The sequence below is a fragment of the Castanea sativa genome, chromosome 11 (assembly GCF_040712315.1).
Source record: "Castanea sativa cultivar Marrone di Chiusa Pesio chromosome 11, ASM4071231v1".
Classification (NCBI taxonomy): Eukaryota; Viridiplantae; Streptophyta; class Magnoliopsida; order Fagales; family Fagaceae; genus Castanea; species Castanea sativa.
Genome location: NC_134023.1, coordinates 51783314 through 51927492, shown reverse-complemented (window position 1 = coordinate 51927492; position 144179 = coordinate 51783314). Strand labels below are relative to the sequence as shown.

The window sequence follows — 144179 nt, the reverse complement described above, 5'->3', positions numbered from 1 at the left end:
ATCTTAATGGAAAAGCCCCAAAAATATTTATAGGGAGAAAGATTATATTGTGATATGAAAAAATTTGCACAGAGAAGCCAATCAGTTTGTTGATAGGCTTGCCAAATCTAGAGCTAAACTAGAGTAAGATTTTGTTATTTATAATTCTTCTCTTTCAAAGATTAATTTGATACTATTTTTTGATCTTTTCGGTATGTTTTCTGATAGGTTTAGGCTTGACTCCGGTCCTTAATTTTCCCTTTTAATAATAAAATCTTGGTTGATCAAAAAATGATATGAAAATTTTTATGTTTATTAACTTATTTTTATAATAATCTAACTTTATAATTAAGCAAAGTTGTCAATGTCATACCATATCAATCCGGCTGATTTTCATACTAATATGTGAATCGGCAATCACCTATTAATATCAAACAATATCAAATGTGCTAGAGAAAATTGAATATTTTGGCCCATAAATAAAAACTAGTCAATACAAAAAAAAGCATCCTATATATGATTTTTTAAGAGTTTGGAAAATCATACATGGTTAGCTCAGTTGGGCATAGAGGAAGAGATTGAGACTCAAGTGAATGGCATTACTTGGTGTGCGAGGGTTCAACTTCAATTAGGTAAACTATTATTATCATTTTTTGAATATTATTATTATTATTATTTTGATCAAAACAGGAGGTCTTATCTAATACTATATATAAAAGCAAAAGTTTTATCCTACAATTAAGGAGGTGTTGCCACATAGAAAAAAATGCCTATCTAATTTTCAGTCACGTATAAGTTAAAAAGCGATAAATTATGTTGTTTGGTAATGCTACAACACCGTTTAAAAGCTTCTCATTATAAATAAAAAAAATTAACCGGTTAAATTACGATGTACACAGAGATAGAAATAGAGAGAGACGTTGAGGATACGGAGAAAGAAACAGAGAAAGAGAGAGGCGATGAAATAGAGAGAGGATGAGGTCTGGGACATAGAGAAAGAGGCAGAATGGTAAACATTGCATCGATTGGGCATAAGAAATCAAAAAGTTTCAAAACACGATTTTGCAGACCCAAAACCTAGGCAAAACAGTAAACAGAAGGTGCGAAGTGGGGACTAGGGAGAGAGAAAAATTTGAGATGGTAGAAGAAGAATAATAGAGATTGAAAGAGAGATAGATCTCAGGGCAGCCACTACCGTCACACAGTCGGAACCATTACAGGTAAATTTTTCTTTATTTTATTTTTAAAATTACACAATACCTATGATTAATGTTTGGGTGTTTGGTAGTATAGGTTCAATTTAGGCATTTGGGTTAGATTTGATTTTGATTAAGGTTATTAAATTAGATTTGGTTTATGGTTGGGGTATTTGTGTTGTTCGTTTGGTTTTTGTTAATTTTTCAATCAAGGTAGAAAGCAGAGAGTATTTTTGGTCTCTTCAATTCGGAATGAGCATTCTTGGCGAAGATTTTTCAATAGTTTCACACTACGTTTATCAAGTACAAATTTAGGTTTTTGTTTTTAACTCTCTCTTGGATTCAGTTGTAGATTTCATTTGTCATTGATTGACTTCAATTTCAATTTGTGTAATAAAAAAGTAATGGGTTTTTCTTTAACTTTTCTTTTTTTGGGTTTGTAGGTGGAAAGGCAAATCATTGGAATTTCTGTTCTTAATTTTAATTTCTTGGGGTTTGTTTTGTTGATTATTGTTTTTTGGTTAGAATTTTTTTCCCTGCTTGGTAGATTTTTGTTAGATTTAGTTCCTGCTTTTGTTCTTAATTTTAATTTCTTGGGTTTTGTTTTGTTGATTCTTGTCTTTTGGTTAGAATTTTTTTCCCTGTTTGGTAGATTTTTGTTAGATTTTAGAAAGCAGAGATCAAATGTTATTGCTTTATAATCAATCTTTTGGTCTCTTTTGAAGGTAGTTATGTATTGCTCCTATTCATTTAAGGGGTAATTTAATTAACAATCTCTATCTTAAGCACATATATGGTTTTGATCAAGGGTTAATTCATTTGAAATGTTCGCAGGGAACAATAATACATGCAAGCATCAGGAAGCAGGCACTTTTACCAATGGTTCGAGCTCTAGCCCCAGTTTATGCAGTTAAGATTCTCTTAAGATCATGATCTTTCTCCTCTCTTTCTAAGTAATATTTTATATTCAATTCTTTTGCTAATATTGATAGTTCTACTTTTGTTATGTTTTTTCTTTTTCTTTTTTTGGATTTAATTTTTTGAATTCTTATCTGGGTTCATGTGGCTACCACTTAGAAACTTGATTTTAGTGTATAGTTTCTCTGTAGGCATTGATTCGTGAGTCTTTAAATTCTGGATATAATTTCGAAATTCATAAGGAATTTAAAATTCCAATTCTTATTTGATTCCATTTGGGATTTATAGGTTTTAATTTGAACCAAGATGGAATCACAATGGACATTGAGATTGTGTATTTGAAATTTTAGGGGAAACTAAGCTATGGGTTTGAATTTTAGAGTTTGGTCTTAGGTTTTGTCCAAACAAAAAAGATTTATATCAAACAACAACAGTGGCTGCCACTGCTACATAAGATTAGTTTAACTATCAATCTAGGCTTGCATAACACCATTTGGACAAAATAATATTTTATCCTGAATAATTTGTGCATCATGAATTGTATTCCCTCAATTGCAAAGGATGAAGAAGCCTTTGATTTAATATGTTGTATTGCTTGCTTCTGAAATGATGGATGATCATTGACTTGCTATGCATGTTGCCTGTGTGGAGTTTTATTTACAATCTCTCTCTCTCTCTAAAATCAAATTCTCAATATTTAGGTAGTCAAAAAAAATTATAAATTTTTTTTGGTGTTGCAAAGTAAACTAGCAAAACATGAAAAGGTTTTCGAATTGGTTTTAGGTGAGTCAATAATTTTGTTTTGCTGAAATAATTTGATTATAGTTCTATTTTGGCTTCTTTGTTTTTCTATTAATCATATGTCTTCCTCACGTATTGTATACTATTTTGTATTAACAATATGCAAACAACACAATTATATAGAAGCCTCAATACTAGAAAAAAAAAAACACATTTAATCCTATGCAACACTTAAATCAAATGAAACCATGTTGAGTTCAAGAGTAAAAGCAGGGTTGTCAATGTAATAGTGTATGAAAATTGGGAAATGTGTCTTGATTTCATTGGATGAAAGTTAAGTTCAAAACTAACCTATCTGGCTAGCTGGTTTTTTTTTTTGGGGGGGGGGGGGGCTTACCAAGTAATATTTCCACAATCATTTGATGAATTTATGGCTATTTAATAAAATGATCTAATATATTCTTTTGTTTTGTTTAATTGAGGATTACGGTTTGGTAGATTGGAGTCTCATATATTCCCCAAATTTTAGATGCTTTTTTAGATAGTATGTTACTCACTATTTTCTCTATTTGGTTAATGGGAAATTGTGAAAAAAGAAAAGGAGAAGATTGGGCTTTTGGGGGTTTTAAGGTTATTTGTGAGTTAATCATTTATGCAAGTTACACTTCATTTGGCTAGATTTAGTCCTTACTTCTCAAATTTCAGGTACCTTTTTTTTCTTTCTCCTTGGTTGGCTGGGAGTTCAAGAAGATAAAAGAATAGAAAATTTCTAATATTGTTAATGTTAATGTCGAATTTGGCATAATTGATGTTATTTTGGGTTAGCATTAAGCGCTATCATTTTCCCAGCCAGTAGGCACAAAACCAACAATATAGATCATTAAATAGGTCATGTTGCAATCTTTTCAATATAATTTGTTTTAGTCTTACTGTGAGAGACCGCAACTTCTTGAAAGGATGCTCTCAAAATAGAGATTCAGGTGCTTTTTCAGGGCACCTCTTTTTTTGGGTAAGTGGTGTCGAGTCACCACTTATTTTTTATACAAAAAAAATAAGAAAAAAAATATATAAATTGCATGCTTAAAATACTTCATTGTCATTGATTGAATAAAAATAAATACAATCTTGGTAAATTGAATCTTACAAGACTTTGAGTCCTAGTTTATTTATAATAGCAATTCATACAACAACATCACCATCCGGTCGTCGGGCACAAAGTCTACTACTACTGAGGCCGGCCAAATCTCTTACTACAAAGTGGTATACAAAACCGGTACATGTATGGTAATAGTCAAAAGATGTTGTTGATAGGTTCCCAATTTCGCTAGGGCATCGACACATCTGTTTGCTTCACGATAGATGTGGCGTACTTGAACCTCCCATTCCCGCCCCATAAGGCTCTGCAATCACATATTAAAGGAAACACATTAGGAGAATAAGTAGATGTTACATCAATTAACCAGGATAAAACTATTATAGAATCAATCTCTAGCTGGATATATTTGAACCCCAGTTCCCACGCCAACAGCAGACCCTTCCTAACTGCTCCCAATTCTACTATAAAATTAGTTGCAGAACCTATACTTAGAGAAAAGCCAAAGATCCATTCCCTAGAGCTATTGCGTAGTATACCTCCTGCACCAGCCATTCTTGGGTTACCTATAGAACTGCCATTCGTATTAAGTTTTATATAGGGTTCACTTGGTACTTCCCATGTAATAATTTGTGGGGTTTTAACGTTAACTGGTCTATCTGATCCAGTTAAGAAAAAATATTATGTAGCTGCTTTTACTGTTGTGTAGACTATTCTATGTTGGGAATGAGACTGGTTCGTAAATATACGTTCATTTATTGCTAGCCAAAACTGTCAACATAGAAAGGGAAAGTAAATGTTCCAAGGGAGTTGTTGGTGCAAAATAACTCTATTTGCAGTAGCATTGCTTTGCAACTAAGCTTGTAAGGGATTGTGAAAAAAAAGAGAGTAGCAGGATTCCCGGGCTTGATACCAAATTTCCTTGGCCCAGGGACAATCACGTAAGATATAAATTGTTGTTTCCGGATTGTTACATCTAGGACATTGTACATTAACGAGTGGTTGAGAAAAAGCTAAATACTGTCTAGTGGGGATCCAGTTTCGCATGGCTTTCCAAAGGAAAAGTTGAATCTTCTTGGGGCATTTCAATTTCCATATCCAATTTCTCAACTGTTTATATAGAGGCACCTATTGTTGTCAGTATAAAAATTGTGATGCTGAATCAACCAAGCAAATACCATTATTATATGACCATACAAAGGAATCTGGTATTCTAGTCAGTCGGGCCACCGGAATACCTCTAATAAGTTGTGCAAGATATGGTGGGAGAGGAACTTGGAGAAAGTCTAGATTCCAAGTATAATTGTTTCGTAATGAGCTAACTCGCTAGTTTTCTTCGTTTTGCATTAGTGGTCCTTCAATACTACGCCGGAGGGTGTTGCCAGGGATCCAATTATCCTCCCACATCCTTATAGTTTGTCCATCACCGACTATCCATTGCATACCATCTCGTAACCATTTCATCCCGTTATACAGGGCTTTCCAAATATGGGAGCTTCTAAAGGGTTGGGCGCTCTCAAACATGGTTGTGTGTGGGAAGTATTTGACTTTTAAGACTTGGGCCCAATCGTATTGGGCTGATGATAAAGACGCCAGGCCTAATTCATAAGAATCGCCCTATCCTATGGTGGACCGATCATATCCCCAATCCTCCGGCATCTTTTGGGAGTGTTATAGTTTCCCAACTTACCATGTGACAATTCCGCTGCTAACTTGTGTTGCCCCATAAGAACTGGCAACTCAATTTATCTAATTGTCTACTAACATTCCAAGGGAGCGGCGTAGTTTGCATGGCATATATAGGAATGGAAGCAGCCAAAGATTTGACAAGAGTGACATAGCCAGCCATTGAAAGATATTTGGCCTGCCAGCCTTCAATTTTCTTTTTTATTTTGTGAACTGAATATTGGTATGCACTGGCCGTTCGGCGAGTGGTGAAAATGGGGGTCCCCAAATACATGGCCATTTGCATCATAGTAGGGATGTTAAAAATTCCTGCCACCTGATCCTTTGTACATCATGGGGTGTTTGGCAAGAACCATATACGTGATTTATGAGTACTAATAATTTGACCCAAGCCTTGACAAAATGTCTGTCAAATTCTTCTAAGGTTCTGGCAGACCTTTACCTTAGCTTTAGTGAACAAGAAAATATCATCCACGAAAAATGACATGGGTGATTCGAACCTGACCCCTAAACCCTATAGGATGGATATTTTTAGCCCGAACCACCTCCTCCAACAGAATGGAGAGGCATTCCAAACACATAATAAAGAGGTATAGGGATAAAAGGTCTCCCTAACGCACTTCCCTACTTGGTATCACTTTCGGAAGAGGAACCCCATTCCATTGTATATGGTATCGTGTTGATGCTATCATGTTCATAATAAGCGTGATCAAATTTGGCGGGACTTGGAAGAATTCAAGCGATTTCCTAATGGACGACCATTCTAGGCTATCATACGCTTTGTCAAGGTCTAATTTTAGCGTCACATACCCATTTTTCCCCCTTTTGTTCATCAGCATACCAATAATCTCCTGAACTAGAAAAATATTATTGCTCGTCCGACGCCCTGGCATAAAACCCTGCCTGGCAGGGATTAATGACCTCTGCAATATAAGGTTTCAACCGCTGTAGGATGATTCGAGATACCAATTTATAAAGGGTATTACATAGACTAATCGGGAAAAATTAGTTAATCATTTCTAGGTGAGCTACTTTTGGGATAAGGACCAGTTTTGTTAAACCCCACTCCGGTGGAATAGTAAACGTTTCAAAAAATGGCCCTAGAATTGCCATTTTTTGTTGAGGAAGCATAAGCTTGAGTTTTTCTTCTTTAAATAGAACGTTACTGACTATATAAGATAATAAAATAATTTCAAAATAAAAATATGATAAAAATGGACCCATTAATTGATCAACATCAATGGTCTCTCTCTCCAAATAACATAATTCCATAAATTGAGAAGTAATTATAAAAAAAAAATGCTAGTGCATCTTTTGCTCTTATATGTACCTTTAAATATATCCTCAAAAATTGAAGAAGAGCCTAGGGGTGTTCACCAAACCACACCAAAACTGCCGCAAAATGGTATAATCGTACCGCACCGCAAGTAACTGTACACCGCACCGCACCATCTCTATATATTAATATTTTTTTTAGTATTAAATATATTATTAATAGTTTAACAACCCTAGTTTTAGAAAAAAATCATTTAATAACCCTAGCAAGTTTGATTAGGAAAGCTAGCCCAAAAAAAAAAATTAGCTTAATAGTTTAAAACTTAGGCCAAAACAAATGGAAAAATCAGTTTTGAGCTAGGTAGGAAAAGCACAAAATTTGAAAAATATACCGGCTTCAAACTGCGTCTTATATACCACACCGCATATGTGACTGCAAGAATGAGGTGCGGCGTGGTTATAGTTTTGGCTAAACCACACCGCACCACGAACACCCCTAGAAGAAACTATTCTTAAATCAAGAAATAATCAGAAAAGGTTCCTCCATTATTGTCATCTATTCTATCTTTTGGTGTCTCGAAATGTAGCTTATTTTGAAAATTTAATAACTAAATTTTCAAACTTTCCCTTTAATTTATTTAAAAAGTCAAAACCCCTATTTTGCTATAGTTTAAATTAGGAAGAGCAGTCTTAAAATTTTGTACATTTTTATTTAAAATACAACGCATTGGAATGGAGAGGGTATTATGTTCCATTCAGTTCCTAAGATGATGTTGAGGTGGTTGGATCTCTCTCTCTCTCTCTCTCTCTCTCTCTCTCTCTCTCTCATACAATAAAATATATTAAAATCTTAAACATTTAATGTGTATTTTTACTTTTTGTTCATCAGCCTAAACAAGAAAAATATATTATCCTTTGCATCAAAAAAGAAAAAAAGAAAAAAATATTATCCTATTATAATCACTATAAAACATAAATTCATTCTTACAACAACACACATGCATACTTACATACATATCTCTAACCAAATCGAAATGACATCTGCCATGTATTCACAACTTTGCAATTTATACTTAATGGCAAGACAATAAAAGTCATAACTTGATTTGATTCTATGTAAATATCATAAAAATTTCAAATATTGAATTAATTTGTGCAATTCTCTTTGTAAAATTGACCATCAGTGTGCTACTTGGGAAGAAAAGAAAAGGACAATTATATTACCGCAGTGTGAGCACAAAGAAAATAAAGGACAATCAACATTGCCTTTGATGTTAGTCTCAAGCAAGGATCCCTTATCCCCTTTGGATTTTGGATTTTGGATTTTTTTTTTTTTTTTTTTCAATGCTTGAATCCAACATTCTCTCACGATTGAGAGACAATGATTTTAACAGTTGTTGGGTTTAGTTAATCAAGAGATAGTAGTTTATAGAATAATACTCACAACGGTCATGGTTAATGAATACTAAATACATCATCAAATCAATCAAAAGTCTACAATTCCTTGATCAAGACCTATCATCAAGATTGATATTTCATAGTTTTATTAGATAAAATACTTAATTTCATCACCGACTATAAAACTAAAGTTTATAAATCATTGTGAGAAACCACGACTACACCAGTAGTATCGTACTCTCAGATTGAGGAATTTACATTACTAGAGTCTCCACTACTTATTTTATTAATGCATAAAAACATAAAACCTGAAAATAATGAAATACATATTTGTTCAATTGAAAATTTTAGATTGCCTGGTTTAAGAACGTAGAGATTATAAGACTTTGTTTCCTAATTACCATCTTAAAAAAGTGCATGGCCTTTTTTACTAGTTACATTATAAAAATGTAAAAAAATACATTGAAAAGGCTTAGGCTTAAACTAGTAATCTAAGATCGGAGGTTAGATTATGAGATGAGTAGGTGTCAAGCAGCACCCACCTCACTTGACCTAAGTCGATCTTCTTGGAGATAATGACCATTTTCCATGCCATGCACGATACAATTCAATCCACATTATCATCATGTAAAAATATATTTGTCCACAACACTACGGATACATATATTTCCACAATTAGGTTAGCAAGCATGTTGCCTATATAATTTTTGCTAAAAAAAAAAAAACTCGAAATTGTAGTTTCATAAGGCTCAATAATTGGTATACTTTAACTCAACTAGGTCATCCTCATAGAAGTTTTAGATTTAGGGAGAGGCTTTAAATTCAAAACCCATTAAATGTATGTGTAACTTACTTACAAACAAAAGAAATTGTTGGCATATTAACTTCATCGCATATCCAAAAAATTTGTAACACCACTGAGCCTATATTCTCCATGCACTACGAAATTGATTCATTTCAAATGGACAGTACTTTTTTTTTCCATCCTTATGGCACTTCGCTACGAATCCATTCTATATTTTTCCATTCATGTCAATCAACATTTAGTGAGTGTAACATACTTAAAATGAGGCAAAAACTTACCTGGTCAGAACTCCAGAAGAAGATGTAGTGACTTTCCTCCATTGATTTATACGTGGTCGATGAAGAAGTAAGAATAGCACTAGCACAAACATTATATACAAAATTACGTACCAAAACCCTATTTACCTATAAAAACGACAAAATCAAATAATAAACATTAGCATTAATTCCAGCATTTGATCATATTCTAAAATAGAAACCTATAGCCTGCAACAAAACTATCAAAAATAGAAAAGACCAGGAAAAACTCATCACGTACCCTCTTCAAAACTAAAAGCAACTGATCTTGTTTTATCTTCTCAGTTCTTTCTTCGAGTACCCAAATTTTACATTTTATTTTATGAAGGCCACGATAACCCATGAAGGAAATGTGGCCAGTTACGATAACCAAACTCTTTAATATTGAAGAGTTTGGTTAGCATCGACATGGGACATATATAGCTATCACAACTTGGTATAAATATTTGTGCCATGTCCTCTCTCTCTCTCTCTCTCTCTCTCTCTCTCTCTCTCTCTCTCTCTCTCTCTCTCTCTCTCTCTCTCTCTCTCTCTCTCTCTCTCTCTCTCTCTCAATTTGTGTGCTTGCATGCGGTGCATGAATGCATATGTGTAGCTTGTTAACATATTTTACAACATATTAGCTATAAATTTTTTTTACAACATTTTTACAAATTGTAGTCTGTTGATGTATAGCTATCACAACTTGGTATAAATACTTGTGCCATGTCCTCTCTCTCTCTCTCTCTCTCTCTCTCTCTCTCTCTCTCTCTCTCTCTCTCAATTTGTGTGCTTGCATGCGGTGCATGAATGAATATGTGTAGCTTGTTAACATATTTTACAACATATTAGCTACAAATTTTTTTTACAATATTTTTACAAATTATAGTCTGTTGATGTAGTAATTTCTTACGATTCACTATTTGAGCCCCTATTAACATTATTTTTATACTTACCAATAACCATACATTACATCAGCAGTTTGTAAATTTTTTTATTAAAAAGTTAGTAACTCTTGCATTTTCCAAACAACATTTTGTCCATTCGGCAGTTTAAGTGGCCAACTATCACTACAAAAAAATGGGGCTATCCCAGCGTTTTTAAAACCGCTGGGATAGCCCCAAAAAGCGCTGGGATAGGGTAAAAATTCCTATCCCGGCGTTTTTTTTTCCGACGCTTCAAACCGCCGCGCAGTGATAGTCGGTATAGGGTCGCTGGACCTGTGCCGTAGGCGCTTTTCAACAGCGCCGGAAAAGGACATGCCCTATACCAGCGCTTTTTAAAGCGCTGGTATAGGCCTTTTAAATTATATTCATTCAAGACCTATTCCAGCGCTTTTAAAGCGGCGGAATAGGGTAATGCCTATGCCGGCGCTTTCAAAAGCGGCGCATAGGTCTTGAATGAATATAATTTAAAAGACCTATACCCGCGCTTTTGAAAACGCTGGCATAGGCGGCACCCTATTCCGCGTTCTTCAAAACGCTGGCATAGGTCTTCAATGAATATAATTAAAAAGACCCTATTGCAGCGCTTTTCAAAGCTATTTGCTATAGGCCTTTTTAAAAAAATTTTAATTTTATAGCACACGAAATGTACCTACAATACATATTTTATAAAACTGTAATGAACCACAATTCATATTTTCCAATAGCAAATACAATACCACATTAAACCAACAAACTAAAATATATTTAATTACACCATATCAATAATTACATCCCAAATGTCTAGAATGTTATACACAAAATAATACATTCCAAGTGTCTAGAATGTTATGAGGTGCACCTACACTACAATTTCACCATTGCACATTGAGTTTAAAAAACAAAAAACACTCCTAATAGAAAATACTCCACCTTTTCTCTCCATTTCTCTCCATGCAAGCCACCCGCTTACTCCCAAACAACAACCCACCACTACTATATGTATTTACTTAGACAAAATATGAGAAATTGACAACAAATTGAACAACAACCTCACAAACCATAACTAATAACCCCATAAGGTTCAATATACGGCATTGCATATTTGTCAATATCAACCTCACAAACCATAACTAATAACCCCATAATCACATATATCTTTACAATAAGCCCATCATCGTCTTAGTAGCTCCTAAAATTTCTATTGATGAATCACAAACTGAATCACTTAAATGACTTACCATTTGTTAAGAACGAAGGGTACCTTCAAAGCACACACAATGGAAATCAACCGAGTTAGATACAACAACAGAATAAAAAGAAACATTATTCATTAAGACTGGCAACCATAATAGCATAATTACCATTCCCAAAACCAGAAACTAAAACATTCTTTGTATAACCATCCTTCCTTACTCTTTCACAGTTCTCATTTCACAACAATTTCAGCATAGGTAAGTTTAATTTCCCAAATTTTTCAAAACACACACACACACACAAAACACTAAACATGTGTCATGAATTCTATTTTCCCCTCCTTTTCTACTCAATTTTCCCAGCAACCAAACAAAGTTCTATAGAAAATTCACAATTCACTTAAACACACGCATAGAGTCAAAAAGGTTTAAAATGGAGGATGAAATGCTTGAGAAAGTGTAACAATAAGTTAAGAAAATTAATAAGAAAAAAAATAGTTAAAAGCGGGAAAGATAGAGTTGGAAATAAGTAGATGATTTGCATAGATAAATACAATACAATGCAGTAATGCACCAACTGACTTAATGTGATTTCAAAATAATAAATTTGGTATTACCTGAATGTCCCTGGCCCAATCTATAGGATCATTGACAACAATATAAAGACAAGTGGATAAGATTAGGTGATGTAGAGGTACCACACCCCTCAAGCAGCCTATTTGAGAGGGGCAGCTAAGTGGGTATGTCACCTCCCCCCCACCCCACTTGTCAAAATACCCCCACTCCCTTTGGAAAATTCAAGTACAAAAATTCCCTTCTCTTTTTTTAGGCATTTCTCCCTCTCTCTTTCCCCTTTACAAAACCCCTCTAAAACTGAAACCCCAACCCCTTTTCCTCCATTTTTCCACTATCAAGAACCCATTGGAAGCTTCTAATGCCCTTTGTAAATTTGAGATGGTGTAATTTCTTTCATAGCCACATCATCCTCATTTTTATGTTGTACATGAATACTTAAACAATAGCTACCAATATAACTCATTGATGGAAGGAGTGTTAAAAAAATCTAAAATTTAAATTGAAGGAGTCCCTAGTCTAGCCTAAAAGAAGGTTGGGTTCTCCGTCAAAGAGTTTTCTATAACGAAACAAGAAATATTGTTATCAAGTACGCATTACAACCCAAAAGAACTATTCCAATCACAATATAAGGTTTTTATAGTTGTTTATAAGGCCATAGTACGATGGGATACTTGGTTGGCTTTGATACCATTAAGGGGAGTTTGAATCCACACGTGAATGGAAATGTTAGAATTATAGTTAAATGATTAAATTCACCAATTCCTAACAACTTAAGTTTTTGAGACAAGTGGTAATTTAACAAGAATGAGCGCAAAGGAGCACGCGATCCAGCATTTGCTCGAAGCTAAAGCTACAAACAAGCAAAACATGCCTCCATCCAAAATAATAAAATAAAATAAAATAAGCATCTCCCGAGTTGTCATAAACCATCATGCATGCTTGCTACAACAAATTACAAAATACCAAGGGCTACGGTTATCATCAGTTAAACAAAACTTAGGGGGATAAAGAAGAATCTACCTAAACCAATACAACATTGAGTTTGTTGACATACAATCGTTCAATTCGAAAGAGGCCTCATTACTAGAAAATCATTGCAAGAAAAATTAAAAGGTAAGAATAAATATAGTTGTGAAAGCATGTGATGCCAACGGAAAAAGACACAAACTAACAAAACTCCTCTCTGAGGGAGAAAAAATATCACTATATGAGGCACCTTTTGCACAATGACATCGGATATGTAATTTTACATTACATCTCGCTATTCCACGAGCAATGCATTCCACCGATACTTAATAACCCTTTCTAGGACACGGAATAGAAGCACAAAAATACATACTTTGATCGGCATTCGAATAATAATTGCAAATTCGAAGAAATATTCTAACACCCTTTCGAACAGCTAAAATTCAAGAGGAAATATTCTCTCTCAAGTAGATTGTAGTAGTTTTTCAGAAACAAAAACTAAAACCATTACTTATCCAGTTAAATGCATATGCAACAAATTAAAAACATCGATTCAATTGTGCCAAGAGTCACTAAGTAGATGATATGAAGATACAGAAGTGATCCTAGAATCATCCACATCAACAATTAAGCACAGTATAGGCTCTACAGAAACTTTATATGAGATCTTATTGCCCCATGTGGGCTTGCAAGACCAATATGTACTTGTGTCAAAAGGCCTTTTGGCCAAGAGAAGAGTCAAAGATCTTGAGTCCAAGACTAACATTTTGAACATCTAAGATGCCTTTTTTAAGTATTTTTATCATGCACAGAAGGGCGTAATCTTTTTGGATTCAGGCAAGCCTATGAGCTATTTCATTTAGCTGCATACACTATATGTGAAATTCAAATGCATAAATCTGATAGACCTAATAGCAATTTATTTCCAAGCAAATGGCATACATTATTTTCCATGAAGCTTGACACATCAAATAAATTTACGGAGGTAGATACAAACACACATTTCTGAGTTTGATCCTTGACCCCATCCCCACGCCTTTATTTATGAGGAGAGGTGCCATTTGGTCCAAGGCCCATATGTCAAATCACACATAAAAATTATAAGTTAAAGTTTTACAAAACTACCAACATATCTAAGAAAAATGCGATGAAGCACTACTCCATGTGCATAAGGAATCCATTGATAGGTTTTGGAAAGATTGAACACGAGATGCAACAACAAAATTGAAGAATAGAAAATGAAAGATTAAAAAATACCTAGACACCTAGTGTTGGTTAAAGTTAAAACCGGACCATTGAAAAATTTCCATGAGATATTTCATTAATCAATTAAACTGTATAATAAAACTGAACCCAGGGTTCCTTAAATAGAGTTGCAATCTTCTTATTCTAGTAGGAATAGAAAATAATTTTACTACTCTAGTAAGAAAAGGAATTAAACTCCTAAGCCAAATAGGAAAAGAAAATAAACCAATTAAATAAATAAATCCTAAACATTTAATTAATCAGGCTTAGGTCTTAAGGCCCAATTAGTAGCAAGCTCCATCCATAATGCTGCAGGTGGAGTCGTCTACTCACTCTTTTTTTAATAGATACGAAGGAATTTCAAACCTATGGCATCTTGTAGACAAACTTTCAAAGAAGTTCATATAATAGGGGGGAAATGTCAACTTTTATTAAACATATAAGTTAGATTATACAGCCAAGTTTAGTAGGCATTGCGCTATTGGGCTATTTCTCTGGGATGGGTTAGCATATGTGGATATTCCACTAAAAGTTCCACCATTCCAGAGATGATTAACATGTGGCAGTGGCCTACACTGCTTTTTTTTAACTCCAAATTCAAAGGTGATAATTGATGGTAATTGCATGGTGCGTGCAATAGCCCTAACCATATTGATCCAAACCCTAAATCAAAACCTACCTAAGTAGTTTTACCATAGTTTTTATAGAGTTAGAGGACGAGGGTTGAAATTTAAGTCTTAAGTTAAAATAAAATCTTGTATAAATAAAACAAAATAAAAGTAAAAAACTTAACAAAACCAGTATTTCAAAATTTGAAATCAAGTAAAAATTGAAACTTGGAAATATATCTGCCTTACTTCTCAAGTGATTGCAAAGGAGGCAGACTTGCTTGCTGCTATAAGCAACTACAATATAGGCTCCAGTTCTTCTAGAGCTTTTGGAAAGAATGAAAAAGAATTCCAGACTATGATATAAAAATTCCAAGCATATTTAATTAAAACCAAACACAAATACCAGCACCATTCTAACGCAGTCATTAATAAAACAAAGCCACCGCTATTTCGAAGTATCTCAATATTAACTTCAAGATAACTCATATAACATCACCCATGGGCTTTTTTTTTTTTAGCTGTGTGCTTGAGATGTGTATGCATGAAGCAATGCACATAAATTTAAGGTAGCCAGTATTGTCAAGGAGTAAAATCCTGTGCTCATTTTATGGATTTCATATTGCCGATTAGTTTAATTAATATGCTTAAATCATACCCTGCGACCGAGGTTTGGCTTCAAATTGTGTGAAAAACAAAATAAGAAATGGGTGTCATAAAGCATGCAAGTATATATTATTTCCTCATTGGCTTGATGTGCCAGAGGTTGGAAATAAAATAGGCAAACACTAGTGAAATTAATTGAGCTTAACCAACTTTGTATAGCAAGTGACAACTTTATTTACTCGTTTGGTATGAGAAAAAGACATGGATTAATAAATTAAAGTTTGTGTGGTAGCTTCGTATTGCATTAATATTTAATAAAAAGGCGATTCTAGCGTAGGAGTTTTCAAACATCTAAATTTTAAGAAATTAAACAAATTGACACCTGTGGTTGTGACAGAAGCATAAATAAGTATATAAATATAAAATTAGTAATTATAAGAAGTGTGTGATAGTGGGGAATTTATGCTAGGATGAGCCAACAGAGTTTGGGTAGAGTCATCTAAACGTTGAATAGGTAAACATATTGTACAAGTATTAAAGAAGAGACTAACCAGTGCGGCAGTGCCTGTTGGCGTTTGGTACAGTTCTTTGCCCTGTCCAAAAAGCATCTCTTCCAAATTGGAAAAAAAAAAAAGGGCAAATCACTAACCAAAAAAAAAAACCTTGGGATGGTGGCGACACCAAGCTGACGGGGTTTCCAAGCTCCAGTGACGAATCCGGTGAGTTGTGTGTGCGATCGGGTGGTGGAGTGATCGGAATAGATTAATCTAGAAACGAGCAGAGAGAGAGAGAGAGAGGTTTGCTTGTGAGAAATGAGAAAATAATGAGGCGGCTGAAGTGAGAAATGTAGAGATTAGGGTTTTTTTTTTTTTAAGTTATTGTATAAAACGACGTAGTTTTATGTTATAAAGAGAGAGAAAAAAAATTAAATGTGTTTATTAGGGTTCGAACTTGGGCAACATATTACTCCACGCTTAGCTTACCACTAAACTACTAGTACTCTTCTTTAAGCATTTTATACATAATAATATTTAATACATATCGAGTTTTTTTTTGGAGATATTGTTCATTATTAAAAATAATTGATGTTTTAAAAAGTAATACATAAATAAATAAATTATAAAAAAAAACTTCAAAAAAAATTGTTGATAAAGACACCCCTCAAACCAAAAAAAAAAGAAAAGAAAAGAAAAAAGAGATGATAATAAGTAATTTATAGTGTGTTTTTTTCCTCAAAATACTTTGGTAGATTATTTTTTATTTTGATAATTCAATTGTTACAACAAACTAAAGGAGAGATTTAAATTATAATTCTCCTCATAAAATAGACTAATTAATATCACCAAATTATGAAAAATTATTAAGTGTTCTCTAAATAAAACGACTTTGTGCTCTCTTATTTTACATTAGTAAAAATAATTATTACATAAAAATAAGAAATACCATATGAATATATCACTATATTCTTAAAATATTGAATAATCACTATTAAATTATAATTCTCCTCGTAAAAGAGACTAATTAATATCACCAAATTATGAAACTCATTTACTCATTAAAACCCATTTAACTAATTGCTTCTAACCCAAACCATCAACAAAGATGGAAACCCCATAAAAAATTATCACTTCACTCACACCCATATTTGCCGAAGTCATTTAAAATGCAAAGAATAAATTCCAAAAATCAACTCATATCAACATATGCAACAACAAGACCCATATAGTTGATCTAGCAAACCAACCTTCAAATACCCATTAGCAAACTAATCAACCAAAACTTTTTATCAAAGCAAAAACTCTTTAAATGATATGAAATTTTCGGATTTTAACAAAGCCATTGGTACCCAAATCATCTTAACCCTCTAATCTAACATTATTCACCAAAACCCATCAAGTATTTACTATAATAATCATTGAATAGCAAAACCCAAAGCAAAAACTCTTCAAATGATATGAAATTTTCGGATTTTAACAAAGCCATTGGTACCCAAATCATCTTAACCCTCTAATCTAACATTATTCACCAAAACCCATCAAGTATTTACTATAATAATCATTGAATAGCAAAACCCAAAGCAAAAACTCTTCAAATGATATGAAATTTTCGGATTTTAACAAAGCCATTGGTACCCAAATCATCTTAACCCTCTAATCTAACATTATTCACCAAAACCCATCAAGTATTTACTATAATAATCATTGAATAGCAAAACCCAAAGGATTTCATAAAAGAAATTGAACAAAAAGCTTAGATTTTTACCTTAAAATCTTGTTGGGAAAAGCCACAAATGAAGGAGTATATGGAGGCTAGAGGGATGATCTAACGGTGGCTATTTATGAGAGATGAAGAGGGAGTAAGATTTGGGTGAGAGGAGGAAGGAGAGAGGCTGCTGACACAAGAAAAACAAAGAGAGAGAGAGAGAGAGAGAAAGAGAGAGACCAACATGAAAATGAGGAAGAAAAGGGTGGGTTAGAGGGAAAGGTGCGAAGGAAAGAAGTGGGAGACCAAAAATGAGAGGCCAAAGTGGTGCCAAGCTAAAAAATATAAGAGGGAAGTCGAAATTTTTTCGGTGGTACGAAGGACCTATTGCGGCGTTTTTTGACCCTATCCCGGCGCTTTTTGAAGCGGCGGAATAGGGTCACCCTATTCCGGCGCTTCAAAAAGCGGCGGGATGAGGCCTCTCTCCATTCACTTATGGAGTGACCCAATCCCGAGCGCTTTTGAAGACGCTGGAATGAGGTCACCTATTCCCGACGCTTCAAAAAGCGGCCCGGGATGAACCTATCTCCATTCCCTTATGGAGTGACCCTATCCCGGCACTTTTTGAAGCGGAATAGGGTGACCCTATTCCGGCGCTTCAAAAGCGGCAGAATAGGCCTTTTTCCATTTCCTTATGGGGTGACCCTATCCCGGCGCTTTTGAAGCGGCGGAATAGGTTACCCTATTCCAGCCGCTTTTCAACGGGATAGGATAATTTCAAATATTAAATTAATTAAAAAAAAAAAGATTACCCTAACCTATAGCGGCGGTTATAAAACGCGCAATAGGGCATCCTACTACTGACATTTTTAAAAACCGCCGCTATAGGTCTCCTATTGCAGCGATTTATAAAGCGCCGGTTTTGAGCTGCCGTAATAGGGTTTCCTATACCAGCGCTTTTAAAAAGCGCTGGTACAGACTTATCTATTACGGCGTTTTTTAAAAGCGCTGGGAAAAAAACGCTGGGACAGAACGATTTTTTTGTAGTGTATTCTCTTAATGCACAATTGCGGCCTTTTCTTTTGTTTGATACCAAAACTAGCAACGTGTTCAACGTATGAACTTTGGGAGCTGGAAATTTTATAGCAACGAGAAGGGCAACAGTATTACAAGATTCATGGTTTTGGTCTTCTAGACCCATTCAATGCATTGCCTAGCTATTAGAGCGGCAGGTCAGTTTGTTATGAATTATTATGATCCAAACAAAACTTGCAAATTGACTGATAATTAAAGCTGGATATATTGTTTTTTTTTTTTTTTTGGAGATATTTTTAGGTTGATAACAGTGGCGACACAAGTATTTCACATGGGAAGTTTATTACTTGATAACACTAGCCAGAAGGACAAAAACAAAAGCAAGCTTTCTGAAATCGCTAATGCATTAGTATAATATATACGAGGGCACAGATTTTTTAGGGCTAGCAGTCTTTTTGGTGCTGAAACCATAGGAAAAAGTGGATCTGAGAAACAAAACAAAGAATCAGACTCAAGCTCTTGTTTTGGAAAGAGGGGGGCCTCTATTCTGTATCATGTGAGTAGTGACTAATCTGATTACTTCATCCAAAGAAAGCAGTGCACTAGAATTCAAACTTTAATAATAGAATAACTTATGGGATACGAATCGGTACTTCCGCCACAAGAAGCAGCACCCGTTTATTTCAATAAAATAATCTCAAATTTATGAAAATTCCTCGAATTTATAAGATTTCTTTAAATTTGCAAAAGGAAATAATCTAGAATCCACCAAAAACGAGAGAGATAAAAATCTGCATTTTTATTAAATTAAATCTGAATTGAAAAAAAAAATGTTTACAAATTTAGAGGCCAATTTAAAAGCTTCGCAAACTCTATTGACAATAAAATATATTATAAAATAAATCTTAATTGATACCCTAAGATAACATAACTCTAATTTGAATTAAAAAAACATTAAAAACACCTAAATAGATATATGTTTAACATTATATGAAATAATAAATACTTAACAATATTTAAAAATATAAATAAAAATATATTTAATATTTAATTAACATGGATATTCTTACCATATCATGTCTTAATTTTTAAAAACTTGTTGTGTTGTCTTATCTGCCCCTTGATTATAAACTTTAGCTTATAGCTTGAAACACATTTCTACAAGTCTCTCCATGTAATCTCTCATTTGATAATCCAATTAATTTCTTCTTATAAAGAAGAAAATAGTTTCCTTACCTCAATGATACATAAATGAATTCCACAAATATTGACAAAGTATATAGGTATCTCCACTTATGACTCTATCCATGTAAGCATGGATTTATTTGAATTTGCTTCATTGCTAAGCGTTTTAAAACAACTTTTATTCCTACGTCATAAGTTATGTGGCCGTTTTCTTAAAACTTGAAGGGATACAATGCAGCTTTCTTCTGTTTTTCAAAAAGAAAAAGTTTTAAGGTTTTGTTTTGTTCCAATCAATCAATGTTTATAGGGTCAAAAAGGTAGGGAAGAAGAAGCTAAATATCAATGTTGTGAGACTTGTGAAATTTATTTTAACCGATTGGAAAGAGATAAGTGCTGATTCAAGTTTTTGGTCTTTTTCTATGTTCTTCAGTTTATCATCGCAAATAAATATCAAAGCAAAGCCAAAGCTAAGTTTTTGGCCTTTTATTCTCTTAAGCTCTTCGAAAGGGCAATGGTGGTGACAATATGAGCTCATGGGCGCATGAGATGCACTTTGAAAGGGCAATGGTGGTGTGCCGTATCCATACACGTTTAGAGGTAGCAGACTACGACACAGGAATTGCGGGAAATAGATGTTTTTCGAGGAACAGAAGGCTAGAGTAGCCTGGATTTTGATGGGAAAATATAGATATTTTTCGAGGATCAGCGAAGGATCCAGCATCCGGATTTGGATGGTTGAGCTCAATCCATGTCATTCAAACTTAAATCCTATCTCCCTCTCCCTCAAAAGATGACGATCTAGTATAAATTTCGTAGAGAAATCTTCTTCTTTTTTTTTTTTTGATAACAGAGAAATCAATTTTATTACATATAAATCTAAGGTGGGAACCTAAGGGGGCCCGGGCCCCCTAGGCCAAAAAAAAAAATTAGTAAGTAAAATTTTCCAAAAATCAAAGAAAAAAAGATTTGGGCCCCCTAGTTTCATGAACCACAGCCAGCCAGCCCAGTCAACCGCCCATGTAAATCTTAAAAAAAAAAAAAAAAAAACCAGCAGTCCAAAATGGCAAAACTAAATGGAACAAGCGAAAAAGTGAAAAACGAAGGAAAAAAGAAAAGAAAAGAGAGAGGCGAGACTTAGAGAGATTCACGCCGCTGCTAACGCCACCACCACACAAGAGAGAGACCCATCTCTCAAAGTTGCAGATGACAAACTTGTCCCTATCAACTGTCGGCTCGCATACTCAAACGGGAAACGGCCACACCAACGCCGCCACGGCCCACGCGAGACCCATCTTGCAGCCAGTTGTTTGATCTGCCCAGCCCAACTTTATTACTCCAGCCTTCACAGTTCACAAGTATTTAATCTATCATTTCCTTCAAAACCTAATATAATATTTGTGAATCTCAGAATCTAACAATCTATGCTTGTTGACTTGTGGTGTTTGTGTTTTTACTAATAAGTAATGAACTGAGTTGGTGATTGAGAATTGAATTTGTGTCTGTGGTGTTTTTTTTTTTGGCTTTTTGGCTTTGTGACTCTCTGTCACTTTGTGTTTGTGACTCTCTCTCTCTCTCTCTTATATTATATAGATAAGAGAGAGAGAGAGAGAGAGAGAGAGAGGGTAGAGTTTGTAGAAATTAGAGAATATATTAGTGAAGCATTTGACTGTTTCTTTGTTCACTGGTAGGTGGGCAATAATAGGGACAAGTGACAAAAAAAAATGTAAAATTAGGAAAAGTTTTTTGTTTGCTAGTGCAGAAAGCAAAATAAATTCATAGTGTCGGTAGTGGGATTGGATGAGTGTCAAAAATATGGAGACAAGGCAAAGACAGAGATACATAAAGGTAAAGACCAAAGACAAAAGACAAAAACAAATCATATAATATAGAAAATTGTCACACAAATTTAAGAAAATAACAATGATTCACTTGCGTCTATTGTTAACTCATAATGCTAAATTAGATAAATTTATAAATTGAAAAGTGAGAAATACTAAATTTATAATTAAATGCATCATGCATATTACCTAGATTCTAGTATTTGTCTTTAGTTAGTAACAACAACCGTTTATGAGATAATATATGTGATTCTTATTTTATTTGTAGATCATGAAAAAATCAACTACAATGTTTGATTTTTTTCAAAAGAAAAAATTTAAATTCTTCAGAAGTCAACGTAGGATTGCCAACAACTAATGTTGTTTGGTTGATAGTTTATTAATACTATATGGATGCGTATTTGAAATTTTTTTTTTTTGCTTATCTTCGGCTCCCCCCCCCCCCCCAACAGCTTGAAATCTTGGGTCCGTCTATATATATATATATATATATATATATATATATATATATAGGTCCAAAAATATATGGTGTAACATTTAACAGTGTTACAACACTCAACAATTTTTTATTGAATACATACTATTTGATTAACGTTTTTCTCTTATACCCTATCTACATGAAAAATGTCAGGACAATCAAAGATCAGTAATTATCTCATCAAAAAATACAATATATAAAACTTGAAAAAATAAAATTGAGTTAAAAAAAGAAAGTTGTTTAAATTTCAAGCTTTTTTTGTATTTAAAAATTGGGAAATGTTTTGCAGCATACTAGTATGTGGCAATTGCTTTATGAGTTAGCAAAATGAAAGTAACATGTGTCCAAAGGGTCCACTTGCAATGCACATGATCAGGTAGGCCCTTAGAGACATGTTTCTTTCTTTTTACTACCACATAATCTATTATACAGTAATTGTTGCATACTAGTATGCAACATATATGCAACATATCTTTTCCCTTGAAAATTATACATAAGAAATGAGGTTATGGATTAAATACTAATTAAAAAATTGGGAGTATGTAATCCAATAGTGACATTTTCTTAATATATATATACACAAACTTGTTTTAAGTTGGGCTAAGTCTTGAATAGGAGGATTTTGGAAAGCCTAGCCCGATATTTAGTTGCGCAAACTAGGCTCTCACTTTACCAATTAGGTCATGTTATATATATAAACGAAGAGAAAACCTTCAGTCAGGTCCTAGCGTAAAGAAGGCATTTTACGCCACCAATGATGTGTCGCCACATCATATATCCATTGATCTTACAATACACTCTTGCACACACAAGTATAACCCAATTAAACACAAAAATTCTCAAACACCCATCAGACCTAAGAAGCTCCAACGCCTCTCCTCTCCTCCTTTCCTTGTACCACCGGACCTCCACCCCGCCGTTGGAGCCGCCGCACACATTGGTCAAGAGCTAGCGTTGCCGCACAAATTTAATAGAATTTTGGGTCCGGCTTCCTTCTCATTCTCTCCCTTTTTTTTTTTTTCGAGACATGGGTTTGTGATTTTAAGCTCAAAAGAGTCTTTAAGGCTTTTTCGATAAACCCATTTGATTTTAAGCACAAGGAAGAAAGAGAAATTGAAACAAGCCCATTAGATTTTTATCAATCTTAAGCTTATTCCCACCTCAAAGTCTCAATCTTTAATTTTTTTTTTTTTCTCTCTCTTTATTGTTTCCACAGAATTTTTAAGACATGGGTTTTGTGATTTTAAGCACAAAAAACAAAGTTCTTGAAGCTTTTGCTGCAAACCCACCTCCGTGTCATTTTTTTTTTTCTTAATCTTCTTTTCCTTAAATGTGATAGTCATTATCATTAATACGTATTCGAAACCCAATGTTTCAGTGTTTTTGCTTTTCAATTTAACACCCAATGTTTCACTGTCCTTCATCAAACACATCCCTATAGAAACTATCAACCACTAAAGAACCATCTCTAGCAAGAACTCTTTTTGGAGCTCAAACATTTGACGTGGAGTGGAAAGATGAATTGGGTTTCAAAGCTCAAACCTTGACCGATGAGGAGGAACCAGTGCGACGGTGCCAGCTCTCGACCGATGTGTGCGGCAGCTCCAGCAGTGGGGTGGAGATGAGAGGCGTTGGAACTTCTCAAGTCTGATAGGTGTTTGAGAATTTTGTGTTTAATTGAGTTTCACTTGTGTGTGCAAGAGTGTATTGTAAGATCAATGGAAATATGATATGGCGGCACATCATTGGTGGCATAAAATGCCCTTCTTTTCTTTACGCCAGGACCTGACTGAAGGTTCTCTCATAAACGAACATGCTTTAAGTTGGATTAAATCTTACATTAGCGGATTTTGGAAAGCTCAGCCCAACATCTAGAAAGGTTGGAAAAACAAGACCCTCAGTTTACTAATTGGGCCATTTTACAATCAACATCTGTGTGTGTGACCAAATCTGCTTTAATTTGGGCGAAGTCTTCAATGGGAGGATTTTAGAAAGCCTTGCCCAAAATTTAGATGTGCAAACTAGGCTCTCAATTTACCAATTGGGCCATGTTATATATATAAAAACAAATTTGTTTTAAGTTGGGCTAAATCTTCAATTAGCAAATTTTAGAAAGCCTAACTCCACATTTAGAAAGGTTGGGCAAATAAGGCCCTTAGTTTACTAATTGGGCCATGTTACAGTCAGCATCTCTCTCTCTCTCTCTCTCTCTCTCTCTCTCTTAATGGGTGCATTTTGGAAAGCCCAAGCCGACATTTAGAAATCCAAACCCATCATTTTTAAAAATTTGGCAAACTAAACTCTCAGTTTACCAATTAGGCCATGTTACAGTCAATATTTGCCTTACTTAAATAAACGAATTTGTATATGTACATTTGGGGAGTTCTACCAAAATTGAAGAAGTGATTTTAGCATAATACAATTATCATTTGAGAAAATTGCATTGACCTTCTTTTAGGTTTACTATAATTACATTAACATTCCCCCTTGTTTCAAACTGTAAATAGACTTCATTTGAAGGGAAAAAAAAAAAAAGTAAGCTACACTCACCTCCCTTACAGCTTAACACAGTTAAATTTACTAAAGAAAATTGAAAAAAAATAATAATAATTAAAAAAAAACTAAACATTTCCGATTCAAAAATAATAACAGATATGATAAAGAGTTAAAAATGCAAATGCTTTAAAAATGGAAACGGAAAATAAATTAACAAAAAAAAAAAAAAAAAAAACGAGAAGCGAAACTTGAGGGAGGATTAAGAACCCCAAATCATTTCATGCAAAAGTGGGGATTGAAGGAAGCCAGAGGGCAAATGAGCAAGACCCACCCTTCTCAGCAAAACTCGAATGAGCTCTACACAGTACACACCACTGATTAGGAAATGAATTAGTTGAAACTCGAAAGGCTGTGACGACAATATGGACAAGGAATCATCTATGGCTATGTGCTAGATTAAAGAGGCATGAAATGGAGGGTGGGAAACGAAGAAAAAAATACAACAAATTTAGAGAGATAGGCAGTAATGTTTCCGAAAGAATTTTTTTTTTTTTTTTGAAGAGTTTCGACCTATGTATTTGTTTCTGATAATGACTTTTTATTATCAGACCAAAACACCAATCGATTTTTTGTGTAAGCAGGGATTGAACCTAGATCTATTATGCAACCATAAGAGGGTTTACCAGAAATAAATATGTTGAAACAAAAAAATTTCAAAAATCTGATATTTCTAGTTAACCTCCTTCAAAGTGAAATTTTCCTTCTACCCTCCTTGAAAAATGGGTTAAAATTATATCTTGTTTAATGTTAAACAATATTATAGTGTTATACTACTTATTCTTAACACTCTTTATTGGATGTGTACTTTTAGAAACCCACTTTCCGACAACATTTCTCTTTTGGTTTTTTTTATTCTTGCAAAATTTTTAGATAATAAAAATTTTATAACTATCTCATTTATTAAATTTTAATTTTAAGTTTATTTTTATATTATATATAAAAGATGAGATTATGAATTGAATAATAATAAGAATATAGAGAATAGGTGATAAAGGTTATTAGGTTATTAATATAATTGATTCTAAAAAAAGTTATTAATATAATAAAGACTATTAGGTAGTTTAACATTAAGAAAAAGTTTTTTTATTTTTTGATATATATATATAAGAAAATTGTTGAACAACTTCCTGACAAATTATTAAAATCCAAAATTGATAATTTTCAGAAAATCCTAATGAATGATGTTTACTCTAATATTCCTAATGTTTTTTGGCATAAGAAGAAACATATTGTTGACTTACCTTATGTAAAAAACTTTAGTGAAAAGAATATCTCCACTAAAGATAGTCCTATCCAAATGAATGCTATATATATATCAACAATTTTGAGATTCTTTGGTTGCGGTGTTCATCACACCTGGTCTAACTAAATCCATATAAATAAATAAAAAACACCCCATGATGGCAACCTTTGTGGCACTGTTTTGGTTTGGTCACCATAGATCTAATCTTCCTTGGTGGAGATTTTGACTAGCCAGCCAATCCCATGGTGTAGCGAGCTAGGCATGAAACCGGCCACCTAACCAGTTATGTTGGCCAATGAATTTGGTTAGAGATGCCAAGGTTTTGTGATTGTTGTTTTGACAGATTGATGGTGCAAGGTTTGATGGTGATAGTCGCGGTAGTTGTAGTAGTGAGGTACAACATGATTGCATGGGTAACTAGTTTTTTGGTATATTAAAGCATTGACCGAGATCAAATTTGGCTATGGTACTGTGTAAAGGTTGTTGAGTGAAAAAAAAAAACAAAAAACAAAAAAGAGGAAAGAAAGAGAGAAAAGCAAAGGCTAGAATTTTACGTGATTCTTTTTTATGACCCATGTTTGCAAGATTGCAATGAAAAACCTTTGACGATTATATCTTTGTTATTGAAGTACATCTTACAATAAATTTAATGTCGAGTTTACTTGCTCTACAAGTACATAGACTTGCATCAAGTTTGGACCTTAAATAGTAATTTCTCTAGCACCATGGAGGGTATTAGAAGACAATGGTATTGTCAAAAATAAAAAAAAACATATTCACTCTAAAGTTATTGAGTGCTTAACAATATTGAATTATTGATAAAATTTGCACCATATATAATTTAAACCCTAGCTTATGCGCACGCATTATTACCATATATACAAACACACCCTAATATTAATTAGGAGAAAATGTGTGGGATTATTTTGCTTAAAAATCATGGTTGTCTCCACTTCAAAAAAAAACGTTAACACTAAAAAGAATGGGAATAATAGGCTCTATTTGATATAAAGGAAGGATAAAAAAGTGAAAGAAAAGATATGATATCAATTTTGCATCTTGTATCTTTCATAGCAAATATAGAAAAGTGGTGGTCAAGGCCATTGTATCTTCTGGGTTCCAAAACACCCAATTGGAAAGAACTGAAGTTGATGTTTAAAAGTATCCATGTTAACATAAATTATTCGAAGGTTCCAGAAACCTAAAGGACATGTTTTTCCCTTTATAAAATTGGCAGTATTTGTTTCTTAAAAGAAAAAGATACATGTAAATAAGAAAGTTGATCCAAACTCTCAAAGAGAAATTACAAACCCAATCAATATTACAAGAATAACAATACAAGAGCAGAGTATTCAAACCATAAAGGAGATGCAAAACACAAAACTGAAACACAACAAAACCATGCTCTCTAAGAATCTATCTCAAGGGCACTGGCCACTCAGGGGAGACCAGATCCATGAGATGAGATAAATATACCCCCACTGTGAAGACATAGGAACTCAGTAGTCAAGAGGAACCTTTATCTATTTGGGAACCCCATAGCTTCAGTAGTTCATTTACTTAGTGTATCAAAATTTATAGTTTTTTTGATAGCTTTTATGTTAAATATGTGACAAAATTTTGTAAGTTTTGGAAACTCCTAAGTTTCGGTAGTTTATTTACTTTGTGTATCAAAATTTATGTTTCTGATAGCTTTTATGTTTAAATATGTGACGAAAGGTTGAAAGTTAACCCCCACCCGTCTCATTAAAGCAGGAATGAGCTCTAAACACCACTGACTAGGAAATGAACCATACCGCCGATCAAGTGTGAGGTTGAAAGGCTGTGACAACAATGGGAACAAGAAGTTGGGCAAATGGAACTCGAAACTACATAGTTGACAGTGTCTTTCTTCCCAATGAAGAAACTACACATGGTCAAAAGATCAATCGATATGGTACCATCCTCCACTGACTAGAACTTTCAAAGAGCATGTATTGGTTCTTGACTCCCACATAACATTTATATTTTATAATACTAATTGAAGGAAAATTTTTAAAATTGAATTAACACTCCGTTTGTTTCAATAAAAAACCTTGTGTAAAGATAATTTTCTTTGTTTTTTAATGTTTAATAGCATAAAAAAAAGATAAGTAAAAAGATAACTATCTTTAGTCAACATAAAAAATATGGCTTATTTTTAAAGATTGTTTTCCAATAAAGTTTTTTGAAAAAGAACTATCTCACAACAAACTAAATATGAGAAATTAAGAGTTTGTTTTAAAACTCATTTAAAGTTGCTACCAAACATTAAAAAATAAGATAGTTTTATAAAAAATGCTTCTTAAAAAATGACTCATTCTAAAATATATCATTGTTGAAACAAACAAACAGAGCGTAAATACAAAGCAAATACACTATTTGTAGATATGAGGAGCAAATATTTTGGAGATGCAAAGGCTTTAAAACTGGAAACGAAGATTAGAGTTTTTAGGGAGTTCCAAGGGCAGAAGCTGCAGAACCTAAAACCTGTTATAAACGCTGAATAGCAAATAGTTCATAAGCCAACTCTTTCCCTCGATTGGATTTCACCATCATTTTCCTTCCATTCGCCTAGTTTTGATCTGAACAAGGGCAGAGTAACCGTGCAAAAAGACCCCGTTCGTACCACCACCCTCACTTTTCAGGCAAAACCAAAATCCAAAATGTAAAACGTGTTCTGAAACAAAACTAGGCAATAATGAATTGTAGTCATAAGTAAATCCTCTCATATGCCCCAAAGTCTCAAAAACAGTAAAAACAAAGCATACCAATTACGAAGAAAAGAAAAGAAAAGAAAAAACTACAGGGGAACATATGAAGAACAACCTGAAATTTACATTTTAAGGCATAAAATTTTAAAAATACAGGAAATCCACTTATTGAGTCATTTTCCTGCTTAGACCAAAGAACCCAAAAATGTAAAAACCATTGAGATCCTTATCGCGGGGCCTTGGAGAATCTCACTTGCCACCTAAGGTTGGGAATTGACTAGGATCTTCAATAGATGGGGCTGCCACATTGCTTGTTATTGTGTTTCCACCATACCCTCCTCTTGAACCACGACCACGACCCCGACCCCGACCACCGGGGGTGAAGTGCCTTTCTCCTTCAGTAGGCTTCAAGAACTCATTGATGCTGACCGACTATAACAAACATACCACATAATAAGAGTTCAGTATTAAGCTCAAAGAAGAAACAGAAACCCAGAAAGAATGAAAAACAAGAAAATTTATTCAAGATAGCATCACTAAATAGCAAAACATAGGAAACATGAACAATAATGTCACAAAAGGCATTAATTAAGAACTCTATTCTCAATAGGACTCTTTGTTGCTTGTGGAGAATTCCTGAATCTGTTTTAGCCTAGCTCTGTTAGTTGGCTGACTGTTGGCTTGTTTGCATTTTGATGCTTGTTCTGTAAAACTGTGTTTTTAGTTGTTCGTAAATAAATTGAAAAGACATGTTAAATACCTTGCAAACATAGGCAACTTATCATCAAGACAGTAAATTGTAAAATTAGCTAAAAAGAGGAACATCTTTCTTTTATTTTATTTTATTGATTCGTAAATTACTTGTGCACCCAATGGCTTTGAATCCACGGCCTTATGCCCCACCCATTCCTATGAGGGAAAGTGTCATTTGACTAAGAGCACATTGTCCATAAAAGGTCTTTATTAATACATTCCAATGTAAAATTGAAAGTTCCTAGCCACATTAAATTCAGAAATAGACAAAAAAATCAAACATTAGGTTATCCAATGCACAAGCTACAAAACACCATTTTCAAAGAAGAGGGCAGCTAACCAAAAAGAATCCACAATTGATGAGCACATATTCAAACCTTATGTACAATGCTTTCTAAAGTAGCAATTAAACAGAAAGAGGGAATCTTTGAAAATCTTGGAAATGAGAGAATAAGCAGGCAAAGTATGATTACCTTTTTGGCTTTCTCTTCCTTCTCAAGAGCCTCTCGCCGCTTATCCTTTTCAGAGCCCTGAAAAGATAAAAACATCAAATGGCAAAAGATAATTAATATACTGGTGCTGATTACATAGATCAACGAAAACTGAAAAACTTCTTAAGAGGGTATAAAAATTTCACCAATTTAATAAAGATATCATTATTTTCCTTCTTGTTTGAAAGCTGTTGCATGGATTCAAACTCTTTAGCATCAACCTTTCTTTCCTCAGTCTTAAGTGTCAGCAGGGCCTTCCTCTTCTCTTCCCGCACCTTTTCATACTCCTCCAGAGTCATCTCCTATTATAATGGCAACAAACCATAAGCTATAGCTTTCCCTTTTTTTTATTAAAATTTTCTTATTGGTAAGTATGACTGTAGTACCAAGAAGTAGCACAATTATCCAAGGACAAAAGTCATTGGTTCAAATCTCCCATTCCCATATTTTGGGGTCAAACTCACTCATCCAAAATAGAAAAATGACAAAAGGCCATATCTTCAACGAATGGGGGGAAAATAAACTTACAATAACAACATACAACAACAACCCATTCTTAGGGCGTGTTTTGATACCGCTTATTTTGCTGAAACTGAAAACTTATTGCTAAAAGTACTGTAGATAAAGGTAAAAGTTAGTTGAAATAGTATAGTGAGGCTCAAAAATAATACCAAAAAGTGCAGTGGAGCCCATAAATAGTAGCAAAAATAAGCTGAATAGTAAAATAATTTTAATTTTTCATCCCAATCCAAACGCACACTTAATCCCAAATTTGTGGATCAAGATATATAGTAAAAATGCCAAATCTGTTTGTATTTCAGAAAACTGTAGTTCTGACAGCAAAAGATTTCACATCAATGAGATGTGAATCAATTGAATATAACAAGATCTATAGATGAAAAACAGCACATTTTAGAAGCTACTTTATCAACCACAATAACAAATACTCTCCGAAGCAAAATATGAATGTTTATGACAAATACATGAAATTCCTGAGTAAAATACACTCACTTCCAGGATTCCAGTACAAAAGACAGATCATCTACCGACCTAAAGAAATCTGGCGATTTCTAATCAATGAAAAATGAACTGCTAAAAGTTATATTCCTTGCAGGTATGAAGAACGCAATATAGAGCACCAGAATTCTTTCAGATAAAGAATATGTAATTATCTAAATTAGGATAACAAGAGACTATTGACACATCCTTTGTTGGGCTTTTTAGTAACAGTGAGATGATACAGCAATCATCCAAGGAAACTTCAACAAGGTCTACACTCTACATGGTAGGCATTGAGCATCCATCTTAAAACATGAATACAAAAGGAACAGAAATTGACTATGTTTTGAATTGAAGACAATCACCTTATCCTCTTCTTTTTCTTCAGTTTCATTAGCAGGAGTCTCCTTGTTGGCATCTGCTGCCTCTTCCTCTCCCACTGGCTTTTCATCACCCACATTCTTCTCAGTTTCACTGGCTTCTTCAGTTACCCTGAGCATAACAAAACAAGGTGAACAAGCAATGTTACTAATTTATAAATCTAAACATATTTTTCTTAATAAAAAATTATAAATTAATTTTAAAAGATGGCTCTTTAATCATTTGGCAACAAAAGACATGTTGTACAGAATGAACATACGGAGCAACTTCATCAGTCTGAGTTCCCCAGTTCCCACGGCCAGCTCCATCACGTTTGACCTCACTTCTACACAGAAATATGTTAGGTATAAGGCACGTGTTATGGAGAAACATTTTGATGACAAATGTAACATATACTAAAATGCGATGTTCAAGAAGAAGTATTCACCCGCGCCCAGTTCCGCTACGGCGTTCAAATACCCTTCGAGGGCGTTCCACATCACCTGCATCTCCATTACTGAAACCACCACGGCGACCGCCACCACCGCCACCGCCACCACGGTAAGGTCCACGAGGTCCACCATAGCCACGCCTCTCACCAGACCTCCCAGAATCCCCTCCTTCAACAGCACCTTGACCAGCAGGAGCCCCACTATCGGGGAATGATCCCTCATTGTTGGCAGAGTCACGATTGTATCCACCGCCACCACCACGGCCACGTCCATATCCACGTCCACTACCACCACGACCACCTCCGCGAGACTCACTCCTTGCCTCCCTCACTACTCCCACAAAAACAAATACCCAAATCGAAGAAGCGCAATTTTAATAAACACCATGTAAATATAATAGCAATAAACAAACAAGCCTTAGTCCAAAATATACTTTTATAAGATTCTATTCTATCTGAAGTCATACTGTTCTTTTTTCTTTACTACCTTTTTTCCATTTCCACAAAATTCAAAACATTGTAAATTTAACAATATCATTGAAAGTAAAATCACCAACCTCAACATTATCTATGCAGGCAAACACATCAAAACCCAGAAACATCCATAACCATCCCACAGCAAATTCACATTTCTCATTATTAATACCCATTTCCCATTTCAAAAATTGCAAATTAATCAAAACAAAAACAAACAAACAACAGAGTCACATAAACACCACAACAAAAACCCATTACACTTATCGTACGAATACGTACACATATACGTATATGCATGCGTATGAATCCACAACCAATCTAAATTAAATATATAAAAAGTGAAAAAAGCAATCAAAAGAGCCAAAACGACGACGAATCAAGAGGGACAAACCAGCTACAGCAGGAGGGAGAGGCTTGGAAGGAAGCTTAGCGGCGGGCTGAGCCGCCACCGCAGCCGGCTTGGACTGACCCAGCTTCTTCGACTGCGACCCCACGGCGGCGGAGGCGGTGGCGGCAGCTGGCTTAGGCTGGTGAGCTGCGATCAGCTGCGACGGGTCCTCGGCGTCGTCGTCACCCAACAAATCAAAGGGGTTCATGGTCGCCATTATTCTCTCTCTCTAAAAAAATTTAGAGAAAAAAATGGTACAAAAATATGGAGAGAGAGAGAGAGGGTTTGGGGTTTGTGAGAGATTTGGGGTTAGGACAAGAACCCTAGCTTAACAACTCCTTCATCATCGGAAGTGTTTTAGATCTATGAGAGAGTGTGTGTGTGTGTGTGTGTTTGTGTGTGTCTGTGTGAGAGTGTGTGTGTGAGAGAGAGAGAGAGAGACAAAAACCCTAGCCGCAAGAGTGAGAGAGAGAGAGAGAGAGAGAAATGAACCTAATCTAAAATGCTCAATTTATTGTGACAATGGTGCTCGTGTGGTGTGTGAAAATTTATTTATTTTTATTTATATATTTTTTGTTTTTTATGTTTTGCTTTTTGTGTTGTAGAACAATAATTTTCTAGAAAGAATTGAAGATATAGGAAGGGACTTGGTTTTTGGGTTTTTTACCAATGTGCACTTTTAAGGGCGGCCGGTTGTATGGCCACTAGGGTTTTTTAATTTTGTAACCTCCTCCAAGAGAAGGGTTTTGGGCTTTGGGCTTAATTATAATGTCCAAAATCCCTCTCTTAATTTTTTTTTTTTTACCAAAAATATACTAATTAAGTTTTTTTTTTTTTGAGAAAGTGGTATTAAGTTGTTAGTGGAGCAAAAAAATCTACCTATAATCTATCTATGATATCCGTGTCTATATTTATTTGATGAGTTACGTTATAGTCACAAACTATTTTACAACATTTTTACAAAATATTGATATAGCCAACGTCTTATTGGTTTTCACATAAGCCCACCATTAATATCACTTTTTCATTTACTAATAATCATCATTCACCACATCAACAACTTGTAAACTTTTCTTGTAAAAAAGTTTATATTTCTAACATTACTCTTATTTGATAGGAAAATACTTCTTACCATTATATATATACATATATATATATATAATATTGACAAGCTTTCAAGATCTTACAATTTACACATTGTTCTTCTAATATTTATTAAAATTAAAATTAAATTCTCTTTTTTATTTATATTTTTAAAATTTTAAATCGTCAATTGAAATATTAGCATATCATATATTCTTTAATGTTATAATATATAGTTTCATATACAAACACAATCCTAATAAATGTTTAATACTAAAATATGGAAAATGTTAGAGATACACACTATTTTATAACATTTTTACAAACTGTTATTGTAGTCAATTTTTATTGGTTCTCTCAACTGAGCCCACCACCACCACTAACATCATTTTTTTTTTCATTTATCAATAATCACTCATCACATCAATAATTTGTAAAATATTTTCTGAAAAAGTTTGTATCTCTAGTATTTTCCCTTGCGGAATAGTGTGTGTTGATCGTAAATTATATTCTAAATTTAAATCCTCCATTAGAATCTTACCTTATCATAAAAAATGTTTGTTAATAATACATAATTATCATATTTCATATTTAGAAAAAAAAAAAAAGAGTGACAAAAATCATATTCTGTTGAATTTTGCAAAGCATTGCACAAGTTATCAACTACCATATATACTATAAAACCAAAGACATTTGACCTTTGCCAAAAGTCTTGTAACTCAACTAATTGGCACCTCTTAAGATATGTTGGTAAATTATAATAGGCACTGTAATATAATAGTTATTCAAATAATTTAACTATTCGGTAATTTGATTATGTTTTTATTACAAGAAATAGTCATTTCTTATGAATTGCTATTTTTTTAAAATGGGGAATAATTGTTCCTCTCTAAAAAAGTTGTAATAAATAATCCTTAGCAGATGTAATAATTGCTAAAATTAATATACTTTCAAATAAACAAACTTTTCATATATACATATCAATTATGAAAATAAAAAAATATTAAACAAATACCTCATATCTCACTCAAATTTTAAAAATATTATTTTTTTAGGAAATATTTCTAGTAATAAGGATATTTCATAAAATATATCTTAAATTTTACTCTAACGTTACAACTTACAACCAAACTTATAAATAGATTTAGTTATTCCATTACAACACATTTTATTTCTAGTAATAAGGATTACCATTCTTGTCCTAATCTCCATTCAATATTTCCAACAATGACATCTAGAATTCAAATCTTCCCACCATAGTTGTAATTATCAAATTATCAACAAAACAAATGTTTAAATTTTGATTGACCTCCTAATATTTTGTCACATAAGCTTTTAAGAGAAAACAAATCTTGTTCCACTTTGAACTACACCAATCATGGCAAGCTATGTATTTAATTTTTTTTTTCCCATTTTAAACCATTAAGGCCTCATAAGTCATATCTTTTCATGTCATTATTATAATATATATTTGAATTGATTTAAAATTTATCTTACATTTAAACTCATTGTTCGCACTTAGCAGTTTGTAAAACTATTGTAAAATAATTTGTGCTTGTAGCATTACTTTTTTATTTAAAAATAATGCTACAAATGCAAACTATTTTACAATATTTTTACAAACTGCTGATGTGGCTTTAGCATTTTCCAAATAGTTATTATAAGTAAAGATGTGATATTAATTATGGACCCATATTAGAACTAGTAAGAATTTACCACAAGTATAAATGCTAGCCAAAATGGGATATTAGCCATAATTTCCAAACAATATAATTAGTAGTTACTGTTTACAAACTATATTTTTTACTAGCATCTCGAGTTTGAAAGACTCGATTTTGGGCCTATAAATCGAGTTTTTGAGGGTCGATTTTTATGGTCTGATGTGGCATTTTTTCCACGTGACGCCTACCTGAAAATCGAGTATCTAAGACTCTATTTATAACCCTTTAAAGCCCCCATTACAGCTTCTCATCCACTTTACAGCTTCTCATCAGAGTAAAAAAAAAAAAAAACTAGAAACAAAAACAAAAACGGCAAGAACTCGGTTCGCGTCTCAAATCTCCCCACTCTAGATCTCGCATTTTGATGGTTGGGTTGGATTAGAGGAAGCAGAGTTTTGCTTCTTGCTCTCGTCTCCCACTCTCTTTCTCTAGGTTAGGCCTCCACGCCGACGAAGCAAAGATCAAGGCTGTAAGAAGCAAACTCGTGGGTTTCGGTCTGGGTCTTCATCGATCTACTGGTTGAGGAGCGAGTCGGATCTGGTGGCGGCGGGGTGGTGGTTTGTGAATCTGGGTCGTAGTGGGCCTGGGGCGTGGTGGGTCGCGGTGGTCGTGGTGCAGCAGATCAGCGCGGTGGGTTTGCTGTTGTAGAGGTTTGCCATGCTAGGTTGAATTTGGGTTGGACGGTTGCCGTGGGGGGGTGAGCAGTAGATCGGCGGCGAGTGTGTCGTTGTGGCTGTGGAGTTTTGGGTTTGCCACCGTGGCCTACGTTTTGCTCGCCATAGATTTGCCGTCGTGGATTTGGGTTTTGCTCGCCGTGGATTTGGATGGTTCGGGTGGTTCGCCATTTTTGGGATGGCTTGGATGCACAGAATGGGCAAATCGTTCAATATTTTTTTGGGTAGAATGGTTCGGGTTGTTGTACATAGAGACTTAGACTTAAATTTTTTTTTGACTTATAAATCGAGTCTTAGAGACACGATTTCCAAGTGTACTCCACATGGAAAAAATGACACATCAGACCATAAAAATCGACCCTCAAAAACTCGATTTATAGGCCCAAAATCGAGTCTTTTAGACTCGAGATGCTAGTAAAAAATATAGTTTGTAAACAGTAACTACTAATTATATTGTTTGGAAATTATTGCTAATTTCCCATTTTTGCCTATAAATGCTTGTGGGATGTGGGGGGCAAGTGCCGAGATTCACACACATATACACTTAGATTAGGTTAGAGTAAAAATTATATCTTGTATAAAAAAAATTGTCACATCAGCAATTTGTAAAAATATTATAAAATAGTTTGTTTGTAGCATTATTCTTTATTTAAATGGTAGAATATATATTTCCATATATAAACAGTATAAAAAAATGTCTACTAATAGTAATAATTACTATAATTATCCAACTAAAAAAATCTACCATAATTATCTAACTAAAACTGTTGCAAAATAGCTTATGCTTGTAGCATTACTCGTAGAATATATATTTCCGTATATAAACAGTAAAAAATGTCTACTAATAGTAATAATTACTATAATTATCCAACTAAAAAAATCTACCATAATTATCAAATTTCATATTTTTAAAAAATGAAATAAAAGAGAGAAAGAATTATATTTTTATGGAACTTTTGCATGCATTGGCATTGCATGGTTTATTGAGTAGTCAACATGCTCTGCAGTCCATTATATCTCTTAACGTGGCAAGCCAAATTAGAAGTGATTTATGCCAATTTTTAGGGTCTCACTCAACTCCCAGCCTTAAGAAGATACCTTGAACATAATTGTCGTATTGTAATACGCGATACGTGTCGTACTGTACGTATTGTATTGTGTGTAAAAAGTTTCGTATCGTATCGGTATATCGTAAGTGTTTATGAATCGTACAGTACAGTGTGCGTATCGTATGAATCGTAAAATTGTACTTATCATACGATACATAGACAAATGCTTTAAAATGAAATTTTTTGTTAAAACTTGTGCTTTTATTTGAATCTAACAAGTTGTTAGACTCATTTTTAACACAAAATTATTAGTTTACTTAATTTAGCATACTAAAATAATATATTTATAAGTTTTTTTCCTCTCTCTCCTACAATTAGACTACACAATACACACTTACCCTTCACTTTAATAGTTACAAATTTATTTTATATACTATGAATAAAATATTAATTGACAATATAATTTTTTTTTAATTTTTATCATTATTGTTATAAGTCCAAGAAACTAGAATGCGAAAAAAAAAATTTATAAAAATAAAAAGAACAAGAAAAGATAGTAAATGTTAATGATGAGTGACGATAAAGAAAATTTTAATGAAGAAATAAGTTTGGAAAATTGTAAACATGATGATAGCATTGACTTAATTAGGCAATATGATGAAAATAAATTCTTATTTTTGGGTCATTGGTTGTAAGTGCACAATTTGTACTCGGTCCAATCACTAGATAGACCCAGACCCAAAGAGTCTTATACAATGAAATTTGTAGAGTATGGGTTTGAAATCTAGGTTAAGGGATATTGGAGAGTTGATAAACAGGCTAGAATGCCGCAATCTATGCAAATAATAGATGAATATAACAACAAACTCTCCTCGGACGTAAGCCGAGGACCACTTGTATTGTCTTTCTTTCTCTAAGCAAAAGATTACAATTGGTCTTCAAGTTTTTCCTCCTCTCCCCTCTTCATACCTCTCCTCTCCTCTTATATCACTCTTCTTCTCTTCTTTCTCTCCCACGTGTAGCACAGATTTTCCTCTTAGATACTTGTCTCATCCACCACCTTCTTGAAGTCTTCAAATAATAGCTGGAAGGCTGAATATTACTGTTCAGATGTCATTTCTCCATTAATGTAGCCAGGGAGGTAGATGTAGGGCCTTTAATGCGGTGGTAGCAGCTTTTTTCCTCAGATATTTCTCACACGTTCCTCCTTCTAACGAGTGCTTGGATCAAGCCTTTACCCAACAGATCTTCTAGAATTCTGTCTCTAAATCCTTTAACACGTCCCATGGCCTTTACTGGGCCCGTCCGAGGAGATACTCCTCCTCAGACAATTCCTCTACCCTTGTAGCGCGAACTGGCCTGTAGACCTCGAAGACTCTGATTGAATAGACTTATACCAACAAACCAAGCCAAAGGCCCAAATGTGCATTTAAGCATTTTTACCCCTGACAATAGCCCCTCAAAACTTCATTTTTCCCTCCATCCGAGGAGAGAAATAGAGTTTTGAACCAACAGCGCACCCTCCACACACTTTGCATATCGCCACACGTGTAGGGGTCCTTTCGTTCCTTTACAACCGCTCCTGACGCTTCGAAACTCGGAACACTCGCATTAATGACTACAAGTTACATCTTGTTCCCCACGTTCAACGGTGAGATATGCATCCAACGGTCCGGGTTCGCTCTAAAATTTTGGGCGGGATAATTCTGATTTAAGGCCGCCTCCCACACGCCAAAACGCCTAGGAAACCGAATCTCCATCCATCCTTTCAGAAATCAATCAAGTCTAAGAGTTACTCACTCTCTTTCCTCTCAAGAAGCTCGTGAAGAATTGCCTAACTATTTCCCGTAAGTTCTCAACTTCCTTTACTCATTTCTCCTCGGCCTCTATCCTCGGCCACCAACTAGACCCCTCCCCTTCTCTAAACTTTCATTCTCACTCCCACCAGATGGGTAGATTTAAGTGTTTAGTAGATACCGATGCCGATATGGAGGGTTTTCGGGCCAAATATCATATTCCCCAAGACGTAGGCTTGAGATATTGCCCAGTAGAAGCCATAGGTAACGCTAGAAGAGAGGGAGAAGTTATTATCCCTATCATCGTATTCCTAGAAGGTGGGATGACCCTTCCCATGAGAAACGTAACCAGCGAATACCTACGTAACCATAGGTTATGCCCAGATCAGTGCACACCAAATGTATTTAGAGTCTTAGGTTGTGTCAACGCTTTAAATGAACAAATGGGTCTGAACCTCACATAGCATGACGTCGTTTACATGTACGAGTGCCATAAACTTAAAGGCGTAGGATATTACCTTAAATCCAGATCTAACATTGTTAGGCTCATATCCTATCTTCCTAAATCCAACAAAGGCATGAAAGACGACTATCTTATCGCCTCAGAAAACTGGTCTAACGGTCCTCACTGCCTAGTCGAATGGGGAGACCCAAGTGTGACTCCATAGGAGTTAGATTCCCTAACCTGTAACTTAGTCCCATTAACTTTACCATTTTTGGTTACATTGCGTATTACTACACCTTTCTTTAATATTCATTGTTGATCTAACCATGCTTATCTCCTCGAATGTTTTTTACGGATAAACAACACGTACGGCCGCGTCTAAGCCTTTGTAGCATCGCGGACCTCAATCGCGTTCTTCGATCCGAAATGTTTGTTATCGAAAACCAACAAGTGAGAGCAACCCACCTGATATTAGGATACGATCCTTTATCAGATGATTTTCAAAAGATTGACAACGCGATCACCATAGGAGACCAACGATGCAAAAGGATAGATATTTCACGACGAGGCTTCCTTTCTGACCACAAACTCCCAGATGACCCCTCCATCATATTGTATTCTTGCCCCATCGCTGCAATTCCTCTCTCAGCGCATTCCCAGACGACAGCCATCCGAGAAGAACCGTCATCTTTGCAACGATCGCTTGACGAGGAAATTGAATAGTTTCGCCTTGAAGAAGCTGAGAGACCTCGAGAGGATCAACTCGTCATCCTCTCGGACAAAGAGCACGTGCCTGTAGAAACTTCTGGCATAAAGGGTTTAATAATAGCACAACCCGACTCTAGCTCTGAGGAAGACGACATGTCTACTCTTAGGAAGCTGATGTCTAAGAGGGGCACAAAAGCCTCTAAAAAGGGCGCTGTTGATCCACAGATCCCTCCCCCTCTGCCACCACCCCTCCTCCTACTGACCCCAAGGTTCACATCCCAGATCCTAAGAAGAAGAGGAAGAACAAGGCTGAGGAGACAAAGAGGAAAAGGCAGAAGAAACTCAAGCAACAACAACAACAACAGAAAGTAGGCCAAGGTAAAACTCACGCCTTTTCAGTGGAGAGTGGGGAGAACCGTGACTTGGCCAAGGTACGCCGTACACAGGCCAACTGGTTTCCCGAACTGAAGCTAGATGGGGTCCCAATCTTCTGCCAATCCAGCATCAGGGCGTTCCAGCAAGGACACGCTCATCACCTAACTGAGGCTTTGGAACGGCCTCTTCTCCTACCAAAGGACATGGATGCCCTAGATAAGATGACTCAACCACATCTTTTTCTCTCTCTCAAAAGGGACTTGGCTTTGGTGAGTGTCTTGTATTTACCCCCACCGTACTGCTTTCATTACACTTTAGCGAAAAAATCGTTCACATGTACTTTGAATTTGCTTTAACAATAATGCATTTATTTAATACTTTAACGCAGGCCATACAAGAAGTCTTTGATGCATAAAAGTGGGTGGAAGACTCTCGGAAGAAGGCTACAGCTGAACTTGAGGTCAGACAGGAGACCGAGAAGGCCTTAGGCCAAGCCCTTGTGGAGAACGAGAACTTAACCAAGCAGCTGACAGAGGAGAAGAGGGAGAGAGATGGTGCCGAGGCCAGCTTTAAAACGATGAAAACTCAGGTGGAGGGGCAACGCAAACTTCTACGTCAAAAGGATGAGGACTTGTCCAAAGCCCATCAAGAAAACTCTGACCTGAAGAAGGAGCTTGCTCAAGTGAGGGAAGAGGCTCGTACCCTTAAGGAAAGCATGGAGGCTGCCAAGAAGGCTGCTTACAAAGAAGGGGTTGAGGCAACAGAAAATCAACTGACAGAGGAGTTCGCAGAGCTATGCAGGGAATATCACCAACAAGTGTGGGCAGACGCTCTGAATGTGGCAGGGATTCCCACGACTTCTGAGTTGAGGAAACCTGAGAACATTTAGCTTCCTCAGGACATCCAAGTGCTCGAAAAGCTTCCTCCTGTCGCACCTACCCACGAGACAGCGCCTTCAACGCAACCATCCATCATTCCAGAACCCATTCCAACTCCTAAAGAACCTGCTGGTTCTGACAAAGAGAAGGAACAGGGCGACGAAGCCGAGAAGCCTCCGAGCAAGAATGCCGAGCCCAATGTTCCTCCACCAGTGGCAAAAGACAAAGGGAAACAAGTTCAGACCTCATTCAAAGCGGAGCTAAAATAAACAGAGGAGGACAGCAAAGCAAAAGGGGCTGCCAGCACATCCAAATAGAACCCCCCCACCAAGGTTTAAGACCTAGGCCAGTTAGGACTCCCTCCCCTTTTCTCATGTAATAATTTTTGTATTAGGGCTTTCATTTCCAGTGTATATCTTGACAAAATTAATGAGAAATTGGAAAGTTTTGATCTTCAACTGACTTCCAACCTTCAGTACAAAAATACTAATTCGCTTCTCCTTAGCGCAAAATTACATGAGTGGAACAATTAACTCCATCCCCTAATACATAGTAAAATCTTTACAACATTTCGATTAACAGTAACTTCAAATAAAAGTACATACACCTAGTATATATATGTAAATTATGCCTCAAAACCATAATATATGCAATACAGCAATACACAATCTAAAGCTGAACTTAGCATTTAGTTTGGGGCATAAAGAAATCCACCAAACTTACTGTGGTTCATTAACACATCAACACTCATGAGACACAGTTTCTGCTAATTTCCCCGAAGTAGAGGGTCTAAGGACCCGACGTAACTAAGGTTTTGTTTAACAGTCAATAAGATATCAATTTCCACGAGGTATGTGGTCCGAGGACCATGTATGACCAAGTTTCTGTTTGATATTTAGAAATAGCGAATTGAAATGTTAATTTTCCCAAAGTAGAAGGTCCGAGAACCCGACATAACTAAGGTTCTGTTTAACAATCAATAAGATATCAATTTTCACGAGGTATGTGGTCCGAGTACCATGCATGACCAAGTTTCTGTTTGATATTTAGAAATAGCGAATTGAAACTTTAATTTCCCCAAAGTAGAAGGTCCGAGGACCTGACATAACTAAGGTTCTGTTTAACAATCAATAAGATATCAATTTCCACGAGGTATGTGGTCCGAGGACCATGCATGACCAAGTTTCTGTTTGATATTTAAAAATAGTGATTTGAAACGTTAATTTTCCCAAAGTAGAAGGTCTGAGGACCCGACATAACTAAGGTTCTGTTTAACAATCAATAAGATATCAATTTCCACGACATATGTGGTCCGAGGACCATGCATGACCAAGTTTCTGTTTGATATTTAGAAATAGCGAATTGAAATATTAATTTCCCCAAAGTAGAAGGTCCGAGGATCCGACATAACTAAGGTTCTGTTTAACAATCAATAAGATATCAATTTCCACGAGGTATGTGGTCCGGGGACCATACATGACCAAGTTTCTATTTGATATTCGGAATAAGTAAATCGAACTGTTACATAATAATAATTTGAACAACGAACGACAAAAGTGCTTTTTATTAATAATAATACATTCTTAGGTTATTTACATTCCAAGGGCGTTGTACAATTTTTTCATCTAGATCAGCTAAGCGATATGACCCTATGCCCGCTACAGAAATGATTCCGTATGGTCCTTCCTAATTTGGTGCTAGCTTTCCCCACGCTGGATTTTTGGAAGTACCCATGACTTTCCTCAACACCAAATCCCCAGGCGCTAGTGGCCTTAGCTTCACATGAGCATCATATCCTCGTTTGAGCTTCTGCTGATAATAAGTCATTTGGACCATGGCGGCCTCTCGCCATTCCTCAACCAGATCCAGGCTTTTCTCCAGAAGGCCATCGTTATTTCCTGGGCTGAAAGAACTTGTCCTCAATGTGGGAAACCCAGATTCCAAAGGTATCACCGCCTCAGCCCCGTAAGTCATGGAGAAAGGTGTTTCTTCAGTGGATCTTCGCGGCGTAGTCCGATATGTCCACAAAACATGTGGCAATTCCTCTACCCATCTACCCTTTGCGTCATCCAGCCTCTTCTTAAGTCCACTGACTATAACTTTGTTAACGGCCTCGGCCTGACCATTTTCTTGAGGATAAGCTGGAGTGGAGTATCTATTTGTGATGCCCAAGTCATTACAATATTTCCTGAAAGCTTTACTATCAAATTGTACGCCATTATCTGAAATAAGTGTGCGAGGTACCCCAAATCTAGTGATAATGTTCTTCCAGATAAATTTCTTGGTGTCCACATCCCTAATATTTGATAAAGGCTCAGTTTCGACCCACTTGGTGAAGTAATCAGTTCTCACAAGTAGCCACCTTTTGTTTCCCACAGCCCTCGAAAAAGGTCCAACTATATCCAGTCCCCATTGAGCGAATGGCCAAGGACTAGACAAAGGATTAAGGACACCACCAAGCTGATGAATATTGGGAGCAAACCTCTGGCACTGGTCACATTTTCTTGCGTAGTCCTGAGCCTCTCTCTGCATATTGGGCCACCAATATCCCTGAGTCAGAGCTCTATGGGCTAAGGATCTCCCCCCAATGTGACTTCCACAAATTCCCTCGTGCAATTCTTCCAAAAGTGCCTCTGTCGCTTCAGGGTGTACACATAGCAGGTATGGCCCGAAAAAAGAGCGTTTATACAGCTTTTGATCCTCAGACAACCAGAATCGAGGTGCCTTTCGACAAATTTTATCTGCTTCAGACTTCTCCTCGGGCAGAACATCGCTTTTTAGAAAAGAAACTACGGGGTCCATCCAGCTAGGTCTGAACCTTATCAGATGGATTCGGACGACAGTTGCGGTGGTTAAAGTCGGTTTCAACAAGTTTTCGACGAGGATAATCCTATGCAGACATTGAGCCGAAGACGTCGCCAAAGTGGCCAACGAGTCCGCATGCGTGTTTCCACTTCTAGAAACATGCGAAAGGATGAAAGAATCAAACTTGGATTGTAAACATTTGACCTGGGTCAGGTACTCTTGCATTCTTGGATCCCTAGCCTCCATGGTCCACGTCACTTGGCCCACAACTAACTGAGAATCCGAGGACATATGAACTGCCTTTCCCCCCATTCTCCGGACCATATCCATACCGACTAAGACATCTTCATACTCAGCCTCGTTATTAGTGGTCGGGAATGCTAATCTCAAAGATTTCTCAAAGGTAATTCCCTTAGGGGATACCAAAACAAGTCCAATGCCTGATCCCCTCTGGTTTGCTGCCCCATCAACATACGCTTTCTAAACTGGAGGCCCTTTGCATGTGATCATGCCAACTGATTTTTCATCCATGTGCGATTCCTTTGCAGTTTTTTCTAATGATGGTTCGGCGAACTCTGCCACCAAATCAGCGAGAACCTGGCCCTTCACCAAGGTGTGCTCCATATATTTGATATCGAAAGCTCCCAGAATAGTTTCCCACTTGGCTACCCTCTCCGAGTAGTCAGCACTTCGTAATACTAACTTGAGAGGCAGTTGAGTCAAAACCACGACGGTATGGGATTGGAAGTAGTGAGGAAGCTTTCGTGTAGCATGGACTACGGCCAGAATTGCCTTCTCCAAAGGCAAATAACGCACCTCAGCTTCATTCAAAGATTTGCTAACATAATAAACCTGTCTTTGTACTCCACCGTCGTCCCTTATCAGAGCCAAGCTGACTGCATGGATAACTACAGCTAGGTATGCAAACAGGATTTCATCGACCTCTGGCCGAGACATGATGGGTGGACGGGAAAGATATTCCTTAAGTTGCTGAAAAGCTAAAGCGCACTCTTCAGACCATTGGAATCCTTTCCACTTATTTAACAATTGGAAAAAAGGTCTACACCTATCAGCAGACCAAGAGATAAACCTGCTGAAAGCAGCAGTCATCCTGGTCAATTTCTGAACTTCCTTCGGATTCCGAGGTGGTTGCAAGCCCTGAATGGCTCTGACCTGTACCGCATTTACCTCTATTCCTCTATAAGTCACCAGGTAGCCTAGGAACTTTCCAGAGCCCAGCCCAAAAGAACACTTTGAGGCGTTAAGGCGCAACTTGTACTTCCTAAGTGTTTGAAAGGTGTCGTCCAAATCTTTCACATGCATAGGTACTGTCTTACTCTTCACTACTATATCATCCACATATACCTCAATGGTCTTCCCAAGCTGGGATTCGAACATCCTGGTCATCATCCTTTGGTAAGTAGCCCCTGCATTTTTCAAACCGAATGGCATCACTTTATAGTGATAATTCTCCGTAGGAGTAATGAAGGCAGTCTTCTCCTGATCACCCAACGCCAAAGGTATTTGTTGATAACCTTGGAAGGCATCCAAAAAACTCATCCGAGAATGCCCAACCGTAGCATCCATTAGTTGATCGATGCGAGGCATCGGGAATGAGTCTTTTGGGAAGGCTTTATTTAGGTCTGTGAAGTCCACACATACTCTCTACTTTTCGCTCTTCTTTTTTACTACAACAGTGTGCGCCAACCATTCTGGGTAGAAAACTTCTTTAATAGCCCCAGCTTTTTTGAGCTTGAGCACCTCTTTCTTGACGGCATGGGCATGTTCTTTCGAAGAACGCCGAGGTGGTTGCCTCTTAGGAATAACGGCAGGATTGACGTTCAAATGATGGCAAATGAAATTTCGGTCAACCTCTGGAGCCTCATAGGGATCCCATGCAAAAACATCGATATTGTTTTTCAAAAACATCACCAATTCCATCTTCTCTTGGTGTGGTAGCCGTATCTCAACTTGAAAGAACCTTTAGGGGTCATCATTTATGAGAAATCTTTCCAACTCTTCACACATGGCCTCTTCTGCTGTCTCTGCACCAGGCGCATCCAGAGTTGTTAATTGTTATAAGTCTTCCACAGCCGAGATCGAGAATTCTGATTCGGCTTGATGTAGTACTACGACCGATATGCATTGCCTTGCTACTGATTGGCTCCCAAGAATTTCTTCAATCAATCCACCCGAGGGAAATTTCACTTTAACATATAAAGTCGAGGAAACAGCACCCAAAACATGTAGCCAAGGCCTTGCGACAATGGCTGTGTATGGAGAATATACGTTAACCACAATGAAATCTACATCGACAGTTTCCGGGCTCGACTGTACGGGCAAACGAATTTGTCCCATTGGTATGACAGTCTTTCCTTCAAAGCTTATCAACGACGAATCATAGGGAATGAGATCCTCTAGCTCTAACTTAAGCCCCTTGAATAAGTCAGTGTACATAATATCCGCACCGCTACCCTAATCGACCATCACCCTCCTGACGTCATAATTCCCTATCCTCAATGTGACCACCAGGGCATCGTCATGCGGTTGAATAGTCCCAACCTTATCCTCATTAGAGAATCCCAAAATAGGCGTACTCTCGTTGATCCTTTTCGCCCTTGAGCCAGACTCCTCGGCCTAGGAATGTGACACTGCCATCACCCTTGTAGGACAGGAACCGGTCCTGCTAGGTGCAGCGAAGATGACATTAATCGTTCCCAAGGGCGGCCGAGATGAGTTGTTCTTCTGATTATTTGAACCCGAATGATTTTCTTGTCCGTTGGGTTGATACAGGTGCTGCTTCAATTTTACCTCACTAACAAGCTGCTCTAAATGGTTCCAAAGGGTCCAACAATTCTCGGTAGTATGACCCACATCCTGATGATATTGGCAAAAGAGGTTCTGATTCGGTTTCGTATGGTCCCCCGCCATCTTACTGGGCCACTTGAAGTAGGGTTCCTTGCAGACTTTCTCCAGCAATTGGTGCACTAGTTCTCAGAATACAATATTAACTACTTAAAGAGTGGCTGAACCAGATTGCCTAGAGAAATCTCTCCTCGGCTTATTGTTATGGTACCTGTCCGACCTGAAATCCCTTCTCTCCTGAGGGATAACCTTCGCCTTACCCTTACCTTGTTGTTGATCTTCCTCAACCCTTTTGTACTCGTTGATGCGATCCATGAGGCGACGTACACTCCGCACGGGCTTTTTGGTCAGAGATTTCCTTAAATCGTGATCAGTTGGGAGGCCCACTTTGAAAGTGTTAATCGCCACTTCGTCAAAATCACCGTCGATTTCATTAAATATTTCCCAGTATCTGTCAAAATAAGCTTTCAAAGTCTCACCCTCCCTCATGGCCATAAATAACAATGAGTCCAAAGGCCGAGGGACTCTACTGCATGTAATGAATCGAGACGCGAATGCCCTAGTGAGTTCCATGAAAGAATCGACAGACCCCGGCTTTAGTCTGTTAAACCATCTCACAGCAACAAGTCCTAGGCTAGAGGGAAAGACTTTGCACATCAAGGATTCGTTCTGAGAATATACCGCTATCCTCTGATTAAAATGGCTCTCGTGTTCGATTGGGTCTGTCTCGCCATTATAGATGGTGAAGGTGGGCTGAGTGAACCGCCGTGGGAGCCTTCCCTTCTCGATCCTGCGCGAGAAGGGTGACTTGGAGAATTGGTGCAACGCTCGGCTCATAGCATCGTTTCCCAAGCCCCTGGAGGGAAACTTCTTATGCTTACGACTTGGAAGCTCATCCTTCTCGTAAGAGAAGGTTTTGCTAGGAGGAGTCCTGGACCTTGGACTGTAACTGCTTCCCTGGGACCCCCTAGAGGAAGGATTGGACAGAGGTGAAGCCCGCCTTCATCTGACACGGCGTAGCTTTTTCTTAAGGTGGTCAATCTCCCTCTGCATGGCCTTGGCATCATCCTCATGGATGACCCTGCTTCCACCACGAGAATGGCTTGCATCAGGGTGTACTGTATACACACTTCCCTCTCGATCCCTTCGACGTTCAAGACGCTCAAAATGATCTTCGCGCTAGGACCCCTAAGACTCTGTATGATGCGAACCTAAGCCTGCCATAACGTTCCAATTCCTTCAACACTAGATTCCCACAGACGGCGCCAATTGTAAGTGCACAATTTGTACCCGATCCAATCACTAGATGGACCCAAGCCCAAAGAGTCTTATTCAATGAAATTTGTAGAGTATGGGTTTGAAATCTAGGTTAAGAAATATTGGAGAGTTGATAAACAGACTAGAATGCCGCAATCTATGCAAATAATAGATGAATATGACAAAAAAATCTCCTCGGACGTAAGCCGAGGACCACTTGTATTGTCTTTCTTTCTCTAAGCAAAAGATTACAATTAGTCTTCAAGTTTTTCCTCCTCTCCCCTCTTCATACCTCTCCTCTCCTCTTATATCCCTCTTCTTCTCTTCTTTTTCTCCCACGTGTAGCACAGATTTTCCTCCTAGATACTTGTCCCATCCACCACCTTCTTGAAATCTTCAAATAATAGCTAGAAGACTGAATATTACTGTTCAGAGGTCATTTCTCCATTAATGCGGCTAGGGAGGTAGATGCAGAGCCTTTAATGCGGTGGTAGCAGCTTTTTTCCTCAAATATTTCTCACATGTTCCTCCTTCTAACGAGTGCTTGGATCAGGCCTTTACCCAACAGATCTTCCAGAATTCTGTCTCTAAATCCTTTAGCACGTCCCATGGCCTTTACTAGGCCCGTCCGAGGAGATACTCCTTCTCGGACAATTCCTTTGCCCTTGTAGTGCGAACTGGCCTGTGGGTCTCGAAGACTCTGATTGAACAGACTTATACCAACAAACCAGGCCTAAGACCTAAATGTGCATTTAAACATTTTTACCCCCGACATTTGCAATATATTATCACTTTCGAATTTAAGTAATTTGAATGTGCATGTTATAAACACATGTTAGTTTGATTTATTTGGTTAGCTTATTAAATATTATTACATAAGTGATGAATAAATTAGTTTGAATATATTCAAAATTTATAATGAATATATCCTTTATATATATATATATGTGTGTGTGTGTGTGTATTTATAATTTTTTTTTTAAATTTTATTAGGTATTTGTGTATCTAACCATACATGATACGATATGAGACACAATACCGAATAAATTAAAAATCGATCCGCGATACGATTCACGTTTAGACAAGACTGAACTTGAATTTCCTATCATGCTAAGAAATTCATATATGACTTCCTATCATGAATTATGGTGCTTATGCAAGCAATCATTTCAGCCATCCCTCATATGTGATGCAGAGCACTGTGTTACCTAACAAAATACTGACATTTGTGAAAAAGGTCAACTGGAACTTTACAACAAATGTAAACTTTATATGATGAGTTGAAAAAATAAAAAGTCCAAGAAATACGGTGAATTGGGAATCCATCCGGCTAAAGGTAAGAACTTAACCCTGCTAAAATGGAGGTACCACAAAGAAAATCAAGCCGAATGGGCTCCGCCAGTTAGGTCCTTGAGAAAAAGTATCAGAAACTAATGAGGATTGTTTCTAGCCACAACATAGGCCTTCCTTGCTCTTGAACTTGGTCTTTCGTGCACCAGGTTGAGGATGTCTTTCATATATGAGTTAAATGGCTTACTGAAAATCATATTACTCTTAGATTTTGGAGAGACAAATGGTTTTGAGCAACTTAAACAGTTTGATGCAGTGCCCTCTTAACAAAGGAAATAAAGACCTTCTAGTCAGAAATGTATTTATTTTGAGTGGTTGAAACTGAGACTTAATTTATGTTACTCCTCCAAAGAATGTCCTAATAGAAATTAAGGCTAGTCCTATCATCCAAGCAACGTGTTGGAAAATTGCCTCAAATTCCTAATTTGACTTGGCTTATAAGTCTTTTTGGCATGAAAAAAAAAATGATTTTTTTAGATACTATAATGTAATTTAAGTACATATGTGTAAAGCTTTTTCATGAATACTTAAACCCTGACTCTTACCCTCCACACTCCATAAACATTTAAACTTGTAGATTGATCATCACGCCAATAGTACACAGTGATGAAAAGGTTTTTTTCTTGGGTTGGAAGAAAATGATTCTCCTCGATATAAAAAAAGAAAAAAAATATTCCTTATTGAGAAAGTAAAAGGGTATTCACTGTCAAGAAATATAATTTTTTTTTTGATTGCCCACAGTGTATCTTCAAGGTTTTCAACTAGAGACTAATCACTATTCGTGCCGGGAGAGCCCAAAGCACTGGCCCAGGAAATTCTTTTCAAAGTGCAGGTAGCAAGACTCGAACTAGGAAGCACACCCAGTCGAGCCCAGTACAAGCACCTTGAGACCGAGAGCTCTACCAACTCGGCCAACCCCCTAGGTTGTCAAGAAATATAATTAATACCCTATAAATAGGTACTATTGCAATGGGTTTGACTCCTTTTACCAAAAGGTCCTCCCACATAGGGAGGGGGAGAAGATTAGAAGACTTCTAGAAGGACATGAGTGGGTATTTTTTCAAAGAATAGTTCAAGTGTTTGTGCGAGAGAGTTATTGGGTGTATTGTAAGTTTGCGTGTGAGGCTTGTGAGAGGTTTTGTTTTTATGTTAGTAAGGTTTGTGAGTATTGCTTAAAGTTTGGTTGCATATAGATGTAATCTATATCACTGATAGTAAATTTTGGTTCGTGTTTACCGTGCACGTAGGCATAAAGTTGTGAGCCTTAATTAAGGAACGAGGTATTGTGAGCCTTTAGGAAACGAGGTATTTCAACGATTTAACTTGGAAGGATGGAGATAGGTAGTTGGCTTGCTTACCAGCAATACCGAAACTAATGCCAGTTTCTCTTCGCTTGTTGATGACTGCCAGCATTTGATGAACGAATTCCCATAAATCTAAGAGTCCGTTTGGATAGAGTTTATTGCTGAAAACTGAAAACTGAAAACTGAAAACTGAAAACACTGTAACAAAATAATTTTTAAATGTGTGAATAGTGCTGTGGGACCTATTTTTAATATTTTTTTCTGAATGAAGTGCTTGTGGGTCTCATGAACAGTGTATGAACAGTGAAGCTACAGTGCGTAAATAGTGACACTGGTCTCCCACACACTGAAATAACGTGCATGAACAGTACCGGTTACTGTTCATGCACGTTGAAAAAAAAAAAAAAAAAAACTACAAAACGCAGAATTTGAAAACGTGACAACAATAATTTGTATCCAAACTAAGCTTAAGTGAAGCATTGTTACAAAGAGGAAAATAAGTGCCTGGATGCACTAGCTAGGAGGGGCACTAATCTAATGTGTGATTTCATTATTCTTCTTACTCCATCAATGGATTTATTTTTTCTTTTGAATCTAGGTTGTAGTGGAAACTATATGCATAGAGCTTTGCTCTGTCTGCAATGACTGTTCAGTTTCTATGACTCTCCTTAATTTATTTCCCAAAAAATAACGACAAGAAGTCTTCTTTAGAACAACATTACTTTCACATAGGGCGAAATCGCTAATACCACTTTTTTTTATGTACTAATCACAAATTATGTTAGAAATTATGAACAAATCCATGTCACTAGATTTATTATCTGGAAAATCTAAAATTGTGTCTTGTGGAATTGATTGTTAGCTATCATTCTGCCTTTATTGAGTTGATGATACGAATTAAGTGTTGAGATGAATTGGTTAATAATATTATAATGTGAATCAAGTTGTGAACTGAGAGCTCATTTGGCCTTACAATGGTTGTTGTGGGTGTGTTCCAAATACTTTGGTTTTTTTTGTTGAGTCTCATATTATGTGTACTCCTTGTGTATATAAACAATTGTGGATTTCCTCTAATATCTTAAGATGTGAGACCTAGTATAGTATTGGCTTTATTTAACACACCATCAAAACACTTTCTCGTCAGTTCGTTTAATGCTTTATCGATTAGAAAACAGTATTAGAAAACAGGGTACTGTTCTTGCTCTTCCACAAAGTTTTCTCTTGCTCCAATGGTAATCTTACTCGATCACTTGAAAGAAAGGCATTATTAAAAGGTTTTTTTTAAACCTTTGTGTGTAGAAGTGCGTCAAACACAAAAGTCGATGCTATAGTCTAATTTAAGGGGTTGTTCGACTTGAAAACCTATTTACACAGATTTTTACTTTAGGTGACACAAATCAACCTTTTAAAATCAAAGTTTTCATGTGGTTCTATAATTTTGTGAGATGTTATTAAACTTATCTCTATTTTCTATTCTTATTATTTATTTGGATTACGCTTCTTCTTGATCAAAAAGTTATTTATTCACTAAAATATTTCTCATGGGAAAATTGATGGTTTTAAATGATAATTTAGATTAAGTTAGTATTTGACTTTTATATATGTTTTTTTTAAGAAGATTGTAAACGTTGTATAAAAATTGAGTTTCCACCGCAGTTTTTTCCCCCTCCATAAATATCATTATTTCACAAATTTTACCAAGAGGAAGTTTTCAAATAGCAAAGCCAAATGGATACTTAATCATTGGTCTATTTTCTTCAAAAGAAAATCATCGTTGTTTAGAATTGGATTTCAGACCACATTTTGGTTACAAAAATATAATTATTCACAAATTTTTAAGCCAAATTAATACTTAATCTTCATAGAAAAAAAAAACTTATTAATCATTGTCTATTTTTCTTTTTTAATTCTTTATAAGATAAAACTTTTATCGTGGTCTTAGTACAATGTTCTCCTATATCTTTTTTTCTTTCTTTATTATTTAATAAAGTTCTTAATATTAGTTCAGTCAAAAATAAATTCTTTGTATTATGGAAATAGTACTGAATTTTGACACAACAAACTCATCGGGTTTATTTGCATACCACTTATTGCTAAAAATTAAAAACTAAAAACTGAAAATATTGTACCAAAATAATTTTTAAATGTGTAAATAGTGCCGTAAGACTTAGTTATAATGAAAATTTTGTTGAATTAGACAACTTGTGGGTTCTGTGAACAGTAAAACCCACTGACAAAGACGCTATGATTTCATTTTAGCGCAATCCAAACTCAGCCGATGTCATCATGCATGTTGGTTCGAATAATTGAAGGTGGTGTTCAAAACCATATTATTGAACCATGGTTTAATTGTATTTACCCTTTACTCACAATGCACAAATGACAAATCCACTGGCAGCTTTATGGCCTGAGGTCCCACTTATATCATGGACAAGAAGAAACAATTTAGCAAACAAAAATTCTTCCACGTACGTTTAAAAAATAATGGAAAAGTGGATTCAAATTAGTTCATTTAGTGAAGGATCTCGTTTATCAATTAAAAAATATGAGATTTGATCTTCGTTTACATCTAAAAACTACTTGGATTTGCGGATGCTACAAATTAAAACTCTCTAAAAGAAAATGTTTAAAAAATATTCTTAAGCGTATGCAAAAAAAAGCAAAACAAAACAAAAAAGGGAATGTGTTTGGATATATAAGAGACAAAGATGCTAGTCCATATTGAATTTAGATTTCAAAATTTAGTGATGCAATACTTTTATAAAAGATAGAGACAAATATGCTCGATCGGCTCATTAATTAGAGTTTTTTAGGATTTCTTAATGTCCTTTTTAAAATGAAATTTTATTATAATAGTACTTATTATAAACCATTATTCTTTTATGAGGGGTTTAAATTTAAAAATTCCTTAAGCCACTCATTAGATGACTCCACCACATCGATGTGAGGTGATGATTAACATTTTAAAAAAGATAAAAACATGTTTACAACGATTAAAACAATGTCACTGTAGAATTTATAGTTTACCTCTGAAACTGTTGAACAAGTCATAGTTTATAAGAATGAATGATGCAATGAAAGTTTCATTTTCATCCCATTAGATTTTGTCACTTTGAATTCTTGATTATAGAATGATAATCAGAAACAAGATGGCAATGGGCCCATCCTAGATACAAAAATAAAATTCTAGTGATTCAGAGCAGTCTTCAACTAAGAGAATTATGATCTTACTTTTTAATTGACAAATGAGAATGCATTTGATCATATCATCTAATCTTTGGCTACATACGGTTGTATATATTTTTTAAAATTTTTAGTGATTTAGTTCAGACATACAGTTTAATCCAAAAAAAAAAAAATCATACAGATGCTTGTTGGCCTTCAAAAGTGTCATAGAGATTAAATAAAAATAATGACAATTCTTTGATAGGTTCGAGACACTTGGAATTTTAGGCTAATACGGATATGGATAATTTCATTGTCAAAAGTATGTCACACATCATTTGGCCTAATTGAAGGTGTTGTCATAGTCATCAAGGTGCAAAAGGGACTCACTTTAGCACCGTAGTGATCCAAAACAAATTCACACATGTAGTAGAATAGTCACGCTTCATCCCAACCACACGTTTGTGGGCATGGTGCTCTTAGTTACGTATGTATGTATACATAGACAAGTTGAAATCGTCAGTTTAAATCATGATTTCAATTAAACAATGAAACTGTATTTTCAAAAAACAATTTTATTGTTTCAAAATTATAACTGAAATCATGTTTTGAACACGCAATTTTAAAATTATGCGTATGAGTATGTGTGCAACAAACATTAACCCATGGCCACTTCTCTCTCTCTCTCTTTTTTTTTCTTTTTTCTTTTTTGTTAAATCAACTTTGCGGCTTGGAAGGATGGGAAGAGTTTATGCCAACTAAAAGAACCTAGTATTCTAGGATAAAGACTTCAATCCATGCTTGCCAAACATGCATGGAATATTCTTGCAAATGAAAGCTACTTATGTGTAAAACTCCTGATAAGTAAATATGGTGTAAAACTTGACTGACTCAAGATTCTTAACTCAAAGAGAAGCCTCCTGGATTTGGGGAGGTTTAGAAAAGTTAAAGCCACAGTAGTAGTACTGGTGATTGGCAAGTGAAGTCCTTCCAACTCATGTGTTCACTGTTCTTGTCTTTTAGATATTGAATGTTTAAGTTTAAGCTTCCACTATGATTAATTCTCATATGCGCTAATTACTTTTATATATATATATATATATATATATATATATATATATATAAAATTAACAGCTTGTCATTTCAAACAATTGTGACTAAATTTATTATTTAAGTAAATTGTATTTTTTTCCTTCTCCCCGTGTATGTGTTAAAATACATTGTATTTTAAAAAAAAAAAAACTAATTTTTAGTTTAGAATAAAATTTGAAAAAAAAAAAAAAGAATAAGAAGGTTTGCATGTCCAAGCCCCTTTCTCTCTCTTATATATGAATTTCCAATCCTCTTTCTCTCTCTTCTATATGAAGACAATCCCAATTTATTTTTTCTTTATATTCTCGCATGTTTTTCTAATAATTAAATACTGAGTCTTGTAATTAAGTGATATTGAAAATCATGATTTAAATATTTTTCTTCTCACTTCTTATAATAATTTAAAAAGAAAAATTAGGAAATGAGTATTGTGTAAATAGGGGTTGGGTAGGGGCAAAGATAGGATCTATTTCTTTTAAGTGAAGTCAACCAAAATGTATATGTGTTTTTAGTTTTGAATTACCAACAAGGGCACATGCACTTTTCTTTTATTAAAAAAAGAAAAAGAAATTTGTATGTGTGTTCAATGCCCCAACCTACTTAAACCTTGTGTACATGCCATGGACATGCACTTATTCTTAGTTTTTACCTTTTCAAAATTTGGAGAATAAGATAGAAAATTTCTATTCTTTTGGACATGCACTTCTTTTAGTCTTTTTACTTTTGACACCATTGACAATGGATGGTATCTCTACTTAAAGAGGCCCCGCAAAGGGAGTAAGATCAAACTGAGCGCACCCAAGTACACAATGCCAGCCAACCTGTCCCTATACAAATACAATTTGGTCCACAACTAATTACTTTTTTTTTTTTTTTTTATCAAGAAAGCTCAACGCCATGGCTTGCCATGCCTACAATGCACATACTTCCAAAATCCATGCCAACTGGGTATTTCGTACTATAATGATGACAATAACCATTTCGGTAAATGTTTTGAGTGTGATAGTGACATAAACTAAATTATGTGTTTTGGGATATGACCATTCCACCCCTATATTCTTCGAAACTATTTACAGGGCAATTCAAAATAATTTCAGTAAAATCTTTATATTCTTCCACGTTTTGCTTTTTGCGTTTTGCTTTTCTTTTCTTTTTTTCTTCGTTTCTGCTGCGGCTCTGCTGCAGAGGAGATAAACGCGCAGTGCATTTACTGTACACATATTGTGCCTGTATTGTTTACGTACTTTTTTAGCAATTTTTTATTAAAAATGAATCTCGCAATACTATTCACACATTTAAAAATTATGTTTTCAGTTTTCAGTTTTCAATTTTCAACAATAAGTTCTATCCAAACAGACCCATAGTCTTTTCATTTTCCTTTCAGTAAAAATAAAAAATTGCATAGGGCCAAATAATTGAGAAGGAAGTGGACATCAATGCACTCTTTAGTACGGGAGACACTCGAACCCAAGATTGAAATCTTATTGATCCAAGTCACTTATCACTAGGTCACATGTTGCGTTGACACCGCATTGCAGGGTGGTCGATACCGTACCGGTACCGGCCGTACCGGCCGGTACGTACCGTACCGGTCAGTGCACCGGTACCGGTACACTTCTATTTTGTACCGGAAAAAATACCGGCCGGACCGGTCGCGTACCGGCCATACCGGCCAATTTCGGGCAATACCGGCCGATACCGGGCGTACCGGCCGGTATAGAAAAAAACCTTTTTTTTTTTTTTTTAGTTTTATAATTTTTGAATTTTTGTAAGGACATAATAATAACTTATTTACACTAACTTATTAGTATTATTTGTTTTCTTAATATGCAATGAACAACTAAGCTTTCTATTTTTTTATATTGTGTTTTTTTTTTTTCCTTTTAATTGATACTAAAGTTTAAAACTATGAATAATTTATTCTGAATTGAGGTAATATTTTATGATAAACTTTTATATTTACTATAATATAAATGAAATATTATATGCTTATAACCATGGTTCTAGAGATTTTAGTTTGTGTATATAATATATACATATATATATATATATATATATGTATATATAAAATAGCGGTAAACCCGAAACGGTACACCGGTATTGACCGGTATCCGAAATATATCGTACCGGTGGCCAAACCGGTACAGCCTCCGGTACGGTATTGACTTCCTTGCCGCATTGTAATTATAGAGTACCCAAATCCACTACCACATACTTTTGTGGTAATGTTGGGGTTTTGAAGGGGAAATGAACACACCACCATCACCTTCCATTTTAAGAAAGACGGAAAGCAAATATAAATTTAATACTACTTGTTTATTTCGATATAAAACATGTTGAGAAAAATGCCTTTTCTCATTTTCAAGAATTTGAAATATTTGAAAATTTTGGTCAAATTGAGAATTAGTAACATCATCCCTCCAATTGTAACTATTGAATTATTATTTATTTTATTAAAAAAAAAATTGCTAGTAGAAGACATGGTAGCCAATTTATATATTTCATGGAGTATATTTTATAAGCATTGATAAATATTTTTAGGAATGCAACCTACCAACGAAAAAAACAAGTTATTTTTCCAAAAAATGTTTTTTGAAACAAAAAATTACATTTAAACAATTGAAACTAAAAAGAAAAAGTAAAAAAGACAAGAAATGATTGATGGACAATGAACATATACCACCTTCCATTCGTGCGTACTTTTAACTAAAAATGATTGATAGAAGCACTATTTTCCCAAATTCATGTCACAATAATTTGACCACTTTTAAAGCAGATTGAATTAAGGATGGATCATTGGAAATGATGATATAGGCACCCAAAAAAATTATTGAATTTTCATTAAATTGTATAATTCAATTCAAACTTCAATCTTCATTTCACTGTGTGCTTTGTACACCCAAACTTCTCTCCAATAAACTACTGAAAAGTCTGATAAATTAATGATAAGTTTGAGGAAAAATGATAAATTTTTTTTTTTTACAAGATGCAGTAGGATAAATAGAATGTTTATGCACAAGCAAAATAGAAAGAATTACATTCTTTAGGCTCTCTCTCTCTCTCTCTCTCTCTCTCTCTCTCCTGCTACAACAATGACATCGCTTTATATTGGATGGTAAGTGGTTGAGCTCAGAATCCTGGCAAAACTGAGAGGTCTGCTATCCCTCTTGGAAGGTCAGCAATATCTCTGAGCAGAGCAAGCCTGTTTTTTCTAATTCTTTCTTCTTCCTGCGAGCACAGTAATTTTTTATAAACAAATGAATGTTGAAGTGAAACTGATCACATCTCAATCAACAGAGAGAACTGCAAATGGAATGCACAGTTTTTTTTTTTTTTTTTTAATAAGTGAATTAATAACCAAAACCAATTGGCATGATCTTCTCTAGCTCTACATATTGCCCAAAATCAGATTTTAAAAATTCTGAATAGCACTTTTACAATGTAAAATGCTCTATGAGCTGATATCAACAGCCTCAGGATCAACTCAGTTAATATTATTAGCAGAATTACTACTACAACCAATGTTACACGGAGCATTTATTTTTATTTTATAATTAAATAAGGGAAAAACCTGTTTCAATTTGAGATTGTGACTAAAAGTCATGAGTTCAATGCATTTTGGGTAGTGTGGATCCACAGTGTGTAGTAAACGCTGCCCATTAAATAATGCTCTCATGTTTTTTCAGAAGACCTGGCTGTATACTCGCTAGAGCAAAAGAACTTTTAAGCACCAGCAATAAGCTTGTGACTAAAATCCAAAAGGTGTATGTTTGACAAAATCAGCTTTGCTTTTTAACAAGCTGGTAATAAGTAATTCTCAATCTATGGAAACTAAAGCTAATAAACTGTCTTGTAAGAAGACCTTGCATATGCATAACTATGGACCGAGAACAGGGCTGACTGCCCCTCAGCTCAACCTGTTGAATTAATGTCTCAAAAACTTGAGCTAATAGAAAACAGCCAAGCACCGTATATCAAGATGAAACACAGTAACACTCCTCTTCCTCTATGTGCATGCAATGACCTTTAACTGAATGTAGCTTGAATGTGCAGAAAAGAAGAACACTACAAATGAAGATTGTCACTAATCTAACTGAGGAACTCAACAAGAGATAAGGCTTTGATACCACGTTGGACAGCCAATTCCCAAAAACTTAAATCGTAATAAACTACCACTTGTTCCAAAAGCTTAAGCTGTTAGAAACAAGGGAGTTTAATTTACTTAACCATTATTTTAACAGCCCTCACGTGTAGGCTCAGACGCCCCCTTGATAAGTGTGGCTGAATACGTGAGATTTTTAACTATTTAAAAGGGAGATAAAGTGGAGATAGGGTTTGAACTAAAGACTACTACTCTAATACCATGATAAACTACCACTTGTCTTAAAAACTTATGCTATTAGGAAATTGTGAATTTAATCACTTAACTATTGTTCTAACAAATCCTGTAGGAAACAAAGCCAGCAATGTATCAAAATAAGCAGCTGACACTGGGAATTTTTTGAACTCAACAGAGATGCTCAACATGCAAATTCAGTTACAAGCAGATGGGTCTGGGTAAGTTTCCGCAACTTCAAATCAAATTAAAAAAAATTAATGTACATTAATTATCAGCTAATCACCAAACAGATTTGATCCAGTATTTTATACCTCGTTGCAAAATATAAACAATTTGAATTTTCACAAGAACCTTACAACCACGAGAATTAAGTATAAAATGTGATGGATAAGTATCTATATAAGCAATAAGCCAAAAAGGTAACATAATTAAGCATCCAAATTGACTTATCAAAAAAAAATTAAGCATCCAAATTGATCTACATGAAGGCATATGAATGTACTGATAAATTACATGTTGTACACATGGTTGCAATTGCTCATACTATAATTTAGGACAAATATGCAAAATGAACAAAACACTGTTACACTGCTAGAAAATAACACACACAAAAACACACACACGTGCGTGTGTGTGTGTGTTATGCATGTAAATTTCATTATATCTTATGAATATCTAAATATGTATGCAACAACTACCAAGCCTCAGTACTAAAATTTTTAAGATCAACTATGGATCTTTAACAGACATAACTAGAACATAAATAGAATTGGCAACCATTAAAATCTAGAGATACTCAAAAAATAAACAAATATTTGTGTTTCAAAGATATGCAACTTTGATCTAAACATCAAATTTAGGTTCAATTATAATCTTCCATTACTCTTGAAACCTAAAACATAGCTTGTAAATTGCCATAAAACCTATTTATCAGGCTACTCCAGGTATGAATGACATTGTTTCTTCTTATCAAAAAAAAAAAAAAAATGGATGACACTGTTTCTTATTCTTTCAAGCCTCAAGGGTGTGATTTCCACCTAGTACATGTTAACTTCTAATGTTACGTATGTTCATTCATGTAAGTGACAGGTAAGATAACATACCACCATCACAAAGACATGATTAAAGAATTCTTCAAGTGGTTGTACTAGCTGTGAAGATATTTCAACAAAATCATCTATCTCAATTCCTGTAGGAGGACAAAAATGGTAGATCTTATAGTTAGTTAAGCAAATTGTGGCCACCAGTTATCCACAAAATCAGAAAGAAACAGGCATGGAAAAAAAAAAAAAAAAAAACCTCAACTACACAGAAAATGGAAATATGACAGAAAGAAAGAAATTCCAGGATGGATTTTGTTTTTAACTGACAAGAAAGCACTCCATAGAGCTCTCTCTTCATTTGTCTCAAAGGCAGCCTCATCAACCAAATAAAGACATATTCATCCATTATAAGGGGATAAAATAAAAATAAATCCTTAAAGTATAAGATATATTTCGTAAAGAGCATTGTCCCAATATTGAGAAATGGATTTTTTTTTTTTTTAAATAGTAATGAAACTTATTGAAGAAAAGGAACTACTTCATGCACACAGGATTCTACAAAAAACAGTCCTAAAGAGAGACAATAAATAGAAGTCAGTCTAAGAGAAAGAGAATCAATGAAGTTTACAATAGAATGCATCTCACTATGGCCCAAAACACAGGACCATTCAAACATAATTCTTAGGAAATGTGATTTCAGCTGAGTTACCAAGGCAGCCACACCCTCAAATGCACATTGATTCCCCTCTCCCTTCATAAAATCCACAATAGGCAAAATGGATCTAAGTTCCAAAAAAACTAAGAATGTTTACCAAACCAATTCCCCCACAACCAGAAAGTAGCTCAACAACACTCTTGGGATTACCCAATGAGCGCCAAATGCAGAAAAGGTACAAGTCCACAATTCATAAGCAATGTCACAATGCAACATATGATATATGGTTTTTCCATTGCTTGTGCACATGCAACATCAATTACTAGAGTGATCTCATTCTTATTTAGATTGTCACCGGTTAGAATATCTCCCATGCTGCTGCCCAGACAAAAATGTTTCCCATTTTAGAGCATTTTGTGCACCAAATACTTTTTCCAAGGAAATGTCATTTCCCTTGTGCCCCTTAAAGGCTAAAGCATCATAGTATGAGCAAACATCAGATTGACCATAACTAGTCAACCTCCGGTTCATTCAATCTAGACCCTCACTATTGGGAAATAAGATACAAACCGAACAAACATGACTCATTTACAAACTGAGGTAGAGGTATACAAGTACATGGGTTGACACAAACATGACTCATTTAATAATCGTGTCAACACGCCTCAACCCCAACAGAACGTGTGTATTAAGAGAGTTAACACAAGACAACCTACGTAACATGCTTAATAAACAAATCTTGTTGAGTTGACTCAAAAATTGACATGTTTTTATATTTTATAAGCACATAAATTATAATGAATTATACTTCATACTAATTCTATTTCAAAATAACATCAACTAAAGTACTAATAACATATAATTGAGAAGTTCTTAATTCAACATGGTGAACTTCCATCCTAATTTAGAAATGCACAACATAAAAAAATAAATATTAGATGAGAGCTTTTTTTTTGGTTGGGAAAAATTTAGGAACTTTAAGGATTCACAGTAGAATTTATCAATATAGACATTAAAATTCATTTAATTACTAAATTCTATATTTGAATTCTAATGTGTTGGATAAAAAAGACAATTATAATATGGGTTAAACAAGTTTGACACAAATAATGACACAAAATTGACTCAAATAATGACGCTAGGTCATTTCAAGCTAATTGTGGGTTAAATGACACAAAATTGACCCATTTCATGATTGCGTCAAAGCAGGTTGACCCTCTTTGACATGAACCCATTTACACTAAATACTAATCCACACAAAATTGAGTTGTGTTCATAGGTCGTGTCAAACATTGTCACCCTCACGAATAACATGACTCTTCTACCTGAGAATATAAAATCACTCAGAATTTGGACTAGGTCTCCTGGAGCTATTTTAGAGTGTTAATCAGCATACTGATGGAGATTATTGCTCCACCTTGATATTGTTGTAGCTCTAGTACGCTTTAAAAATAATAATAATTAGATAGTTAAACTTCAACTAAACTAAGAAACCTTAACACAATCAACACTAACTAACTTATCCATTTAAAAAAAAAATTATCAACATTAAATAAAAAGCAAGTGATTTCCAATTATAAACAACCCGGCCTGCAAATCTACTAAAACCTCGAGATAGACACCCCCTCGAGCATAAATTCTTAAGCCATCCTCTGCACAATAAAGATAAGAACCCTAACAAAAGCCATTGCATATTTCCCACAACATGCTCCACATAACTGACCAAAGGCAGCTAGATTCAATGATAAATGGAGCTGGGAGAGTTCATGATATTGATACCCCAAACCAGGAGCTAATATTAGTCAAGCTGAGAGATGGAATTATACTATATCATTTGAACTAAGTAATTTTGTTGTCAGAGAAGCAGAGAAAGAAAATGAAAATCTACTGTGTGACTGACATTGAATCAACACATGCTTAACATAAACACACAAAAATTATATTGCACTTCGGGTTTTTACAACATTCACCACCAATTAAGCCCTAAAAAATACCTTTGGTAAAGAGGCAATGGACATCTGAAATGGTTACACATGCAAAAAATCAAGCTAGACATGTTGAAAAGATGTCAGTGCTTGAACACTAGAAGGACGGGTAGCCACACACTCACACCATAGAACATCTTAAACGATTAAACAAGCAATGATGAGCACTGCTACACATGCCAGAATGTAAACAGACAAACACAGACCTATGAAAATACAAAGCCAGGAACTAGATAAATTTCAGGCATAAAAGATAAGGCTTCTATAGTAGAAAGAAAAAGGTACCTCCATATCAGGGTCCACTTCCTTTCCACGGACAATTCTTGTTGGACGAGAATATGCTTCAACAACCTTTGGAAAAAGATTGCCTCTTGACAAGGATGCCATCTAGAACCAATTTTTTTAGACCATTAAAAACTAATATATAGTTCAAGAAAATTGTAAAATGTAATGGAAATATCTCCCACATAAGTCTTTTTCTTTAAAGTAAATATTTAGAAAAGGCACTGAAGCCATGTATATGCAATAGATTTTTGTATTTAAATCTTTTACTCAAGAAAAAGAAACCAAAAAAAAAAAAAGGAAAGAAAGAAAGAAAAAGAAAACCATTTCAGAGCAAGGATTGCAAAAGATGGTTGATAGAGAAATTTAAGGGTATCAATATCATATCCTAATCCCAGCTCACAGATCAATGCCTCCTGGCAGCTTCTGGTATCTATCTATGGTATCTCTGAAAATTACAACCACATTAATCTAAGAGATTTATTATTTTCAAGAAAGAGTGCAGGACTGCATAAAGAAAAGAATTTTTTTTCATCATAACTTTAATGTGGTGGTTGAATCTATTAAGTAGTTATCTGCAGCAGACACTGGTCAATATATACAAAAAAGGAGTATAAAAAACGTCATTTACCTTATTTGCTGACTTTGCTGCCAGAGAAGGCAAGTTTGCCCGCTCTGCAAGGATAGAACGAACCACTTCTGAGCTTATTTCCTTATCAACCTGTAACCAAATCACAGCCAATTTGTCTAAAAGTGAGCTCAATGTCTTGTCAGAATATATTACATGTCCTCAAATAACATACTCTGATTATCAACAAAAATTAATTTACAGGATTAAAAATTGCAATGAGTAAATAATAACAGTAAAGCCAAACAGATTATCTGACATAATACGGTTAAAAAAAAAAGCCTACATTACCGGAAACTACCACAATTGAACATATAGAAAATTTGGGGAGTAGAAAACATGCACATCTCCCTTTTCAACCAAAAAAAAGGAGAATACTAGATCCAATGATTGTTTCAATAAGTAGCTGGAGATGGCTGTAACCTCTTAAACAGTATGAACCCTATGAATTCAATCTATTGGAAAGGCTTCAAGTCTGGTTAGTGTCCTCAATGGTCTTCAAACCAAATGACCTCTCCTGTCCTCATGAAGAAGGGGCGGAGGTTAAGGTTACTGGCTCAATTTACTATTGGTGTGACCGTGTGAGTAGTGTTTACCTAGCAAGATAAGTTTGGATCAGTACATCTTTCTTTCTACACACTTATTCTAGGTGGCATGTCCATTTTCTTTTATATTTTCCAGATGAACACGGTGGAAAATCAGCTATAAAAATTGTACTTCAGAATTTGCAGTCACTGGTCAAGCATTAACCACATTTTTGTTCAAGATAATGTATTCAGACAAACTATGAAGAGCAGGCAAAATTTCTGTGAAGTATTGATACTAAAACCATGCCTCTCAGCCAATGCTGTCATAGCTCAGCAGAGAAGGCAACAAGAGCAGAATGGGGAAGGAGTCTCAGGTTTGAGTCTTCCACTATTCCCCAATAGTACCATTCCTTGTTTTCTGTTGAATACATTATTTTTAGCAGAAAATAAAAACCTAAAAAAATAAGGAAAACATTCTGGCAAATGAAAAGATGCATAAGTTTTGTTAAGCAAAGGACTCCGTAATCTAAAGATTACACACCAGAAATTGCTCCAGTCTCCGAGTAACAAATTGAAGTACCTGAAAGGAAAGATGCAACGATCATAATTGGATGCCCATAACAGCTGTAAGCAAATTTATAAGCATGATGATGAATCCAAAGTAATTGCAAGGGATGGCACATATAAGGGTTGTTCATATATAGTAGCAATCAAGAAACACATGCAGAGGCAGAGTAACAAAAACCTACTCAAATTATCAGTTGAATGCCATTATGTAGCATTGGTATTTATAGTGGTAACCATAGGAACAGTGATGTTAAATTTTGATACAACTATAAAAGGGTGTTTATTCTTACATCTTCTATTGTACTGGCATCTACTTGAATGGGTTGGACTTCAGCAGCGAGTTCCAAAGCTTGTTTTAGATCCAGATTTTTATCCTTTTCTACCAACAGTTGGACGTAAAAGAAGCAAATTCAGCACAATCGAGTATAATTATCAGAGCCTCACAGCATTAAGATGATAATAACTTACAAGACCATAAGAGATTCTTCGTAGGCCAAATGGATCATTGGTGGAACTAGGCTGACAACCGGCAGCAAATAAGCCAACAAGGCTATCTAATCTGCAGAAAACATATTACATGAAGACAAACTGCAAGCAGAGTATCCTTGTTGAGCAGAGAAAGCATCCGGTGTAGTTTAATAATCTTCTCTTACAAACTCATGTCTAACCCAGGACTAAAACTACCCCCTCCCCACCACTCACCCCCCCAGACCCCTTTCCAAATGAAAAGGATGACAATACATTAGAGAATCCATGCATGCATGCCATACAAAGGAACTGTGCCTGTTGTAGGGCATTAGGCTATTTGAGCAAGATCTGAGGACTTTATGGATCATCTTTTGCCCACTACGGAGAGATCTTCAGCTGTTTTTGCATATTAGGGTGTTTAGTAATTGAGCAAGAAACTGAAATCCCACTTCTTTTACCTTTTAGAATAATTTTTTACGGAGACAACTCAAATGCTTTTATCAAGTCTTATTCATTCAACTTCTTCAGTGGACCTTGAGAAAAAGTTTACCAAGTGGAATCAAATACCAAAACAAGCCATGCTTTTCTTGCCAGATTGCAACTCCATCCAGTTGGTTTTGCTTTGTTAATCTTTTTCTCCCACTTTTTTTATAAGTACTAAAGATTTTATTAAAGGACAAAATATAAATACAGAGGATGAAAATATACTACATCCTTTGAAGAAATTACAACTGAATATTCAAAAATGAAATCCAAGAAAGACTCACAATGTAAACTGCCCAAAATGCACCACAAGTCAAACAATAAATGCAGGAAAATGGTTTTAAGTAAGTTTTTTCTTTCTATTTTCTTCTTTGACTAATACACCATATGCCCAAAAAAGGAGAGAACTATAAGTGCTCTTTATTCAGTTTTAATAATTTTTAAGCATCCTTGAGCAAACACATAACTCATATGGCATACATTTAATTTATCCAAAGTAAAATTTTAGGTCAAACTACAAGTTTGGTCCTTAAACTATGCATCTGCCTGAACTATCAATAGTTTCAAACTTCTAGAAGTTCGGAAAATGTCTCAATGTGCCCTTAACCTACCTTTTATCACCATGTGAATGGAAATCACTGATGAAGCACGTGTTTCTACAAGCCATTATAATACTCATGTGATATGTTATAGGCCACATGCAGGTCTCACATAATCAGAATATATTGAGATATGTGAACTTAAAATTAAAGAATGTAAAACAAATAGAAAATATTTGTGGTCCCTAAACCCTGATTTTGTGAGAGCACCATGTCGCTTTAACATATTATATCAACATTATAGACATATACAAAAAAATTTGTCACATCAGCAGTTGTCTTTTGTGTTGTGATGGAAAGGTAGGGTAAGGATAATATTGACTTGATTTTAAAACTTCAATAATTAAATTGAAACAACTGATAGTTTAAAGATTAATTTCATATCTAACACATAGTTCAAATACCAATATTGCATTTTGATATAAATTTTTATGTAACAACCAATGAGCCTGAAAGGGATAAGTAAATGAACTTATGATTAGAGTTTCACCTGTCAGCAATTGCCAAAACTACCCCTGCATCAGTTGCTGGAAGAATGTCCCCAGAAAATCTAGGAAGTGTGATTTCATACAATGCCTCTGCAACCTGCAACACACAAAGCACAGAAACTGAAACAAAAGAGTATATTATATTAAGTAGCACATGTGAGGGAATTGTACATAAATTCCTAACAAAAAAAAAATACGTATATGAAACCCAAAATGAAGAAATAACAATTAAAAGTAAGATGAACCTGCTCTGGATAGCCATCTCTAATAGCATAATGGCGGGCCATTACTCCTGCAAGAGAAGTAAATTCTGTGACGACCACAGTAGCAAGATCTGACATAGCAAGTGATGCAGCAACCTGAAGAACTTGAAGCATATCTTCATCAATTTGCAGAGCCAAACTTAGTTTGGTAACCATATTCTGAATGCGAGTCATCTTGTCCAGCATTGTTCCTAGTTTTCCTATCGTATTTCAAGTTATCAAGATGTAAGAGCTATTAGAGAAGGGAACAGTGTCAATTCATAATCAATCAGATATAATTACAGCACTTTCAAATATCACTTTTGATCTTAAAGTTTCCCCCACCCCCTTTGCTTTCAGGGGGAAAAAAATCCACTATGAGCACTACATGCTTAAAAGAGTTTGTTCAATTATCATATAAAAGAAACAGTGTTAAAAAAAAGTTACATGCTGAACTTTCTAATTCAAAGAAGACAACAGTGAAATTCTCTAATTCCCAAACATATCATCTCTCCTTTCTCATGGATTAAAAAAAGAAAGAAATAACCTACATGCAAAAGAATCCCTTTCAATTTACTTCGGAATTCTGAAAATTTTTTACGTGTATCCATCTCATAAAAAAATTTGGCATCTTCATAGCGAGCTCTGCACAAAAAATGAAATGCCTTTGTCTCATATGACAGCTCAATTAGAAAATAAGATGGAAGGCATAATAACAGTGTAATTCCAAATACATATGCAAGCACTCAAAGTAGATTCGTGAGAATTGAAATTTCATGCAAAAATGGTTAGGCTCAGAAACACCACACCAAAACCTTATGCCCATGGGACTCACACTAGGTAATGGCCGTAAAATACCATTTTAAAACCTTAGCCTGCAGGACTCACAATAGGCAATGGCCTTAAAATAACATACAGACAGAAACTTGGACCTAATTTGCCTTGTCGAAACATCTACAACTTCTGATTTAGGGGGAGAAAAAAGAAATCACTTCTAAAAAGATCTATAGAATTTTTCCTTTGCCAAAAGAAATTTAAGGAGCTATGAGAAGTTTAACAGATCATATCCTCCTCTATTGACCAAAGAAAAAAAAAAGGTGAACCAGTAAGAACCTTGTTTACCTGAGTACTGCTTCATTTCCTTTTCTCACTACAGTCTCGTCAATTGCACCATTTGCCACCTAAAAGAAAAACTCATGTCACCACACTTCTTACAAACTGATCAACCTTGACACTTTAAGAAGGAAAAAAGAAGGTTATAATTTAGATATAACTGGTAAGAATGTCTCACAGCAATGAAGTATGGCAATAGCCTTCCAGTGTCATCACTAATAGCAAAGTATTTTTGGTGCTTCTGCATAACCTGCATTATCGTAAACAGTCAACAAATGATGCACAAATTTCTAACCCACATTAAAAGTCTGATAAACTTTTAACATCTTACCATAGTTAGAAGGTCTTTTGGAAGCGCTAAGAAGGACTCTTTAAACTTCCCAAGTACTGGAACAGGTGCCTCAACAAGATTTACAACCTAAAATATTATGCAAACAGATATACTAAGAACTTTTTTTTGCCCAGAAGTAAGCACAAGAACATGCCTATTGAACAAATTTCACCAAAAGAGAACACATCTATAACCTCATCAAGTAAGCTCTCCTTAAAAAGAGTGTGTCCATTGACACTTTTTGCTAACACATTAGAGTGCTCCAAAAAAAATTTCTTCCGTTCCTGTAAGAGAAAACAAATAATTCAGAAATTAAGTTTTGCTAATTCTATACTTCTTTTTTTTTTTGGAAAAGAGTACAAGAAAAACGAGAAAGTGTTTTTAGCTCTCCATAGTTTTGCAGAAATTAGAAAAAGCAAGTTACTTCATAATACCTCAATTTCAAAATTGATTCCAGCATTCCTCATAACTTTAGCATAAGATTCTGCACTTTCTACCTGTGAATAGTTTCATGGAGCTTTGACTTAATCAAGCATCTTAGACTTGGAAAATGAAGAGCAACTCCTAACACAACCCCCCCCCCCTCCCCCCACAAAGGACAAAACATACCCACACTCACCTTTAGAAGTCCAGGTATATAAAATCCATAAATTAAATAAATATACTAAGAAATCATCAATATGAACAGATAAAGAAATCATAATGTGGGAAATAGAGTGATATAGCCCTCAAGCAACATTCACAAACACTGTTAAGATAGAATCTACCAAAGGGAGGAAAAAGGGACATGACCAAAATTTGTACTAAAAAAGAATTAAACTATTTGTAGCCGCTTATTTGCAAACCTAATAGAGTGCCACTTAAAGGTTATAATAAAAATTGTGAATTTAAAACAAAAATCTTCAGATCTGAATAAAACAGGACAATTATACAAGCGAACAAAATTGGCCACAGCTCAATCAGTTGTACTTTCTTTGATAAGTTATGGCCCCAAGAGCAGAAGGAAGGGGAAATTTGAACTAGTAACCTAACCTCCACATCATGAGCCGTGGTCCTCGGCCGATTGTACTACCCTTTGAGGTAGCCAATTAGTTATCTCTAAGGAAGAAAGGAAAGATATCTGCATTGATCTCTGTGTGTGTATTGTTTATGGGTTATATGATGTACACAAAAGATAATGCAGTCAATCCTATCACAGTTTTTCTATATTCCCTTCAATAAGAAAATTGATTCACTTGAGATTTGAGTAGTTAAATAGACCTTTAGGGAGGGGGAGATAATTATTTTTGTAAGATATACATGAATACATACACAGATACATAAACCAAAAATGAAATAGATACCTAAGTAGTCCAAGCAAAATCCAGAGGAAGCTGATTTTGGAAATTGAAAAATAAAAAAAGTATAAATTTTACCCACATACCATGAGAGTAGCTGAAGGAGTATTACGAAGGCCATAAGACAGGTTGCCACTACATCCAAAAAATAAATAACTAAATTTGTAAGTAAATTGTATAAACAGTTAAACACACACAAAAGGAAAAAGCAAATCCACAAACAACTTTTATATGCATTTCCCCCTAATGAGGCAAACAATAAGATGCATTTTAGCCAGTGATTTAACCACAAAAGGAATAACTCTAGAAAAAACAAGTCATGCACCACAAAGTTCTATTCTGCCCTTCTCTTTTGGCATTGAAACTGTCCTTTCTAGAGGAAACATGCATCTATTGTCAGCACATAACCAAATCAAGCAACTTGTTGACCAACGTGAACTTTCTGAATAGGCTACAAATGCTTTTTTCTTTAGTATTTTTTTTATAACCCTGTTAGCTTTTTTTTTTTTTTTGAAAACTTGAGTATTAGCCCATGGATTAAATTTACATAATAGGTTGGGTTGCATCAATCTATTAGTTACAAGTATGAGAATCTCACCTAGTAAAAATTTCTCCTCAAAATAACTAACAAAAAAGAAACCTTCAGGCACCTATAGATGAACCCCACATTGCTAAGGGAGGATGGATGATGGTTTATAGGTTTCCAAGCTACCTTGGGAGTTGTGGAGTGGGCTAAAAACGTACAATTATGGGCCTCATCCTCCCCTTATCTCCTTCTCAGAATATTCTTTTAAGTAAAATATTCCATTTAAAAATAAATAAATAAAAGATCCTCTCCTCAAAATTATTTGGTGAGAATCAAATTTCTAGCATCAGTGCCTAGATCTCCCAAGGTAATTCATTTCATTTACAACAACTCATTTGCCAATAATGACAATGCAATATCCCTAAATGCAACAATGCCCCACTTAGCTAATCAATTTCTTAGGCCCATAATGAATTCCCTTTCATCGTAGATCTTCAAAATGATAAATAAACATGTTTCTAACAAAGACTGCCGATTATTAATTCAGGGAGATGTAATGCCATCCCCATAAGGAACACTATACTTCAAAACCCTTAAATAAAAGCTCATGTTGCAACAATGGAAAACATAGCCCAAGACAAGCCAAGCCAAGCCAACCCACTTTACTCAAAATACAATTGTGCAATTATGTATCAGAGAGAGAGAGAGAGAGAGAGAGAGCTGAATACACCCATGATCACCTCAAAACTCCAGCAAACATGAATGGCACGACTACATCTCCGTGGGAGCCAAAATCCAACGAATAGGTCTACTAAACATGATCTACATATTAACAGCAAGGGCTTGATTAACAAATCCAGTGAACTAAAAATATGAATACAGTGACCAAAAATATAGAATAACCACAACAAATAATTTTATCGCTTATGAAAAAAGCAGAATTAAAAAAATAAAAACAAAAAACGCGCACGCACACATGATCCATGATCTACATATTAACAGCAAGGGCTCGATTAACAAATCCAGCAAACTAAAAATATGAATATTTTGAACAAAAATATAGAATAACCACAACAAATAATTTTATTGCTTACTAAAAAAAGCAGAATTAAAAAACACACACACACACACACACAAATTGAAAATACTAGGATGGATCCAAGTAATCCAAGTAATCATGTTTTTACCTAATTACAATACTAAGTGAATTGCCAGTCTTTTATTTAAAATAAATTTGTTGGCACAACAATTGCACAAGGATTACATATTGTAAGTCCTTGAGAACGACATGCTGGACGAATCAAGCACTAAATCCCAGAGTTATTTTCATCCATTAAGGAGGTAAAGCACTTGCAAAAGGAAAATCCAACATATGATTTTACTTGACACTGAAAAAACTAGTGACCTGTGACGCAGAACATAGTGAGGAAAGCAAGAAAATAAATACAAAAGATAGAAACCCTAGGCTTCACCACCTAAGGATGCTTGAAATCACCCCCAAGCGAGAGAGAATTTCTCATCACAAAATTTTTAATCAAAAGGCAATCCCTTCACAATCACAAGAGCCACTATTTTAATAGGGCTTATAGGATCAAATTAATATGAAAGATTTAATCATGCCACAATTAAATCCCACAAAATCCTCAATCACAACAAAGCCAATCTAATTCAAAATATCAAATACATGAAAGTATTAAAAGTCTGAAATTTGATGTCTCAAATAAGTAAAAATCAGAAACAAATCTAGTGTCCACACCAACTCCCCAAGTTGATGCAAAACATAGTTAGGGAATGCAATCAAATAAAAACAAAAGAGAAAAAGTGAAAAACTCTAGGCTTCACCATCTAAGGGTGCTTGGGATCACCACCAAGCAAGAGATAATTTCTCATCAGAAAATTATTTATTACAAGAGCCACTAATTCAATAGGGCTTCCAAGATTACACCAATCTGGAAAGATCTAATCACGCCACAATTAAATCCCACAAAATCCATAATCACAATAAAGCCTTAACTAATTCAAAAAAATTCAAATACATAAAAGTAATAAAAGTCTGATGTCTCAAATAAGTAAAAATCATAAATAAATCTGGTAGCTACAGCAAGTTGTCTCACTTATAATCCAGAAAAAACCATTTCAATTTAATGAACAAAAGATAAATAATTGATTTTATTTTTTTATTTTTAACTAACAAGAAAAGAGGAATACATGCAAATCAAATGTTAAGAGCCATAAATAGAAATTAAGAATTAAAATTGTACAAACCTGAGAGTTCCAGCGCATTGACTTTGGAAATGATATTTTAGCAATGGTACTGGGTAATTCTTCAGACAACACCTATTTATAGCAAATTAAAAACAGCATTTATCTACAGATAATTATGAATAAACATTGTTAAATTAAAAAAACCACAAAGTGGTGACAGTAGAATCAAAAGGCGAGCCACATGCCCACTATTCTAAAGCAGCAGTCCAAGTAAGTAGCCATTAATTCCTAGAATCTTAGAAAATCATTGAGCAAACTGTCACCTTAAGGAGATAGATAAGTAATCATTATTAGGTAACTAGAAACATGGTATTCCATTATTTATCTGTACCTTGATAATTTGTACTCACCAATAAGCTCCACTAGCTAACAAGCCTATTTATGTAAGAAATAAAAATAGAATAATTGACACACGCATATTAAGTGATGTTCATATATCTGCACATATCATTAGAAACTACGTTTTCTTTCAATCAGTATTAATTTTAAGCATCAGATATTATTGCATCTGTAATGAAAGAGCCCTAATCTTCATCAATGCTTCCTTGAATTCCTCCCCAGCTCTTTTTAATTGTATCCTATTTCTGAGTTCTACAAATAGTACATGAGATACTTTTCTACTAACATTATCTGTTGGAAACTCTTACTGTTAATAAAGTTTCATTCAGTTAATCAAAACATTCAGTCATTGGTTTTTTTTTTTTTAGATACAAGGGAAAGTAATACTATTCATTCAGTATTTGTCTTATATTAAAATTAGCACATGATGAGATCTTAACTGAATCAATACACATCTGCAATTGTACATCCAAATTTGATGGGCACTTCATCTAACCAAATACATTCACAATAAAATAACTAAGGAAAATTGTTCATAAATACAATTAGCAAAGAGAGAAAGAGGCACTAGAACCTCAACAGCAAGTCGGGCAGATTCCATTATACGAGCATATAGATCCTCTGTTTTCCCTGCATTTTGAAAAAACCCTCATGAATATCCATTATCAAGTACAAACATTATGTGTAGCAACTTAAAAACAAGAAAATGTGAATTTTCTGGAATATGGCCTAAAATTTCTGATGGCTAACCATTCAAATGTGCTAAGCTTTAAAGGCCAAACTTACTTCCCCTCAAAGTAGCAGTTAAACAGCAATAACTTAGACCTTTTCCAGCAAAGTGGCCCATCAATAAATGCGCCAGATTAAGGTTCACTTCTATGATAATAATAAATAAATAAATAAATAAATAAAGGCAGCACGAGAACCCTAAACCCTACAAGGGAAGAGGTAGTCTCAACTAAAAACCCAGTATGCCCCAGCCGAATTATGTAGTATAAACAACTATTGTACAACTTAGTTGATTTGGCATTAGGTGTACTAGCAAATTAAATTAATTACTTGGTCAAATGAAGATCAAATAACATAAGATTTTCTATACTTAAACTGAATATTAAACATTTACAGATACCAAAAACAATCTTCCATGAATACAATTAGGTAGATCTCACACACGATTTATTGGAAGTGTATGGGTAAGCTCATCAACCCACCTCAAAGATGAGTCAATCGTTTCCATAAATTTTTGCCAATAAGCTCTAGCTCAAATGACACTTCATGCCCCCATAGAATGGCTTGGAGGGTAAAGTCATGTGTTCAAACCCACCAGAATCACCAGATGCATGTTTACTTGCCAATCAAAAAAAATCGTTTCCATATATTTTTACCAATTATCTGCAATCTCCAAACATAAACATGTCTGCTATTGTTCTCACATAAGGTGGAAAATTCGGAGAGAGACACTTCCCTAAATGAAAGTGATAATACTAGTGTGCAACCAGAGTTAAGTGCTTAGAGACAGCTGGTCAATGGCCGTGGAGCTTGGAATTTCTTGTTTAAATGATGCTGATAATTGTCAACTTAGTCACTGGGCATTTTGCACTGGCAGACTAACATTTTCCCTTATTGATTGCAGATGATTGCTATCCACCCTCTCTTGCAGTAGTCTGACTATTGTGATGCTCTTGCTTAGCTAGACTGTTCACAAGATGAGGATTTTGTGTGCTATGATAAGCCTCCTTAAAATATAAGTCCTCTTTTGTGTAATGATAATGCTGATTTGTAAAAGGGGTCAACTTCTAAATATAACCATTGCAAGTTATTTGCAACATGATAACTTAACACAATAAAAACTAATCACTATAAACAGTTCTAAGTCACCTTCTAGTAGTAGTTTTTTTTTTCTTCTTCTTTTTTTGTTTGGGGGGTGGGGACTGAGTATTGAAATAATTAAACCGTCTCTATACCCAAAATCATATAAAACGTACAGTAAATTTGAGGAGATGAACAATGGAGTAAACTTAGATCTCAAAACCTTCTGCTTGTAATGGCAACTATTTCACTTTCTTTTTTTCTTTTTGTAGGTAAAATTTACACACTCACTATCAATCTTTCTATTCAATGAGTCCAGTGGTATAGAATATCTACGGCAAAACCCCTCAGCAGCCTGACATGACATAACAAGTTAAATATTATATAGCTATTCATATTCAAATCAGGTACCAACCAATTAAAAATGATGACCTTTTAAGTTACACCAGTATACAATGACACCTCAATAATTACACTAACAAGTGAGCAATGGATTCTAGCTTTGCCAAAGTCACAGCACAAGCTGGGAAACATAAAACACATGTAATAACTAATAATCCCTTCCATGAAGGAAATACAAATAAATTAACATTAATAATAAAGCAAATGCTCATGGTAGTTACTACCTACTTCTATTGCTGTTTTCAAATAATCTCAACACACAAATCATTTGGCCAAAAAAGCAAATTTACTTAAGCTCCCAGGAGAAAAAGAATGGCAAACCTTTGTAGCATTTCCTTGATTATCAAATGCTTTTGAAACAGGAGGTCCTCGAACGTCAACCTCCTTTTCAGTTTGTTTAGTGCAAAGATTCTCAACACAAATCTGGGAATGTGACAAAAAGGCACACATCATTACCATTCAGTGTGACGAAATGAAACTAGATAAGGTCCTGAAATTTTGAACACTTCTGAAATTTCAGTGGATGGTCAATTTTAGTACTAAGAGCCACATAGGGTACTATAAAATCAACATATTTGGATGTAAAACCTGCACTATTTCATGTGAAACACGGTTCTTTTTTATTATTAAGTATAAGATAGAAGAACTGAACCCAGAAACAAACCCCATGGAAGAATGCAATTAGGCCATTAAGCCATAAGAACAAAGAATAACTTCTCTTCTATTTTCTCTATTTGGAAAAAAATGTCAGCATTTTGCAAAGGGAAATATAATTATCACTGTACCAGTAATCTGCGAGGTGTTCCAAATGCTTGCACTTCACCATGGCTTAATCTTTGTTTTTCCAACACCCGCAATATTAAGTCTTTGAGCTGCAATGACCAGCATTTCAGTCAGTGAACACCTATAGACAGAAAATTAGGCGGAAAAAGTGGGGTTGACAATATCTAAAAGGTAAAGAGAGTTTCAAAACCAACCAACCAAAAAAAAAAAAAAGGATGTGAAAAAAAAAGTACTTGCTGGCCTGCATCAACTACATCTTGAGGCGGCATCTCTTCAGTCCCAATCTCAAGAACAAACAATCTTGAATCATCATTCACCTGTGACATAAGTCAAAGAATAAACCCACATTTAAAAGTAATAACTAATGTACACATAGTAGTTGTTAAACCATGACTTATTCTGGCCAAACAATAAAATTATAATGTTAAAAAGTTCACATAAATTTAAAGTTCTGGCAATATCTACCTACTAGAATTTCAATGACAAGGTGTCAATGGTAAATTGAACACCATCCCCCCTCTCTCTTACACGCATATATATATATATATATATATATATATTATATGTCTAGGAGTGTACAAATACAATTACATAATTGCTTATACCATTTAGTTCTCATGCGTAATTTATGATGTCTTTAAAGCTGCAAGCATAGGTAAAAAAATCAAGGACTCCTATGTACACCTGGTGATCAAAACATATCAACAAGAGCATGCCACAAAAAGGGATGTAACAGTAAATCCCAAAACAATATGAGTCTATTCATGTAGGCTTGATCATTCATGCATATAATTAAAATGTTAATAAATTAATAAAAAATGAAAGCTAAATTAGCCTTAAGAAAACTGCTATATCAATACTACAAACTACAAGAGAAGTTCAAGTCAGCTGCATATGCAAACTAACCTTCTTGACAGCTGTATCCAAAAGCTCTTTAGGACACACAACATGAACAGGGTCAGAAGCAACACCCAGTGGATGTCCAAGAGACTCCCTGGTATTCAACCAAAGTTGTGCACACTGACGAGCTAAACTGATTGAAGAGAAAAAATACACACAAAAAAGAAGATAAGATAGACACAGAACTCAGGAGGATTGACCTGAAAGAATCATGTTCTTAAAAACAAATCTTTGTTCAGGCCTAGACCAGCAATTTATTTGCATTCAAATAATCTGTCATGCATGTCTCTGTTCTGTATTATAAAGCTGCCAATCATTTCATTGATAACATAGACACCAATATTGGCCCTTCATTTCATATGAAGTTATGAACATTCAGTTAATGGAACCGAAGTTGGTAAATTTGTTTAGCTAAGCAATGATAACCAGTTGCAAATTATAGTGGCTGGGACTGTTAGTTTCAATAGTCCTCCCTGCCTCCCATTTTGGTGATCCTATGGATCAAAAGACAATAGTCTTGTTCCTTTATAAATTCAATATTAGTTGAGCTGCTTGACCAGTATATCACAAGTTGCAGACTACATATTAATCTTTCTCCTGCTGATCAGAGCATATATGTCCCCTAAGATTTTGCCATAACATGTCATTGGCACCATAAATTAATAGTGCCCTGTACTCAGTTGAAAAGTCTACCAAATGGTCTATAAATTTAGTTCTAAAACCTTACCCATTAATTGAATCTGTACAAAGAACATGGTTTTATCGGATTAAAAATAAAAATTGATCTCTATGAGTCTCTAAAAGTGGACCTTAATACCATTCTACAGCAAAACAAAATTTACAACTTCAATTTTACCAGTACATACATGACAGTGTTTTTCTATTTTCAGTGCAAAGTTTTCCAGGCCACAATAAGGAAGAATCCTTACCTTCTTATCCGACCAAAATATCGAGCACGCTCTGTTACCCCAACAGAGCCTCTAGAGTCTAAGATGTTAAAAGCATGAGATGTCTTCAGAAGCTGATCATACCTAGCATGTAGCACAGCAAATGTTACTTAAAGAAAAACAGAGAAAAGGTTTCTACATAATGCACTGAATAATGGAACATAAATAAAAATTAAACAACATACGCAGGGATTGCAAGGCCTAAAGCAAGCAAAGAACGCGCCTCTTCTTCAAAAAAATCAAAGTGTTTCTGAAGATGATGAACACTGGCATGTTCTAGATAATATGCACTCATTTCCTTCCTGAAAAAGAAGTACGAAATATATTGATTGTGGACATTTAGAAAGTAAATGGCACAGTCAAGCTTGATAATGCTTATATAACAGAAGGCAGAAAAAGAGCAAAATAAAGAGAATAGAGATTAAAAAGGTTAATGGAAGTCATCTGAATATTTGAACTTCATATCAGATGGCATCCCATCCAACTATCTTCAATTTCCAATCAAGCACCTCAGAGTTCTTTTAAATTAGCTTCCAGCAGTAGTGTGCTTCAAAAAGAGGCAAAGATGCTTACAGAGGAGAAAGCACTTGACTAAAAATGGGAAGGGGGCAAAAAGTTCAGCAGTTAACTTCTACAAAGAAGACTAAAAGAACACAGTGGTGTAGAAAGGTGGGAGTTTGAATATCACTAACTTGAAAAGTTTATTTGCATAAAGTACAAAATGTTTGGGGTAGCAATTCCATAAAGACCATAACAAAAATTTAGAAAGACAAAAGATTACCAGCATTTAGGAAGAAAGTATGAAACTTGACTCAAATGACATTTTTGAGGGAACACGCAATGACATCACAAAGAAACAATTTTTGTGCATACAAAATGAGCCATAAGATTAATAAAGCACAATAATAGCAAATTTAGAAACATAATCCATTATTCAAGAATACTGAGTGATGTACATTGACAATCTTTGGAAGATTATAACTATTTGTGACCACACAGTTCTAGCACTATTTTGCCTTAAAAGAAAATATAATTATATATATATATATATATATATATATATATATATCCTTTTTTGAGGGGAAACCTACTCATTCTCCAAAAACAGCTCCCCGTATGTAATTCCATCAGCATATTGAATTTTCTTAAAATGATCAACTCCCTGCCAATTAGTTCAGACAAATTTAATAAAATGGACAATGAGGTCAAAGATTAATAAAAGAAACAATCAAAGACGGACCTGTAGTAACATGAGAATACGCTCAAGACCATAAGTGATTTCAACAGATATGGGCGACAATTGCTGGCTTCCAGCCTAGAGAGAAAGAATGGGAAAAAAGCTTCAAGTAAAACCAAATAAAACTAGGCAAAATCATGAAAAACAGCAGTACCTTGAACAAGGGAAATAGTTATTATTACAGTAAACATGAAAGCCATATTTTCCAAAATGAGGGAAGATTCTTAGTTCTATTCAATTTCAAAGGAGTAACCTGCTGGAAGTAGGTGAACTGAGTAATCTCCATCCCATCCATCCAGATTTCCCAGCCTAAACCCCAGGCACCAAGTACCTATAAGCATGTTTGGTCAGCATGTAGAAAACAAACAAGCTCATGATCCATTTAGGCAAAAATGCTTCCTCAAGAAAAATTTTACACATATAGTTGCACTATGCGTACAACTATGAGCCATAGCAAGGAAATCTAACCAAGTTAAATTGTATCTTAGTAAGATGCACTAATTAGATCTGCATAAAATAACAAGGGAAGAATAAAAATCCACCATTATAGACAAGATATTACCGGACTCTCCCAGTTGTCCTCCACAAATCGTATATCATGTGCACTAACATCAATACCTATCAAGAATAAAGCATCACGGTTAAACGAAATGTTGAAAAAAAAAGGATAAAATGTAAAATGTGAACATGATACTTAAGTTAAAACAGTTCTTGTCATTTGCACTAACATCAATGGGACTAGATGATTGGCAATCTAAACAACAATTGCACATAACATGTAACCTTATTTAATAAAATTGAATCCCAGAGGCCTTGAACCGCAATCTTACTCTACATCTGAATATTAAGGGAGTAGGAAGCACCATTTGAATTTTGAGCTAGAGCTCATTGGCATCATTTGAAATTGTTTTGGAAACAACGGTCATTAAAATATAGAAGCTTTTAGGCCAATGAGCTCTAAATTAAATGCAACTCCTCCCCTTGTGAGGTTAGGTGGAGGGTCTGGTCATATTTCTAGATACTTGTAACTTTAGATGATGTTTGTAGCTACCCTCGTACACTTCCTGTGTACATGGAGATCATTGCCTTCATTTCTCTCCAATAAATTTTTTAAAATTACTTGTAAAAAGAGGAAGGTGGAGCATCAGGTCATGGGTTTTCAAGACCACTATATACGTATTCAATTACCAACTAAAAGAAAAGGACATAGAGGCCCTTATGTTCCTACATAGATATAACATGGAATGTAAATGGTGCTTATTCATTTTAATTGTAAAGGAATAACCACTAACCTTGGAAACCATGACAGTATAAAAATCAAAGGTATTACTATATAGGGACAAAAAATAGAACATGAAGTTCCACATATGATAGTTAAAATAATGAAGTGATCTCATAATCATCAACCTCCAAGCCAAAGAAGGTAGTGATCATGATTCACAATCAAATTGGTAGATTGAGGTAGAACCTAATCCCGTTAAATCTAACAAAGACAATAAAGTTAACCTCTTTGTTTGTTTATTTATAGTGATTATTCTACTCGAGCTTTAGAGTAATCATATGGAATGCAATTTTATTAAAGCTGGAACTAGATATTAAGTGGTGATAAATAGATGGACAAATAATGCCTACGAGTTATCATTTTCAGTATCTTGGCTCAATCATTTGTAAGAATGGGGAGATTGAAGAGGTATGTAACATGTTATACATATTGTTCTTGTTTTTGGCGGAGAATTGATTTGGAAAGCACCAGTCAACTATCTGGAATATGATACCAAGTTGTCTACTGTGGTTAGCCTGGCAGGAACTTAATATTTGTATCTTTGAAGATAAGGAGAGATCTTTAGATCTTTTAAAACATCTTCTATTTGGTACTTAATTTCAGTGGGCTCGTATTTGGGGTCTTACACAATGTATTTCAGTTTCTGCTTTCTACAATCTGTTAGCTGTTAGCTTTAGTTCTTGAGCTTTATGTATTTTCTTCATGTCCAAAGCGTTCATCATCATGAACACAATGTTTATTTTTTCAATAAAAGTTCTATTACCTATAAATAAATAAAAGAAGTTATACATATAATTAGATTTGGGAGACATAAAAAGTGAATTGGGAATCTTGCATGATTACCCTCCTTTTTGAGGTCGGGGGTTGGGACGAAAATAGTACATGATCTTAATGGAGCTCGAGTAAAAAAAAGTATTGATTCATTTTTTAAGGGAACGGATCTAGGGTTAGTGTTAATTAATAAGTTGAAACAGCTTCGTAAGTATATTTTCCATATAAAATTCGAAAGGATCCAATTTTCAAATTTATAAGTAAAACCTCTTGGAATTGGTAAAACTCTTTCAATTAAAAGTGTATCGCGCAGGAATCAAATCGACCATTTGTATGATTTTTTGATAAAAAGAAATCACAAAAAGGGTATGTTGCTGACGTTTTTTGAAACGATTAAAAATCACCGAAGTAATGTCTAAACCATTAAGTTGAAGGGGGCGTTATATATGATTGCTATAAGACCAGCCATACTTCAAGGAAAAAAATGTCAGACTAAGAAACAACATGTTCATGAAATGAGTGGAATACCTAGAACGAACAAATGATGATGTAAGGCCTAGTTCATTTTCCAACTTGAAAGGAGAGGTCGTGATTATCATATTAGGGAACCTCTAGGTACCCAACTTTCTCCCATTTATGCAGAAAATGGGTGTGCCTTTGCATCTTTGTCAAGAAGAACAACCAACAGCAACATTGTAAGGCCTAGTTCATTTTCTTAGCATAACTTCTAATGAATTTTTTCCTTTTTTTTTTTAAGGGAGAAATGAGTTTTAGCCCATCTTTTATGGTTAAGATGTGGCTCCATTGCTAGTTTTCTTCTTGTATTGATAAGGGCGTCAAGAATCAATAAGCACAAGACATGAAAATGGACAGAGGGCACCAATGAATTCTTCTCAACTTATTTTGATAGGTAATGATATTTTATTGAAAAAATACTACTTGATGAACAAGTAAAATGAACACAGAGGAATCTAAAGAATTACAATTCTTTTCAACTTTAAGAACAATGCAGAAACACCTTTAAGCTTATAGCAATTTAAAGAAAATATAGGCAGAGTCACTACCTAAAGCAGATAGGCTACGAATAAAAAGGTCTTGTGAATTTCCAGGATCAGGCTTTAATATAACCTGAGATCAAATTTGAATGCAAGCAGTAAGGTATTGTGAAACAAGGCTCCCTAAATCATCCAGAAAGGAAAAAATTTATCTATAAACTCAAATTTAACCTGAAATTGAGTGTGTCTTTGAAGCCTGTTTGGGTTTTCACCATATCGACTATCATCTGGCCGAATGCTAGGCTCTGCATACCTTTCATATGAAACTCCATGTTAGCAGTTACCTAAGAAAACTCTTTTCTTTTTCTTTTTTTTTCTCAGGAGGGATGGTTTTCAAGTATCAATGCAGTTGTCAAAATGTAAAATAGTAGTGACAGAAAATCTCACAGTTTTATAGCATGTTAAATTAGCTAATCAAACAATATTTTGAAGATTCTGGCAAAAAATCAAAGCAATCAAAATCAAGTTTTCAAATTTTTTTCAAGCATAGTTACAATAAGCAAATGCTTATAAGAAAGAATTTGATCACAGAAATGTCTAATTCACACAGGCCTCATCAACCAGCATGCATTAAAAATCCAGATCACCCCAATATTGATCAGCCAATTACCCCATTATATGCATGGCCAATCTGTGCATTTTTTTTTTTTCTTAAATGTATAGAAACCTTTGGCAGAGATATCCTGTTATTGCAAATGAAAATGAGAGTAATTTTGGCTGCCATAAATTTAAAAGGTTGATTCCAATCTGCTATTTGTTTATTTTATGTCTTTTCAACAAACAAGATAGGCAAGTATGGTAGCATCAAAGTCAAATTATAAAGAGGGGGTGAGGGGGGAGAAGAATATATTGATTTTTATTATTTTATTTTGCACCATCTTCAGTTTCATTTACAACAAGAACAACTTCTTTATAATTTACATACAAAAAAAGGGACCAAGGGGTATTTCTCAGAATGTTGCAAACAATTGAACTGGAATATAGTTAATTTAAGCTACATGGTTTCTAGGAAATCATTATTTATATATTTAGTTCTTAAGTGAGTGTGCACTGCATATAAGCGTATAGCCATTCTGTTGGAGAAGTATTGAACTGCTTCTTTTTTTAATAATGAAATTTTATTGGAAAAGAAAAATGGAACTACCATATGTACATAGGAATAAACAAATAGCCCTAAAAAAGTACAAGATATCCAAACAGTGAATGTTACAGTCTAAAGGAAGGAGAATCAATGAAGTCTATAATAGAATGTATCTCAATATGATCTATGATCCAAAACAAGGATTCATTCAAACAAAGTTTGTAGGAAAGTTGATTTTGGCTGAATGGTGTGTTAATTCCTTTCCTTCCATAAAGTCCACAAAAGGCATGAACCTATTGAGTATGACAACCTCCTCCTAAGGTAGTGGCTCCTCAGGTGGTAATCTCGCCTAGTAGGTTAGCATTTAAACCTTTCTTGAACCTACTGAGTGTGATAATCTCCTCCTCGACTATTCGAATTCGCCTCTTGAATTCCTTGAATTTCTCTATATATTCGGCCACAGGAGTAGTGTCTTACTTTAGGAGATCCTATTCCTCAAGGAGGGAGCTCCTATAAGTTGGAGGAAGATAATTCCTCGAGATTGCATCTTTCATCTCAAGCCAATTAGTAATGGGGGGCTCACGTCGTCGCCTATGGGTATCCTCAAGGTCCTCCCAGAAAAGGTCGGCTCTTCCAATTAACTCCATCCTAGCATACTTCACTTTCTTATTCTCAGTCCAATGGTAATAGTCAAAGAATTTCTCCATCTAACGTAACCAATCAGTGAAAACCCATGGGTCTAGGCAACCATCAAAGGTGGGTCTGAAGTAGGACAACCACACTATTTCAATGAAACAACTAAACAACAATAGAATCAAGAATAAACCCTAGGAGTCAGCACCTAAGGGTTACTTGGAGTCAGCACCAAGCAAACTGGAGTCGGCACCAGTATAAAAGAAACACAGTATTTTTATAATTCTCAAAAACTATCTTACAATAATCAAAAAAGTGCTTAAATAGCTAACAATAAGATGCATAAAAAAACTCTAATTATTAAATGCTCAAGCTTGCTTAATCTCAAGCCTAATTACTAACAGGCTCCATCTATAAGGCCACAGGTTTGACCTTCTTTTTGCTATTCCTCTCATACATGCGTATAATTGGAGGCTTGTACCTTGTGTCCGCACCACACCCATGAACACCCCTTCCCAGCTTGGAGGTCCACCCCCCATTCTTCCCCAAAATTTCAAAGCCACCACCCTCCTCCAAAGCCGAGTCTCCTTGACCCCGAAACGCCAAAGCCACTTTCCTAGTAGGGCTTTATGAAAGTGGTCAATTTCCTAATTCCTAAACCGCCATTAGCAATAGGCATACACACCTTATCCCATCCCAACAAATGTGTCTTAGAATCACCTTACAAAAAATCCCTCTCCAACTTCTCAATTTTGTTAGCCACATGTGTAGGAACGGTGAAAAGAGATAAAATAAATAAATAAATAAGTAGGGAGGCTAGATAACGTAATTTTAAGCAAAGTTAGTCTACCACCTTTCAACAAATACAGCTTCTTCCACCCAGCTAACTTTCATTCAATTAAAAAAAAATGGAACTACCATATGTACGCAGGAATAAACAAAATAGCCCTAAAAAAGTACAAGATATCCAAACTGTGAATGTTACTGTCTAAAGGAAGGAGAATCAATGAAGTCTATAATAGAATGTATCTCACTATGATCTATGATCCAAAACATGGATCCATTCAAACAAAGTTTGTAGGACAGTTGATTTTGGCTAAATAACAGAGACATCCATGCCTTCAAAAGTGTGTTAATTCCTTTCCTTCCATAAAGTCCACAAAAGGCATGAAAGAGGTAGGTTCCTCACAAACAAGGAATGTTTACTGTGCGTGCCCGAAAGGAGTTCTTGGGCCCAATTTCTATCTGGGCTCACAATCTATTTATTTTATGGGCTTTTGAATTTCCTACAATGGGTGGTTCTATGCTCGGCAACCCAAACGCGCTTGCTCTCTATACTCTCAAAATTGTTCTCCCTTCCTTTCCCATAACGATTGCTCTCCTTTTTCAGCCTTTTTCCCCTCCCATTGCCAACCCCATTCTCAAATTCTCATCTCTTATTTATAGCCTAAGGTTAGTGGAAGGGTTATGATTGTTTTCATGGTGAGTGGGAGGAGAGGCCCAATGCTATTACCTTTAAGTGGGTGCTTAGTTGGGAGTGGGAGGTGGTGAAAGTGGCATTGGAACTGGTTCCACCGCTGGATGGACTGCCCAGTAGCGATACTCCCTAGGCTTCACTGAGCTTACGGGGGCTCATCTCCTTGGGGAATTGCATTCCCCGAACACGCGGGATCTTATCTTCGCGGTTTATATCATAACTAGCTTCATAGCGTTTTCCGGATTTGAGTTGGGTGCTGAGGACCACCCGGACCATGTTCGTGGACCCGATAGAGTATGTGTTCGCACATGATACTTTAGGACTCGAGGCCCAACGAGTTTTGGGCCTTGTACACGTGGCATTATTATGATAGGTTTCGTGTGTATTAGGCTTACAGAGGAATAACGTCCCGTACATTTACCAAACCAATTCCTCCATCCAGAAAGTAGTAGGTCTACAACCCCCTTGAACATTACTCATTGAACCCCATATGTAGAGAAGGTAAAGGTCACAAATCATATGCAACGGCACAATGCAACAATAGATGATCTACAGTCTCACCACTACATCTACACATGAACTACTTATACAAAACCTTTGACCCTTTTACACGTAACTGTATCTCATGTGCAAACAAACTAGTATCAACAACAGAAATCCTGCATTGACTACCAATCACTTTTCTTCTCTTAATTAATCCATATACACCATAATCCCAAGGAAACCATCCGTGTTCATTCATTATTTCGATTACTACATGACTCCAAACATCATTTTCCTAAAATTCCAACACTTGCTTGCACAAGAAGGTACATCAAAAGAAGTGACAACACTTGCTTCCACAAAAATATATATAGTAAAGCATCGAACTTTTAAAAACAGCATACTTACGCAACATTCCATGGTTCCGGACCCAAAACCCTTAAGAATGTGAGAGGATTCATTGTCCCAGCTCCAACCTGGTCAACAAAGATTAACGTAAATTACATCAAACAGCTCACCAGATGTGAAATGGATTTATATTTAATTGTAGACTAAATTAAAATTTTGACCATTAAAAGTTTGACATTATTTGAGTTTCAGAATTTTCATTCTAGTCCACCAAATTTGATTCCATTTTTAAAATTATCCTTCCACATGCTAACTAAACAACATCATTTTCTTTTCTTTTTTTTTCTTTTCTTTTTTTCTGCACTCTCATAATGGCCAGATTAGTGACGGACACAAACGGAAGGACCATTTTGAAAACGAATTGTACTATCAAACAATTGCATTATATAAAATTGAGAAAATACAGTACCACAACTTTTGTCACATCTCTGAGGTAGTCAACAGTAAGTGGTGGAGAAAAAGTAGACCCGGTGGGTCCACTGATCACAATTGACCACTTATCAAGTTGTGTCAAATGCTGTGGTCATGGAAGAACTGATTACGATTGTGTTTGGTTCAATGGAAATTGATTTCCAGAAAATACTTTCTGCATTTATGGGCGTTAGGGCGACAGAAAATGTTGGTCTAATAAAGGCATTTATGGCAGAAATTGGCTTATGTTTTCATTTTCCATAAACCATTTTCCGCCTCACCCAAAACTTATCAACCGAACCTCCACCCCCACTACCGTCCCGGTCTCCTGTAGCTGGTGGCCGCCAGCCCCTAATCAAGATTTTTTTTTTTTTTATCTGAAATTTTTCCTTATTATATATATGCTTGGGAAATAAAGTGATAAAATTGTGGAAAATATGCTTTTCATAGCATTTTCAGGAATGCAACCAAACATTGGAAAATATTTTCCGGAGTATTTTCAGAAAACGCAACCAAACACTAAATAATTCCTTTTTCGGGAAAATATTTTACGTTGGGAAAACATTTTCAAACACAGCATTACATTACCTCAGTATTGCTGCATTGCATTACGGCACATCCAACTGAGCCCCAATATTCCTACCAAAACACGTTGGGAGTAACAGTATCATCATCAATAACGAAGAGAAAAAGTGTGAATTCAATTGAGTTGAGAAGAAGTGAGACCTGGAGGCGCTGAATGGCTTGTTGGAAAGTTGGGACGGAGGACTTGATAGCTTCGTTGCTGTTGTTGTTGGAATTGGAATTGGAGTCGGAGTCGGAGTCCGTAGACGGCGAGTGTTGTGGAATACTAGGGGAAGAGGAGGAGGTGCTGATTGGGGAGACGGCGAAGCGGCGGCGAGGGCGGAAGAGGTGGAGGTGGTGGTGGTGGTTGTGGTTGGCGACGCGGAGGAAAGAGAGGCCGGAGGTGTGGGGTTTGAGGAAGGAGATGACTAGGGGAAAGGCGAGGATGGGCATGGCTATGGCTCTGAAAGGCCTGGAAGGTGAGGCTTAGCGGTACATTTTGTAATTTGAGCGGTATAGGACTGAAATAAGAGAAACGAGGTCGTTTTGCTTTTGCTTTTATCTAAAATAATATAAGGCGGAAATCACATTTTCGTCTCTACATTTTTAGGTGATTCTCACTTTGGTCTCTAGATTTTATTTTTACCGCTTTTAGTCTCTATCTTGAAAAGCGTTTCCCGTTTTGGTCCATGCCGTTACATCAGAGACGGAATATGCACACGTGACAAATGGCTGAATTAAAAAAATATTATAAATATTTTATTTTATTTTAAAATAAAAAAAAATTTTAGTTATCATTTAATTATTTAGATAATAATTGTACTTCATGTTTTTCCCCAAGAACATGGTTGCCCAGAAAATAAGAAATTCAAAATTTTATTCTTTTTTATTTCATTTTCTTAGCATCCAAACAAGCAAAAACATATACAAACCATGATTTTACTCAGATACTCTAACACAATCAACTAACAAAACCCAAAACACTTAAGTATTCCCACATATTATTATCAACCCAGGGTTAGTGAAACGAGGACATTGAGCTAGACATCAGTGAGGACTAGAGCAACAATGGTGATGATGGAGAGCAAGGCCAAGACGATGCGGTCATCGATAGTGATGTGGAAGAGGAGTGGACGGTCGCAGAGGAAGTAGAGGAAATACCAGGCGACGAAGATGGCAAGAAAGACGATCATGGAGATCGGGTGCTAAAGGAGGCTAAGGAAGAGGACGAGGAGCGTGATGAACGTGTAGTTCACGCGGAAGTGATCGAGGTTACGCTTGACGCGGGTGGTGGCTTCGTCGAGTGTGTAAAGGCGCATGAACCCAGATGGTCACCATGGAGATCTAATCTGATCTTCTTCTCTCTCTAAACCCAGATGGTCACCATGGAGATCTGATCTTCTTCCTTTTCAGTCTTTCATCCTCTGAGATCTGATCTTTTCTCTCTCCAAACCCAAATGGTCACCGTGGTTTGATCTAGCTCATAATTGTGTTTTGGAGTATTTTATTGATGAAGATTGGCTTTGAGTTCTGGAATTTTGTTTTTGATTTGACCGTGTTTTGGGTTTTGTTTGTTTTATTATTATTATTTTTTTTGATTAAGTGTTTTGGGTTCTGTTAGTTGATTGTGTTAGAGTATCTATGTTTGATCATGGTTTTGTATATGTTTTTACTTGTTTAGATGCTAAGAAAATGAAATATAAGAGAAGAAAATCTTGAATTTCTTATTTTTTGGGCAACCATGTTCTTCCCAAGAACATGAAGAACAATTATTTTTAACTAAAATTTTTAATATTTTTATTTTAAAATTATTGATAACTAAAATTTTATTTTATTTTAAAATAAAATAAAATATTTTTAATATTTTTTTAATTCTGCCATTTGTCACGTGTGCATATTTCATCTCTGATATAACGGTAGGGACCAAAACGGGAAACATTTTTCAAGATAAGGACTAAAAGTGGTAAAAATAAAATCTAGAGACCAAAGTGAAAATCGCCTGAAAATGTAGGGACGAAAATGTGATTTTCGCCATAATATAATACTAGTGAAATATTAAAATAATATAATACTAGATCACATTCTATTTTACAAAAATTTAAGGATAAAATACTATTTTGGTTTCTAAACTTTATCAAAAGTTTGTTTTTAATCCCTAAACTTTAAGAAATTCATTTTTTGTCTCTAAACTATTAAAAAGTTCATCTCCCATCCCTAAACTATTGAAAATGTTTTATCTATGTCCTTAAATTTTTACAAAAAGTTTATTTTTCATCTCTAAACTATTGAAAAAAAGTTTTTTTTTCATCCCCATTTTTGTCTCTAAACTATTGAAAACACTTTTTACAAAGTTTAGAGACGAAAAACAAACTTTTGATAAAATTTAGGGACCAAAATAATATTTTACCCAAAAAATTTTGTGAAATTCTTATTGGATCTCTTGCATCTTACTTGATGAGATCTTCTTGGTAATGGGTCCCCTTTGAATGTTGTCAGTTGGGAATTAGAGGCTTTAAGTCATCTATGGTACAAAATCTACAATAGCTAAAATGCAAAGATTTTGAGTTGGAAACAAAATTAAAAGGAGGTTAACCATTTTAGGAGGTGTGGACTCGATGGTAGCAATATATTATCAAGGGGATTGAGGAGGGTTTGAGAATCTCGTGAAGATATCCAAGAACTAATTAAAAAACGAGAAATATTATATCCATAACATTTTCACAACAAATCCTAAGTGGTAGGTCGTTATTGGTTGTTATGGATGGGCAAAAAAGTAATTTAAGTTGTGAATTCAAATTTAAACCAATAACAACTTATCACGTGTGATTTGTTGTAAAAATGTTGTGAACGTATCATTTCTCTTAAGAAAATAGCTCTTAAGAAAATAGGGGACCTTGCATCTATAAAATCCTGGGTTGGGCTTATTTAAGCTTTAAAAATAAAGTAGTAAACAAAATCCAAGTCCAAACAAAAGTAATTTAAGTTGTGAGTTCAAATTTGAACCAATAACAACTTATCACATGTGATTTGTTGTAAAAATGTTGTGGGCGTAACACTTCTCTTAAAAAAATAGGGACCCTGCATCTATAAAATTATGGGTTGGGCTCATTTAAGCTTTAAAAATAAAGTAGTAAACAAAATCCAAGTCCAATACATAAATTTTTTGTGAAATTCTTATTGGTTCTCATCTTGACCCATAGATGACTTAAGCCCCTAATTCCCTCTAGACAACATTCTACTTTATTGCCAAATTCTTAATTGATTCTCATCTGAGCCCACCACCCCTATCCCTCTCCCTTTTGCGCATGCATTTGTTTCTCAAAAAATAATCGCTCATCACATTAGCTGTTTAATTTGTCGCTTTAGCATTTTTTATTATCTAATACATAAATGGTTGAAATCATGTTTTTATAGTTCTTAATTGTGATTGTAAAATGATAAAAACACAATTATTTTCACAATAACTAAAATTAAAACATGATTCCATATAATAAAGGAAGCATTGAGATTAATTTTGCAAGCTTCTTGTTAGAGCTATCGAGATGAGTATCAAAAGTTCATAATTGTTTATTTTATTTTATATTTCAAAATTCAAGTCAAGCTCAAACTCATTTTCAAATCACATCATATGCTCAAACTTCATTTATTTTCTTATCAAACAAGTTTGAGCTAGATCTCAGTTTAAGGCTTAGAGAGAGAAGGACTTAGCCCGTTGATGAGTTTATATTTATCACTTATTAATAAGAATTTTTATAATTTGAGGTATATGAGTAAAATAAGAAAAACAATGTTGTTTTGCCTTCCAAAGTGGCATAGTATGGTTTGCGGTGAAAGTTTAGATTGTTAGAGCATCCATAACAATGGAGCTAAAAATTTAGCTATTTGGCACTACAAAAAGTTACTTTATCTATTTTACCTACTCACTTTACAAAACATCCTGTAGCAATGGATTTTACAAAATATCTTGCAGCAGTGGATCTATTTTAGCTTCCAACACAATAAAATAATTTATCTACTATAATAAAATAATATATCCAATACACTAAAATAAAATCCATAATCAAGAGCAAACTCAAAACAAATGCAAACCCAGAATAGTGTGGGTGAACCCAAAACTATTCTTCATGTTCTTCAGAAAAGAAAATGAAAACTTGCCTAAAAAATTAAAATTATCAATATTTTCTTTTCTTTTATTGATTTTATTAGCAAATAATCAAACCCATGACCCCAGAAAAATCATCAAAAACCCAAAACCAGCAAAATCAAATCCATGAACCCAGAAAAATGATCAACAACCTGAAACCAGAAAAATCAAACTTCATATCTGTAAGCGCACAGTTGCACCTGGACCCAAAGATAGACGTGGGCTCGGGCCCAATGAGCCTTAAACAATAAGATTTGTAGAGTGTGGATTTGAAATCTAGTTTAGGGGTGTTGGAAACTTGACACACAGGCTAGAATACCACAATCTTTGCAAATAATAAACAAATATGACAAGGGAACCTTCTCGACGTAAGCTGAGGACGATTTATGTATTGTTTCTCTTTTATGCCAGAATCACAGTTCTTAGTTCTTTTTCTGCTAAAAAAAAAACCCCTCCCTCTACCACCTTCTTCCCGTCCTTATATAATAGCTAGAAAGTTTTTATTCTACTGTCCAGGGGTCATTTCCCCATTAATGCGGCCAGGAAGGTAGGTGTAGGGTCTTTAATGTGGAGGTAGCAGCCTTTTCATAAGATATTTTCCTCACACCGTTGCGTCTGGAGGGCACTTAAGTCCCCCTTTTAACCAACGGTTTTTACGTAACCCTGCCTTGATCTTTTTGGCGAATCCCAGGATCATTGTGGGTTTGTCCGAGGAGATATTCGTCCTCGGACGAATCCTCGGGCTCTCATCTCGTGGGCTGAGCTACAGTTCTAAGAGGCTTTTAGCCCAAAACAAACTAGAGCCCATCAACTAAGCCCGAGGCCCAAATACTTGCTTAGGTCCTCTTAGTCCCCACAATATCCTCACAGTTAAACCCACCGATCTGTCAACAAACCCACACCCACAAAGTCACCAAACCCACTACCACCATCGTTGATCAAACAAGAGAGAGGAAGAGGGATTCGGGTTTAGAGAGAGAAAAAAAGTTGGAGATTGAACAAAGAAAGAAGCAAAATAACGATACAAACACAAAGTGGGTCAGCTGGTGGGAGTTCGACGAAGTGGGTCAGATGGTGGGTCGGTGACGTTGAGGATCGAGTCGGGCCGGCGACAATGAGACAGAGAGGTGAGAGATTGAGAGAGTGAGTTTGAGATAGTCGTTTGAGGGAGTTGAGAGTGAGTTTGAGGGAGTTGAGTGTTTTGTCTTCAAAGACTTGCACGGTTGGAGAATAAAAGAATAGAAAAAAACAAACAAACAAATATTATTTTAAACGGATGGAGAACAAAAAATGATTTTATTTTAGCTTTCAGCTACAGTGTACAACCATATATAGCTGTGCACTGTAGCAATGAAGGTAAAATTTGTACCTTTAGCTCCACTATTGCAACACTCTTTTTTATATGTAGTGGTGCTAAAAATAGCTTTTTAGCACCACTATTGCTAGTGCTCTTAGGGTAGTATATATTTGTCTTCAAAAAGACATTTTGTTCCTTACCCAGATTTATAGACGAGTTGAGTTCAACCAAATTTTTAACCTATAAATGTTCATTTAATTTTATTTCAAACATGAGTTAGTTCAAATTCATCACCACACCCCATATTATATATTCAATTTATTTTGGCAAAAACACCATTTTGGCCCTACATTTTAAGGTCACAATCAATTTATTTCCTATATTTTGGTAGCAGTCAATTTAGTTTTAGTCAATTTAGTTTCTATTATTTTCAACTTGCAACCCGTTTAGTTATTACTGTTAACTCACTAATGGAAAATGCATATGTGGCAAACGATTTGCATTATTGGCATGCCTATTACATTTTATGACAACCTGTCTAAATATTAGTGGCCACATTAGCGCTTATATGGCAAAAAAGCCATGTCTCCTTTTAAAAATTATATTTTCTCAAGATTTTTTTCCCTTTCTTGCAATTTCTTGGTAACCAAACACACTCTCTTCTCTGCAACTTTATTTTTTACATAAACGACAATTAATTGGGAAATGGCCTTTTATTGTTTTATTAGTGCTGCTACTATTAGATATCAACAATGATCCAAAGATTCATTCTTTTCCTATAATGAATGGGAATTCTTTAATGAGGTTTTGAGAGCAAACGTGAAGTCCCTAAGATTTAAAAAAAACAAAAAACAAAAAACAAAAAATCATCATTTTGCTTCCCATTGTGGTTTATTAGAACTAGAAAGTAGATCTCTATTTCTTGTGGTGCTTTCAAAAATTAGAAGATTCAAAACTCAGAAAGGGTAGAGGAACCAAAAAATAAAAAGGACAACCTCATATGTAATCAAACCCAGATTATTCTTGGTAAGCCGTTCTCATTCTTCTCCAGGACCATCCATTACAGATCTCATTCTTGAAGAAACTTATTGAACTGTTACACGGAGGGGGCAACGATCTTATTGGGTGAAACGAAAAATGGTTGTTGAGAAAGCTTTTGGGAGTTGGGACGAAGTTGATGGTGGCTTCATGAACACTATGTATGGTCTGATTTTGCTGATCATTGGTGGAGGGCATTGAGTCTTTGTTGATAGCCATTGATGCAGGGACGGACCCACAGTGGGGCAGAGGGGGCCTCCCCCCCCCCCCCAAAAAAACTAGTATATATATGAAAATGTGTTTGCGCTTGAGACTAATGATTGTTTGAGTGCACTAGATTTAGTAGCACTATTAATGCTGAATTTTAAGTATGCATCATTCTTTTTGTAGAAGCATATGAATGAAATATACATGAGATGCATTATTTGATCAAAATAGATGTTAGACAATGATTGTAAAAGTCTTTGGTACTGAGTCATTAAATTTTTTCTCTGTCACTTTGTGTGGTGTGGGCCATGTGGCTAATATATTATATATATGCAATTATGTTTATCTCTTGAGATTTAATTTAATTCTTTGTGCAATTGTGATTTAAGTCTTTGATTTTGTACATTGAAAATGAGATTGCTGCAAAAGTTGGTACAAAATCAATCATAGATGACTTTAGAGATTTAAAAGAGCGTTGAGTTCCATTTTGATAATGTGTTGAAATGTTTAAGAAACACTTATTTTTTATGTTATAGTTTGTTGATGGTTTTATAATATGAAATGTTTAAGAAATACTTATTTTATATGTAATATTTTGTTGAATATGAAATAAATGTTAGTTTTTATTTTCATAATTTTTTTTTTGGTTTTAAGCTTTGGCCCCCCTCAGGTTTGAATTCTGGTTCCGTTTCTACATTGATGACTAAAGAGAAGAAGAGTGAAGTGAAAGAGAGTGAAAGATAAAAAAAAGGGAGAGAGAGAGAGAGGCTAAAGAGTAAACAAATTGGAGAGAGAGGGAGAGAGAGAGAGAGAGAGAGAGTGTTTGGTAACCCATAAATTACAATAAACAAATAAAACTAGAAGAGAAATTTTTGTTTGGTTAAAAAAATTTGTAAGAAAATTAAAAGAACAAATTGGTAAAGAAACAAAAAGTAGTTTTAAATGCTAATGTGGTCACTAAAATTTACACACATCATCATATCATGTAATAGTTTAATACTAGGCATGCCAACAGTGCAAACTGTTTGCCACATATGCATTTTCTGTTAGTGAGTTAACGGTAGGGACAAAATTGGTTGCAAATTAAAAATAACAAAGACCAAATTGATTGTTACAAAAATACAGAGGCTAAATTAATTGTGACCTCAAAATGTAGGGACTAAAATTATATTTTTGCCATTTATTTTCTCATTGGATAAGGTCAATTTATAACCTTCTTTATATATAACATATCACTATAACTAAATTTTTTTTATCTTTAAAAATATATACACAAATAATTACTGAGTTGCTATTGCTAAAAAACTTTAGCAACTTGCTACAGTAAGATTGTACTTATATACATTACTGTAGCTTGGTTTTAAAATTAAAATTGCTTATTTCTCTCTCTTCTCTCTTAGACTCTCTCTCTCTCCTCTTTTAGCTCTCTCCCTCTCACTCTTGACTCTAGCTAAGATGGATTGAATTTTTTTGGGTTTGCAATGGTGGTGATGGCAGTGGTTTTTCTGGTTGTTGAGACATAGATTGGTGGTGGTTTTTTTTTGGTTGAAGTTATTTTATGTTATTTTAATGGGTTGTATTTAAAAAAAAAAAAAAGAGATGTTGAGTGTATTATAAAATGCTATGATATAATAGATAAATTAGCTTTTTAAATGGTAAAATAGAGCATTTTTTTTGTAATCGCAAATGCTAATGCTCAAAGTAATTAGTCAAAGGCTCCTACAGTCCTACTCACAAAAATAAACTTCAACTAAATTAATTTTATCACAATTATGATAAATTATATTCACCATACAAGATACTTGGGAAAATGAAAGAGGTGGAGAGAGAGCACTCCTTGTGCTACATACAATTATACAAAAGCACCTTTTAAAATTTGATGCTTCTTATATTCCGATTCTTTAGCTTAAGGCAAAAGTATAGAATCTATAGATGTCGTTGGTGATGCATCATATTAATACTTGGCTTATGACAGGGTTTTATAATAAATCATAAGTATGTCTGAAATCGATTTTTAGACAATGATAATAGTTTTTAGTTGTTCGATTTTTAAAGGGATATCAACATTGAGTTTTTTATTTTATTTTTAAATTTATTTTTTTGGTATTACAACAATCTAGTTTGCAACCAATTTTAAATAACATGGTGCTAAATCTTTTTATTTTTATTTTTAGAAGAAATAATCCCTTAAGAACTGGTTAAATTTGAAGAAAATCGTAACTTAGCATTAAATATTGTCAAAATGCTTTTCAATTTTCATATATAAATTGAATCTACCTTTTCAAGGAAAAACAATGCAATCATTCCTCCCCTAAAAGCTATTGCATTTGAAAATACTATATTTTGCATTGCAACAGTCTTTTTTCTTCTTAACATTGCAAACATTATATACATATAACTTATCACTCTAGTGTCTCCAAAAGAACAACATTGCAACCAATCTTGTTGTATTACTACTCTTGTGGTATTGTCTAATCTAATCTTTTTGCGGCATGATCAAAATGCCCTCACAGATCATGAATGATTTTCAGATATGTATAATATGAATTATTGAGCGCAAATTATTACAGTGTGCATGGAGTGCATGCTACGTTAGTTGAAATTATGTTTAAATCTCAAATCTCTTTTTTTCGATACAAAAGATTTACCACTTACCTATTCATTTCATTTAACCTCCACAATAATTTTAAAGTGTTATATTAACAAATGCCCTTAAAACTTTTGTTGATGAACAATTTTATAAAACTTTTAATACAATTTTCATAAAAAATATAAAAAACTATAAAAAAAAGTTAATTTTTTTTCATAAAAATTTTTTAGAAAATTTTTTTTAAACCAATGCTCTTACATTATGATTATTGACTTTTACCTAGTTAATTTTTTTTTAAAATTTTTTGAAAGAAAAGAAAAACTTTTCTTAGTTGAATGATTTTATTGGTAATAGACTCATCTATTATAACATCACCGACCCCCTATCAAAAAAAAAAAAAAAAAAAATCACCGACCCAGTCAACAATAGTGGCTATAGAATATTCTTATTACAAGTTACAACGTTCACAGAGTTTCAAAATTACCAAAACGAACCAATAGAAGAGAGAGAAAGCATCCTTATTTCTCTCTCTCTCTCTCTCTCTCTCCCAAAACAAAAAGGAAAAGTACATCTCTGTCTCTCAGAGAACAATGGCAAGCAGCATCGTCGAAGAAGAAGAAGTTGCGGCAGAAGTAGAGGCGGTGCAAGCAGTGTACGGAGACGATTGCGTTGTTCTCCAATCCTACCCTCCTCACCTCCACCTCCTCCTCAAGCCTCGCACCGCCGATGTCACCTCCCAACAGGTCTTTTTCCATCTCTGTTTGGTTGCCCAGAAAACGGTGGAAAGTAAAACCAAAACCCAGAAAAAGATAAAAGAAAAACTGTCGAAATCGAATCAAAAGACCACACCTTTTGCTTTACCCAAGTTGTTGTATCAATGGGGAAAAAAAAAAAAACTCAAAATTTTGAATTTTGATTGCGGTATTCTGATTATGAAAATACTTAGCTTGAGGTAGATATTCATGGGTTCTTGTCCTTGATAGCTGTGTATGATTAATTCTACTTGAACTGTCTTTATATGGGTTGGGTTCATGGTGTAAGTTTAAGCAGTGTTAATTTGATGCAGATTTTGACAAATCCAATAGTCATATCAATCAATTGTTTAAATTTAAGTTTTTGTTGTTTAAAATAATGCGTCAAAGATGAGTTTATGGATTAAATGGTAATTAAAGTTTGATTGGCACGAAATTTGGCATGCTTGTTAAGAACATAAAGAACATGAAATCTCATCTGATTAATTTTAGATTGCTCTTTACTTTGTGTGAATTTGAATTATTAGGATTCTTTACTTATGTGTTTACTGTGCTCATGAATGAATAGATACATGCACATACTGATATTCTAGTAGATAAGCCTGTTTTGACTACAAAATTTGATGGGTTAGTGTAAGAGTTTAGCCTGTTTAGGTGATACAGATTGTGTACATTTTTAATTTTTAACAACCCTTCATGTTTTTATGCACGCTTTTGGATTTGGAAACATATTGGAAGGTCTTAGGATTTGTGCCAAAGGTGGCTTTGGTGCTATATTTTACCACTAGTTTCTATATTCAAATAATGGTGTAAATTCTTTGTTTGCTTTATTGATACTTTGTTCTTTATTTGGTATGATTTATTTTATTGTATACAGCCTTTAATTTTGCGGCAACTTTGTCTCTTATTCTTGCAGTTTGTGGAGGCAGTTATTGGGTTACGAGCGGGTTCCCAGGTATATCATAGCTTATTCACACTCTTGTGAATGCTTTATAATATTATATCATTTCCTTAATGAATTGCATGAATTTAATTGGGGGATGCTTCATAATGGTAATGATTTTGTGAGTATATAATATAGGTATGAAGAATGTTATGAGTAGATGCCTTATATATTTTGTGGGGGTTTCATGGTAGCTACATATCTGCCTGCATAATGATCTGTGAAAACAGAAGATATTTTTCTTTAACAATTAAATTGAATAATGCCATTAACTTTTAGTGATTTATAAAAATGAGAAAGGAAATATGGTTTATTGAAATATTTTCTTTAGTTTGGATATGGTTTTCACCTGTGCATTGCATGAGCCTATTACTTGTATTTGTTTTTAAAAAAGGACTATTTGGAATACACAGGGTGTGTAACCAACCAATCCTAAACACAGTATATGCTATTTTTTTCCAGCCTTGATTCATTGCTTTGATAATATTGTGAGAATATATAGTCAAATCTCATTTTAATCTTTTTGCACTGGTCATTTTTGTCTAGCAAGTTATTGTGTGATGTTGTCAACTTCAGCTCTAACTTTGTCTATATCTTGTGGCAGTATCCAAAGGAGCCGCCACATATTGATCTCATAGATTCTAAGGGTCTTGATGAGCAAAGGCAAAAAGAGCTAATGTCTTGTATACAAGACAAAGCATGTGAACTCTCCTGCTACTTAATGCTTGTTGCACTCTGTGAGGTAACTATTGCACTACTCATCCAGCACAATTTTTAAGGATATAAACACTGATATTGGTACTCTATCTCTATATTGTCAACACGAATGTGGGTGCAATTGATAGAGGCAAGTATTAGGTGCATAATACTGATAGTGGTAAATACACACCCATAAACACTGGGACATATGTGTGCATCAGACATTTGAGATGCTTTCACATCGTTAGATATTTTGTTGAACTTTCTAGGAACTTGAGTTGGAGTTTCATGGATTATTTATTGAGCCAAGGCTGTCTGTGGGTTACATTTTCCTTGGAAGGCTGGAAGGCAAAGCAGCAAACCATTTTCCTATAATGCTATTTTCTCCCCTCCTTTTGCTTGAAAGTGTCTGAATATACTTTTTTTTTATGAACTCTTCGTAGCCCATCTGTATTTTGCTGGAGAAATTTGTTTTTTCTTTTGTATGTTTTTTCATTATTTGTTTTTGTCTTCTTGAAGAGATGATTTGATACTGGACATATTGAAAACCTGTCTAAGATTGATCATGTTGCAGACTTTAGATCTAAGGACATATAATTTTAAGGTTTGGAAGGATGGAGGAAGGATGTAGGGTTTATTGGTTGATAAAGAGTTATAGAGGCTAAGATTTGCAGAGAGTATTACATTTGATTTATGTGGAAAAGGCTATGAAAAATAATTAGGGGGAAATGATTTGTGATTGCAAAGATGGATGAGATGGACAAGGTTTTTATTTTTGTAATTAATATATATATATATTTTAATTTTATTTTGGGCTGTACCACATATGTAATATTGTGCAGAAAAAGAATATATGAGGAGAGAGAGTGCACCAAGACATCTTGTGCAGCATTCAAACCCTTAGTGTTTCACTATCAAATTTAAAATTCTTTGAGCAAAACCGAATTTTTTTCTTGAAAGATATGCTACTTCCCGGTCGAGCTGTCAGTCCTAGATGGTAAATCTGTGTAGGTTTGTGGACGTGGATTCATTGGTGTTATATCTGCCATTTTGTAATTTTTTGAGTCCGAGTTTGTTAATACAAGACCTAGATGTGTTTGGGTTTAGATGTGTCATTTGAAAGTAATCTCCTGAGTCGTCCATGGCTATAATAAATATAGGTCAAAAACTGGGATTTGTGGTGCTGTTTTACTCAATTTCAAGATTCACTGCAATACTGCATAGATTTCCTATTTTGCATTTTTTTGTTGGTATTTTCTTAAATATGGTTATTCTAGATTTAGTAGCATGGGGGCTGTTTTTCTTACGTTAGTCTTTTATGGGCATATGAGGTACTTATTTAGAGTTTTACTTATAATTGGTAAGAATCAAGAGTCTTTAGAAACATTTGTTTTTAAACAATAGAGATTCAGAGTTTGATAATAGAAGATCTAGTGTTTTGAGTGTTGTTCAAAGAGCAGCCTTAATGAGATCACTTTTTTTCATTACTTTCATCTTTGTGATCTAAAAGTTTCCCTTCTCACCCAATTAAAACCTTCAAATGTCTGTAGTTTATCCTGGCCTCTTGCCATTGAACAGCCTGTTGAATCAATTTCCTGTAAATTTCATTCAAATGAATCGCTCATCTTTTCTGTGATTAAACCGTTTTGATTCATATTCAATCTATAGACTCTAGGTTGTTTCCTCCATTCTGCTGGTGCTATTTTGCATCTAGTAGTTTTTTGAATATACTTTTTCTTACCTATAAAAAAAAAGAAATATAGAAAAATACTTATTTTAATTTAGTGTTATTTAATTGTATTTTATTTATTTAAGGTATAAGTAGTTAATTAGAGGTTTATTAGTATTTTTATTTAATTTATGATAGTCAACGGTCTTTTTGCATTTCAATAAATGAGATTTCCCAAGTCATTTGGAATAGTTTGTAAGTCAAAACTTATAAAAAAATATGGTTTCCTTAGTCAATTAGAATTAGAATTAGGGTTTTCCTATGTCAATTTGAATTAGGGTTTAGTTTTATTAATCATTTTTTTAATAAGTAATAAAGATTTATTGATATAAAAAAAGAGACACCCAAGTACACAAGGAGTATACAGGGTGTAAATATCAAATACAGAAAATTCATAAATCAAGTAATCCAAAATTGAAGAAAAGGATTGGTTTTCCACATTGACAACCAATCCAATAAGGTTCTAAAAAAGAATAACTTGAGATTAGGCATAACAAGCTTACTATCTTCACAACACCTACTATTTCTTTCCTTCTAAATACACATCAAACAATGAGGAACAATGATCCGTATATATCCATTACGATGACAACCAAACAGACCTTGCCAGCAAGCAAGAAGCTCAATAATGGACTTTGGTATAACCCAAACATACTCCAAATAAACCAAAAACCATAGCTCACAGATTCATAGCAACCAGACAATGAAGGAAGAGATGGTCAACAATTTTACTGTTACACTGTCACATATAACACTAATCCAAAATATATACCTTTCTTTCCTTAAATTGTCAATTGTCAATTGTCAGACTTTTCCTCCAAGACAGTAGTCCATATAAAGAAAGCCATTCTAGAAGGAACCTTCTGGTTCCAAATGCTCTTTTAAGGGAAAAAATGATCACTATGGCCAGTTAAAAGATGGTATACCCACTAACCATAAACCCCTTTCTCTTTTAGGTAACCAGCACCTCTTATCCTCCCCAACCCCCCTCGTAGGAGTGCCATAAATGGTATCTATGAAGCTCGACAAAGCTTCCAATTCCCAATCATGCACAGCCCTAAAAAAATGTTTATCCCAATGAAGGACTCCATTGGTGTAGTTCATAAAATCAGCCACACTTGCCTCCTTGTTTTGGCAAATACCAAATAATTTGGGATAGCAGTCATCAAGAGAAGACGTTCCACACCACTGATCTATCCAAAACTGCACTTTTGATCCATCTCCAACTTCATAAAAGATAAATTATGACAAAGAGGGCCACTCCTGTCTAATATTTTTCCACAAACTGACTCCATAGGGACCAGACATAGAGCTAGAACACCAACCACCCCATTCACATCCATACTTCACCTCTATCACTTGTCGCCAAAGGGCATCCCTTTCTTGCCCAAATCTCCACATCCATTTCCCTAATAAAGCTTCATTAAAAAGTCATAGATTCCTATACCCCAAACCACTAGAAGAAAGTGGAGCACAAATAGTAGCCCATTTAACAAAATGAAATTTGGGTTCATCCCCTAGGCCACCCCATGAAAAGTTCTATTGAAGTCTTGCAATTCGGTTAGCTATTGAAACAGGGATAGGAAATAGAAAAAATAAATAAGTAGGTTGATTTGAGAGATTGCTTCTAATTAAAGTGACTACCTCCCTTGGATAAATATAATTTTTTTCCAACCCACTAATTTCCTTTCCACCTTCTCCAGAATTGGATTCTAAATTGTCTTATTCTTGAATTTTGCACCCAAAGGAAGACCCAAATATTTCATTGGAAGAGAACCTTACTTACAGCCTAGGACAACCACCAATAACTCAATGTTATGAATCGCCCCCACAGGTACCAATTCAGATTTACCCAGGTTTATCTCCAAGCCCGACCCAACCTCAAATCAAATGAGCACCATGCGGACTATCAACATTTGATCAAGGTCAGCATCACAAAAATTAGGGTATCATCAGCGAAAAGGAGATGAGAAACCACCAAAGATCTTCCTTCTGAATCACCTACATGAAAACCTAATAGGCGACCTTCATGGACAGCTTTATCCAGCAATTTACCTTCATGGACAGCTTAGTTTTAGTAATCTATACAAGCACAATATTATACTATTAAGGAGATAGACTACAGTTTGATTGACGATGAAATTTATCTTGGAATTCTTCCAATGGTCTGGTGCTGACTTCCTAGAGTCAATAAATTTTTTTTTTTTGTAATTCTATAATTGGGATTTCCCAAGTCATTTAGAATTAGGGTTTTCCTGTCAATCAAAATTAGGATTTAATTTTAGAATACTCTATAAGTATATGTTTGGATAGCATTTTTCAGTGGGTGTTGCGTGGTTGCGTTTAATTTTTGTGGGTCCCGTGCATTGTTCACGGGACCCACAAGTTTAAAATTCAGCAATTTTAAATTTAAAATTGGGTCCCACGGTACTATTCACTCATTTAAAAATTATTTTGCTATAATGTTTTCAATTTTCAGTTTTCAGCAATAAGTGGTATCCAAACAGACCCTAAGTGTACTCTTTTGATGATAAACTACAGTTTGGTTGATAATTTCTCTTGGAATTCTTCCAATGGTTTGGTATTGACTTCGGCTAACCCTAGGTGTTGACTTCATGAGGTTCCACTTGCTTGCTGTTAACTTCATTTGAACCTAGGTGCTGAATTCTAGGTTATCTATTTTTTATTTTTCTATTCTTCAGATTTGGTTTTTTCCTTTGGTTGCATCATTTTGGTTTTTTCCTACGTTACATTGGCATCATAGGGAGATACTGGATGAAGATTCTTTTGACTGATCGTTGGGAGTTTTTCAAATTTGTCGTACATCACAGTGTTTATGTTTTAGTTGGACAACAGAACCTAGTAAGAAATTAAAATTTGTATAGAGTTGTGATGATTTGAAGAGTACATCTTAAAGAAAATTACTTTGAATTGTTCCCATAATTAAAAGTGCCCATATTGCAAAGACATTGTTCAAAAAGATATAGTTAGAAATTAACATGGGCAATAGAGATGTGGTTTTTCCCCCCTCACCCCTAGTTGTGTTGTTGGGTTATAGACTTTTTATTGTCTTAATGTATATATATTGGCAACTTTATTACTGGTAGCATTTTGCAGAACGTGTTTGGTCAGGGGGGTAATATAAAAATTCTTAGAGAGTTATCTCTCAAACATTTTGATTTTAGTTGGATATGTTAATTGAAAATGTTTCATGCCTGATTATGTGATCAAAAAGTTTCTGCAGGGTAGACACTAAATTGCCAAACCCAGAATTTTGTTTCTTTTTTTGAATATATATTGACATAAATTTGCTAAACAGGGTTATATTTATATGTTTTTTTAGGAAGCGGTGGAGAAGCTCTCTATCATGAATCACCCTGATGGTGACTGTCCATTGTGTTTGGATCCTTTGGTTCCAGAAGATGAGCAGAGTAAAAGTTTGCCATTTATGAAGTTAATGTCTTGTTTTCATTGTTTCCACAGGTAGTCCTTTTTTCTTTTTCTTTTTCTTTTGTCAAGCTGATATCAGAAATAGGTTTCAATAGCTAATTTTCTGCTTCATTTGTTAAAATTATGCAGTGAATGCATTATTAGGTGGTGGGATTGGCTCCAAACTGAAAAGGAAACTCATGCTAGTGATTCATCTAGTGTAACCATCCGTCCTAGCAGTTTCAAGGGAAATGAAAAAGGTATACTTGGATCAGTTTGATGGGAGAGCAATCTTTTCATGGGTGATGGATGATCTCTCATTTTTTTTTTTTATTATCATTTATTCTCTGAAATTTAATTTCCATGGTTTAAGATAATATCTTTGGTGCACCAATGTACTTTGGCTCAAATGACACTTCATCCCTCAACAAGAATGGGTGGAGGATGAGGTTGCGGGTTCAAAACCCATTGGGTGTGTGTAACTTACAAATAAAAAAGATCTAGCATCTCTTGTATGCACTGTCTGCCTGGGTTTTTGGGATGGGGTATAAAAGAGTAATTTTGCTTGACTTACGGGACCTGGCTTCCCTTTTCCACTTTTTTCTTGCTTTGAATGATTCATATTATTGTCAGTGGTGATGCATGGTGTCTGCCTTTTGCATGTCTCATGTATATGGACTGCTTCCCATGGGTGACTTGGTCATCATATGTTTTAAATTGTATTCGTAATTCTGTTGCTGATGCCCTTGTCTTGCATGTTTCATTGGCGACAAGATGAGCAAAACTTAGTGTTTTTAAAGGTTTCATATTATGTTTATTGTTCTGATTTTTAGTGGTTTTAACTTTGCCTGTGATATTAATATCTCATTAGTGACCAATTAATTTGTTGTTAGACGTGCATGGAGCTTTGGAAGAGAGAGAGGGAACTTGCCCAGTTTGCCGCAAGGTTTTTCATACCAAGGATTTTGAGCATGTACTTGACTTGGTTGGCTCTCATTCTGCTCAATCGGTATGTCAATTGGTATACATTAGTAAATGTGTGTGTGCGTGTGTGCGTGTTTATATATTTGAATCATTGATGTTATAATTGTGTGATTAAATGATTAAATCCACCATTTCTGGAAAGCTCATGTTAAATTTCCATCCCAAAAGCTTAAACTTTTAGAAAATGGTGGATTTAATCATTTAACCACACAATTCTAACACTCTCTCTCACGTTTTAGCTCAAAATCCTTTTTAATAGGTGAGGTCCAACACGTGAGATTTTAAATGGGAGGTAGAGTGGAGACAGAGATCAAACTCAGGACTTCCTGCTTTGATACCATGTTAAATTACCGATTCTCCTAAAAGTTTAAACTTTTAAAAAATGGTGGATTTAATCATTTAACCACACAATTCTAAAATTTGACTTTGACGTAAAGAGAAAAAGGATACGAATAGATACTTGCTCAATCACCATAGAACTAAGCAGCATCAGCCTTGTGTACTGTAATGTTTTTTTGTAGGAATGATAATTTTTATTCTCATAGTTTTTAAGTTATGGAAAGATTGAACTTTTGATACATTTAATATCTGATTACAAAGGAAAATACCGCACAATGTCAATTGGGGTTGGTGTGTGCTGACTTGATAATAGTTATTATGAAACAAAATAGATAATAGTGGACTGCAGATTGGATAACTTAAATTTGATATTCTTTTTGAGGCTATTTACCCAAGTAAACTACAAGTGGTCGATAGGGAGCGTGGAATAGGTATCTACTCTTTGACGTATTGAGTCTGTTGACTTATTAAGTATTACCCAAGTACCAGTTTTGCAGCACTTTCATTCAATGTGACCCAAGTCAACTGGATAATTTGGCAATTTGTTAACATCAACTCCAAATTCATATTTGTTGGGTTATTGTCTTGTTTGTTAATGTTTAATAATTCACTCAGTCATGTTATCAAGTGCTAGTGTCTTAGTTGTTACTGACTTTGTTATTTGATTTTAGAATGTTGATGAAAATGAAGTAGATGACAATGAGAAACTCCTTCAGTCTAATTCAGAGATCGAGAGAAGAGAAAAATTTGAAACCACACTAAGGCTGCAGCAAGAAAACAGTGGCTTATTTGAGCCTAAAAAAAGTATTGTTGTCGTTCCTGGTATGTTTCTCCAACAACCTATTGCATCTAGTTCCACTATTTCAACTGAAGAATCTGCTGAGCAAGAAAGAAGCGACCCCCAAGTCTCTTCCGAAACACACGATAGTAGTTCCTCAAAGGCACCAAGCACCAGTTCTAACAAGCATACTGTAATGAGGAAACACAGGCCACGGAATCCAAGAAAACCAGCCAGACAGCCAGTGGCATTGCCCAACACCAGGTCGAACAAAGAAGTTGAGCAACTAAGAAGAGTTCCTGCAGGTACCTTGGAAACACATTCTGTTGGTTCCTCAAATGGACCTAACACCAGTGAACACAGGATCTCTGGCATGAGGAAGCACAGGTCATGGAATTCAAGAAAACCAGTTGAGCAGTGGATTAGAAAAGAGAATGCTACAGCAGAGTGACCAATTTTTGTAGTTAATATGTTCTTGATTCTTTCTGTGTTTTATTTTTTCACCATAATTATCATGTATTAAATAAAAAGTTTTACATGAATCAACAGATGGAAAATATAAAATGATAAAATCCAGAAGAAAGAATGAAAGAGAAGTTATAATATGTGATGCGAGACAACCTAGGCTTCTCACCTAGATTAGTCCTACTGTAGACCTTAGGTTTCCCACCTAATGTGTTTGGATTCTCCACCAAACAAATACAATGCAATCTCTACAAATAATCTTAATAATAATAATGATCATAGTTTGTAAAATACAAAAGAAATCATTTGGAGTTTTATATGTAGCTTCTAGGAATCACAATGATAAGGATAAAATCCCCTAAACAAATCTTAAACAATTTCAAATACTAATATGATAATCCTAACAATCTTAAATACTAATCCAATATTAAAGATAAACACAAATAAAGATAACATAAATGATAAAGATAATATCCAGAGATGTGCTATCATGTGATGTCTGCACCAATTCTCTTGGGGTGGGAGAAACTCGACCCCGTTGAGTAAAGCTCATAAGAATCAAGTGACATCAGAATAAGCTCCATCAAGCCAGAAGCTCACATGGTCAGTATAGCGCCTCCATTGATGCTCATATGTGTGGGTGATAGGAGGTAGAGATGAGGTGGTATCAAGTGTATTCAAGTAAGCCTCCAAAAGAGCGAGATCAAGCTGCTGCAACTCCTCTCTAGTGATCCATGTACAATCAGAATCAGGTTGTTCTCGCTAGCGAACCAAGAAGCGTTGAACTGTTCTATCCCTAATGAAAAGAGTCTGCTTATCTAAAATAACATCAATAATATCTTTATGTGCTTTTTGAAAATAAGAAGGTGTAGGGCTAGGGACATGGTTAGCCAAAAAAGAAGAAGGTGGATCATCAAAAGGGTCATAGGGAATAACTGCTAGACCTTTAAAAGCAATTAAATCAGTAATATTAAAAGTAGAACTAATACCATAATCTGAAGGTATATCAATCACATAAGCATTAGATCCAAGTTTCTTTAATATCTTGAATGGGCCAGCACTGTGGGCCTGCAGTTTCTTAATGGTTCCCGAATGATACTGTTCAGGCCTGATACGAATCATAACATAATCTCCTACATCAAAGACTAAATGACGTTGATGTAAATCAGCATGAGTCTTATACTTAAGATTACTAGCATGAATTCATTTGTTGATATCTTTATGCAGCTCATGCATGTGACTAGCAAACTCTATTGCAAACATAGAAATCCTATTACGTGAGGATATTGGGAGAAGGTCTAAAGGTCTCCTAGGTGTATAACCATGAACAACTTCAAATGGACTCATACCTATGGACCTATTGATTGAGTTATTGTATGCAAATTGGGCTACATGGAGCATAGATTCCCAAGTCCTACCATTCTCACCTATCACATATGCCTCTCTTTCAAAAGAATTATGCTAACTACATTATTTACGAAACTTGAATAAGTCAAAGGTTAGACCTGAAATTGGAAAAACTAGTAGACAGAAGAGTCTGTAACTACTTTTTTCTTTCTTCTAGTCTCTCTGTTCACCAAGGATGATCGCTCACACAATGAGCAATTGCTGCTCATTTCGCAGCATTTGTAGCCTCCTCTCGAGGTCCCTTATTCCTTGTTCCGCCGCACGCATGCGGTCTTCTACAATGGCAAGGCCCTCTGGGGGCAGGTGTCTCCAAAAGGCTCTTAAGAGTCTCCGGCGGTCGCACAGGTCGTTCTCTACTTGCTCTATCTCCTCTCCAACTTGAGCGAGCCTTTTTGCAATAGCTATAGATGAGACACCTCAAAAGATTTCCTAGACTTCTATTTACAACCTCAGTTTGACCATCATTTTTGAGGATGGTATGTAGTGGAGAATTTCAACTTTGTTCCCATTATGTGCCAAATGGTCTTCCAAAAATAGCTAGTTCAACTACTAATACCGAAAATTAGTTACCTTAAAGGATTATTTTTTATTTTTTATAATTTTATATATTTATTTATTTTGGCTAAAATGAAGGGCCAAAATAACAAAGTCATGTGAAAGTTTTAGCAGAACAAAGGATAAATGCAGTAGCATGTTATTGAAGGGAAAGTTGAGGCACATAGCAGACATATTGATATTAACTTTGAAAGTGCATTTCAATTCATTAAGATAGGAAAGACCACACCTTGGTTGGGTTGACTTAATGACCTGGGCCTTATTGGACAGTGGGTCATGCTACTAAAAATGATGAAATTGGGCTTGTGGTTCCTAACGTGTAGTGGAAGTGGAACATGCTTGAAATTTCTGCTTGCTTTTGGACTTGGCTTGACTTTTTTATTTTATTTTATTTTTTAAATACAAGAAAGAAAGAACTACAATATAAAACTAAAATCTGCCAAAGTGTCAAACAGCAGCACGTCAAACATTAAACACTGAAACTAACGAAACTAGATATAGAGGAAACTAAAAGAGAAAGAAACAGAAGCAGTCATGAAGCGTCTCTAAAAGAGAAAGAAACAGTAGTAGTCACGAAGCGTCGCTAGAGTCATTGGCTAAAAGGTGGCATGGGCTCGTAGGCGTTCATTGTTGGTGGTGCTCGATGGTGGAGATCGGAGTTTGCAAGTCAGATCGCAGTGATGGAACCCGTGAAGTGTGAAGCGGCATGGTGGGAGCGATGGTGACAGCGTGTCGGAGGCGTGATTCTAGTAGTGTCATCGGCGGTTGTTCATTGACTTTCACGCTTTTCTATTTCTGATTTGGTGGTGGTCTTCAGAGTTGGGCATGAATTGGGGTCACAAGCTTGGAGGGAGTAGTGGGTTTCTCTGTTGGTTTTGGGATGAAGAATTCATGTGGCCAAAGGAGGTATATGGTACGGATTGGTTCTAGCTCTGGTTTGCAAATCTCGTGGGGTAAGAATTTGAGTAATGGCATATCTGGCGGTTGATTTGTTTTCTGCTGGTGGGTGTAGGTGTGGGTTGTTAGACGTGATTTTGGGTTGCTGAGAGGGGTGATCGGGTTAGGTTCTGATACCAAGTTGATGTAGGACAACCTAGGCTTCCTACCTAGATTAGTCCTACCGTAGACCTTAGGCTTCCCATCTAAGGTGTTTGGATTCACCACCAAACAAACCTAATGCAATCTTTGCAAATAATCTTAGTAATAATAATAATAATAATCATAGTTTGTAAAATACAAAAGAAATTATCTGGAGTTTCATATGCAGCTTCCAAGAATCACAATGATAATGATAAACTCTCCTAAATAAATCCTAAACAATTTCAAATACTAATCTGATAATCCTAACAATCTCAAATACGATAATCCAAAAAATCTCAAATGCTAATCCAATACTAAAGATAAACACAAATAAAGATAACATAAATGATAAAAATAATCTCCATAGATGTGTTTTCATGTGGTGGAATTCGAGGTTTGAAATCCAAAAAATTTGACATGAATTCGCGTACTCTCCACTTCTGATACCACAAATAAAGTAAAATCACAATGTCAAGCCTAGAACCAAACATCATTGCGGTTGCTTTATGGTACAAGATTGATGAGGATAATTCTACAATTTGCTCTTGACGGATTTAAAGGCGACGAGAACAACAATCTCGTCAGCGTTGCTCATTAAACCATCTCCTTGAAATGTTTGCGGGTCCAACTCATAGCCGACGAGATTAGGCTGGAGGGATTAAGCTGACGACATCAGCCTGAAGGTCATAGGGTGATGACCCTGGTGTATTCGATGCTACAAGCTGACGACCCTAATAAAGGGACGACTTGGCGGGTTGAAGGGAACAAAGTTGAAGAGGGTAAGCGAACCTCCATAACCTTGCTTGGTCTCCACGCATACGTGTACAAGGAGAATTCTTGCGCCCCACGCTTAACCTTAATTAAAAAGACTCCTATAAAGAAAAGAACTCTAAAAGATACCCAAAATCCACGAGTTACTCTCCTAGAAGGAGAGTACTTCTTGGCCAAAGCGCAGATTTCGGCCCTATACTACTATAAATACCCCAAAACCCTCATAAACCAAGGTACACATAATTCATCTCAGTTCTAGCACTTTAGAGTTGCGAATAAAAGATTTTCTCTAACTTGACCGTCGGAGGGTATTAATTTGGCCGGTACCACATTGGTACTTCTCTTAAGGTCTTCGGCTTTCATGTTGTGCAGGTTCTTTATCGGGAGCACGTGAGGACTGTGTGACTTACTGACGATTTTCGACATTATCAAAGATTAACTCTCTAAACCCGTGTTATTCAAAATAACAGTTGATTGATTTGTCATTTTATTAGACAAAAAGTAAACAAGTGAACGTATGTGTTTGGTAAGAGTTATCATGTTTTTTGATTAAAGTGATGTTCATGTGGTCGTCATTCAGTGAAAGTGATGAGAGTTTAAATGGTCAAATTTGTAGTATATAAGAGTTTCGTGTGGTTGTTTTTATCCAATGACAGTGACGGCAGTTTAAATAGTTATTTTATCCAATGACAGTGATCGAAGTTTAAACAGTCAAATTTATAGTATATAAGAGATTCGTGTGGTTATTTTTTTATATCTAATTAACAGTAACGGGAGTTTAAATAGTCAAACTTATAGTATATAAAGATGTTTCATGTGGTTATTTTTCATCTAGTGAAAGTGACGGGAGTGAACGCAATCAAATTTATAGTATATGAGATGTTCATGTGGTCATTTTTCATCTAGCGAAAATGATGGGAGCTTAAAGAGTCAAATTTATAATATATGAGATGTATTGGATAATGACTAGTATTAATGGTAGTTTTTTTTTGGCTCTTGTTCTAAACACTAGTTGTGGGATGTTAAATTGTTAATGTATTAGTGAGTGAGAAATCACGGCCATAATTTCGGTAAATGTTATCTTATGTTCTTACTCTAAGAAAAGAAAATGATTATAGTAAATTAGGTCCATTGGAAGTGAAGGGTATTGTTGGATTAAACTAGAATAAAAATAATTTCTCACACTTTTTGTGTTTGATTTTATACTTTACAATAATAACTTCTCACATATTATTTGATTTTTTTAATAAAATAATCAAAGATTAAAATGAAGAAAAAAATCAGATACATGATATATTATAATTAATAAAACATAAAGTAAAATTCAAAAAGTAAAATATAAGATTTCTATTTTATTAGACCATGTTCATCGGTATCACAAAAACCTATGAAATGAGTGAAATATGAATTGTGTGGGAATCTAATCGTGGAATGCTTGAAAAAGAAAAAGAAAAAGAAAAAGAGAGAGAGAGAGAGAGAGAGAGAGAGAGAGAGAGAGAGAGAGAAACCAATATTTAGTGTTGTTTGCTAATCAAGAAAGTGTTGATTTGCACGTAAATAGTTGTTCTCTTTCTTTCTCTGTGATAATGATTTTGATTAGCAAAACATGCTCAAGTGTTGAGTAACACATACATTACACAAAAGTGTAAATATTGTTTTCTTTTTCTCACCCAAATTTTCAAATGAAAAACACTAAAGATATAAACTATTTTACAATATTTTTTATAAACTACTGATACGGTGAATCATTATTGATAAGTGAAAAAAGTCATGTTAGTGATGAGATTAGATGAGAACTAGTAAAGTTTTTTTACAATAACAATTTACAAAAGTATTAATGTAAAATATCTTATAACTATAGCATTACTCTTTTTACATAGGTTTCCTTCCTCGTGCATTCGATGATAGATTTTAGTCATGAAAGAGACAATGAAGCCTTCAAAAACTTGGTTTTGTTAAACTAGTTCATACTTGCTCACAATTTCAACCAAACCAAGTTTTTAGAGACTTAATTGTCTCTTTAGTGACTAAAATCTATCATCATGCGCAAGGAAACCACGCGGTTTGTCCATTCTTGCATGCACAGCATCGGCATGTAAAAAACATGAACGAAGAAAGTGTTAGTCACTTCAAAACTTCAAGTCCAAATGGAAACAGTAGCAAAAAGCTCACCCTTTATATCTTCTTTTAATACAACATGCATCAAATGCATAAAAACATAAACATTTTCAAACCCACTCGAAGAGAACAAGCTAGAAGCAACAAATAATATTATAATTTTTCAAAACTTCAATGGGAATGAGAGTACAATGGATCAAATTTGAAGAACTAGTTCATACTAGTATGCATAGACCAGAATCATTGAGATTGGAGGCAATGATTGGAGTTTGCGGGATCCACCTTAATTAAGTTGATTTGCCATGAAAGTCGGGGGCCATATCTAAATGGAGGCCAATATGAACAAATTGGTGGACTGGTCAACCATGCAAAGAAAGTGTCATATGTCCACGTTAATTAAGTTGATTTGCCATCAAAGTCGGGGGCCATATCTAAATGGAGGCCAATATGAACAAATGGGTGGACTAGTCAACCATGCAAAGAAAGTGTTATCTGCCCGTGTGTTTAGATATGGCTTATTTGGTTAAAATTTAAAAATTGAAAACATTAAAATAATTTTTAAATATGTGAAATGACCGTGGAACTTATTTTTAATGAAAATTTTGCTGAAAAAAGAAGTTTGTAGGTCCCGTGAACAGTGTATGAGACTTACTGAAAAAACATAAATTTTGCTAAAACGCACTTCTAAAAAAAAAAAACACACATGCAAACGTAGTGCTTTTCAGCACTATCGAAACAAGTACTAAGTTACCATAACTAGCATTTGGCCAAAGCTGACTCGACGGTATGAAATGTGGATGCAAGTAGTGGTATGTGTTGTGCGCTGGTGGTATTTTTGGGCTTACCAATCTAATTTCTGGGGTGTGAGGCGATTACCACACACGCGAGCCCCCTTTTTCGTTTCTTAAAAAAAAAAAAAAAATTGCACAGGTTCCTCTATGAATGAACCATGAAAACATTCCATTTATATAAGTGATTTGTATATTATTTATTCCTCTTCATTTCTTTTTAGTTTCATACTTTTCTGCTTGGAAGTGATATTTTGAATAATGAGATTTCATTGTATTTTATTTTTTAAGTCATATAGCAAGTAGGAGAGGGGAATTCAAACCTCTAAATTCTCCTTATATGCGAGAAACTGAAGAATGCTATTGAACCACAAGAATTTTGGATATATAATAGATATTTGTTTCTAATATTATTACACATATTGAAAGTTGGAACAGTTCAGTTGTCTTTATTATTTGCTAAAACTACTTGATAGATGAGAAAGAATATGCTAAAAATCTATAAAACAAAAACTTGTTCACACTTGTATTGTATGTATGGATTGAGCTCTGACCCTAGAGCTCGAGTGAAGACCATCAACATCAAAAGTCGGTCAATCAATAGAAGTTCCAAAAGCTGTTTCACATATTAATTTTACCAACCAAATCCATATAGACTAGACTACTAGTCTACCTTAGGGATGACAATGGAGCGGGGTGGGGCCGAAAGATGGGATCTTCGCCCCCGCCCTGTATAGATTTTTCTTGCCCCATCCCCGCCCCTTAAGGTCCCGTGAAGACCCGCGAAGCCCCACCCTACACTGTAAAACTTTATTTCTTGTTAATTTTTCCTATAATTATTACCATTTTTTCAAATAAAATGACATGTTTCAATATTAAAAATATACTTAAAATTATAAATAAATTTATCCTATCAAATCAAACTAATTTTTAGCAAAAACTAAATAATATTATCTAAATGTTTAACAAGACAATGTCACAACAAAAATCTCATAGTATGACACAAAAATCTCATATTATGTTAATGATGAAAAGTAAGTTGAGAAAGACATATGAATCATGAATGAAAAGACAAAAAAAAGAGTTAAAATTGGTACCTTATTTCCAACTTTGCTTGAGAGAAAAGAGAGGTAGAACCACGTTAGGTAGAATAAAATAAGCTGATGATATTTTTGTTTAAATAGTAGGATTTTAGAGTATGAAAAAATTACAATTTAATCCTTATTAACGCAGGGTGGGGTGGGTCTAAAAAGTGTAAACCCATCTCCGCCCTGTCCCGTGGTGCGGGTCTAAAATCTCGCCCCATCCCCGCCTCATCACTTTTGCGGGGCGGGGAAAACCCGCACGGGGCGAAGCGGGGAGGGGCGGGTCAAGCGGGGCGAGGAAAAATTGCCATCCCTAGTCTACCTAGCTGCTAGAAGAAAATTTAAGACATCAATTATCAGTATGAGTTCTTAATTTCTAAATTAACTTTCTAAAAAGATAATAAAGGCTTGCAGATTTGAGTTTTTGTCCAAATGTTTTGTTGGTTCGATCCTCTAATAATGATATGTCTTTGCAGGTAAAAGCACCGATTTGTGACATTATTTGTTCATCGTGGATCACATGTTCTCGATTGGAATCTTGAAGATGATCTAAACAGCTGGTCCTTTGGAAAATAAAATTTATAGAAAATTGAAGAAGAAGGTTGATCTAGAACAAAGTAGAAGAACTAGTTCATGCTTGCTAGCAAACTTGGACTAGAGGTCAATTGGCCTTTGTTTTGATGCAATAAACCTCTCCTAGAAAAGACAAAAACTATGATTGAAATCAGGTCAATTGGTCAACATGCAAATAAGGGCACTCATACGTACACTTACTACTATTTATTTTCTCTTCATCTTTTGCCCCTCATCTAATTTTTGGACCTTCCACGCCAATAACATGTAGAATTTGTAACAATGCTTTGAAGTTGTGTGTCTATGTGTGTGGGTATATATATAGAAAAATTGAACAAATGAGGAAGCAAGAGAAGTTCTTTATTTTCCAAAGAATATAAACATATAATTAAGGAGGTGAACACTATTAGAGACGGAATTACATGTGGGCTAAGGGGCCAAGACCCCCTCAGATTTTGAAAAAATAACGAGTAGTATACGTAATTACACAAAAATTCTAACTTTTAACCCTAAATTGTCTATACTTGCCCCCCCTCCCCAAGTATTTTGTAAAAATTGTTTTAATCAAACCATCCCTTTGCTCTATTGCCTCAAAAATATCAAGAAAATCCATTAGACAAATCAACAAAACAATTCATAAATCTGGATAATTAGAAAAACAAACACCGGTGAAACTTTTTTTTTAGTTATGCTTGCCCCCTAGATTCAGATCCTGATTTTGTCCTTGATTACTATGTGTGTAGAAAGAATAATGCATCCAAAATCAGATGAGATCTATCTCTTCATAGAAATATCCATCGGTGAAAATATATGTTCTATCTAAAAGGTATTTTTTTTTTCACACACTATTATGTTTATGAAGCTATACAATCTATCAAATGAGATTTATTATATATATGAGATTTGTTGTTCATACTATCAGACACTTTTTTTTTTTTTTGCTGAATTATCAGACACTCAATTTGTTAGCACGTTATTCATACGTACTGATAGTTCAATCTCAATAAAAAAATAATGGTAATTAATATGATTGTGCACATTCAAGTTGATACTCTATGATTTGACAATGCGTATGTGTATATTTAATGTTAGGTTCATCGTGTAAAGGCCATGGCCTTTACGAAGATAATGAAATTAGGGCACTACGTACTAGTCCTAGCCACGGACAAGGTTTGAGTCTCTTTCGCAATGAAATTAGGGTACTACGTACTAGTCCTAGCTACGGACAAGGTTTGAAGAACTAGTTCTTACTAGTAAGCATGACTCTAACAAGACATAAATGCAGTTCATGTAGTCATTGAAGTTCAACCAAAGGAGTTAGATCTAGATCTAACTAAGAAGATCTTTCTAGTTCTTAGGTCACCCGAATCTACTGAATGTAGATGTCGGAGACAATATTTGAATCTGGTGTAATAACTACACTGTTTAATTATTATATTGGTGTAAGATGTAAAAGTTTTTTTTTTTTGGAGAGAGTTTTGAATCTATGACGTTCGCTCTTAATAATTGCTCTTTATCATCAGACCAAGACACCAATCAGTTTTTAGTGTAGACAGGGATTGAACCCCAGATCTCTTATACAACCACAGAGACCAAGACATCAATCAGTTTTCGGATTTAAGAAGTGAAATTTTAACTTTTAATTTCAACAATTAATTTACTATTACATGGTGATCGGGATCTCAGGAGCCAAGCATTAGAATATTTAAAACATTGACACAAATTAAAGTTAAAAAAAAAATCACATTCTCTATTTTCTCATTAAAAAGGAACTTTTTTTATTTTTTTATTTTTATAGTAAATATGTAAAACAAAATTTCAATTAATGCATGGTAAAAGTTATTCATTAAATTACCAGAATAATAGTTGGTCACTAGCCCTCCAACCCCTCTCTCTCTCTCTCTCTCTCTCTCTCTCTCTCAAACATATGGTTAGTTCATTTTCAAAATATAATATATATATATATATATATATATATATATATATGCACACACAGTTAGTTTCTAAAAGTCCATAAATGATTTTAATCATTGAAGTTTAATAGGGATTAAAATTAAGCAATTTCTTTAAGTTTATTACGGATCAAAATCAATGATTTAAAATTTTCAAGAACTAAAAACAATTACTTTAAATTTGTTAGGGACTAAAAGCAAACACTTTAAATTTTAGATACTAAAATTACTCATGAGCTAAATTTTAATGATATTTGGCATTTTTTTTATAAAAAAAATCATAAAATGTTTCTTATTTCTTTATTTGTATTGGTTGGGAGTAGGGTACCTCAACAAATGGGGAGGCAACTTATTATGATTAAAATTTTCCTTGTATCTATACTAATTCTCCTTTTAAAGTGGGGCCTGGGTTTAATTAATCTATTTTGAATACGGAATTTTATAGGATTAATTTTTTTAGAAAACATAATTAGGAGTATGTTTATTCCTGTACATATCAACGACACAAAATATATTATAGCTTGTATTATTTGACAAAACTTTTGAAAAATTCACAAAGGAAAAAAGAAATATATTTGTATCAACTAAATTTTTTGACAATAAAATAAGAAATAATTAAAAAATAAAAGAGAAAAAAAAATTGAAATAGAATAAAAAATATATAGTATTTTTACTTTTGATAGTAGATTTTGAGTTGAAGAAAATTGTCAATTTCATTATGAAAAATTTTAAAATTTAAAATTTAAATGGAAAAAAAAAAATTATATGTAACTATGTCTAGAATTTATATATGATGTGATATGTTTCTCATATATATACATATGATGTGATCTATCATCGAGCGGATAGAATCATATAGATGGCTTTTTCTCCCCTTCTCAAAATAAATTGATTAATGTGCTGTAGAACTATGGTAGTGACAATGGTTATTAACTTATGGACAAATTTCAATTATAAAATTGGTTGTAATCTAAGGTTACAATTTTACTCAATATAATTAACATTACTATATATTTTAAAAATCTAACTATTGAATTGCATGGTTTTTATGCTCTTAATAAAAATGTCAAATTTTTTATTAATTCGATATTATTTACTATATGATCTATAAACTTATATTTTATGCATAATTTTAAATTAAAAAATTTTCAATTTAAATAATTTATTAATGACGTAGATATTGATCTTTAATTTTCTAGAAATTTTGTAAGCATGAAAGATATAAGAAGATGTAACCAATGGTGAATATATTTGTCAAAATTCACTTCCAATTAATTATATTGAGTAATGTTGCAGTCTTAAATTACAACCAATTTTGTAACTAAATTTTGTCCCTTAACTTAATTAATTCCATTTAGCTTTGAATGGGGCATCCTTAATTAATTAATTAATTAATTAAATAACTTGAAAATCATGTTGGAAATTTGTCTCTATGACTTCAGGCTTCCAAGCATTTGCTCAAAAGGTTATGTTTTTAAACTCATAGAGGACACCTTTTCATATTGTAATTTTGTAAATCGTTCAAACTTCAAACGATTATGTGTGCCACACCAAATTCTTACTGCACATTTTCTCATTGACCCAAACCGCGTCCAGCCCAAAAGCAAGAACAGAAAAGCAGAAAAGAAAAAGAAAAAAGAAAAAATTTTGCTCAAAAGGTTATTGCATATAAAGTTTCAATGTTCAAAGCTACAACAGGGGGGAAAAAAAATCATGAATGCTGACATACCATACCGTGCTCAAAGTATAGTACTTACTAAATATTATAGGGTTTCTTTCCGAACCAAACCATTTGAATTTTTCTTACATATTTTTATTGAATGTAAAATTTGAAAATCTTACTGCATGTAAAATTTTGTTTAAATTTCAGTGTTATTAACTATTTGATCAATATATTTATTTTTTACATATAATTTTTTATTATAAAAACTTGAAATTTAAACATTTCATTAATGAAATAGCTATTGATATTTGATTTTCTTGAAATTTTGTAAGAATGGAAGATACAATAAGAACATGTAATCCAACCGTTAAATTTTCAAAATTATATCTAATAAAAACATATAATTAAGAAGAGTTTAAAGGGTTTATCTTCAAATTAGATTGGAGATAAACATTTTCCTTCTTTAAATGATGACGTTTCTCAAAAAATAAAATAAAAATGAGGTAGGTGGGCAGGGCCAATTTGGTCAATGAAGGTTCAAAATGGTCATTGAACTATTGAGGCCTCTATATTTATTATTTTTCGTTGTTTGTTTTAGAATAATTATTTTTCGTTGTTTTTTTTTAAAAGAACAATTATTTTTTCTTGTTTGTTCCCACGATGAGAGTCCCCCTTTTCTTTTCTTTTCTTTTTTTTGGGCAGATGTGAAGACTGGAGAGTCCCATTACCCACATCAGTTGGGAATTGAGAACTACGTCCAATTCAAAACATGCACATAGCCATAGGAAAGATATTTCTGCATTAGAAAACTTGTTCATTATTTTTCCTTAGAAAACAAATCTGGCAGCAGTGCATCCTCCAAAAATTGCAAAGCACCCACAAGCATTTCAAATATTTACTGCACTAGCTCCCCTACTCTAAAAACTAGTTATCCAGATACACAATTTTTTTTTGGTTTTTGTTTTGGTAAATTTTCGAATTCACCACTAAATTTACTATGCATCCCTTCACCTTTGTTCGCATGTGGGTCATGACTGGACATTTGAATTGGATGAGACATGATCTTAGAAACCAAATTCTTTGTATATATTATTACCTCGTTTAGAAAATGGAAACAGAGAGGATGTAACCCAAAAAAACAAAGGCTATTTCAACTTTCAAGGAAGCCAAGTTTGTTTTCCCATTAGTGTAAGAATCAACGTCAGAATGAATTTTAGTCTATAAAAAAGAAATGTAGTCTCTAGTCTCTAGGCGTGTTAAGTAGTACTAATTAGATTCTTAATTAGAAGCCGAAATTGGTCAAAAATCGAATTCTTTCTTTATTGCTTCGGATAAGGTGAATTGAAAACCAACGTAATCAAGAAAGGAAATTCAAATTCTACCTCTAGCTAGTATCTAGGGACCAAGAAATAAGAGAGTTGTGATTCATGTCTGTCTTAGTTTCTCGTTTAACCTTATGTAGGAAATAGGACAAAGATGATTTGGAAATCAATATTAATCAAATAAAACCAAAAACCAATTTGTAGTCGAAAGATTGTAGAGTAATACTGATTAGACATACAATTATGGGGCCAAGTGCATGAGTCTAATTTGATAAGCAAATATTTGACAGGGTAGTTATCTAAAGAGCGTGAACCCTAATTAACTTAGAATTATGATCACCTATTTAAGAAAAAGGTAAACTAGCTTGTAGACAATTTCTTATACGTTGCACCTTATATTTTCCATTGATATCCATTAGTCAATTCTCAAATTATTCATAGATGTATAAAGCCAATTTGTTGCCAAGATCACATAATCAAAAATTGTTTTAGCAATCTATATAAATATATATATATATATGGTCCTATGAAATAATTAATATATTAATTGAAAATAATAATTAATACTATAATATGATAATTACATTTAATTAACATGCACAACATCAAAATCCACAAAAAATAATGTGACTTAATTAACCACTAATTTGTGTTAACAAAATTCATTCAATAAGCTAATTTTTATTTTCAATTAGTTTTAAGTAATTGATTTTCATTAATTGTATATTCATTGAGCAAATTAGTTTAGCAACTTAGAAATTAACAAATTAAAGAATGCTAAAAAAAGAAGAAAGAAAGTGCCAATTTGGGTAAAAGGAAACATATTATAAGGTGGCTGAACTTACTTGGAAGAAAATTTGAAAGTAGACATTAATTATTGGGGTATACAATTTTCATGAGAAAAAGTAGACCATTCTATTTGGACTTCTCACATTGTTAGAACTATATATGTGTTATGAAAGAATGAAATGGAGGATAAAATTGTAGGTTAAAAACTCATAACATGCATTTCCTGATGTCTACAAATAAATAAATAAAACATGAAAAATTCTATTAATGTCAGTGATGTCACACTGCAAAAAAAGAAGAAGAAGGTGATTTCATAATGTATTGAAGAGGTTGGCTTAGTTCACATGCTATAGGTCAAATCTCGGCTGGCTTGCTTTAGCTTGGCTTAGTCAGGCTTACATTTGGTGCTAATACCTCGTGCCATGTTTTCACATAAGTGTAATAAACTCATGCCAAATGTGATCTTGGTCTATCATTCACCCATGTGAAAAAAAATGTGGTTTTTGCATTTTGGGTTAGTAATAGCTAATAGTATTGTGTGCGGCCAAAAAATGAAAAAAAACAAAAGGAAAGTGAAGGGATATGCATAAGCCATGGATAAAATTTGGGTCCTACATCACCACCTATTGATTGGAGGGTTTTTTTTGTTTTTTTTTTTGAGAAAGAGTTAATTGGAGGTAGTTGAAATAATAAAACGTACGTGATTGAAAGCTAAATTTTATAAAACTATTTACATGTCCTAACAAGTACAAGATACTTACATTTTGGTGCTACGTACAGGGATGATTTATGTTTTGTTCTTCTGTGGGACACTATAGGTTGATACATGTTGAAAATCAATATAACCTCCCCTATGTATTTTGTACTTGTTAGGACCTGTAAATAGTTTTATAAAAATCAGCTTTCAATCACATTTTATTATTTCAAATACCTCCAATCAACTCTTTCTCGAAAAAAAAAAAAAACAGGCACAAGATACATAGTGGAGGTTATATTGATTTTCAGCATGTATCAACCCAGTGTCCCACAGAAGAACAAAACATAAATCATTAGGGTACGTACCACTAAACTATGCACAAGGTCAAAGTTGGCCCCTCAACGATGTCACATACTCATCAATTAGCTTCTCCATATACATATTGAATAGAAACTACTCACTAATCCTTATGTTGAGTTCATAGAGGGTTATATTTTCAAACTGTGAGTCCGTGACCCTATGTAACCAAATTCTTGGAACCTTAGTGCGTGTTTAGTGTGTTTGAAACCTATTTCAAGTCCAATATAAGTTCGAGGCTCAAGCATCATGAAGACTCAAGTTTATTAGATCTCGACTCCAATTTGATCACTTCTCGACAGATCGAGCACTAGTTAGCTCGAGCCATCAAGACAATCTCGGCCCATCAAGATTTGAGCAAAAATTATTTTTCTGATTCGTTTCTTCACACGTAATGTACTAGGTTCGGGTTTCGTGGTTTTCAAGCCAATGTATAAAAGTAACTCTCGGACGTGTCTTTAAAAACTTTTGGAAAGTTGTGTTTTGTAAAAAAAAACATAGGAATTTTTATAAGACAAATTTCTATTGTGTATGTTCACTCTCACTTGCACACATAATATAAAATTATAAACATTTAGTTTTTTTTAACTAAAATCATGACTTGAAAATAGTGACTTCAAGTCATGATTTATGTGCAAAAGTGGTGAGTGTGTATACTATGTGTGTGAATGTGTGAAATAGATATTGCTATTTGTATAATACCATTTGATAATAGAACCTTGTTAAATATATAAGCATATATGTGTTTATATATTTAACAAGGTTCAGTTATTAATCACCAAAAACCATGTATATTATAGTCACCAAACCTTGTTAAATATATAGACACATATAAATGATATCCTACCAGACCTGTGAATCACCAAAACCAAATGTCTGAGGTTCTTTATATGCGCTTGAATGATGGTTAAAGCGGCTATTTCTATGTATCCTTATGATTGGATAATTTGAGGGGCATGACTTAGGGATAGAACTAGGATTTGAACATAGGGAGGCAAGCATAACCAAAAAAAGTTTTGCCAGTGTTAGTATTTCTAATTATCCAGGTTTATGAATTGTTTTGTCTAATGGATTTTCTTGATTTTTTTGGGACAATAGAGCAGAAAGATGGCTTGATCAAAACAATTTGGAAAATTTCATAGGTCAATTTGTAAAAATATTTGGGGAGGGGGGCAGGGGGCAGGGGGCAGGGGGCAAGTATATACAATTTAGGGTCAAAAGTTACAAATTTTGTATAGCTATGTATACTGTTCGTTATTTTTTCAAAATCTTAAGAGGTGGGGGGCCTTGGTCCTCCCAGCCCACACGTAGTTCAATCTCAAGCATAATTTATGAGATGTTGTTGATGGAGAGATGTTTATAAATGTAATGGACGAGGGGTGTATTTAACCTACATAATTGTACCTTACGTCCTTATAGTTGTATAATTGATGGGCACAAGATATATATTATCAAGGTAAACACTTTTATAAATATGATAAAAGAAAATGCATGCATTCCATGCTTTTATTAATTATTCTCTCTTAGCATTTTTTTTGGGTTTGTTTTTGTATTGAAAGCAGATATATATTTGTAAAACTACTAACAAATACAAGATCAGGTTACGTAGCACTGAAATATGCATAAAGGTCTCAAAAGTTGGCCACACAACGATGTTAGATACGCATGGATGAGCTTCTTTATGTACATTTCTGTATATATAGACACTCGCCATCTTTAGATAGAATAGCATTGCAATTGGAATCCAATAGAGTAACATGGAGAAATCAAGAAATTATAAGTAGTAATAAATCATTGAACTAAAATGGAGTCTATATTTAGGATAAGATTTGACAAACCCATAAATCATTCTAAACATAATCCTTTGCGTACAGCTAGCTCATGGTTCTAAAACACAGCAGGAAGTGAAGCCCAGATTCATTAAGAAATCTAATAAAATTACCAATATTGCAGTCACAAATAAGACCACATGATGAGATTACCTCTAGAACTATCATTGTTTAATTAACTTAACTAATAGGACTATAGGAGGAGATGTCAAAGCTATCAAGATACTAATAGAAATCATTTGTCTCTCTTTTTATATTACATTTTATCCTCCAATATAATATACTATGTGAGTTTTTTTTTTTTAAATTTTATTTATTAAATAAAGAAAGTGAAAAAACAATTCATGATAAGTTGTGATTGATAAAATATAAAGTAGAACACAAAAAGTGGACAAAAATTTGTATTTATCAAGTAGTAGTTTACTAGAGTAACATCATTTCTCTTTCTTTAAATGCGAACATTGGTGGTCCTTGAGCCTACTACATCTTTACTACTCAATTTTGTGTTTACAATAAACTCATATATAGTAGGTATTTGTAGTAGGCTAAATCCTAAACTAACAATGATTACAAGACTTGCAACACAAAATAGAATTAAGATTTCTTTGTTACTTGCACACAAATTGATTTCTTTGTTTATGAGAACCATAGGTAACCCTTACAAACAATGATATATATTAAAGACTACCCTTTGATGTTTTATACATCTAATAGATCTCTAATTAAAAAAGAAGATAGAGATCCATGGACCACAAAATAATAAAAATCTGGATTTATATATATATATTCTAGCAGTTCTCTCTCTCTCTCTGGTTTTTTGCTAATATATTCAAGCAGTTCTCAGAAATCTCAGAGGTGATATCCATACATTGATCATTGATGGCATGCAATCATTTCCTTTATAATTATGGCATGAGTTGGTACAGTTATCCTTATACAGGTGGGTGCATTATGCAGTATGTGCTCAAAGTTAAATGTCAACGTAGCTCTTTAGCAATCAAAGACTATAGTAGTGTACTTGGCATTCTGGGTGCACCACACTGGGACACTCGGATCTTGCTCTGAGAATAGATAAACTAAATTTAAAGTAAAGTGGCCAAGCCATTTATAGGAACAACGCAATAATTTTATGCCTTGAAGGTTTCTGAGCTCCCTCATAAAGAAGCTAGAAAGGGAAAAAGGAGTGGGCCTTTATAGCGCAGCAAATGCCTTCAAAATTAGATATTTGAAGGCCCTCAATTATGACATAAAATATTGACCACAGAGGTTCTCATACGTACGTGTATAGATGCTAGCCAAGAGATCTCACCCATGAATGATCTAGCCAGCACCCCAATTGAAATGAACTTAAATTTTTACTTTGCCTGGGATAGATAGTCTTGGAGTATCATAGTTGCACTTCTAAATTCTAATATAAGTGTGTGTGTGTTAGGAATTGGAAGGAAACTTCCACTTCACAAAGACTAAATAGCTAAAGAAACAGAATGTATAATTTAACATCAAAGTTTTGAGAGAGAGAGAGAGAGAGAGAGAGAGAGAGAGAGAGAGAGCATATTTTCAAGAATTAGGATTTTTTTTTCTTTTGAGAAAGAGAATTGGGATCACTTGAATTTACTATGTTCTATTAGTCATTTAATTCTGTGAAATTATTTTAACAGAAAGTTGAAATTAAGAAGGATGTCAAAATACGACGGTGTATTAACTTTTTGGCCTAAACGACCCTTTGAAAATTACTTCCACAACTAGCTAGTTAAGACATTATTCTATGTTACAATTTATACAATGCAACCCTATCAAGGTCATGGAATGTAACAAAAAACTATATCCTTAATTAAGAAGATAAAGTGGCAGAAAAAGTGTTTAGAATCCTCCCAAGTGTTCAAGCATTTTAGGAAAATATTTTTATCTCTTTCCTAGTAACTTCTTTCATCCAATGCATCAAGGAAATAATTGGCAAGCAAATTGATGTATAAGGTTGCCTGAAAAAGGGGGTTTCAAAACCGACAATAAATAAACGTTATCTATAAATGCCATAATATATATATATATATATATATATATATATATATATATATATATATATATTTAAAAAAAAAAAATATTGAAACAATCTGATTGTACTTCGTTTGTTGGACTCATTAACAGGAAGCTGCTAAAAGTTTTAGACACCCAGAGATTCACATATAATTAACATTATATTATTTTTAATCTCCAAATTGTTTGGCAAGAAAAATAGAAAAGAAAAATTGCTTTCTTCCAATCCATGTATATATGATGTTCCATGTTCTAAATTATAACATGCAAACTTATGACTTAATTTGTTAAAATCACCCAAATTGATTATACATATCTTCCATAAGCTAAATTACATCAGAAATGAAAGTAAAACATTTATATTATTGTATACTTATAAAATATGAAATACTACGTACAACGACCCCACCAAAAAAAAAAAAAAAAATTGAAATCATAAGCAAAGGAATGGAATTTCCTTGAGAAACTTAAAGGAAAGTTCTATAGGAGGTACTTGCAAAGTTTGAAGTGTGCAGCAAGACACATGCACACATTTAACTCATGAGATAGGCATGTAAAATTGTTCACAAACAATTATTATTTATTAATTTAAGTTTTTACTTTTTACGTAAACTGAAAAACAATTATTACAAAGCAACGTGTTTTGTTTCCTCCTTCGGCCCAATAAGTCTCTTTAACTGGCCCAGTTCCACCCAAAAAAAAAAAAGTGGCTAACATTGAGCCGAGCTGGGATATAGATTTATACTACGTGTCAGCGTAGCTTTGATTCGGACGGAAAGAAGAACTTGTCGTATTTGGGTTAATAGATTTCGGCCTAGTCAAACACTCCAGCTTCGTTGGATGTGACACTAATTTCACAAATCATACCCCATTTATGCTTAAAATTAAAAAAAAAAAGTGTAATCACTGTACTCAACCAACTTAAACTTTTATCGTACTTAGTATGAGATCTTTACAAATATGATGGGCTACCACTCTAACCTACAACAAATAATACATATTACTATTACTGTCTAACTAGGCGAGTTGATACTGGGTTCAGTAGTAATTTATTGCTCGAAATTCAATCTCCGCACTTATCAAAAAAAAAAAATTTACTTGAATTTACAATTTTCAAACTCGCATGCATTATAAATCACCTTTGATATTACTATGATTGGTGACATGCTTAACGAGTAACACGGACTATCTATCATCATCCCAATCGTCCATCACCAAAATTTGTGGACCCAAGTGCGGTTTTTCCAGTTAAATCACTCTTCTCCCCCGCCAACTGGATATAATACCTCGCTCTCTCTCTCTCACTCACAGTGTACAGTATATAAAATTCTTTCTCCTTCTCTCTCTTCTCTATTATTTTCCCCCTTTGTAGGGGCCGGATCAAATATGTGAAAAATCTTTTCTCTTCTGCCAAGTATGGACTTTCTGTACCTTATAAAAAGGCCTCTTTATGAGATCATCTAAGTGCAAACTGAGCATCTAGCTAGCAGTGATCAATATCGATATTATTGATCCAACGCTACTACCTGCTCTCTCTTTTCTCTTAAGTCCCTTTAATATTAAGGTTCTAAACACAACAATTTTTTTTATTTTATTTTATAGGTACAAAACCCCACCACCAAAATAATGAAACTATCAATGAGACCCGTACGGCCATGCACATTTAACCAACCTTCAACCCCAACTCCAAAACCAACTCACTACTCCTGCGCCTACACCCTCACTCAACCACCTAAGCTAAACAACAACAAGAAGCTGGTCCACCACAAAACTCAACCATTAAAGCACTGGGAACGCTTACTCGATCCCATTGATCTCAGCGCTACCAATAAATCCAACACTTTTCCTTACCATTTCATGCCCACAAAAAAAAGCGTCAAACTCGGCAAGAAATGGAAGGAATACCAAGGCATTCGAAACTGGGACGGCTTGCTCGACCCGCTCGACGATAATTTACGCAGCGAAATCCTCAGGTACGGCCAGTTCGTCGAGGCTGCGTACAAGTCCTTCGATTTCGACCCTTCTTCGCCTTCCTACGCCACCTGCTTGTTCCCCAAAAGCTCATTGCTCGAAAAGTCAGGCTTAGCTCAAACTGGCTACCGTCTGACCAAGAATCTACGTGCAACCTCGGGTATTCAGCTCCCACGTTGGATCGAAAAAGCACCCAGTTGGGCTGTCACAAAGTCGAGCTGGATTGGCTACGTTGCGGTGTGTCAAGACAAGGAAGAAATCGCCAGGCTCGGTCGAAGAGACGTAGTGATAGCGTTTCGAGGCACAGCCACTTGCTTGGAATGGCTCGAGAATCTCCGAGCCACGTTGACCCAAGTGGGTCATAACCACAACCACAACCACAACAACAGCAACGATGGACCCATGGTCGAGAGTGGGTTCCTCAGTCTTTACACTTCGGGCACCAAGTGCTCGAGCAGCTTGCAAACCATGGTACGCGAAGAAATCTCGAGGCTGCTCCAATCGTACGGTGACGAGCCACTTAGCTTGACGATCACGGGACACAGCCTCGGTGCGGCCTTAGCTACGCTCGCGGCGTACGATATCAAAACCGCTTTCAAACGCGCACCGCTCGTTACGGTGATCTCGTTCGGCGGGCCACGTGTCGGCAATCGGAGCTTTCGGCGTGTCCTAGAAAAACAAGGGACCAAGGTCCTACGCATCGTGAACTCCGATGACCTAATAACCAAAGTACCCGGTTTTGTCATCGACAACAGCAATGAAAACGACAACGACGACCAACACGACATGTCGTGCAGCAGAGATTTACAACTGGCTGGGTTGATACCCAGCTGGATACAGAAGCGCGTGGAGGACACGCAGTGGGTTTACGCAGAGGTTGGGAGAGAGCTAAGACTTAGTAGTAGGGACTCTCCGTACCTCAACGGCTTCAACTTCGCCACGTGTCACGAGCTCAAGACATACCTACACTTGGTGGACGGCTTTGTGAGCTCCACGTGTCCCTTTAGAGCCTCTGCTAGAATGCTGATTGATAATTATCGTAGACAAAAGAGTCAAGGCTTGAAAACACAAACTCTAAAACCTTAATTAATAACCGTAAATTTTAGTTGTTTAGAAACTTGTAAAAAGTGTCGAGTTATAAGGCTATTGACGGATGGCAAATGAGGGAGGGTTTGGTGGGCGTTGTGATTCCTTTTTTTTTTTTTTGGGATCAAAAGCTAGATTCTTCATGTTGGTTGTGAGGCCCCATTTGGATGTTGAGTAAGTTGAGCTCTACTCAGCTAGCTGAAGATCTTGTACTGTTCATTTTGTGATGAGTTAGGTATATCATATTGTACATGGAAATTGGAAAAGTGGAAAAGGCAAACGTTGTTTTCTTCTTTGGGGGTATCAAAATGATTGAAAATCTAATCATTCATCGGCTACCACGTGATACCCGGGGTCATGTTGATGAGTTTGCCCTCTGGTGCCGACCTTATTTACACGTATTAACATTTTTGAGCATAGCTCATATATGGTTGAAAGTTTGAAACTTAGAAAATGCACCGACCTGTTTCGTGGGAAGCTAGCAAGTGTAGAAGTAGAGGACTTCCACGCCGCTAATTTTCGACTTTGTTCGTATTCCTAGCGGCCAAAGTGATAGCACCGTCCATACCGAACACATAGGGTGTGTATTTCACTATTTGTATGGTAACAACTTTTTTCATGCATGGCTATATGTACTCACTGTTCGTATATATTTAAGTGCGTACGTTGCGTCCTTGATTGAGTTTTAGTGGCTAGCTGTAGTTGTGGAATTGTCAAAAATGTTAGATGTCTGTGGGGTAAAACTCTGTGTCTTGCTGTTTGAGTGTGTGTATCTATATATATATTAGGTTTATTGTTTATAGGCTTATATCACATAAATTTCAGTAGCCCAAGCAAGACCCACAAGCTTGTTTTACTATTATATATATATATATATATATATATATATATATATATATATATATATATTAGGTTTATTGTTTATAGGCTTATATCACATAAATTTCAGTAGCCCAAGCAAGACCCACAAGCTTGTTTTACTATTATTTAAGGTACGAGGAGTATGACAAAAATTGTAATCTTTATTACTAAGAATAAAATGTGTTATAATGTAATAACTAAACTTATTCATTAGTTTGGTTGTAAGTTATAACATTAGAATGAAATTGAATATTTATTTTAGGAATTTTTTTACTCATACAATTATATCTCTTTAAAAATTGTTATTTTTAAATTTAAGAGAGATATGTGTTATTTTTTATGATTTTTTATTTTTATAATTTTTAGATGTCTATGGAAAGTTTGTTTATTTAGAAATATATTAAGTTTTGAAATTATTGCACTTACTAAAGAATAGCTAATACAAGCTTTTAAAGAGGAATAATTATTCCTCATTTTGAAGAATAGCTATTCATAAGGAATGATTATTCCTTGTAATAAAAATATAACCAAACTAAAGAATAATTAAACCATAGAAATAACTATTACATTACAGCACTTATTATAGTCTACCAAACATGCCGTTAAAAATTAATATTATATTACAGGTACTAACCTAGCAGCATTAACTGTTATGATTTACTACCATAAAAATGTTGGCTTAAGACAAAAGAAAGAAAGGAGTGCCGTAAGCTTGGGGACTTTGATTATTAACAAAATGTGGAGTAATTTCAAATGGTATCTAAATGTTCGATAACAATATGAGTATGCCTTAACATGTCATGAGTTGTGTGGATTCCAATTAGTTTAACTAGTAATTTTTTTGTTAAATAAGATATCTAGGTTCAAACCCCACTTGCACATTAAAAATTAATTAGTAACTTAACATAATGATAAAGAGCAATCATCAATTCATCATATCTCCAAGCATGTTTAAGACCATGGGCTAATTTTGCCAAATAGAATAATTTTAGGAAAAATTTATGAAAAAAACATCTGATCAAACTTATTTAATTATGTAGCAATTTTTTGAAACTTGAGTTTTTCAAAGTCGAGTTTACCAAACTTGAGTTCCAAGCATTATGTAGCATTATGGGCTCGCGTGGCAATTTGATCAAATATAATACTTGAAGCTTACCAAACTTGAGTTCCAAGCATTATGTAGCATTATGTAACATTATGGGCTCACATGGCAATCTAATCAAACCTAATGCTTCAAACTCAATTTTCACATGGAACTCAAGTTTGACAAATTTGAGTTCTGAAAAAGTGCTACTACATAAATAAACAAAATTAGCCGAGTGCGTTTCTCCTAAATTTTTCCTTAAAATAATGCTATTTGGCAAAAAAGGCATAATACTACGTATTGTTAGAATTTATGACCTATCAGAGAATTCGTGGCTCAAGAACCACCAATTTATGATCTAAAACTCTAGTCAACTGCTACTCCTTAAAAAAGAAGAAGCAACCACTACTATTAAAACAACAACTACTACTCTTTTGGCCATTTCTTAGAATAAGGAAGTTGTAACAATTCGTATTAACTTGTAACAATTCGCTGTACTTAACTTATGTTAACGTTGATTCTATGTATCTAATAAAATGCTTTAGTGTACATTAATTATAGCATCGGAGAATCTATAACATGTCTAATTTGGACCATACTCAAAAAAGAAGAAGAAAAAAGACACACATGAAGACAGGTGGCGCATGAAACTACTGGTGAAACGGATAGTATCCCAAAATCATCAAAAATCCAAATTAACAAAAAAGAAAAAAGAAACCCTAATTGCCAAGTGTTTATGCTTTCCCCAAATTGGTTCTTATGTCCTTCCCACCTTTCAAGTGCAAAATCAAAGCTGGTAAAGAAGGAAAAAAAAAAAAAAAAAAAAAAATCTAAAAACCACTGTACATTTCTATCTAACTTTTCGTAGCATACGTTTGGATTTATTGGGGTGGTTGTAATCGAAAGGGATATTGATATTATTATTATTGTTCTTTGGTTTATTAGAGTAATCTCCTTGGGTTTGTTTATGAGGACACGAACGAACATTGAGGGACCGCAATTTGCATGGTTTTCGTATTTTGAACACTTTAATTAAAGTGGAGCGCTTATCATGCACATAATTTATTACAATTTTCAATAGGTGGGCCTTAGGTGTTATTTTTTTTTCTAAATAAAATTATGTGAACAGTTTCTGTCCATACTTTCCCTGAATGTTAACATTTGTTTAGAATATTTGTCAATTATTGTACTTATTTTTAGCTTTACTGTGAGGAATTCATGGTACTTATTTGTGTTAGTTGTTGAAATATATATATACACACGTGGATGACTTTGAATTCACAATTTTACTTCTCTATGGTGAGTGTGGATACCTCATTTTATACCTGTAAGTGCACAATTGCACCTGGACCCAAGAACAGTTATGGGCTCAGGCCCAATGAGCCTTAAACAATAAAAATTTGTAGAGAGTGGGCTTGAAACTCAGGTTAGAAGTGAGTGAAGATTAAATGACAAACTAAAGATTGCCAGTATTTGGAAACAGCAAGAAGTAATATAAATAGGTCTCCTCGGACGTAGGCCGAGAGCTGTTCTTATATTATCTCTCTCTCTTTGTCCTTTTTCTTTTTAGGTTACAAAAAGTCCGTCGTCATTTCTGTTCTAGATCTCCCCTTAAATACTCTTCTTTTTAATACTTTATACACGTGTTGCCCCAACTCCTCCCTTAGCCTAGATATTTCTTTTCTTAGTGCCTTTGAACAGTAACTAGAAGTTTCCCTTCCACTGTTCAAGTGTCACCTCCCCATTAATGCGGCCAGGGTGGTAGGTGCAGGGTCTTTAATGTGGAGGTAGCAGCCTTTACTTTTGACACTTTCCCAACATCGGTGCTTCTAGGACATTCAAGGGTTCACCCCCTTTAACCACTGGTCTTGACCGTGTCATTCACTAACCTGTACTATGAAGTCCCGGGTTCTCTGGTGTTAGTCCGAGGATAAAAACATCCTCGGCTGGATCCTCGGATCCTCGGCGCATGGGCCGACCTAAAGTACCAACAAGCCCTAAACCCAAGAGCAGGTCGGCCTTCCTTAGTAAGGCCCAACGGCCCATATCCCTATTAAGATCTTTTTACCCCCCACAATACCCATTAATAATCTTTGGTCCCCAACCCCAATGATGATCTAGAAATACATCAACCAAGGGTTGTTAAAGAGTTTTCAATAGTTCAGGAGTAATCACTACTCAAAAATGCTTAAATTATTTTGAAAGCGATGCTAAAAAAAATGATATTTGCTCATTGTTTTGACTAAAATTTTTGATCCACAAATAATTTTTGAGTGAGATTTATTTTATTGGAAATTAGACATCCTGGGCTTTAATTTGAACATAAGTTTTGTGTAATTTGGATTTAAAATAAGTGAGTTATGTCCATTTGAAGTTGGATTAACAGTGCAATTGAATTTAGGGTTTTGCGCGCTCGTATTTGGAAGCATGCGCACGCAAACTTGACCATGTGCGCGCATGCTTCATTCCAAAACCTTAGAAATTTAGTTTTAAGGTCCAAAGCTACATTCTTTGATGGGGCCCTGCCCCTAGACCCTTAGGAATGTCCAAAACCTTTTAAAAATGCTTGAAAACCCTAGTTTACTAATGTATATACTCACCTTATGTCTTCATTCCAAAACCTAACTAGGGAGAGTTTATTTTTTGCCCCTATGTTCTAAAAACCATAGTTCATATTTTCTAATTGTTCACACATCACCTAAGCACATTTTTTTATAGATAAAAAACCCTCTCTTTAGTTAGTTCTAAGGAAAAAACTAGTTTTTCAAATTGTTTTCAAAACCTTTTTCAAACTAATCTTGTTCTTGAATAGTGATTACCAAAACTATTGTTTTCTTTAGTTTCCTTTGTTTCATCAATCTAATCATTGTGTTGTAGATACTGAGGAGTCAGTTAAATAACCAAAAACTCGTGATCTAAAGCAAGGTGTATGTTCTTTCCATGAACTCCTACTTTGTTTAATAGAATTAACATGAGGTTCTTGATTTAGTTTCTTTAACTTGTTATTGTGGGCGCAAAGGAGTATGCCTTGGCCTTAGAGTAGATGAGGCGAAGGGTGAAAAATGGAGTCGCCACCTAAATTAGGTCTAAGAACCATATTGAGCTTTTGAGCCACTCACTTACATACATAGGTCCGCGTACCAGATTATGGGTCTGGAGTTTGGGTATGGCTTGTGAATGTGTTAGGCACCCAAGACCACCTGGCTTGTGGGTCAGCCTCTATTATTTGTTGCTAGGCCATATTTAAATAAAAAAAAGTTATAAAAAGACCCTTAATCCTTAACCTAAACATATATCATGCACTTAAATAAAATAACACACACAACATGTTAAAGATCACATTACAATATAAAAGGAAACAAATCAAAAATATATATTAAAAAAAGGAAAAGATAAAAATTAAATCACACACATAAGGAAAGATTATAAAATAAACCAAACATAGCAAAAAGACTCAAACAAACATGAAAAATAATTAAAAACAATTAATTGACCTAAATAGAGTAAAAAAGAATCAAATAACATGTTAAAAATAATAAAAACACAATTTTGCCATAATCTAGGTTTAGGGTGTGTACGCATACTCAATTATGCGTATGCATGGTTGAGACCATGCGCACGCATATTCGATGATGTGTATGCATCATTTAGCACAGATCCAAAAAATTACATTTTGCAAGATTTAATCAATTAAAGATATTAAAACACAAATCAAACAAGCATGTTAGAAACCCTAAAAACTAAAATAACATAGAAAAAATAATACAGAGCATCAATATAGAAAAATAATCAAGAATCAAAACAAATAAGTATACTAAACTAACATAGAATAAATAAACATGCTAAACTTTACATGAAACTAAAATAACAAACCAAAAATAACAAGAACAGATTATAATCAACCTAAGATCATATTAACGCATATCAAAAGATTAAGAACAACAAAAAAATCAAATAAAAAAAATGTAAAAACTATGTTAAGAAACTCAAGTGAATCATATTAAGAAAAGAAGGAATTCATGGAAAGAACACTCACCTTGCTTAAGATTGTGAGTTTAGAGCTTGTTTAACCGACCCCTCAGTGCCTACAACATAAAGATTAGACTGAGATGACAAAGATAATTGAAGAACATAATAATTGTTAGTAATCACAACTCAAGAATAAAAGGTTTTGAAAAGTTTTTGTAAAACTCAATTAAGAACAAGTTTCTGCCTTAGTTTTGTGCTAGAAAAAAGTTTTGAATCTTTAGAAAAAATGTACTAGCTTCTGCCCTAGAGTTTTGAAAAGAGAGAATAGGGTTTAGAATGCAAAGAGACATTCTTTCTAGCTAGGGTTTTTATTGGAGACATAAAGGTGAGTATTTATAAGTTAAAATTAGGGGTTTCAAGGCTTTTTAGAGGTCTTTGAACGTTCCCAAGAGTCTTGGAGCCGGCCCACATTAAAGAATAATGTTTTGAACCCTTAAAAATGAAGTTTTATTGCCCAGAAAATGAGTATGCGTACATATCTTTTGGGTGTGCGCACACACACTTGATTCATGTGTATGCATGAACCCTAATTCTTGATGGCTTTGATGGCCTGACTTACAATGGTCATAAAATTAGGCAACATTTGTGTTCAAATTGAAGCCCAAGATGTCTACTTTCCAATAAAATAAATCACACTCAAATATTCTTTGTGGAGTAAAAGTTATGGTCAAAACAGTGAGCAAATGTCATTTTTCAGCATCGTTTTCTAAGCGATTTGAGTACTTTTGAGTTGTAATTTCTTCCAAATTATTCTGAACTCTTTAATTACCTTTGGTTGACGTATTTCAAGCCCATCATTGGGGTCAGGGACCAAAATTTATTAACGGGTACAAAATGAGGAGTCTACAGTTATATTTGTTTTGTTTGATGTTTATAATTGTTTTGGCATCTATTAATTTGGTCTTGGGTTGACTATAGTTTGCTCCTATTGTGTTTGTGCCTTTATTTCATTCTTGTGATATATCCATGTGTTTTCCTTAATGTAGTTTATTTTTATATTTGTGTTTAATTTGTTTAATTGCCATTTTCCTTTTCTTGTCATGTTAATCTAATTTTGAGTAGTTGATTATATTTATTTTTAAGGTTTCTCACATGTTTCTTTAGTTTTGTGTTTGGTTGATTCAATAAAAATGTGATTTTCTAGATTTGTGCTAAAGGATGCGTATGTATGCATCGTCGTTGCGCATGACGCATGGTTGGGTATGTGTATACATTCCAAACCAAGATTAGGGTAAATTTTTTTTTATTTAATTAATCAAGGGTAAACTATGTATTTGGTCCCTATCTTATACACCGTATTTTAATTTGGTCCCTGGCATTTCAGTTGTGTCAATTTGGTCTCAAACCTTTTAGTACCGTGTCAATTTAGTCCCTGCCGTTATCTTTTGGATGAAAATTAATTACGTGTTTAATGGCTTAAATAAAAAATTAGCTTTCATTGATGTGAAAATACACTAAAATTTTCTTTTGGCTGTTTGCCATATCATCTAATGGGGTATAAAAATACAACTCCAGCTTCGTCCATAGAGGTCGTCCGTGGAAAAACCAAGTAGACAAAGGTTGCAAGAACCACGTCCTGAATAAGCCCGTCCATGCAGTAAAGTGCGTAGATGGGGCTTTGCGTGAACGATTCTATAACTCCATGCCATGTCATCCAAGTGAACCATCAGTCTCGTCCTGAAAGATCGTCTAGAAAGGAACGGCCTTATGTTGGGAGCAAGATGCACCTGACTGTAGGTTCCCTGGACGAGGTTCCTTGGACGAGCCCTTAACACTTGAGAAAATTTCCAAAGTGAATATAACAACTCCGAATCACACTCATAACTTCCAGTGACCATTTTGTGAGGAAAAATGTAACTCTTAAACAGTTGAAGGGGTGATTCCTGAACCCTCACACCTCCTCAAATCCAGGGGAGTTACAAGTTTGATAATTGTCTTTAGGACAGTATATAAACACCCTTTTAGACCAAAAGAAGGTACGCTTTATATTTCCCAAAAAGTTGGAACTCTAAAAATATAGAGAGAAAACTAACTTTGCCATCGGAGGGTTCTTGGCCGGCAACCTCGGTCACCTTTGATCGCTTTTCTATCTTTTCTTGGCCATCGAAAGAGCAAGTAGTCCTTTTAAGTCCGAAGCATCCAGCCTACTGATTTTCTTCGCATCATTAGTTGGCGCCATCTGTGGGAAATCACTGTTCTTTTCGTTCGATTATCTGTTTTGTTTTCAACAATTAGCCTTTCCCAGACAAAAGACTGAATGGTTTGAACAAGATCAAGGGCTACTAGCTCAGGCCACCAGGAGAGTAGGGATGTTTCTTGTAATCCCTTTCGCCATCGCCAGTCAGCGCCTGTTATGAAACCGCCTTCCGTTCAACATATACAATCAATGGCTGCCGCTATGGCAGAACTGACCCGTCAGAATCAGGAGTTGAACAGGGAGATCAACCTTAGGAGGCAGCGCCACGATGGGCACATGGAAGGATGAGCCCAGAGTTAGGAAGGTGGAGGAGAAAATGTTGAGTCCGAAAATCAGACAAGGGGTACTGCTTTAAGAAGAGTGCCACACTTGGAAAGAGAGATGGACCAAATGAGAAAAGCCATGGATGAGATGAGGGAGAACATGAGGCGGGCGAACCCAGTGGATGATTTAGTTCATCGAACGGACTCCCCTTTCACGGCTTCCATCAATAGTCATCCCCTACATCCGAAATTCAAAATGCCTTCTTTAGATTCGTATGATGGAAATCGTGACCCGTGTGATCATATTGCTACTTTCAAGACGACCATGCACCTTCAAGGGGTCCCGGATGAGGTTATGTGCAGAGCTTTCCCTACCACACTTAAGGGACCAGCGCAGGTGTTGTTCAGCAATATACCCCCAAACTCAGTGGGATCATTTGAAGAGTTGAGTAAGTTGTTTGTCAATAATTTCATTGGAGGACAACACCACAAGCGTTCCTCTTCTAGTTTGCTAACTATAGAGCAAGGGGAAAATGAGAGTTTGCGGTCCTTCATTACCCGGTTTAATAGGGAAGTCTTGACGGTGGACAAAATGGATGACAAGTTATTGTTGGCTGCTTTCCACAATGGGGTCAATTTTGACTTGTTCATCCATAAGCTCTACGAGCAGGAACCACAGACTATGGCCGAACTTGTCCATTCGGCCTAGAATTTCATGAATGCTGAGGACACTATCATAGCCAAGAAGAGAAAAAGAGCAGAGCGCTCGGAAGTAGGCCACCATCGTTACTCAGATCAGGGATCTCGTCCAAAGAAGGCTCGGGTAGACGAGAGAAAAGACAAGGATGGTAAGAAGGCAAGTTGCTCAGCGAGAAATCAACAATACACACCCCTGAGTATGCCACTAGAGCAGGGTCTTATGCATATCAAGGATGATCCATCCTTAGAGTGGCCGGATAAGATGAAAGGAGATCCTAACAAGTGCAATAGGAACAAGTATTGCCTCTTTCATAAAGACCACGAGCATGAGACGGACGAGTGCTTTGATTTGAAGTAGTAGATAGAGAATCTCATTAGACAAGGAAAGTTAAGGAATTTCCTTGGACGAGACCAGAGAGACGAGAAACTGAAGGCTAAGGTAGAGGAGTCATCACTACCCCCACTAGGAGAGATAGGAGTGATCATTGGAGGAACCTCAACAGCGCAGTCATCCAAGTCGAGGAAGACATACCTGAAGGTGGTGCAGAACGTCCAGCTGTCTGGACGACCTCCCAGGACGAGGGAAGCAGATGAGCAGGCCATTACATTCACAGACGAGGATGCAGGATGACTTCACCACCCACACGATGACGCGATAGTCATTACCCTACTCATTGTTGACTACATCACTAGGAGGGTGTTGATAGACAATGGCAATTTTGCTGACATTTTGTATTACCCAGCATTCCAGCAAATGAGGCTAGGAAGAGATCAACTTCGACCGGTGAATTCGCCATTGGTGGGATTCGGAGGAATGAAGGTGCAGCCAGTGGGCACCATCACATTGCCAGTGGTGGTTGAAGCGTATCCACAGCAGATAACCAAAGAGGTAAATTCCCTTGTTGTTGATCATGCATCATCATATAACGCTATTATTGAAAGACCGACTCTGAATAATTGGAGGGCGGTAACCTCTACCTACCACTTGTCCATCAAATTCTCTATTGAGCATGGAGTGGGCCAAGTACAAGGAGATCAGTTGGCCCCCAAAGAGTGCTACCTAGCCATGCTGGTGATGGACGAGCATGTATAGGCAATGAATATAGACGAGGGAAAGATCACAGCAAAACCCACTGAGGTGTTAGAAGACGTCCCTTGGACGAGAGCAGCCCCGAGAAGTTCACTAGAATCGGGGCGAACATGGAAGAAGAGGCAAAGCATGCTTTGGTCTTGTTTTTGAAGAAAAGCCTCGATGTTTTTGCATGGAGTCATGAAGACATGCCTGGTATCGATCCAAGTGTTATTACTCACAGCCTGAATGTATGTCCCTATTCCAAGCCAGTGTGTCAAAAGAAGAGGGTTTTTGCTCCTGAGCGAGACAATGCCATTAAGGAAGAGGTCCAGAAGTTTATTATCACAGAATTCATCTGAGAAGTTTATTACCCAGATTGGTTGGCGAATGTAGTCATGGTGAAGAAGGCCAATGGCAAGTGGCGAATGTGCGTGGATTTTACTGACTTAAACAAGGGTTGTCCCAAGGATAGTTATCCATTGCCACGCATTGGCCAGCTGGTGGACTCGACGGCAGGTCACAAGTTGCTGAGTTTCATGGACACCTTCTCAGGCTACAACCAGATAAAGATGGACGAGGCAGATCAAGAAAAGACCTCATTCATTACTAGCCAAGGGTTGTTTTGTTACAAAGTAATGCCTTTTGGTCTGAAGAACGCAGGGGCGACTTACCAAAGACTGGTTAACCACATGTTTCGTCTTCAAATCGGGCGTAATGTGAAGGTTTATGTGGATGATATGCTAGTAAAGAGCCTGGACGAGGGAAATCATCTGGATGACCTTCAAGAGACTTTTGATACACTTCGGCGATATAACATGAAATTAAATCCAAGCAAGTGCACTTTCGGAGTTTCGTCGGGGAGTTTTTGGGGTTCATGGTTTTGCACAGAGGAATTGAAGCAAATCCGGACAAAATTCAAGCGATATTGAATATGGAACCACCGAAAAATATCAAGGAAGTCCAGTCTCTTACCGGACGAGTTGCCGCCCTTAACAGGTTTGTGTTGAAAGCTACTGACAAGTGTTTGTCATTCTTTAAAGTCCTCAGGAAGGCATTTGAGTGGACGGACGAGTGTCAAAAGGCCTTCCAAGACTTGAAGACATACCTCATGACAGCGCCGTTGCTGAGTCCATCTGTACCTGGAGAAGAGCTGTATTTGTATTTGGCGGTGTACCTACATGCAGTAAGCTCGACGTTGGTCAGAGAAGAAGGGAGAATCCAGAAACCAGTTTATTACATAAGTCGTGCGATGAAAGGAGCAGAAGGACGATACCTGATGATGGAAAAACTAGCTTTTGCCTTGATTACGGCTTCTAGGAAGCTGAGGCATTATTTCCAAGCTCATATTATCAACGTCCTAACAAATCATCCCATAAAGAAGGCAATGAACAAGTTAGAAGCCGCTAGACGATTAATACAGTGGGCTGTGGAACTTAGTGAGTTTGATGTCATATACCTTCCAAGGAGCGCGATAAAGGCGTAGGCATTAGCAGATTTCATTGCAGAGTTCACCCCCAGCCAGGACGAGCTAGACAAAGACGAGGGAGTCGAAAGGTGGGTTATCAATGTAGGCGGATCATCCACACTATATGCGGGAGGAATTGGAGTCATACTCAAGTCCCCGGAGGGTGATAGGCTGGAATACGCGGCTCGTCTGCAGTACCAAACCACCAACAACGAGGCTGAGTACGAAGCTTTACTCAAAGGGCTGGAATTGGCTAAGTCTCTAGGGGCGGAGTCGATAATAATCAAAGGAGATTTTCAGCTAGTCATCAACCAAGTGAATGGAATGTGTGATGCCAAGAAGATCGGATGAAAAAATACCTCAACAAAGTGAAACGACTTGCACGAAAGTTTTCAGAGGTAAGCTTTGTTCAACTCCCTAGGGAGGAAAATATGGAAGCAAACGCCTTGGCGAAAGCAGCTTCAGCTAGAGGAGTTACAGACGAGTATGAAGAAGTTCACTATATGCCAAGCATAGACCTTCTGGACATACAGCAGATAGGAAGGGGAGAAAATTGGATGAGTCCAATAGTAACTGCACGACCCAAGGTAAAGCTACTGGGCCTCGAAGGAGTTTGGGCTCACAATTTATTTGTATAATGGGCTTTTGCATTTCCTACCATGGACGGTGTTATGCTCGGCTGCCCCGTTCACTGAGTCTCCCCTCTTTTCCCACTAACTCTCTCCTTTCTTCCTTGGGGAGAATTGATATTGCTCTCTCTAGTCTTTTCCATCTAAAATTGCCAACCCCACTAACTGAATCTTCTCTGCCTATTTATAGCCAAGCTTAGTGGAACGGTCATGATTATTCCCCTGGTGGGTGGAAGGAGGGGTCCAATACTATTACCCATGAGTGGGGGTTTAGTTGGAAGTGGGAGGAAATGAGAGTGGCATTTGAACTAACTCTACCGCTGGGTTTGATGCTCGGCAGGCGCGTTCCTTAGGTAATGGAAGGGAGGTTTAATACCTTTTTATCTAAGTGGATGTTTGGTGGCGGGAAGGAGAAAATGATAGTGGCGTTGGGACCAACCCCGCATGTAAGTTTTGTGCTCAGCAGGGGCATGTCACAGGCTGCTTTGGGCACTCCGAGCTTAAACCTCTTGGACGGCACGTGCATTACCATGTGTGATCAGCGCGGGGCTCTTATAAGAGTTAGTCTTCATGGGCCTTAGGGCGATTGGGCTTGACAGGGGGTGAGACCAATAGCCCCCCCTTGATTCATGCTCTGCTTCAGGCGATGAATCAAGGATCCCGGGCAGGTCGTAGTGATGGCTTCCCGCGGATGTATACTCTCGGCACACGGCCAGGGCAATTGTCTTAGCGAATTTCTCGAAAATGGCGCTGTATCAGGTCGTCACGTCAGTAATTAATATTTGGTAGTTGGCGAACCGCCCGACGGTTCGTGAACCGTGCCCACGCGTGTGGGGGTTATCCAAGAAAGGGATTTGGGAATGTTTATTTTTCTCGCCCTTGGCCTCATTAAACGCTTCAAAATCCTATAAATAGCCTATTCTGGACTCCTTTTTCACTTTTCGCGTTTCTCTTGCTCCCCATCCCACCTTTGCCGAGCATTCTAGTCCTGCTCAAAAACCTCCTCAATTCTCCACTCCCTAGAGCCCCAAGTAAGTTCTTTCTAACTCTCTTTCCCTTTCGATTCTCTTCCATTTTATACTCTAGGAATGGGGTTTTCTCACCTACTTACCCCTGGGGCTACCTTGGCTAGTTTTAGAGAGACCTTTGGCGTCCCAGGGGATGTCGATGTTGCGTATTGCAATGTGGGTGACCTCGAACTTCAGAGGGCTGCTGACTCGAACGCAGCGTTCTTCCCACTGATGGCGATACTTGAGGGTGGGGTTAGGTTCTCTGTACACCCTCTCGTAATAGGTACCCTAGGGTTTTATGGCCTATGCCCCGACCAGTTTCCCCTCAACTTTTATAGGGTTGTTAGCTGTGTCATCCGGTTAAACCACATGTTCGGGCTACAGTTGAACCAACACGACATAAATTTCATGTATAAACTGTGCGGCAACTTCGCCCGTGGTTATTACTTGAAAACTAGAGATACACAAGTTCGGCTTATATCCTGCCTGCCCGACTCTAATAGGAACTCGGTCAGAGAGTTCGTTCGGGTGCGTGGTAACTGGCATGCTAGTGAGCTTCTTTACCTGCTCTCACCATGTGAAGTTGGTCGGTACCGACAATCCCCATTTGATTTGTTCTTGCATCTTTATATATATATATATATATATATATATATATATATATATATATATATATATATATATATATATATATATATATATATATATATTTTAGCTGATCGGTTTGTTCCCGGACTTGTTGCGTTAATCCTGCATGTTCTTCCTGACAAGCGAGTTATACACGCGCGAGACCTCAACTTCGTTCTTAGGTCGGAGATCTTTGTGCACGATGACGGGCAACTTAGGGCGTCTCATTTGATTCTCGGCGTTAACCCTGTGTACACCACTTGGCAAAACTTCAGCCAGGCGCTTTTGGTAGATAGCCCGCTTCTGTCGTACATCGACGTGTGGTACAAGACATTCCTTCCCCCCGGGCTCACCACAGGCGAGGCTCGAGGAAGTGGCCCGCGCTATACCACTGCAGACGACATCGCACCAGTAAGGGATGGTTTTGCCCAGCGCATGTCCCAGAGTCGACGGAGGCACGAAGCTATCGGACAACCGGAGTACACTGCGCCCGTAGCCGAGGAACCAGCTGCCGACCTCCTCAGAGAGAATGGTGAAGCATAGGGAGCTGACCCTTTCTCGGTTCATTCCCGATGCCGGTCTTGTGGCTCAAACTTAGTCCCCAAAAAGAGCAAGTTAAACTCCTCCCACGGGCGACAACAGGAAGAGAAAAAGGGTTACCGAGAATAACCCTCCTGTCCCGGGTGACGCTTTGCCGTAGACCCCTCCCTGTGCGGCGGGCGGTTTCAGGTTTTCTGAGGGGCTGGTGGTCACACCCCCTGCGGCTCAGGTTGGAACCCACGTGGCTTCCTCTTCCCGGCCGGTGGTCAGTTGGCAGCATACCTTCCGGTTAGGTGACGAGTGCTTGCTGAAAACCGCCAGCATCCAGCTATGGGACAGGGGTGCAAGGGGCGAGTGGCCCAAAGTTTGGTGCAAGGCCTCATGCTGCCCGAGGATGTCCATTACTATGCGTAGGGCGATGATGAGACACTTGCCACGCGACTACAATGGCATTCCATCGTGGTAATGCTCTATTCCCCTTGACTGTGTGCATTGTACTGAGTGGTCTTCTCTTTTCTTTTTTAATTTCAC

General features: G+C 35.3%; 4 protein-coding genes across 5 annotated transcripts; 2 read left to right on the top strand and 2 right to left on the bottom strand.

Moving 5' to 3' along the window:
• Positions 1-28722: 28722 nt before the first annotated feature.
• LOC142615773 (RGG repeats nuclear RNA binding protein B-like) lies at positions 28723-33276 on the bottom strand. 2 transcript variants are annotated; one of them, XM_075788599.1, is made up of 7 exons: positions 32678-33276; positions 31807-32140; positions 31639-31704; positions 31364-31490; positions 30146-30301; positions 29982-30038; positions 28723-29187 (listed from the first exon to the last, which is right to left on the bottom strand). In XM_075788599.1, the coding sequence occupies exons 1-7, from the start codon at positions 32889-32891 to the stop codon at positions 29005-29007; spliced, it is 1137 nt and encodes a 378-aa protein (XP_075644714.1). In that variant the 5' UTR covers positions 32892-33276; the 3' UTR covers positions 28723-29004. The 2 variants fall into 2 exon arrangements, with proteins under 2 accessions (XP_075644714.1, XP_075644716.1); XM_075788601.1 differs by having other exon boundaries at positions 31639-31701.
• A 24784-nt stretch (positions 33277-58060) lies between these two features.
• LOC142614678 (glycine--tRNA ligase, chloroplastic/mitochondrial 2-like) lies at positions 58061-88189 on the bottom strand. The gene is given in 37 exon segments (XM_075787237.1): positions 58061-58469; positions 60684-60770; positions 60926-61007; positions 63550-63650; positions 64177-64266; positions 65242-65280; positions 65558-65662; positions 65736-65826; positions 67308-67402; positions 67551-67768; positions 68095-68192; positions 68670-68728; positions 68839-68910; positions 68992-69078; positions 69186-69275; positions 69426-69488; positions 70415-70463; positions 71595-71640; positions 71643-71676; positions 73120-73191; positions 74033-74088; positions 75559-75622; positions 75991-76092; positions 76455-76541; positions 76686-76769; positions 77359-77485; positions 78282-78383; positions 78485-78601; positions 79391-79461; positions 79540-79614; positions 79790-79867; positions 80099-80154; positions 82654-82717; positions 82816-82897; positions 86727-86794; positions 87726-87776; positions 87864-88189. Coding segments are annotated over 37 exon segments (3252 nt in total). The 5' UTR covers positions 88155-88189; the 3' UTR covers positions 58061-58370.
• Positions 88190-97453: 9264 nt separating this feature from the next.
• Positions 97454-107235, top strand: LOC142614741 (uncharacterized). The gene is made up of 7 exons (XM_075787309.1): positions 97454-97720; positions 98646-98684; positions 99277-99414; positions 104444-104583; positions 104680-104789; positions 105423-105538; positions 106524-107235. Exons 1-7 carry the CDS (start codon positions 97568-97570, stop codon positions 107079-107081), a joined length of 1254 nt encoding a protein of 417 aa, XP_075643424.1. The 5' UTR covers positions 97454-97567; the 3' UTR covers positions 107082-107235.
• Positions 107236-127741: 20506 nt separating this feature from the next.
• Positions 127742-129517, top strand: LOC142617940 (phospholipase A(1) DAD1, chloroplastic). Its single transcript, XM_075790914.1, has one exon. It carries the CDS (start codon positions 127742-127744, stop codon positions 129170-129172), a length of 1431 nt encoding a protein of 476 aa, XP_075647029.1. The 3' UTR covers positions 129173-129517.
• The last annotated feature ends 14662 nt before the right edge of the window (positions 129518-144179 follow it).

Excerpts from the sequence above, each read along its gene's own strand:
- LOC142614741 (XM_075787309.1), top strand. The coding sequence starts at position 97,568 with ATGGCAAGCAGCATCGTCGAAGAAGAAGAAGTTGCGGCAGAAGTAGAG. Across the intron at positions 104,584-104,679 it reads TGTTTTCATTGTTTCCACAG|TGAATGCATTATTAGGTGGT; the intron begins GTAGTCCTTTTT and ends AAAATTATGCAG. Across the intron at positions 104,790-105,422 it reads TTTCAAGGGAAATGAAAAAG|ACGTGCATGGAGCTTTGGAA; the intron begins GTATACTTGGAT and ends ATTTGTTGTTAG.
- LOC142615773 (XM_075788599.1), bottom strand. The coding sequence starts at position 32,891 with ATGGCGACCATGAACCCCTTTGATTTGTTGGGTGACGACGACGCCGAG. Across the intron at positions 30,302-31,363 it reads AAGAAAAAGAAGAGGATAAG|GAGATGACTCTGGAGGAGTA; the intron begins GTGATTGTCTTC and ends CCATTATAATAG. Across the intron at positions 30,039-30,145 it reads ATGATATCTTTATTAAATTG|GGCTCTGAAAAGGATAAGCG; the intron begins GTGAAATTTTTA and ends TTATCTTTTCAG.
- LOC142617940 (XM_075790914.1), top strand. The coding sequence starts at position 127,742 with ATGAAACTATCAATGAGACCCGTACGGCCATGCACATTTAACCAACCT.